Source organism: Pelodiscus sinensis, chromosome 13 (assembly GCF_049634645.1).
Source record: "Pelodiscus sinensis isolate JC-2024 chromosome 13, ASM4963464v1, whole genome shotgun sequence".
In the NCBI taxonomy this organism is placed as follows: Eukaryota; Metazoa; Chordata; order Testudines; family Trionychidae; genus Pelodiscus; species Pelodiscus sinensis.
In genome coordinates, this window is record NC_134723.1 from 24,806,771 (window position 1) to 24,950,949 (window position 144,179).

A 144,179-nucleotide genomic window follows, 5' to 3' on the forward strand; every position below is an offset into this window, starting at 1 on the left:
AGATTAGGCGCATCGAAACTGCTAATGAAGCAGAGATTTAAATATCCCACGTTTCATTAGCATAAACGTGTCCGCCACTTTTTTCAAAACGGAGCTTTTTCGAAAAAAAAGTAGCAGTCTAGACGCAGATCTGTTGAAAATAAACCCTTTTTCGACAGATCCTGTAAACCTCATTTTTGGAGGAATACAGGATCTGTCGAAAAAGGGTTTATTTTTGACAGTTCCAAGTTTAGACTGCTGCTTTTTTTCAAAAAAGCTCTGTTTCGAAAAAAGCGGCTGCCACGTTTATGCTAATGAAGTGCAGGATATTTAAATCCCTGCTTCATTAGCAATTTCGATGTGCTTGATTTGCATTCTTCTGTCGACAGAGGGATGCAGTCTAGACATAGCCTATGGCTATAGTCAGTTCCTGTCTCCTGTCACGATCTAACTCCCTAAAGTTTATGTGTAGGAATGCTTACATCCCAAAACAACCTCCACCTCCCAGATATTTTTCTTCATCCTAGGATTTTAAAAATCTTTTTGTATAAACGAAACCTACATTTTAGGCCTAAACTACAAGATAGTGTCTCCTTTTAAAAAGTGAATAGCTTTAGACACATTATTTTTTAAACAGTTTCTAAACTCTTGCTCAGAAATATCTATTTTGTGAGTCCCTTGCTGAAGGAAACATGACTTTTAAGTGAGATCCTTAAAAATCTATGTGCCTATTGAGTTTTGAGGCAATAAAGATGTCAGCTTGCTTTTTTAACTAGTTCTGTCAGTGATGTCAAAGTGTAGTAGCAGATTTCCCTCTGGAAGAGAGTGCCTGTTTCAAACGTCTTTTTAAGTCTTGCATGTTTGGAGACTTGGGCCGAATGAGGTGGAGTCCTCTCCGTTTTTCCCCATTGCAGCTACCAATCATCCTCCCCACCTCCTGGCAAAGTTGCTGGAAGGCTTCATGCACCCCCTCACAGTTCTCCCGGGCTGACACTTCACAGTAAGTGCCACTCAGCTCGCTGGCCAGTTGAAGCCCTTCTCTGGAGGACACCTGTCTGGCTCGTAGTAGGTCCCCTTTGTTGGCCATCAGGAGCAGAGGAATGTTGGCATTGGGGTGGATCTTGCGAATGTGCTGGTACAGCGGTCGGATGACCCGGTAACTGTCATAGTCCGTAATGGAGTAAACGAATACAAAACCATCTGCCCAATAGATTGAACGATTTATTTGCTCCTGGCAGCAAATATTGTCATTATCATCCTACCATCAAAACCAAGAAATGAGAGATTAGAAAAAACAAACAGTAAGAAGCTAAAAAAAACCCCCAAAACAAACAAAAACCTACCATCAGACAGAGCAATGAAACACTGGGAGCAGTCAATAGTTCCATTTCACCACCTTCCTGCTACTTAAAATGGCATGTATACAGAACAAAAGATAGTTCTGACTGCTGTTGAATGTATCAGGTATAGGATGAAATACTGTGATATGTCAATAGAATATTAATAGGACCCAACAGCACAGAAATAGGAGGGGAGACTAGGCAATTATTAAGTTGTTAAAAAATGGTCAAATCATTGAAGCTTTGTTCAAATTGATTCTATGGTGTATTTTGTTATCGGGGGTAATAAATGGAATAATCAAGGTTAGAGCCAGAAAGTTAGAAAAAAAACCTGTTAGGTCATCTAGTCTAGCTCCACTTGGCCAAAGGAAGGATTGTTCAGTACCTTGTTTAGTGCTCTCTTTCAAACCAGCATACAAGTCTTTGTAACTTCTTCCACGCTAGGATAGATCCTACAAAGTGCTAAGCACCTTGAGCTGTCAGTAATGTCAGAGGGAATTAATTCTTGGAACCTTTGGAACCTAGCCAGGGGATGCTCAGTTTTTTGCAATGTTTGGACCAACATCTTTTGCCAAATTAAATTTTGGAAATTGAATCAAATTATCGAATAACCCAGTATGAATGCATTTGTTCAGAATACAATGGTGTAAAAATAATCCACAAGCCATTTGACTAAGTGAAAGCTGTAGGACAGACCCAAAATCTAATCACTTTAAATGAAAACTAAACTTCAGCAACCTCTCAGACCCTTCCCTGTTTGATACTGACCATATAGACCATTCTAATTGTGCTTTTCTTTTCCTCCAGCATGAAACACTGGGAAAATTATTAACAATTTTTATAACAGATATTTAATTTGTCAAACTTAAGAGAGAAAAAAAAGAAGCCAGAAAGTTGAAATGTTAAACCCTGGCTGTCTAAAGTTAGGATCTTCAAGTACTGTCTTAAATAAAAGTGGTCTGATTTTTCAAAGGTGCAGAACATTTGCAGTGGGGTTTGTGGGTGCTCAGCATTTGCCTCAAATAGCCCATTTTATTTAGGCACCTAAAATGGGTTTAGGAGCCCAACTTCAGGTGCTTGGGATTGAAAATGATGGTCTGTATGTATTATGTAATAACTGACCAGACAGCAGGAGGAATCCTGGAGGCAAAACTTAAAGAGCAAACTTCACTTTGCTTTAGGGGAGCAATTTCTCAAAGATACAAATGAGAGTTGGGTACCTAATCATCCTTTGTACCTTTGGAAATCTTTTCTTTAGTTTAGACCTCAGACATTGGAGGCAACGGCTCAAAATCTATTAACCCCTCATCCCCTCTATCTCACAGTGCCATCACACTAAATTCCATGCTGTGTTTGGATTTTTCCTATTAGTGGCACTGCTGAATGCACACAGCAGTAAGGCTTTGGGTTGACATACTCATGGATCAGCTCCACTTGGATATAAGACATGACTGCTATTTATGTGTAATGAGCTGCTGAGTCTGAGTCCATTTCCTGCTGAACATGTGTCCAATATCACAAACCGCACATTCGTGCCTAGAATAAACAGATATCTTTACTGGCAGTTCAAAGGTTAAGGTGAGTGAATGCTCTGATGCCCCCGGTTAGTGTGTGGGGAGAAGGGAAGATTGCACTGTTTCTGTAACTGATCTGTACATAAGTAGCCTTCCTTTGCATCCTGCTGGCCTCTTTCACCAGCAAATTTGTTTCAGTTGAAAAGAACTAGTTGCTATAAACAAGGATTTGAAAACTTCTTTGAAACAGATGCTTACAGAGCTTTACCGAGAAGCAGTTCTCAGTACAATGGCAGGACCTAACCAGCAGTGAGATTAAAGTGATAATCCTCAGTGGAATGTTTTATTCACAAAAATAAATTACTAATAAGCTAGTTTGTTTACAGACATGTCTCCTTATGAATTAAAAACCACACACTGTTACTGACTATGCATATTTCAAGTAGCAATTAATCATCTAACAAACCTAGTTATCTATCTGCCTCTGGACTTTTTTTAAACATTAACGTTTCCAATGTTAGAATTCTGAGTAGCTCCACGTGACCCTCACCAGAAATCACTGCACACAGATCTCAAGAGTGCAAGCAACTCATTGTTGCCCAAGGATCTACTCAGAAAATACATAAACCTAGCTTAGACAAATACATTCCCTTTTTTTTTTGATAACTCGGTTCAGAAATGAGCCTTGAAATAATTTCAGTTACACCAGTTGGTGCAAACAGAGAGGCAAAATAAAAAGCTTTTGTGGGAATTATTGAAACAGTATTGGGCTTTGACTGGGACAAAGGAAATGAAGTTCCCCATAATTAAATTAGAAATCGAACTGACTACAAAGTTTAGAGAGCAACAACTTTGAATGTTGCAGAGTTTGGCCCGGGTTCCAGACATCAAAACTCGAGTCAGTGTCTAATCAAAATAGTGAAATCTGAAAAATAAATTTATATCTGGAGAGAAAGGAAGTGGAGTGAACTTCCTTCGCTCTCCCCCCACTTTCAGGATAGAATGAAAATGGATTCCCTTTATTATGTATTTCTAATGATTTCTTGGTGACTGCCTAATTTCTGTCAACAGGCTCTTTTGGTGATAGACACTCTTGTGCAGAGAGCTAAGACCAGTTAATTCCCAATTAAGCATTATTTTGAGGGTGTAAGTGGCCCCTAAATCATTTGTTGGGCCTTTGCACAGAGGAGAATTTCATCCTCTGAAAATTATAGGGCTTTTAGTTAGGGCTTCAGACTACAATATAACTTTCTGATCATCTGCTGTATTTTTATGTACAAAGGGAGAGACAATACTTTGCAACCGATGCCATTTTGTATTTTGTTGTCCTTGACAGGAGAGCTTCTTTTACCAAATTTCAAACCTAATAAAATCATGGATTAAACTGAGCTCAAAACTTAGGCTGGTCAAATTCTGTTTGGAGCTAGAAAAAATATGAGAGCTGGGCTTCTGCATACATTTTTATTCTTGTTTTATTCCTCTGGAAGCCTTTTGAGAAGGGTAAAAATTCCTTTCAAAATAGATTTTTGTTTGCATAACAGACTTTGGCTTCATTAGAAAAACATGTGGTTTTTTAAATTAAATTTCCTTGGAAAAACAGTTGTTTATATAAAGAGATTTTTATGTCTCCCCACAAAACCTGACCAAGTTTTCAAAACATTTTATAAAGGGTTCTGGGAGGTTCCCTTGCCTTACTTTTGTCAGTTTGATAGCATTCCAAACTAATGATGACCAGGATGTAGGTACCTCCATCTCACTCACCCACCCACCTTCTAAAAAGGGGTGGACATGATTGGGACTTTTGGCTTTTCACTTAAATCAATTTTTAGTGATGAAAGAAAACTGAGGTAGAATTCTGGATTACATGAGATTTCCTGCCCAGATCTACAAACTCAGGGTGGCATAGTGCAGGCAGGACACAGAGAAACATCCACATTTTCAGGTGCTTTTTTAAATTAAAAAAGATCTTCAAATCTTTCCAGGTTTGATGTGAGAGAAGATGACATTGATAATAATGTTTGATTCCAGATGTGTGTGTTAGGTTAAGTCTGGGTTTAGATTTGATTTCAAGTTAAAACCAAACTTAGGTTTTGGATTCAGTGTTGATGAAAATGCACTTAATTTTGGCCCTAAATCTCAGAAACTTTATGAAAACAATTGATTTCATGAGATTTCCACCAGTCAAGGAAAAACATACACAAAATCTGGTACATCTGTGAGATCCTACCATTTTGATCTGCTTCCAAACCAGCTCCCCCTTGGCCCAAACAAAATTAGCAACAGACTCCCCTTCGTTCTGGAGTCAGTAGCATTGATCTTTGACAGAGAGGCTCTTAGCCAGGAATTTTTATCTATTGGAGAGCTGGTATGATGAGGATGAGGATTATATACCTCATGTCCCTGAGAAGCAGAGAGAGATTTAATTCAGATACTAAGAAGTCCCACCTTTGGAGATTATATCAACTGCTACAAAGACTGTCCTTCAGAAGGAAGAGAGTCACCCTGGGAGAGGAGGTCCTGACCTCACCAGCCAGGTTGGCCTCTGGGCTGTTCAGAGATCTTTCTGGCCATCCAGGAATGGAACCACTTGCCAGCAATTAGACTAAGCAAGGACTTGGTTGAAGCAAGCCAGCACTGAAGTTTTATTCCTCAGTTTAAACTTAAACCAGCAATGCTCTTTTGCCATGTATATTGGCCAAACTGGGCAGTCTCTACAACAAAGGATTAATGGACACATATCAGATATTCGAAATGGTAACACACAGAAACCTGTTGGGGAACATTTTAACTTGCCCAGGCACTCATTAGTGGATTTAAAAGTTGCTATCCTCTTAGAAAATTAATTTCAGGAACCAACTGGAGAGAGAGACTGCAGAACTAGACTTCATATGCAAAGCTGACACATTTACCCAGGAATTGAACAAAGATATTTATTGGATGAGCCGTTATATTCAATACCCAAATGACATCAAATGCTAAGTATTGGGCACTGACAGCCCACTCTGTTAGCCTCATTTAGCACAGACACTTTAATTGACAAGGGTTTTTTCCTCCCCTTCTCCCCTCTTTTTCTGCTATATATTTGAACCTCTGAACCACTTGCTCCATTCATCTGAAGAAGTGGATTGTGCCACGAAAGCTCATGATAATATCCAGTGCTTTTTTTGTTTAAAAAAAAAAGGTGCCAATACTCCAGGGGAAAAGCTGTTGAGCTCTGACTGGAGGTGCCAGTACTGCGTCTGGAGGTGCCGGTACTGCGTACCGGGCAGTACCGTTGCAAAAAAAGCACTGATATATCTATATTTTTGTTAGTCTGTAAGGTGCTACTGGATCATTCGTTCATTGTTACGGTTTTTTAAAATAATTTCTTAAAAGTTTTCTTTGGTCCTGATTTTACCAGAAAGGGGCCTGACTTCATGGAGTAGTTGTGGCTGAGCAGAGGCCATCTGAGTTGGGATGTCCACCTTTGGATTTGAGGTTCTGACTCAGGCACATTTGCTAGGCTACATCTATGCAGCGGTGCTATTCTGGGATACCTTTGGTATCCCAGAATAGCTATTCCAGGTCTTAAGAGCAAGTCCATTATATCAAAATATAATGGGCTCACTATTCCAACGTCTCTGTAAACCTCATTCCACGAGGGATAAGGAATGTTTTGGAATAGCGCCTTATTTTGAAATAACATCAAAATAAGATACACAGTTTGCATAATTTTCAAGGTAAGGGTGCTGGGTAGACGCACCCCTAATGACAAGAGTTACCTATCAGGGAGACTAAAAAGCTAGCAATGAACAAAAGGCACTAACTGTGTTCTGAAGAATAAATACATTGCGCAGACTTTTTACCTCCAGTGAGACATAAGGTGTATCCTGCACCTGTAAGGAGATCTGCTCTCCGTCGATGGTGAATTTTCTTGAATACAAAGCACCTGGTAGATAAGTAAAATGATTAGAGACCAGTCATGTAATAAGGGGAAAAAGGTAAGTCCAGTCAAAATCAGAATATTCTAGTTCTGAGTCCTGGGACTTAAATGGTCCCATGCTAGCACTGTACACAGGGATGAATTTATGCTGTTGGTAGTAACATGGTACTATATGTGTTCCCTGACTGAATGTTTCCACCACTTTGGGCTGTATATTCTTTATTTTTTAACTCTTTATTAAAAATTAAATTATTTATAAACTACTTTGCCCATGGAACAATCAGGACAGGTTATTTTATGTGAAATGTTCAAAGATCAATACCACAGTTTCAAATCCAATTTTAGTGATTGCAAATACTGGCCTATGATTTCTCCTGTGCATAGGCGACTCATGGAAGCACTCAGATGAGGCACCCCCTCCCCCCAAGCTCCCTCCAAAATATTAATTGCTAAATGGGATGCTTCCTCATGCCTCCTCCCTGTTCCTTTAAGTAGTCCCCCCCTGCACCTCTCCCTCCGCAGTCACCTATGTTCCTGTGACTCAGATTACTGAGGAATATCTGATCTTCTATCTGATTGAGGACTTCTTCTCATTGGTCTGCTACTTCTTTTGGAAGGAGACAGAAAAACTTGAATGGGATTTCTGTTAATCATAGTTATGATTTTGATTCCACAACAGTTATACTGTTATGATATGATTTTGATTCCACAGTGAGTTACATCCTGCTGTAGTGCAGATCGGCAGTACTTGTAATCACAAACCAAGGTATCAGGGAATTCACTGTTAAATGAGTTAGCTGTTTTCCAGGGATTTCTGCTAGAAGTGCAAGGAAAAGTATGCCAAAGCATAAACGGAGCACATGGCCATGCATAAAGACTAAATAGTTTCGTTTTTTATTTTGGGTCTTCAGAACCTCATCATTCAGACTATGGTACTGAACCCCTGAACACACACCCACACAAAGCAGGGATGGCAATGACATGTATCCAGATTCCATTTTATCCAAATTAGTCATAAGGACATAAGGGCGGGGTAAAATTTTCTAGTCATGGCCCAGCTTTGATCAAGACTATGGACATACTGGTTTTGACCTATATTTGGTTTTGTATTGCAGGTCCAACAACATAAAGAAAGCTTAGGTCTGGGATTTATGAAGTATCCATGGTTGACATAATGACAGCTTTGGAGACTGATGTCCTCTTTGTTTATCTATAAAACTTAACACAGGCTACATGGTGTGATAGGCTCTTTGTTGCCCTGTGCTAGAGGCCACATGGTTCATTCAGTCCCAATAAAGGAGCAATGAAGGTGGGGTCTTCAGGCCTGCCTAGAGAAACTGCAAAGAAGCAGCCAATCAGAGCCTGGCAGGCTTGGATAAAATGAGCTGCAAGGCCTTAGCACAGCAGTTTCTAGTTGTGGGGGAGGCAGTGGGTGGGGCAGATTGGCAGGCAGGCAGACAGTCCAGCTGAGTTGAATTGTCAATTCAAGTCAGGTAGGTTTAGACTTACTTTCACTTTTGAAAAACGATATGTAAATGTGGTGGTAATTTGCATATCCCCTTCCAATCACTTCTTCAAAAGAGGTTTTTTTTGAAAAAACAAGCAGTTTAGACACGGTTCTTTTGAAAAAAAAATTTTTTTTTGAAAGAACCTTCCTCAAAAATTGAGGTTTACAGATTCTTTTGAAAAAAGGGTTGTTTTTTTTAAAGAACCGTATCTAAACTACTTGCTCTTTCGAAAAAAACTCTTTCAAAAAAAAATCGGAAGAAGATATGCAAATTATTGCCAAATTTGCATATCTTCTTTCAAAAGTGAAAGTTAGTCTAGACATACCTGTCAAGTCCTGACTGGCCACAGAAGCTCAAGGAACAACCAGAGTTTGGTTCTGGCTACATTTGCTTAAACTGGGAGGGAGAGGACCTGAGAACATTAGCCCTGTGGTCTGGGGTGAAGATAAGGGGGCAAGGTGGGAAGAGGCTCAGGGAAACAGAAGCAATGAATTGAAGTGAGTAGTACATGATTATGGATGTTGTGCATAGGGTCCCAGGATCGGAACTTACAGGTAGTGGGCAAGCTTGGGCTCCCAGGCCAAATGATGCATATCCTGATATAGGACACATCTTATTGCGAAGTCCAGGTGGAGGGATGAAGTGAAAGGGCTTAGAGTGGGATTGGAAGGGCCCTAGTGAGGACAAAAGAAACTGGTTCATTTATTGGACTCTTTACTACCCCAGAAGGGATTCATTTGGATTTTGTGACTTGGCTGGAGGCCAAGCCACTGATGAACTGCCAAGGGCTGCTGACAACCTATGGGGCATGAGGAATAAGGAAAGGACTGCAGTACTGCACGCAGCAGCAGGAGGCATTCATGGTCAGAGCCCCTGTTTCACACAGCTTTACAGAGAACATTTTTACATTCTCAACTGCTGTCAATATGGCACTGTTCATGCAACTCCCTTGGCAATGTGTTTCAACTCTGACCTGGAGGAATCCCCTCTAGGGGAAGCAGGAAGTTTGCTCTCATGGCCTATTCAGTCCTTGGCCTCAATTCAGACTACTCATGAACAGACCAATTAGCGCCAACTGTGCTCTGTGTGAACCTTAGTTTTAAAAAAAAACCATGCCTGGGAGACTGTCTCTAAAATGCGATTCACAGAAGCAGGTGTCTTTGCTCCAATGGAAAAATATCTGCACTCGTAGAAACATTCAGAATATGAGGAAATTCACTGTGGCAAAGTTCAGTGCATTTAGTTCCAGCATTAAAATAGTACATTTTAAATCTGACTGCACTGCATGAATAACTCTTCTGTGAGCCCGATCACATATTAAGCTGGGAACGATTGGGCTGTTTTATGGGGAGATACCTAACCCATAGAATCATAGAATAATAGGACTGGAAGGGACCTCAAGAGGTCATCGAGTCCAGCCCCCCGCCCCAAGGCAGGACCAAGCTCCGTCTACACCATCCCTGACAGATGTCTATCTAACCTGTTCTTAAATATCTCCAGAGAGGGAGATTCCACCACTTCCCTTGGCAATTTATTCCAATATTTGACCACCCTGACAGTTAGGAATTTTTTCCTAATGTCCAATCTAAACCTCCCCTGCTGCACTTTAAGCCCATTACTCCTTGTCCTGTCCTCAGAAACCAAGAGGAACAAATTTTCTCCTTCCTCCTTGTGACACCCTTTTAGATAGTTGAAAACCGCTATCATGTCCCCCCTTAATCTTCTTTTTTCCAAACTAAACAAGCCCAGTTCATGAAGCCTGGCTTCATAGGTCATGTTCTCTAGACCTTTAATCATTCTTGTCGCTCTTCTCTGTACCCTTTCCAATTTCTCCACATCTTTCTTGAAATGTGGCGCCCAGAACTGGACACAGTACTCCAGCTGAGGCCTAACTAGTGCAGAGTAGAGCGGCAGAATGACTTCACGAGTTTTGCTTACAACACACCTGTTGATACAACCTAAAATCATATTTGCTTTTTTTGCAACAGCATCACACTGTTGACTCATATTCAACTTGTGGTCCACTATGACCCCTAGATCCCTTTCCGCCATGCTCCTTCCTAGACAGTCGCTTCCCATCTTGTATGTATGGAACTGATTGTTCCTTCCTAAGTGGAGCACTTTGCATTTCTCTTTATTAAACCTCATCCTGTTTACCTCTGACCATTTCTCTAACTTGCTAAGGTCATTTTGAATTATGTCCCTATCCTCCAAAGAAGTTGCGACACGACCCAGTTTGGTATCATCTGCAAACTTAATAAGCGTACCATAACAGACAATATACTATTCCTACTCTGCAATATATGACAGGAAAAAGTGCAGCTACTTCCAGATGCTGTTAGTGTTCTGCCTTATATCCAGCTGAAGGAGAAGCATGGTAATGTGATCACAGATCTACTAACACCTGTTTCTTATCTTTAGCATATTTGTTTCTGCTGCAAAATGGCTGTAGGGCTGGTAGCTTAATGGAAAAAAAGCATGCACTTCTTAGCAATGTCTCTGGCAGCAATCCACTGTGAAACTTAAAAGTCTAGCTTGATTGACAGTGTCTTGCAAGAAATGTGAAGGAAAAGAAAGAGAAGCGATACAGAGACTGAACTGTCAAGGTTTACTTAGGGTCAGTGGAAGGGGGCAGTCAGTGAAAGCATCCAGACCATCACTCATCAGACAGGCAGAGTAGATTAAAGGCTTCTGGTTCTCCCATCCCCATTTCTGACTCTTCCTTCTCAACTTAGCATGTATCTCCCAAAGCAAAACAATTACAAAATCACTGATTTGAACTCAGTCCTGCTTCATAGTTTTCTCATAGCTGTTAGGTGGCCTACATGTGAGATGAGTTAGCTGGTCTCAGCAAATTCCTAGTGCACAGATACCCACTTTACAGTCCCTTTCAGACAATGTGCAGCCCAACTGGCAAAGAGAGTGTGGAGTAAATGGACCACAGCATTATACTCTGGGGCTACGTCTAGACTGGCATGATTTTCCGCAAATGCTTTTAACGGAAACGTTTTCCGTTAAAAGCATTTGCGGAAAAGAGCGTCTAGATTGGCACGGAAGCTTTTCCGCAAAAGCACTTTTTGCAGAAAAGCATCCATGCCAATCTAGACATGCTTTTGCACAAAAAAGCCCCGATCGCCATTTTCACGATTGGGGCTTTTTTGTGCAAAGCAAATCTGAGCTGTCTACATTGGCCCTTTTGCGCAAAAGCTTTGCACAAAAGGGACTTTTGCCCGAACAGGAGCAGCATAGTATTTCCGCAAGAAGCACTGATTTCAGACAGTAGGAAGTCAGTGTTCTTGCGGAAATTCAAGTGGCCAGTGTAGACAGCTGGCAAGTTTTTCCACAAAAGCTACTGCTTTTGCGGAAAAACTTGCCAGTCTAGACACAACCTCTGAGATGTTCCCTGTGGGTCAGGATTGGACAAAATAGGACAAAGTAAAGAATGCTTCCATTGCCACTGTACCTGTTCTGGGTACAGAGGGCTTCAATCTAGCACTCTACATCAGCACTAAATCACTGCAAGAAGCAAATACATAGGGCAGAATTCTGGGCTGACTCTTAAGCTCTATGAAATTCCATTGACTTCAATGGGATTGTATAGGCAGGGTAGCATTTAGTTTCTACTGTTCTGTTAGTATAGGAAACATTCCTTGATTCTGCTTTTTTACTGTAGGTATGTCCTCAAGATAATCTTTCCCTCTGATCCTTTTCCATGAGGTGGAAATGATATAGGCTAAAAGGATTGTAAATAATGAGCCTTTGATTTATTGTTTCATAGCTTGAGGCAATTAACTGAAAATATGCATTTTATGGACATCTAACTGCTTTACTTTTCTGTAATACACAGTGGTTACAAAATACAGTAATTTGAAATGGAAACTATCTATAATGCTGCATTAGGAAGTAGACTCACCAGTATTGGACTCATAGTCTCCAATAAATCTTTTAGTGAGAAAGCGCACAACCAGGGCTGCAAAACAAGGAAAAATATGGGCCTTTAATGTGGGTCAATAGCAGCCTTTGCACAACACATGTAATGTCTTACCAGCTAACTTAGTGTAGCACCATGCTAAACTTTGTTCACATATTACTCTATGCATAAGGCACACTTTTTTGCACATCTGTAGAGCTATCCCATCCATAGGATGAATCAGGGTGGCCACTCCAAGCCCCATGCTGACAGCAGAGGTCACCTGCGTGCACTCATCACACAGGCAGCAGGAGCCAGAGCAGGCCCACCCAGGCTATGTCTAGACTGCAGAGTTTTTCCAGGATAAAGTCTCTTCCTTCTAAAATTTGCTTATTTGTGAAATCACAACCCACGTACAACCCGGGTTACATGGATCCGACTTACATCGGATCCCTACTTACAAACGGGGTGAGGCAACCCCGCACTAGCTGCTTCCCCCCAGCAGATCAGGGAGACGTGAAGCTAGCGCTCCCGCCCCCCCAGCAGACCAGGGAGACGCAGAGCGGCTTTTCTCAGCAGATACCTCAGCTTGAGAATAAAGGACTGAGGGAAGTGAAGCGTGGGAGAATAAAACTGAGCTCTGGAGAAATGTTTGGCTAGAGTTTCCCCTACAATATGTACCAGTTCCGACTTACATACAAATTCAACTTAAGAACAAACCTACAGTCCCTATCTTGTACATAACCCAGGGACTGCCTGTATACAAAAGTGAACCACTCAATTTCTTCTTTCCCTCTCTCCAAATCATAGATGTGGAAAATAATATTTTCGTCCATAGATCTCAAAGTGCTACACATCACTATGGCAAGTATCACTAGTCCCATTTTTCTGATGGGGAAACTGAGATACAGTGAAGTGAGTTGTACTAGCTCATATAGTAGGTCAGTGGTAGAGCTGAGTATTGAATTCAGGGCTCTGGACACCTACCCAATGCCTAGGGCCCTACCAAATTTACAATCCATGTTCATCAATTTCACCGTCACAGGATTTTAAAAATAGTAAATTCTATGATTCCAGCTATTTACATTTTAAATTTCATGGTATTATTATTGCAGGGGTCCTGATGCAAAAATGAACTGGAGGTGGGGGATGTCACACTGAAGGGTGGATTGCGGTACTGCTACCCCTTCTTCGCTGCTGCTGGTGGCAATGCTGTCTTTGCAGCTGAGTAGCTGGAGAGCAGTGGCTGCTGGCCAGGAGCCCAGCTCTGAAGGGGCAAAGCTACCACTACTGCAGAAGGATGGCTTGGTATGGTATTGCTAGCATTACTTTTACACTGCTGTTAGCAGGACACTGCCTTCAGAGTTGGGCACATGGTCCACATCTGCCACTCGCTGGCAGCCCAGTTTTGAAGGCAGCACCGAAGTAAGGGTGGCAATACCACAACCCCCCTAAAATAACCTTAAGCTCCCTTAAAGGTGAGCCCCTGAATCTGAGAAACACTGATCTACCCTATGAAATCTATATAGTAAAAGTACACAAATGATCAGATTTCATGGGGGGAGAGACCAGATTTCACAGTCTGTGATGTGTTTTTCATGGCCATGAGTTTAGTTGGGCCCTATCAATGCCCTATCCACTTGACCATGCCACCTAACATTTGAACTAAATATGTTGGGGTCATCTGATCCATCTCACAAAAAATTCAGAGCATTTTTAAAGCAATAATTAAACATATAGCAACATCTGTTCTGGAATACATACAATGTAAAATGTAAAAACGGTTACATTCTAAATACAATCAAAACTCTGTGGACTTACCTGTCTTGCCAACGTTACTGCCACCAAGTACAACAAGCTTGATGATTTTGTTGGGCACACAGTCTAAGACAGGATACTCGGGTATGGGAAGCAAGAGAAAGTTAGTAGAGTACTGTGACATAGTATTCTGAGAGATGAAACGCATGCCAGTACTGAGATCTGAGCAGCTCTACTGGGAGTAGGGAAGAAAAAGGAGAAAATAACTTCTTTGCTTCTTCTCTAGGCTGTAAATCCTTGGACAGATAAGTCCTATCATTTCATTTAAGCAGCTTTTTAGGGAAGTATCAGAGCAGCTGGCCTCTTTGCAACAACTCTGCTCAGACAGCAACTTTACAAAGCAGAGGGAAACTTTCTGATCAACTCCAGTGAAAACTGACTCCTGCATTCCTCAGCCAATCAGAAGTCAAAACGTGACATTCCACTAGACAAGGCATAAAGTGTGTGCCGCCTTTTAACCATGCTCATTATGTTGCTTCATCTTGCTGTCTGTTCTATGTGCTGTACCTTGGCTCAAAGCTGAAAACACATCATCCTTTTTTAAATCATCATGGGGCTTATTTCAACAAGATATGGTCACCCAGTCCAGGGAAAACTGCAGTTTGAATAATTTTGTTCTGCCACTCTAAATTCTGTTTGGACCTTCAGTTGGATTCCATATCCTCTGCTATCCATTCTGATTTGTTGTGTAGAAGTGGTGCTTGAGAAAGCTTGAGCTGATGGACATTTCTCTTCATTATAATGAGGATTTAATGAAATATAAAAACTTCAGAGGGGTAGCCAAGTTAGTTTATAACAGGTAAAACTTAAAAAACAACAAATAGACTAGTAGCACCTTAAAGACTAACAAAACATGTAGATGGTATTGTGAGCTTTCGTGGGTGCAATCCACTTCTTCAGCTCATTATACCATCTACATGTTTTGTTAGTCTTTAAGGTGCTACTAGTCTATTTGTTGTTTTTAATGAAATATAATTTGTATTTTGTAGCCTGTCAGAAAGCAAGATCTTTGGGTGCCTGTAAGTGATTAGATGACACAAACAGTGTCAATATGCTTCATTCTAATTCTTCAAGGATAGAATCATATGTTGATCATTGCTTTTTTAAAAGAAAAAACAGACCTTCATAACACAGTGTAAACAACACGTCAGTATTGTGCTACATCACAATTGTCCTTTACACATTTTAAAGTGAATTTAATGCTTGTGATGGACTCTCAACTCTAGAGTAAAAAAAGACCTATGTGTGTCCCTACTGTGCTGCCAAATCTAACCCAGAAAGAGAGGGGGCACTGTGAGCTCTAGTGTATGCTATGGCAGCTTTAACATGTTACATGGCTACAAAGGTAGTGTGGGTGATGAGCCAGCCTGGATGTGGGAATACTCAATGCCTGTGGGTATAGGCATTGTAGTCACAACCCTCTCCTGTCGCTGCAACACCTTCTGCATTGGAACCTCCAGTAACAGCTGGCTGTTCTGCTTCTGCGTCTATACCCAGGAAATTCAGAGTCTTGCAGCACCTTTCAGTCACAGCATAGCCATGAGTTCTTCCTGAAGCAGGTTTTAGGATCCAGGAGCATGATGGTGACAAAAAAACTAGTGTAGCAGAATGGAAAATCAGGCCTTGTGTCTTCCAACTCCTAACCCTTTTTTCAACACAGTATGGGGGACAAGCTGTCAAAAAACCTCAAGTTCCCATTGTCAGAAGAGCTCAGCATGCTGAGTGCACATTAGATGCTAAGCACTTGAAATCCAGCCTTGGTGCACAGTGGTCTTGGAAAATAGGCATAGGAGTCAAGTGATTTAGGATGCTTCAGTTTCTCCATTTATAAAAGTAGGCTGCTAATAATTACTTAATAACAGCTATATTGATTTGCTGTGTGAAGGCCAAGTATTATTGCTTTGTAAATTATTATAGTCATTTTGAGAGGTGGGAATAGAACCCAGGCTGACAAGCTGATTCCCAGTCTTATGACTAAGCATCAGACTATGGAGCTTTTGGGGCAATGGTTCTATAATCAGTTTCCAAATTTCTAAGAGCAAGAATCTGACAGCAGGTTCTTAATCATCCCAATCAAAAATATGGCACAAGAAATTTATTTCAAAATTGCTCTGATTTTACAGAAGTATTGTGAGTACAGGACAAATTTCTCGGGGAAGGGGTAAATGGAATACTAATTGAATATATTGATCAACTTATTATTCTGTTCTAAACATGTTACTGAGCCAAAGTCTGAATATATTGAAAAGAAACCCTTAAAATCTATAAAATCAGTTTTATAATCAAATTACTGACATGATTCTTTTAAACTATACAGTGAAATTCTGAGGCTTCCTAATCTTCTCTTTATCTAATTTTATAGATTGTCAAAATAACATTTCATTGACTGAAACCATATTGAGTGAGTCACATTATTTAGGATTGTATAACTCAGAGTAAGAATTATTTTTCAATAGGATCTTTATTATGTGTGTACAATGGGCTTACATTTCACTAGAATAACATATTTTTCATTCAACTTTCCTTGGAAAAACAATGGTTTAAATTAATGGGGAAAATGTTTTCAAAACTGTAAGTATAGTATAATCCTAAACTTTTTTCCCAAAAGTTTCAGATGTTTCACACAACATCCTTAGAGTGGTCCCTTCCCAAATTCTACACATCTAAATGTCGTGGGGAGATTTTGTTATTTAGTTCTGCACCAACTTTCATTCATATCTATTTACTAGTCTGCATTGGTTTTGGTGATGGGTTTAAATATGTTTTTACCTCTTTTATTTGGCACTCACATTCAGGTATGGAGAATCTTAAAAAACAAATATTTTGCATTTCCAGTGTGTCTTTTCTACGAGACAATAACGTGCTTTTAAAACTTTAATTAATACTTGCAGATTTTATGGTGGGAGAGACAGATGAACAGAGCAGTGAAGCAATCTGCTCTAGGTAGCACAAGTCAGTGACCAGGCCTAGAGTCAGATCTGCCTCCTACTCTTGTGTTCCGACTACAAGACTTCAACAGCTTTCCCTGAAAATGTATTTATAACAACTGTTAATATATATACTGTACATCCTCAGTTGTAGAAAATAGTCTTTTGGCTGGTGCATTCAGATGAATCATTTCTGGGAAGAGAAGCTAAATAAAAGAGAAATTATACTTGTAGTATGCTTTAGCTGATGCTGTGACAAGACTCACTGCTGGCAGTTTGTATATGTCTCTTCTGACCCTGAATACATTTAAAACAACAATAGATTGTTCTTTATAGCTTTGTTTGACATTCTTTGTTCTTTGTAGAAAACCTACAGCCCAAATACCAGTTCTCACACCATGCCAGGCTTCTGCACTAAACAAAAGTGGCACTTTTCTGATCTTTCTGGTCATTGTAGCTTAAAATTACCATAATTGTGAAATGTACAAAAATACTCTTGAATTAGATAAGAAAATGTAACAATAGTTTCAATTCTGTATGTGTATGAAACAATCCTGCCATTGTTTGGTCTTTCACCTTGACTAATGGGAAGTAGGTTTTGAGGGAGAAGTGGTTGGGGAAAGGTAAAAGTAAGGGTGTATGACCTAGCAGTTATATCAGAAAATGTTCTTTTTACTCCATATTTTACCTAGCACATGGGAGTTCTGATCCTGATGGACATCTGCAGGTGCTGCCATATTAAAAATAATTGTAAGGATTTTGTATTTTGTTCTGTTTAGGGGTGGGAGGGAGAGAGGGAATTTAAAAAAATTGTTAAAGGTTCTGCTAATCTCATTATCTTTTGATTCTTTTCCTAGTTTAGTTGCTCTATGGGAATGTTTAAAATAGCAATTATCCTTTATGTCTGTATTATTTTTTGAAATCATTGAATTTTTTCCATGAGAGAAAGTACTAAATAACATGGAATTGCAACATGTATTACAGAACATAGCCGCTGGCAAGTAACTCAAACAGAGCAGAAGCTGTAGGCCTCATAAAAAAGATTGTGCTTCAGAAGCTGAACTGCCTCCCCATCCCTAAACGTGTTTCTATGAGACACGGGTAAATTGCTGTGCATGGGAAGTCTATATAGTCACTGCCCGTGCTGTACCTGTTCTGCAACTATACACGGCTTTATTCTTTAATCTTATTAATCAGCACTTTTCAACAAAACTATACATGTAATAAAAAGTTTTCATGTTCTTTCTAGACTTGATAAAGAACGCTACATAAAATTTAACTGTCCATAATAACTCTGGCAAACCTTTTGATAAATCTACATATTTATGTATTTAAAAAAAAACACAATTTGTTCCAGATATGCAGTGTGCCATTAGGCAAAGCTATAATAGTATTCACTGATTTTTCCCACTGATGTACAATGACTACTGTGATCACTGACAGAAATGTGCACTAAAAGCGTAGATTTTGTGGTTCTACTGAGATAAATAAACATGCTGCAGAAGGGCACAGAATTACTTAACGAAAAACCACTATCAGGCTTATTTATCCAATCAAATCTCTCTCTAAAATACAATTTGTTGGTGATCTGGTCTCTTATACAGAATACAACAACAAAAACCCTAAAGAATTTCCATAAGATTCTTCAGGTCTCTCACGAAAAACTTCCACCACATCAGGTGTGACTGTGTAGGCATCTCCCTGGAATTATCCATAGCTGTAAACTCGCTGAGTCTCTTACTTTGTTCAATGCACAGTAGGATGTAAAGGGGTAACCAGTTACGTAGTAAGCATCATTCTTACTGGGTGATGCCTCCTGGTAACCAGTTAACCAGTGGCCCGGCACGGTGCAGTGGGCCTGGCCAAGCCTGAGCAGCCCTTGCCCGTGGTGCAGCAGGCTTGACCTGGCCTGGCTAGAGCTGCCTTCAACATAGTGAGGCTGTTCTAGCCCAGTCAGGCCCACCACTCGGGGGGGGGGGAGCGGCTGCTCTGGACCCTGACCACAGTGTTGCACCACATGCAGGGGGCTGCTCCATAGTTAACCACTTAAACATGGTTAACTTTTTAAATGACAGTTTACATCCCTAATGCACAGCTCCATAGGCTGATCTGGAAGGGGGCCTTTGGACACTTTCTCTAAACACTTAATAAATACTAACAGCACTTGACTCTTTTTGAGTATCTTCTGCCTAGGGACCCCACAGTGCTTTGCAAATATATCTCACACCACCTCCTTCTGAGTTAGGTATCTGCGCCCCCTTTTACAGATGGGGAAACTGAGGCAGGTCAGGGCTCAGTGACCGTCTGAGATCACTAAAGCGAGTCAGGCCCCTAAAATGCTGCAGCACAAGCGCTTCTCGCGTGGAAGGAAGGTAGCTGGACTCCCCCCCCCCCCGGAGCATCCTTCTGCGCAGGGGGGTAGGTCAAGCCTGCGATGCCGCCCACCCCGGCGCCGGGTAGCTGGGTCGCTCTAATGGGGGGGGGAGGGAAGCCGCAGCAGCAGCACCAAGAGCAAAGTCGAGGCCTCCCTGGCGCCGAGATCCGCCTCGGGCGGTTCCCTGCCGGCCCCCGGGAAGAGCCCTGCAGGGAGCCTGTGGGCTGGCCCCGCGCTCCAAGCCAAGGAGTGACGGCGGGCGGAAGGGAGGGGGGCGGCCCCTTCCTAGCAGAGCAGCGGGGCTACCCGGCGCTGTTTTGCGGCCGCACCGGCAGCGCCCGGACCCGATTGGCTGTTGCGCCACCTGCGGCTCTGGCTGCCGCTGTCAGTTGAGTGGCTGGGTCCCAACATGGCGTCGGCGGCCGCGGGGGCGGCTGCGGGGTCCGGGGCTGGGTCGGGCGGATGGAAATACTGATGACGGTCCGGAGACTCGCCTCCATCTGTACCATGGTGAGTGCGGAGCCGGGGCGGTGGCTGCGGCAGGGCGGGCGGGGCATCCCGGAGGCACCGCTCAAGGGCTCCCTTCCCCAGCCGCTCCCGAGCGGCAGGAGACTCCTGTCCGCCAGGGCCCGCGGCCTGGAGCGGTGGGGCCCTTCCCCCCGGAGCCGCCACTTCTCGCTGTGGTGGGGTCAAGAGATCCCTTCTCCTCCCCCATTAGGCTCCCCTTCCCCCGCCTGGCGTAATAGGGGCCCTTCCTCCTGCAGCGACTACCTCCCAAAAGGCTGCCCTTCCCCCAGGGCCCGCGCCCGGAGAGGTGGGGTCCTTCCCTTGAACCCCCCAGGCCCCTGGGAACCAAGAGATCCCGCCCCATCCTCAACACACGCTCCTGGAGCGTCTGCCCAGTCCTTGCCCCATGCCCCATGGGAGTTCTTTACTTCCACACTGCCAGGATCAGGACCTGGCCCCATGCATTCTCCCTGGTATTGGGAAGATTTCCCTTACCTCAGGAGCCAAGTGATCTCTCTTCTAGAAGGGTCGGTATTGAGAATTAAAAACTTGAAAAAAAACACAGTTTTATCAAAATTTAGAATTTATTAAAATGATTCAAAGCCCTGTATGAGTACTATGATTTATGCATGTTGTTAGTGTGCCTTCATTGTGCCAGGTGCTTTCTGGCCGTACAAGTAGGTATAGTACCTGCCTTCTAGTGTGTGTAGTTAAAAAAAAAAAAAGTCTTTATAATGCACCATACAGGGACAGCATATTTTTAAACTCGCCCTCATTAATTCAGACTTCCAGCATAGTCTTGCTTCCCTGTAGAGACCATTGAAGTCAATGAGACTTGGTGCAGGATATGTTGGTGGTACTCTGCAGGAATGAGCCCAAATCTTAGTAGTGTTTTGTTTCATAATTAGCAGAAACAAGTCTCCTTTTAATAACCACTTTGTCAGCCTTTGAGTGGTCATGTAGGCCCTGATCCAACATCAACCTTTAAAAGTGTTTAAAAGTGAGGAGGGACAGCCACAGAGAGCATGAGAAAAAGTCAGACTTCACACTTGTTCGCAACCACTGGTCCCAAAAGCAAAATTCCCGTAAATTAGTATAATTGTTTTAAATAAATGTGTAACCTTCCACTCTGGTTAATATAAATAGCATGAGTTTCATCTGTGGTGTTAGTATAGGATTTGTGAGACTGTATAGTAATTAATGACTTTACATTTATTTAGTACCTTTAATAAACTAAAACAGACATAAATTATACACAGTTACCAGTTAATTTACCACTATAAACAGTTGCCTCTGCTTCAACATATTGCTTCTGTTCAACAGCACATAACAATGCTACAATATTTTAGAACTCTTCTTCATGCAGAAAAACCATTTATCCAATTGAAATTATTGCTCAAATTTAGCTTGGCAGTAGTGATGTAAAATCCAGTTTAAAATGATAGCCAGTTAAAGTATATGTTTGACTGGTTAACCAGCCTGCCTGGTAGCACTGCGGATGAGGGGCTGCTGGAGCAGTCCTGTGGCACGGCGCAGGCATGGGGCTGCTCCAGGTGGACTGGGTGCCAGTTAACCAGTTACCCCATTATGCATGTGGGTAAGGCAATGCGTATTGGGTAACCAGTTACCCTTATACATTCCTAGTTGGCAAGATGCAGTTGTATGATTTGGAATTTGACCAGGGCATTCAAGCTAAATTCTCTTGTTCTTCTTATAGTTTGATAGGATCTTAATAATCACAAATTGTCTTGTCAATTTTACATTGCATCAAAACAACAATACATTTAGCAACACAATGATTCTGGGGTATCAATTCAGTGTTGATTTGGTACCATTCTTTTATGTTAGCAACTAGCCAGTTCTGCTTTCTACAGTGTTCAGATGTTTTTGAGGTGGTCTTCTCAAGTATTGACTACCTGGTTTTGCTTAATTTGAGGTGGATCACACTGTAAGATATAGTTGCAGCAATTTAGTGCTAAGAGCATGATTTAACTGAATAATCTCAGATACAAGCTCATTTAAAATTGCACAGGTGCATGCATGGACCTCTGTTTCCCTACCCAAACACAAGTGAAAATAAGTCCATGGGAAGTTGCTGGACTATAGCTTTGATACAAAATTCCCTACTCAGAGCTCCACCTTGCTCATTATTGACTCAGTCCCAGACAGGACTCTGAACAAATTCCCCAGTTCAACAGAGTGAATATCAGAGTAAGAGAATTAAGAGAGCAAATGTAAGGTTGAGTGCTTCCTGTGATCATGCAGCCAACCTCAAGTTATGCGTCCATTATTAATTGGTTTGTTCTTGGTATCTTTGGCCACAAGCATACATGTTTGTATTTGGTTTTATTTCTGTCCTGATTTTGCTTTTGGTTAGCATAATAATATTCATCAGGGACCTGGCCCAGAGAAGCTGCCTCCTCTTTATACCCTCTACTCCTAGGGAGGTGCTGCTCATGTTCAAGGCACTGTGCATTGGAGGAGGTGCTAAGCATAGCAGGTCCAGGTGGTCATGGGTGGAGGGACTGTATGGCACAGTCAACCTGTGAAACTCCTTGCCAGAGGAGGCTGTGAAGGCTAGGACTATAACAGAGTTTAAAAAGAGCTAGATAAATTCATGGAGGTTAGGTCCATAAAGGCTGTTAGGCAGGGGTAAGGAATGGTGCCCCTGGCCTCTTGTTTGTCAAAAGCTGGAGAAGGATGGCAGGAGAAAAATTTCTTGATCATTGTCTTCCATCTACCCCTTCTGGGGCCACTGTCGGAAGACAGGATACTGGGCTAGATGGACCTTTGGTCTGACCCAGTATGGCCATTCTTATGTTCTTATAGCACGGACCCACCCCAATGTGCTGCCAGTATGTAAACAATGCTCTCACATTGAATGAAGCAGGGTCACCACTCGCTGTGCTATACCCCAATGCTTACTGGTTGGTCCCTCTTTCCAAGGAATGACCTCCTCCGCATCATGTTTCATTGCCCCCATCAAGGCTCACAAATATACCTGGATCTGAGTTCACAAAAAGTTAATCCAGTCTTGCCACACAACCAACGCATGCTGCAGGGGCAAATGCGCTGGTTATAAGCGTATATTTGTGTTTCCAAGAGGAAGTAGGGCATAGGTGTGACATTTTAATAATACTTCACAGGCCCCATAAATCCTAAGGATGCCCTGTATAAACTATTTAATTACTTAAACAAGGCATGTTAGGAATTAACTTTTCTTTAGGATTCTAAGAATGTGGCACACATTAATTGTTATACATCTTCAAAGTACTCTATAAGCAATCCTCATAACACTTCTGTGATATTATCTATGTTTGATAGACTTGGAAACTAACCACAAGGAAGTTATGACTTGCTAAGAGTCACACATTGAGTCAGTGGTAGAAACAGAGTGCATAGCTCCCAGATTGGAGCTCATAGCTCCCAGTCTCATGTTCATTCTAATAGACAGTGCAATCTTTTAAAAATAAACAGAAGATCAACATTGGTCATTTAAACTCTATCTGTAACATTGAATGCAAATTGCAACCCAACCACCCTCCTTAAAGGGATTCACAAACTTTTTGTGGTGTGAATCACATATCAAGTGTTGGATGGACCCCTCTTGCCTCTGTGTGATCACTATTCTTCCTAGTAACAATTGCCAAATATCCTGTAGCAACGACAGCAATTGCTAACATTACTAACAGATATAAGGACAATATTTAATGTACCGTAACTCCCTTTTATTGTGTTTTATACAGCCAACATCATGTGACTAAACAAAGCCTCACAAACCATTAGCAAGTTATTGGTGGACTATCAATGGCCCACTGGCCAATATCTGTGCTGAGCAGACTTGACTTTCACTGCCTTCTTACCAATAGATGTTTTCGTCACATATTCCATGATTTGTAAATGCCTGTGTTGTTAATTAGGGGAATGCATTGGAGAGGATATTGGTGACATTTCCTACATCTCTTTATGTCCCCTGGACAGACACATGAATCTTGAGCTGAAGTTATTTAAAATTTCATACCTGAGCAGTTCCAGTTCTCTTTGTGCCTAAATCTAGAATTTTGTTAAATCAGATACTGCAACTTTCTAGGAAAAGAAAGATGTTATGAGTCTTCATTACAGACTGATTGAACTGCCAGGAAGTCTCTTTTTTCTGCTAGTCATTAAACTGAGGCTTAACAAAAAAACCTCTGAGTTGGTAATCAGCTTGCTTTATTGCATTATCTGTAGCTTTTGCATTGACACCACTGGGACTGAATACTTTTATAGCAATGAGTGACGAGGCAGGAATCTTGATATTTCTTTTTCTCTGATTTCTGTGATGTGTCTTAACAAAGAGTTCACAGCAATGTTTGTGTAGCACAGTAAGCTAATTAAGGTCACTTCCCCCTGGATCTTCATCTAATAGCTCTTCAAAGCTAGCAAGACATACCTGAGGAACACAAATTCAGCATATATTTATGGCAGTCCTATTTTTGTCCCCCAGATCAGTACAGAATGGGCCTAATTATTATCTATGATGCTGGCAAGAGAGAGGAGTGACTATTGAGCATAGAAAACAACGGCAAGAAATGAAATGAGTATTTTACTATTCATTTTGTTCATTTAACTTGCAAATAAACGTGTTAGTTGCCATGGGGATGTTAAAATGTATGTTATTGAGTAACTTTGTAATTGCTGAAAAATTCAGTGGTTACACAGTGATGTGGGGGCCAGCAGTTGGCTCCCCAGGAGCTGGTGTATACTGGGAGTTGGCTTTTAACCAGCTCCCTGTGCATATTGGCTCCCACAAGGGACCCCCTGCGCTGCTGCCTGTGATAGAGACAGGAACATGGGGTCACACATGGCACCCCAGGAGCCATTGTGTGCTGGGAGCCAGCTCTGTACCAGAAGTAGCAGCACAGGAAAGCAGTTGGCTTCCACCTGCGGCCCTACTCAGGGAGCCAGCTGCTACCCCTGCACTGCTGCCTCTGATACAGAGGCAGCAGCGTGGTGTGGCAGCTAGCTCCTCAGGAGTGGGGCGACAACCTGTGTGTGACAGTGAACATTAACCAAGGCTTATCGGTTAACTGTTTACATGGTTAAACTTTCACATTCCTAGTTGCCATATAAGGCACACGTGATCCACATCAGTGAGGTTTTTTAATTGTCTTGTTTCACTGACAAATATATTGTTAAAATTTTGTTGTACTGGTCACTTTATGGGGATGATAGAACAGTAGATAACTGGGGAATATAGGTCAACTTCCAACTCAGACTTCTGTTTAAGGATGTTAAATATCAAGTAATTTACTAGTTGAGTAGTCAATGCAATTTTCATCAATCACTCATCTAGTCAATAGGCACTTCCACATTCCTCCTTTGAAATGTACAGAGCCCCTACTGGGTCCAGACTCCATGAGGGCGCTTCCACTTTGAAATGCCCCTGCTGGGGCCTTGTACATTTCAAAGGATGAATGCGGAACTCCGCATGCAGCCCGGAACTAGCAGGAAGTCCCGCTGACTCTGGGCTGCATGCAGGTGTGCCACTTTGAAATGTACAAGAGTCCTTAGTGAGCATTTCAAAGCAGCAGCCACGTGGAGCCCAGGTTCCAGTGCAGCATTTCAAACTGCGCAGAGTCCAGGGACAGTTGAGGAGTTCCCTGCTGACCCCGGGCTCCATGCTGCGCTGCCCCTTCGAAATGCTGTGTGGAGCCCGGGGTTAGCTGGGGTCTCCCCAGCTGATCCCGGACTCTGCGCAGTTTGAAATGCTGTGCTGGAACCCAGGATCAGTTGGGGAGTCCACACAGCTGCTGCTTTGAAACACGATGGTGGTGGGGCAACACAGCACAGCTGATTCCAGGCTCAGCTGTGTGGTGTTGCTCCCTTTAAAATGCTGCTTTGGCATTTCAAAGCAGTGCTGCCCCTTTGAAACACCACAGCAGCGTTTCAAAGGGGTAGCACCACAAAGAGCCTGAGCTCAGCTGTGTGGCACTGCTGCTTTGAAATGCCGAGGTACTGTTTCAAAGGGGCAGCACCACAGAGCTGAGCTGGGGTCAGCTCCTTGCGGCACTGCTTTGAAACACCGAGGAGTCATTTCAAAGTGGCAGTACTGCACGGAGCTTGGTATGGGCTCCGTGCAGTGTTGCGGCTTTGAAGTACCCCTTCTCCTCCCTCCTTTGCTGCCTCTATCTGATAGAGGCAGCAAGGGAGGGGGGAATCGACTAGTCCTTAAATCCTTACTTCTGTTTCCAATTATGTGTTTCTTCTTCAACTGAATCTGAAGTGAAACAAAAAGTTGCTGTTCACTCTTAAGATAAGAGCTCAGCTAGTTAATACTAACATATATTACTGGTTTTAGGGAGGAAAAGTGACTATATGGAGACCTTGGCAAATCATATAGTACATCCTTTCTGGAAGATTTGTACTACTTGCCATTAGTTCTTGAATTTAAAATCACGTTGAATTTAAAAGCTCATGCTTTGTGGAAGTTCCTGTTCTGAGGTGTATCACAAAGTAAGACACAAAGTGGATCAACAAGTTGAGATGGCTAATTTTTTAGTGCACACCTTTCTTAGGGGAGATTTAGCCTTCTCCTCTGTAGCCTCCGAGTGGGTTCTACTCAGTAGGTGATGGTGCTATCTGGTTTTGCTCTAAATTTATGCCGTCTGTTCCTCTGGATAAGGAACCAGCTATTACCTCAATTTGGAGAGAATTCCTTTAACTCGGGTGGTTAAAAATTTGCATTTTTGAAGCTGAGGTTTTAGTCCCAGCTCCAAAGAGGTGTATATAATTTATCTAATAATTGCCTTTTAACAATATATAGATCTATTACAGTGGGTGAAATTTGGGAAGCCTATGTAAGGGGAGGCAGCAGCATGGGATGGCAGAGGGCTCCCTGGAAGTGGGATCAGCCCCGCCCCTAGGGACTATCGAATTGTCATATAATATTTTATGCAGTTACGTGACTATTCTGTTACACGGTATCTAACATCCCTACTCTTCACATCGTCCATCCCATCACTCTGAGGTGAGGATTTACAAGTTAGGCCAGTGGATGTCATTTATGTATCCATTGATGCTGAGGCAAGGACAAAAACACTCTTCAGTTGCCTAAGTTGGTGTGGTGTCCTCTGATAGTACAAGAAATTGTAAGAAAGATGATTGAAATCCCATACGTCGAGGAGCATCATCTTGTACCAGTGCTAATACTTTTTCGGTGTCCATCAGCAGGGATTGGGCTGAGCTTCTCAACTGGCCCCTGAATGATTCTGATGGCTCTTCACCAATCATTTGAATTGGTCTGTGGCTAGGAGGTATCTGGTAAATTATTCAAGACTAGCTAAGAGTCTTTGTAATTGGATCATTATGTATTTAACAATTCCATGTTTTCACATAAAAACATGATTTGTTTCTTTTGGATTTATAAATTGTAGCCATAAGATTTTTCTGGGTATATGAACAAGAAAAAATATGCATTGTTCTCTTGGCATTATATGCAAATATGCATTATCATCTTCAGTTCAAACTTAGTAAGTTGAGATAGAGGCACTTACTCTGATTTTGTGTTTTAGTAAGTCAAACCATTGCTTATCGTGCTCTCTTTGTTGTGAAGCACAGAGGGTAGTAACAGTGGTTGAACTCACATAGGAGGAAGAGCAGTAGTTGTTTCTTTCTCCCTCTTGCCCTGAGAAGTCCCAGAGGAACTGTAGTACACATAGAGACAGAGAAAAACAATGGAGTTGAGAAGCATGCATTCCTGAAATGTAGTGGGGTCTTTCAGATTGTAAATAATGCTGTTGCACCATCTCTTTTAGGTGGTGCGGTTTTGAAGCACTTGCCAACAGGGACTGTGTGGATCGTGAGGTATCTTTGGAAGCTTTGCTATATCCCTCTGCAGGGACACTTTTGCAATGAGGGGGATCTTGATATACCCATTATTCTCAAGTTAATCATAGGTTTAAGGATCCAAACCCCTTGGGTGATCTGTGGAGAGGAGCACTGTAACCCTCGCGCAGTGGTACCATGAGGAAAGTGGGAAACATGCATAAACCCACACTGAGTTAGTGTATAAGTCTGTTTGAAACATTCACTGACTGGAATATTGGAGTCCTTTTGACATTGTGCTATCAGATGCCGATAGCTTAAACAATTGATTGTAATTAATTAGAGAGAGCTATTAAAACAGCAAAATGTATTAGGGATGTAATAGTGTAGTCAATTAACCGATAAGCAAAAGCTTATAAGTTAATGCTATAGACTAAATGCTTTCCCTCCCCCTCGCCAGTAAATTTTTTAGCAGGCTGGCCAGCAGCCCAGCTCACTCCTGGCTTGCGATGGGTTTGGGACCTACCCCACTGCAGCTCTGCATTTAAAATGTATTAGGAGCTGGGCAGGCAGGCAGGCAGGCCTGCTCAGTCCTGGCTCATGCTTGGTCCAGGATCTTCCCCTGCTGTGGCTCTACATTTGAAGTGTATTGGGAGCCAAGCTCAGTTCTGGCTTGCGCTGGGTCCAGGAGTTCAAACATCCCTTAGACGGGGCTGCTGCCACCCCGTGCTGCTGCCTCTTTATAAGAGGCAGCAGCACTGGGCAACAGACAGCCAGTCTGCAAGGGGGGCTTACTTTTTAAGCTGGCTCCCCTCACGGACCAGCTCCCACTTAGTACTCCATGCTGCCGCCTCTGATACAGAGGCAATAGCGCAGAGTGGCAGAGGGCTCCTCAGGAATGAGGCTGGAGTGCACTGGCTGCCGGCCCCACCCCTGAGTATTATAAAGTAGTTGACTAACTGATAAGAATTCATGGGGTTTCTTGACTATTCAATTAACCAATATTTAACATCCCTAAAATATGTATGAGGTGATTCAGGAGGCATTCTGTATTATTGCATCTTATTTCCTTTTTCCTTAGGTGAGTGCAGAAATTGAAGTAATCAGGATGTAGGAAACAGGGTAAAGGCATATATGTCTTCCTCTCTTTGCAGACCTGATGCATCCTCTCATCTGCAAAACCAGACTGTGTTCTAGTCTGTAATCTTTCAATGTCAGTTTGAGAGAGAGCACTGGCCTTGTGGTCAGGATAATGGTCTGCATGGTAGACAATTATTTTGTGTTGTCTTCTGTGCCTCTCTCATCTGTATTTTCAACTTCATGCTCTGTGATTTATCCACTTAACTCATCATGTGTTAAGATGTGAATGCCCCCCTCTGATCCACTAATAGGTCCTGTGACTGGATTTTTCAATACTCCTATTTTTTAGGCCATTGTGTAAATGTTTAATAGCTGAAACTTCATACTATTCACAAATCCATTGTGTTAGCCTTCATCTTTCATCAGTAGCTGCTTCTGTATTTTTCTAGTGTTGATCTGTCATTATTTGGCACTGGTATGTGAAGATCAGGCACAGATTGTAATTAATTTTCAGTTTGCAAAGTAGATGACAGTATTAGTGGACTGGGTGTGTCCTTGGGCCCTGTCAAATGGGCAGCTGTATTTAGAGGCCACAGGCCTGTTCTTAGTTGTGTTCCCAACAGGTTATAGATTAGAAGGTTTCCTATCTCATGGGGAGGGGTCAAAAAGGAGAAAACAAGGCTTAGGGAAGGATCAGGGAGTGGACTGTCTTCTACACCTTATAGGGTGAATCCCTGAGAGAAGGTGTAATGGTTCTTGTGGTCCATAGATCTGTGTGTCATCTGCCTTCAGCAAGAGGATTATTTTTCTTGGGTATCAGCTTCCTGACATTGAGAGTCCTTCATCCCCATAGCATCTCCTTTGGATTTATGCCAGCCCTTTCTTTGCCTTGCAGATTCACAGGTGAACCCCTGTCCCCAAATTCCTCTAAATTGTTCCCCTGTGATATCCAGCTCCTGACATGGGCTGCTTCTCAGAAATTATGGCTCCTCTGCACCATATGCACCAGTTTCATCTTAAACTACTACTCCTGTAAACAACACAACACCAATGAATACTTATGAAAAAAGTGAGGTTTTTTTTTTAAGAATGAATAAAGATTTAACTAGTAATGGGGGGGGGGGGGGGGGGACGAAAAGTGGTTACAAAATAAAACCAAATCCTAAATGAGAACTTAAAGTCCACACATATCAGTAGTTAGCTTTCCTATTTAATAAAGTATATCCCCCCCCCCCAAAAAAAAATTAAGTGCATTGCAGAACTGGCTGGTTTCTCAGTAACCAGAATCCAAACAGCCATGAAAGCTCCCCCCTCTGCGTAGGGTAGGGCTGGGGCAACTTTTTTAGGTTGGGGGTTGCTAACCCACAGAAAAATCAGTCAGGGGTCACACACAAGTGAGAAGCAAAACAAAAACAAAACAAAAAAACCCAACCAAAGAAACCCCTGACCAAGGAGGAGAAAGACAATCCCCACATTCCCCTTAAACACCAGAGCCTCTAGGAGCCCAGGCTAGTAAGTGTTGTATGCTCCAGCCCCGTGGACGAGAGCGAGTGAAAGGGGCTGGAGCACCAGAATGGGCTCCCCAATTCTGGGAGGGAGGGGGAATCCTGAGCCTTGGGGGCCAGATCCAGGCAAGCCAGGGGCCACATCCAACCCCCAGGCCTGAGGTTCCCAACCCTGGTCTATGGTTTTCCTTAGTGAATGGATCCAGAGTGCCTTTCCCTACATTCTGTCACACTGAAAATGCTTTATTCAGGCTTTCCTGCCTGCTGTAATATTCCTTTTCACTTCCAAGGGGTTTTGGTCCTCTTTGATGGTTTTCCCATCTCATAGTGTTTTCCATTTAGTGTTCTGGGAATAGGGATGTAAGCGACTAGTTGATTACCCAATAAGCATAAGCTTCTCGGATAGTCGACTAGTGATGCGACTAGTCACTCTCTTTCTCCCCCTCCCCCGCCTCCTCTGTGAGAGAGATAGCAAGAGTTGGGAGCAAGAGTCGGTGCTGGGGGTGAGCCAGCTTAAAATGTCTGCTGTGGGCAGGGGAGGTAGAAGCACAGTGGGAAATGGCGCAAGTGGAGACTGAAGCAGTCTCTGCTCATGCCACTTCTCCAATTCTGTTTTTGAAATATACAAGAGCCCCAGCAGGCTGAGGCACTGCAGGGGCTGGGCTTCTGTCACAGCTCTTGTGCATTTCAAAGACTCAAGTACCAGGAGCACGGGGCCAGCGGGGGAGTCCCTCACTAGCCCTGCTCCCAGCCTGCTTCTGCCTTTGAAATGTATAAGAATTCTGCTAGGGTTCTTGTACCTTTCAAAGGCTCAGGGAGTGTTGGGCCAGTCCCCTCCGCTGGCCCTGCACTCCCTGAGGGGTTTCAACTTTGGAACTGTAGCAAGAGCCTGGCAGGCTCTTTAATCTAAATTTAAAATTCCAATCCGGGAGGTGGCCTGGGACAATAGAACCTTGCATTATCTGATCTCACCCACTGATATACATATCTCAAAGGTGCTTTGAGCAAATTATTTCTTGTAACCTGTCAGTCTTCATGTCATGATCCACTGGTTCTGTTTATCTTATTTTGATGTAGGTATCATTTTTGTGTGTAAAATTAGATATATGGAGTAGGGAATACTTTGTGGGTTTTAAATATGTGAATGAAAGGCATGGAGGGTGTTACCGTCAAAGTCTTGATGAGCAACTGTTAGAAAATCTCTTTTGTCCTTAAGTCTGAGCTGTGGTTGGTAGGATGTGGCCTCAATTCTTTAAAAAAGAATAGGAAAGCAGGGGTCTTTTGGCTGGGCCACACCTGAAGGAAGGAGCTGAAGACCCTGGGCTGAGGAGACACTCTTTTCCAGCTGCCCCTCCAAATAAAGGCTATTTAGGATAAGTTTGAAAAAGTTTGTACTGAGGTTTCAATGTAGAATTAGCTAAGCATTTTTGTTTCTTTTGATTTGTTATCTACTTTGCTCTGCCTGGTCTCACTTATTACCACTCAAATCCTATTGCTTGTACTTAATCAAAACACTTTTATTTTCTATCAAACCCAGTGTAAATAATTGTTACCTGGAGAGACAACCAATGCGTTCATTCTCCCATTCATTGCTAAAGGGAGCTTACCCAGGTAGTTCATTGAGGGGTTTTGATCCCATTTGCGGAGTGGTATCCCAGGAAGCTGGGCCCAAAACTGCACTCTCCTGGGAGCTGAAGAAGTTCAGTATCTGTACTGCTTCTCGGGGGCAGGAATCTCAACTCGGGGTCTTGGCTGGGGGAGACCAGCAGAGCTGGTCCAGTAGGACTGGGCGGTTAGAAGCCCCAGAGAGTGGGAAGGTAAGTGGCAGTGGCTGTGTCAACACTCTGGGAGGCACCCATGAGGGATCTTCTGTGACCTCACCTGTCACAGTGAGATTCCAAAAGGAAAAGAATGATAACCGATAAAACACTAATGAACATGTCAAACCATACACATTCAATCTAAATCTAATACTTTCTCAGTCAGCATTTTGACCTGATCTTTGACAGTTTCACTGTTGCTTACATGGTTCTGAATAGCAGCAACGATACTAACAATAGTATTAATGTTATTTTGCTACTTACTGAATCCATGAGCAACAATATTAGGTACACAACAATATTAGGCTGTAAGGCCACAGATTTAGGAAGACAACATGGCATTGGGTTGATGCCCATGTAATGTTTGGAAAGATTTCTTTGCATCTACAAGAGATATAAGTTTATTTTTAAACATGGATTTATATAGTGGAATTATAATACTTTCTGTCCTATTATATATTCCTTTCCTAATGATTCTTAACATTCTGTTTTTTTGACTGCCAATGCACATTGATCAGACATTTTGAGAGAACAAACCATCACAACTCAAAGATCTTTCTTGAGTGGCAACAGCTAATTTAGAACTCATCATTTTATATGTACAGTTGAGGGTTTTTTCCAGTTTACCTTACTTTGCATTTATCAATATTTAATTTAATCTGCCATTTTGTTACCCATTAGCCCAGTTTTGTGAGATCACTTTTTAACTGTTCACAGTAAGCTTTTGACTTAACCAGCTTAAATAGCTTAGTAAACTTTGCCACCTCATAGCAAGGGCTCCCTGGGAGCAAGCTTACCTGCACTGGCTGCTGGACCCGTTCCGGGAGAGCCAGCTGTGCTGTGGGCTTTGCAGTATAAGCCTTATGCTGCAGGACATCAGGGCCAGGAGTCAGGACCTGGCGCATACTGGCAAAGAGTGTAAATGTAATGGAAACCGAAATGGTTACACTCTTACATCCCTAGTGCAGTTGATCTCTAACAGTGTTTACCTCCATACATTCTGGTGTACCCTATTGGTGTATTCAGATTGCACGAGCTCATTAAACATTTTATCCCTGTACATTTTTTTGGCCTTCTGTTCTGCAACTGCCTAACTACTGGAGAAGCTGGGGCAGGTGGTAGACTGATGGTTCCAGTTGTATGCGGGGGAAAACAAGGGGTAGACTTTAGGGAAGATACGTAGTAAAAAACAGAAGTTTAACTCTTTTACAGCGAATGGAGCACTGTAAAGCATAAAGGACACGTTATGTACAAGGCCAAATTTTTCATTTTAAATTGAGCACCCATGAGCAAGGTAGAATACACTGTAGAGTGCTGGGCAGCTGAACTTATTTGCAAGTAGGCACTGTAAACAACATGTTTGGAGGGCTCTTTTGCTTCTGCTTTCGAAACATAGTAAAGGGTGCTTGCAAATTACAACTCTCATTCATGTGTTTGCAAAAGGGGGGCTTGTTTGCGACGATCCCTCTCCCGTACAGTGTTCTTGCAAACTGCAGCCCTCCTTTGCCACATTGACCTGAATGAGGAGGGTGTAGTGGGGGGCTCAGATATAGAGAGTCAGCGCATATTCACCCCTCTCCCACGCAGCATGCTTGCAGACTGCAGCCCTCCTTTATCACATTAACTTGAATGGGGACTGCAGTGGCTTGGGAATGGAGGGACTCGGATGTGGATAGTCAGCATGTGGTCGTGCCCCCTCCGACACAGTATTGCTGTTCATTGGTGTGATCCCTTCAAGGACAGCACAAACAGGGCAGCAAACCTGGGGTCATAATTTGTTGGGGAAGAGCAAACAGTTGGCTTGCCTCAATGCAATCAATAATAGAACTTCATCCATTTCACCTATGTCTCCCTGTGCTGTATCAGTCTTTTCCAAGGAGGGTGGAGGGATAGCTCAGTGGTGTGAGCATTGGCCTGCTACACCCAGTGTTGTGAGTTCAATCCTTGAGGGGGCCATTTAGGGAGCTGGGGCAAATCTGTCAGGGATGGTACTTGGTCCTGCTGTGAAGGCAAGGGACTGGACTCAATGACCTTGCAAGGTCCCTTCCAGTTCTAGGAGATAGGTATATCTCCATTTAAAAAAAAAACTTTAAAAGGAACTCTTGCTGGGTAGGCCTACTGGCCATTACTGTATCCCATTTGCTCAGGGGAAATTAAAGATTAAACCCAATTACATTTAACCACTGTTGCGTGATTATAAACATGAACTCACCAGAGGTGTCCTCCCCACCATCAAGGTCCAGCAAAAATAGATCTTGGGAGTGGATTGGTTCCAAAGTTAGAAAAAGGTCCTGGCTGTTGGTAAAATTGAATCCTCTGCCTACCTGCTGAGCATTCTACTTCTCTTCCTCATCTACAATGTCCGTCCTCCTCCACGTTATTGCCAGAGGCTGCCTGGAAAGTATCCACAAAGAGTTTTGAGACAGTGGTTGGGTCTCCTCTAGAATTCCATGCAGCTGTTCATATAAGTGGCATGTCTGAGGCTCTGATCTGTACCATGTGCCCCTCTTGTTTTCTGGAACGCTTGCCTGAGCTCCTGTATTTTCATACAGGACTTCTGGGTGTTCCTTCTGTATCCTTTTTCTACCATGCTCTGTGTGATTTTTGTTACAGAAATCAACTTTTCTTTTGCTGCTTCAGAGTTCTGTCTGCACAGATGCTTCTCCCCCTGCAGCAATCAGATACAGTATCTCCTGCACGCTCCATGCTGGAGCTTATTTGCAACCTTGGGCCATTCATGGTCTGGTGTGCTGTAGGGATGTTAATGGACAACCAGTTACCTGGTAAGCATCACCCTTGATGGGTGAATTTAGTGGGACTCCTTTCAGCAAGGTGGAATACCAAAGTCAACTTTAAAAGCTCTTAAGATTGGCAGAAGGGGCTTGGTGGTATAGACACATTAATTATAAAATCAACCTAACATGGCTAACTTTAACCTAGCCTAACTTTCTGTGTCCCAACGTGCCTGAAATACAAACATGTTGAGAAGCATGTTTGTTTTCATTACATGTTATTCTAAAAGGTAACAATGCATTGAATTACCAGTGTTAAGGTTCTGAATCTGATTTAACTAGACTTAACAGTAAGCTTTTGAGTACTAACACGATTGACTCATTCTTAATCGGAGTTGTGTCAGTAGCCTCGGAAGCAAACTAGTTTACAAACAATCAGTAAATCTCTGTTTTATAAAGTATAGTTTAAACCTAATCTCCCATACACAATTTGTATCGTGTGTCAACTAAACCAAAATCTTGAATTTTTGCTGTCCTTGTTGGTTTTCCAGCAAAAGCTTGCCAACTGGTCAAGTGTAAGTTCTCACCCTGTACATATGAGATATAACGCTTCCCACTATATTGATTTACCAAAAGGACAAATATGTATGACTTAGAGTAAGAGTTAGTAATAATGTTAGCATTTTTGACCTATTAGGTTGATTTTGAATTGGAAATCAGGTACAGTTCTTCATGAACAGATTGTTTGCCAATCCTGAGGCAGCTCTCTAGTCTTAAAATTTTTTCAGAAAGTTAGTTTGTTTGTTTGTCTCGAAAGATCTCTGAAATGGTAAGAGCTACAAATGCAAAATTTTGCATGAATACTACTGATTTCCTAACTTAAATAACTGGATTGGTTATATCTCCAAATTGGTTCCCCCAGAGCCCCAATTGGGCCCACTGATAATTAGCTTTAAGTAACACCTGATCATAGGCATTTGCTGGACTCTTCTGTTAAGCGTGTCACATAAACTGCAACTATGAGATCCTTTCCCTGTGATAAAATAACATATAAAAGTATTTCCAATAAAATATGCTATGTTAATGTAGTTGACGTAGTTCATTCATCACACCTTTTAGTATATTTTCCCAGGGCGACGCCGGCTATTTCTGCTAGTTGAAAGTAAAACAGAAGTCCTGCTTCTTTACTTATTCATTCAAAGCACAGTTTTAAACTTTTGCACAATCTGTTTTTTTTAGGGGCGTGCAAGTGGGGGTGAGGGAGATTGCTTCCCTTCCTGTTTTAGTTATGCTCATGATGGCAATATGCTTTCTCCATCAGGTTGAAATTTTAATTAGCACAATTAGATGATGTTTTAAATTTGAAGCATTTCAGTTTATCTGCTACTGTTAAAAAGCATTTCTTTGAAAAATGTGTTAGCAAATTGCTGTGCTAATTGAGGTCAATTATGCCACAAACAATGTGTGCAGCAGAAATTAGGCTACTTTTAAGCAGGCCAGTTTGTCATCTAACAGTAGAATTAATTTGCAAACTCTTAGACATAGTGGCAAAATTATCTCTGCTCTGAAATCTAAATATTAAGGGAACAGACAGTTTCTGCCATTTCATCTTTTTAGAAGCAACATGTTTTAATAACATCATGAGCCACGTTATTGTGCAATCCTCAACTTTCTTTTTCTGGCTGGTATAGCTCTGTTTCCCAACATTCAGAAGATTTTAGTGGAGACATTTTGATGTGTAGTAGACATTGTTTTACCAAGAACTATTCCAGACAAGTTTTTAGTGTGAAATTTTGGGCTCACACACCTTAGCAGTACCCTATTTAATTTTGTTAGTCCTTCAGTAAAGACCTTGGAGATCTATCAGTCATGAGTATGAAGAGGATCATTTGTAAATCTGCCAGTCTAAGCTTCTTAACCTTGTATTAGCCAAGTTTTTATCACAGACCATGTTGCTTCTTATGTTTTTGTGATTCCTTTCTATTTCTTCAATCGAAGTCATTCTCTATAGATTTGGAATGTGACTGCAGAATTTCTATACCTCTACCTTTATAGCCAGTCATATCAATTTTACAAAGTTGCTTTGGAAAAATGTGACAGCCCAAGTGACTTGTCCTTCATTTGTCTTAGCGATTGATAATAAAAATGCTTATAGCATTTACTTGTTCATTAAAAAAATACTAACTATGGGGAAACAAAATACAGGACTATGTAGCACTTTAAAGACTAACAAGATGGTTTATTAGATGATGAGCTTTCGTGGGCCAGACCCACTTCCTCAGATGGGTGAATAACACTTAGCAAGCCTGAGCTGTAGTATACTTCAGCTTTAGATTTGATACTACTTCAGGGTTTCTGTGTTTTAATTCTGGTTTACACTTAAAATGTTGGTGAGCATAGCCTTGTTGGTCAGGGAAGTGAAAAATCCAAACCCATGAGCAGTGCAGCTATGATGACTTAACTCACAGGGTAGAGGCAAATAGGTTCCTACTTTAAGGAATAAGATCCTCCGGAAAAGGGCGCTTTTTCCAGAGGATCGGGGCCAGTGTAGACGCTCTTTTCCGGCTTTTCCAAAAGCCGGAAAAAAAGCGGCGGACATTTTTATTTAAATGCCGCGGGGGATATTTAAATCCCCCGCGGATTTCCCTATTACAACCTGTGAAATTAACATGCCCCTTTCGGAAAAGGGGCCAGTGTAGACGAGCCCCCACAGTGTAAAGACTGTTCCACCTGAGCAGTAGGATCTCTAATGTATTAATCCTTCATGTTCTCCAGTTCTCAATAATGCTTTCCAGGAACAACCTAGCAGAAAAAATTGAATTTCTAATGTAAAATCTCAGCAGAAACTAAAACCTTGACCTGAGAATTCTTTCTGTGCTCCTTTTTACATCCGAAAGGTGCAAAAGAAGTACAATCCAATTTTTTTGTCTTCTCTGCAGGCCACTTTCAATTTTGTACTGATCATCAAATATCAAAAACTTAAGGATGTGCAAAACAGCCAAATGAATATTTCTGTTGCAACTTTTGCATTTGCTAACTTTTTGATTTTCAACTATACAAATGAAAAATCTCATTAACATTTTTACTTAATATTTTAACTTGCACTTTCAGTTACATGTATTTAAAAAATGAGAACAGCATTGAAAAGATTTAATGAGATTATTAAAAGTACTCAAGGTATGAATAAGCATGTTTAGATTAAAAAAATAGCTATGGAAAAGCACTTGTCTTAAGTGATTCAGATGCCTTAAAATGCTGTTTGAGCTATAAATAGGATGCTAACAGAAGACTTGAAATGGGAACCTGGCAACTGATAGGGACAGTTCTAGATTATTCAGCAGTCATCACATACATTTTCATAGGGAGTGTACTCTCCTAATCCAATTTCTTATGTAGTTCGCCTTCCTCAATAGATGATTCAGGGAGACACATTGTTCCCTTCCTTTAGGCAAAACTCCTTCACTTAAAGATCTATTTTCTTTCACGTCACCCATCTTGTCTACCATTCCGCCTGCCCTCTAGTCTGTTTTTTTAAATCCATCTAACAGCAAATTTATTTTGAGTTCCTTGTTTATTTTTACAGCACATGCTCTACTAAATTTAAATGACCTTCCTGGATGACTGACTAATCCGAGATCATCTTAGTTAATGTGAAAAAACTCTATTTTCCTCTAGCAATTTTTTGTATAGTTTCAAGTGCAGAAATGCCTCAGTTTATTCAGTAGTTTGTAGTTTTGATGTTCATCCCAAGAAAACACATTAGCTTTTAAAAATTTTAAATCCATTGTGGGATAATATAAAGTAGAGTTTTTAGATGAAAGCATGATGTCTTTAATATGAAGTGAATTTAAATAACATGCCCATACATCTCTTTAAAAAGTTGTACAGCTAACTGCAAATAATCTGTTAGGCCTGTGGTGTCCAACACACTAGCCACATGCAACTATTCTGCTGTTTGAGTGTGGCTAGTTCACAATAGCTGGTTGGACACACCACAATGCTAGTCCCTATTCCTACACGCAGTTCCATGAAGGGTGAGAGGATGAGTGTATGTATCTTAAACAGATAAATTATATTTTTACAGTTTTGAAACTCATAAATGTTCTAAAATCATTTTTTCAAAATGATTTAAAATGTGTGGTGAAATATGGCAGCTGCAGCAGTTTGATTAAAAAAAAGACTAGTACTTAATTTTCACATGCTTTTTTTTATTTGTAATATTTTTGGAAATTCTGAAAATGAACAATATTTTTGGTTTATATTTTAAAGTTTCTTTGATTTTTAAAATTAATGCTACAAGAATTACACAAACCAAAAAAGGTGTTGCTTTTCCGTTGTCCAGCATTGACAAACTACTTTTGTTCTTCATATCCATGCCCCATAGCCCCTCTGCTAGAAGCTTACTACATTAGAGCTAGTTGCACCAGCATTAAGGTTGTGTTACATTTTTGTTCAAATGTTTGACTAAATTTATTTCTAAAACCTACTTGAAAATGTGTCATATTACCATGTTGATTCCAGCCTTGCAAGTACACATCACTGTTTTCTAGATAACATTTGAATTAGTATGCAAGAGTCCAGTAAACTTTCTGTAAAACAATGCAGTCTTGCAGTTTAATTTTAGACTCATTGAAAGATTGCACAGCAAAGTTCATTATTTGTCTTTCATCAAAGTAAAACAAATTAATATGTACCATCCTCCTTAAAATCTGAAATATTCAAATAGTCTAACACTGAATTAATTTTGGATGAAAGGGGGCCTATTACATTAACAACTAGATCTATTAAGAATCATGGAAATAATTTTTTAAAATTATTCATTAAACCCTGAAATCTAAGTTACAGGCTTCACATTTACATTTGCTTCAGTTTTCTTATGTAGCATATACAATGTTTTAATTAATTGTTCCATTTTCACTCTTTTTTTAAAACTAGAAATGGCATGAATACTACAGATTTTTTAAAGAGAGTTTTTTCCTAGTGTTCATATGTTGGGGGCGGGGGGGTTGTTTTTGTTTTCCCCAGGGCGCCAATGCCTCTGCTTTGGAGAAAGAGATTGGTCCTGAACAGTTTCCTGTGAATGAACATTATTTTGGCTTGGTCAATGTGAGTGAATTTTCTTTACTATTTTTAAAATACTGCTTCCTATTTCAGTCTTCCTACTCTTAAATTGACAGGATTCTCTTTTAGAACATTATCTATGGGAAGTTCTGGCACAAAACGGAAATCTATTTAAGCATGACATCCTGTAACATGTATGCTAAATTTTGTTTTTAGCTAAAAGAGTAATCTGAAAAGTTAACTGTAGTGAAATAGAAAATGTTGATTACAAAATACTGAGAGACATTCATATGTGGGCATACTTTTAAATATAGGATCAGAGTAGTTAAAGCTGGAAAAGGCCCATTAGATCATAGGATAGATAAAAGCAGGGTATGGTTCTCCAATAAAGAAGTTGTATCAAATATTAAACTGATACTTTGGTGGGTCTTAGTCCCAAACCCTCAAACCCAGGGCTAGGCAAAATATGGCCTGGGGGCTGGATCCAGCCTGCCAAGCCACCGGATCCGGCCCATAGACCACCCTTTCAGGACCCTCAGGCACACAGCTGCTGTGATTTAAAGCAGTCTGTGTGGCTCTCTGCTCTGCAGGGAGGAGGAGGCTTTGTGTGATCTCCCTGCCCCCAGCCCAATCCTCAGCTCCTATTGCTGGAAACAGCCAGTCAATAGGAACTGACCCCAGCCAATCTCTCAGCTCCTATTGGCTGGAAACAACCAGCCAGTAGGAGCTGAGAGATTGGCCTGGGGAATGGATGCAGTGTAAGACTCTTCTCCCCCCCCTTCTGGTGCTGAGAGCCACGTGGAGGGAATAACCTGCCGTTTTAAGAGGTCTGGGGCGGCAGCAGGGCTGCTGGCCAGGAGACACTTAGATAAGCGCCTGCCTCTGGCACCCCAGCTCCTCCTGCACCAAACTCCCTTCCCCAGGTCACCATCCAAATCCTCTGCACTCCCCTGCCCCAGGTCACAACTCCCTCCCAGACCTCATGCCCCCTCCTACACTTCTCCCCATGACCAGAATCCCCTCCTGTACCCAAAAATCCCCCCCCATTCCGTTGCCCCAGGTCACCATTCAAACCCTCTGCAGTCTGCACCCCCTTTTCCCCTTCTCCTAGGTCACAATTCCCTCCCAGACTTTGTACCTCCTCCTAGAGCCCCTCCCTGAGGCCAGAATTCTCTCCTGCACCCATACTCCCTCCCTGACTCTACACCCTAATCCCCATAACAAGGTTACAACCCCCTCCTTCACCCACACTCCCTCTCAGACCTCACACTGTCTCCTGCACCCGTCCCTTACCCTGTGCACCCTTCTGCACCCAACCTCCCCCACAGACCCTGTATCTCCTCCATGGAAAAGTGTGTCCCTTAACCACTTTCCAAAATCTTGGAGTGGCTCTCCACCAAAAATTATTACCCACCCCTGCTCAAACCAAAAATATCTGTTTATTTTTCAAATCCCATGTTTTTCATAATGGTTTAGAGGACATAGTGCTGTTTGAGGAAAGAAATGGAGAATATAGAAATATACCAAATAAGTCAATTCTCTTTGTGTATAAATGTTTTTTTTTCCCTTCAGGCTTGCTTCAGAATGAGAGCTCCTGTTTAAAACAACTGTTTGCCATAACTTTAGTCAGTTTTTGTGTACACAGTGTGATTAAGGCCAAAAAAATTGCTAATTTGCAATGTTATAACTAAATTAAGAATTGCAAAAAGAGTGCAGTATTGTTCTGTCACTTGTTTAGGATGTCAGATCGATGCCTCTGGTTGAGAGAGGTGAATGGAACATCCAATCTGTCACATTCTTTTATTAATATGATGTAAGAAAGTGAAATGTATACAATTATCACAGGACATAGTTCATTTTCTATGTCAAAAAATATGGCGCTGGGTAACTTCATTAACAGTAAATTAAATTGCCTCTTATTTCCTTAATGGATCATTAGATGTATATTTCACCTTTGAACTAGGGATGTGAGTAGTCGACTACTTGCTTCCCTTTGTTATGCTTATGAGAAGCACACGGGATCTTTTTAGGGGAAAAGGCAAGACACTGCGTTTATTGAGAATACAGTAAAAAAGCATATAGCATATGCTTCATAAAGACAACCCTCCCCCCCTCGCCCCCCCCCCCCCCCACACAGGTCCTGCAGATGGTTTATAGTTACCAATCTGTCATGGCTCTAGTCAGTCTTACTGGTCAGGCAAGGCTGGCTGAGTGAGGAGTTGGCGTTCCTCTGAGGCTTTGCTTCCAGGACTGAACCCAGAGTCTTACTGGCCAGCGCTCCCCTTCTGATATGTGTAAGTTTCCATTTGAGTCCGAGAGTATTGCAGTATCATACTGCAGTCATTCATCCTTAAAAGGTGTTAATCTCTGTACTTTCCACAGTTATTCTTTGATTATGGTCAGGCTTCATTTATCTTTTGTTTGTGTCTCACCTTCGGAGTGTCTGCCTGTCTCCAGGGCTTAGCTATTCTGCTCATCAGCTTTCATCCAGCCTCAGGCACCAGGGATGTTCTCTCATCATCTTGAAGTGTCTAAAGTCTTTTTGAGCATCTGGCCCTTCCTAATGCCTTTCAAACACATTCTCTGCTCACACCAAACAATGTACAGACATTCCAGATAAGGACTATGTAGTTTGTGACTAGAAGACACAACTTAGTTTACAATGCAGACACGAGGTACAACTTAATTTGTAATGCTAACAGGAAGCAAGATCTTGAGACACAGGGTGAAATAGACTTTACAACATACACAAAGAACACAAAGAAATAGAATCATACAGAACCTATAAGCAAGCCATTATACATCAAATCATTATGCATCATACTTATATTCTTATAACCAATACTAAAATATACATTTTGGCTACACCTTGCTGCCTCTGTATCAGCTGGCTTATCCTACCACTGGCTCTGGCTCTCCTCCTTGCTGCCTCTGTCTGATAGAGGCAGCAAGTGTGGGGAAAGCAACTAGTCAAATCACAACTAGACTATCTGATAAGCTTATGCTTATCGGATAGTCAACTAATTGCTTACATCCCTAGTAACAACATATGTGTTCATTTTTTTAATTGTATCCTTTGGTATATATGGTTGTGACTACTTTCTTCCACTATTTGATCTGAGGAAGTGGGTCTGGCCCACGAAAGCTCATCATCTAATAAACCATCTTGTTAGTCTTTAAAGTGCTACATTGTCCTGCATTTTGCTAGTAACAACACTAGCTCTTGTTATGAAGAGAGCCAGTAAGCCTTGGCTAGACATAGGCTTTAGGGATGTTAGCAGGTAATAAAATAATCAAGTAACTACATGAATTCTTATCTGTTACTCAGCTATTCTATAGTCCCCAGCGGTGGGGCCAGCAGCCAGTGTGCTGTATCAGGGGCAGTAGCCTAGGATGACAGGGAGGAGCTGGACCATAGAATCATAGAATACTAGGACTGGAAGGGACCTCGAGAGGTCATCAGTCCAGTCCCCTGCCCTCATGGCAGGACCAAATACTGTCTAGACCATCCTTGATAGACATTTATCTAACCTACTCTTAAATATCTCCAGAGATGGAGATTCCACAACCTCCCTGGGCAATTTGTTCCAGTGTTTGACTACCCTGACAGTTAGGAACTTTTTCCTAATCTCCAACATAAACCTCCCTTGCTGCAGTTTAAGCCCATTGCTTCTTGTTCTAGCCTCAGAGGCCAAGATGAACAAGTTTTCTCCCTCCTCCTTATGACACCTTTTTAGATACCTGAAAACGGCTATCATGTCCCCCCTCAATCTTCTCTTTTCTAAACTAAACAAGCCCAATTCTTTCAGTCTTCCTTCATAGGTCATGTTCTCTAGACCTTTAATCATTCTTGTTACTCTTCTCTGGACCCTCTCCAATTTCTCCACATCTTTCTTGAAATGCGGTGCTCAGAACTGGACACAGTACTCCAACTGAGGCCTAACCAGCGCAGAGTAAAAACCAGCTACCCTCATGGACCAGCTGCCTTCCACCCTGCGCTGCTGCCTCTGATACAAAAGCCGCAGCATGGGATGGTAGCAGCCCCTGTCCATAGAGGTCTGAGTTCCTCACGGACAGAGGCTGCTCTGCGGGATGCAGAGCAGCCTCTGTCTGCAACAAGCCTGGGCCCACTGCGAGTAGACTTCCCCTCGCCTCCACTTCCTCTGATAGAGGCAGCAGAGGGGGAGAGGCAGCACCACAGAGCCAGTGCTGGGGGGAAATAATCCAGAGGGAGCAAGTCGGAGGGGAGGGGCGGAGAATGCAATTAGTCGAGCTGATTAACCAATAAGCCTATACCTGAGTACTCGTTTAGATCCCTAGTATGCTTATGTAGGCTGTATCAGTACAGTCATATATGGTTATTAAGCATTATTGCAAGCATTGTTCCATGTATTCACATTTGTAAAATAAAAATAGAGACCTGTTACTAAAATATTGACCTCACATGGTTCATCATCTAGTTCGGCATCCACCAGGACTAGCTCTGAGCTAGAGAGGGATCAGGGTGCTGAAATAGAGAGAGTCAACCTGTAGAAGATTTTTTGAGACATGGCCTTTTTCTGTTTGTAAAGTACCTAGCATACCTTTGGATGCAACATAATCACAACAGGGTTGTATATACAAGACATATTAGTCCCACGCTTTGTGACCTGATTCTTCTGTGTGTATGATCAAAAATCACATTCACCTTTTTGCTCTCATCCCAGAGTGAACTCTCTAACCCAGAAATGAGCTGTGATGAAAGAACGGGATGTTAGTAATGAACAGCAAGTCCACTATTAACCTTGTGTTCTTACAGTATTGCTAATTTCTAGGATTCTTCTTTCCATTAAATGTGTTTTGAGGATCCTCTCTTGCCTGCTAAATATATTAGCTAGTATTTTTCCAACAAATTTTCATTTTTCTTTTCTGCTAGTGTTCCTAATCATGCCAGGTCCATTTGCATTATTCCTCTGTTATTCCTGAGTGTTGCCAATTTTATGTCATCTACAGATTTCCTGAATGTGCTAGTTATTTAGTTTTATAGGTTATTAATAAAGAGGTGGACTAAGAATAAACAGAAATTAAATGTTTGTTCTACTTGTATGTATATTTTGATTATGTAACTAACAATTTTGAACAATTGTTCCCCATTTCGTGTACCATGCAAAGTGCTGTTAATGCATCTATAAGATGTCAAGGCTGTAACCTTTTGAGTTGCATGAATTAAATTGTAATTTTGTATTTCTCTCAGCCAGCAAATTGACAATTAACTTGCAATCATTCTGCTACAGTAATTGTACAAAATTGTATGCTGGTAGCCATATTCCCAGAGTGCCATTTAATGTGATTATCAGTATTCTACAGTTGTTTTATTTGTATGTTAATTATGTTTGTTTAAAGTATTTCACCCAGAATGCTCTTGAGATGCAGAGCTCATTTATAAGAATATCCTAGGGACAGGTAAACCTGAAATCATTGTTGTTTTGGCTTTTTGAGTAACAATATTATACAGTCAAAAGTTGTCATAAAATAAATTCAGCAGATTACTATAAACAAAATGAATCAAACCACCAAAAATGAGTTATTTCATGACATTGTATAAAAGCATCTAATTTTTCAGTTTAACAGTTTCTCCTCGTTAAGCAATCTGGGACACATTGCCCCTAGACATTATATATCATCAGCCCTGTTGTCCTCTAGTGACACAATCTTCAAATATGGCAGATGTGAAACAGCAGCTCTTAGATATCTCTACATCATGGGGTTTTGCCAATATTTCATTGTAAATAGGAAATACTTAATCTGCTACTTGTCTCAAAAGGTATATTGGTATCTGAGACTGGCAAACAAAATCTGAATCCACCCATTGTAACCTTGTTACTGGAATAGAACTGATTGTCATTTTGCTTCTTATGTCTGCATTATGGTTTTAGGTCTCTCATTGGCACCTCTTCCCATCAGTGACTGTAGCCTCAGCCCTGTCCAGGACTAATAACCATGTTGTCACTCACCAGTTTAATCTACCAGTCGTAAACCCTGAAATAGTCTTCTCGTAGCAGACACCCATTTGATTATTCCCATACATATAGCCCTCCTCTTGATTAATTAACTATGTTGGTTGCTTTTGCAAATTACCGCAGAAGAAAAAATTTGCAGACATGATAACAATTGCATTGATCCAGACACTTGGTAAGTTTGATAGAGGTATTAGAGAAACATAGTTACACAGGAAGTGGGAGAAAGCAGTACTGCTTTAGTACCTATAATGGAGAATCTGTTCTATTACACCCAGCTGCTCTTCTTGTCAGTCATTCCACCTTTAAATTGATGAGTGTTATGATCCAAATGAAACTCCACTAGTATTAGTTCAATCCCTTGAAATACTGGCTAATTGTTTGATGTTTAGCTGTTGTTAAACAGCTAAAATTTCCCATTTGATCCACAACACATACTAACAACTCATTAATAGGTACCATTGTTGATTCTTGCTTTCTAAAAGGTATAAGTTGCTTGTCCCAATTTACCCAGATACTATAATTCAGGTCTATTTTATATAGGGATGTAAAACCCCATTTAATCAGTTAACCAGTTAAATGTTAGGGTTTAACTAGTCAACTGCTTAAGCGGGATCCCGGGCAGGGGACCTCTCTAGTCTGGCTGGAGCAGCCCCAGCCTGCCATGATGTTTGCTGGGTGGTAAAAGGTTAACCTGATACCTGTTCACATCCCTGATTTTAGATAAGGTCTTGGATAAAGCATTGTGGTAATTAAAACTTGGAGAAAATTTGCTTGCACACTAGCTGTGCTTCCAAGATGAAAAGCAATTTTGTCTGTTTACTTTCATTTTTACTTTCATACTTTCATAATGTTGGGAATTATGGCCAAGATATGAAATGGTGACTATTGATTCTGTTGACCTAGCTTTTGCATGCCCATTTTCTGAAAATGAAGCCCCTTGAAGGTTTATCAAATTCTGTCCCAAAGTAACTTTTAACAAAATCTTAATTGATGGGCCTTTTTATTTATTTAAAATTTGTTTGGAGTCATAAATTATGCAAATTCAGAAAGCATCTGTTCAGTGTTTCCTTTTACTTTTTTATGTTAGTAAGATGCTCCTAGTACTATGAACATTCCTTACTATAACTACTGAAGATACCTGCTTATAACAGGTTTTTTTAAAGGCCCATAGCAACATCTTCCATAAAAATAGGTTTCTTCTTTAGTTAACATATGGATATTTAATTTGAAAGGTCATCAGTCTGTTGCTTTGCCAGAACTACAAATGTCTGTTCTCAGTAGCTTCACAATAAATGATTACTCAGAACACCAACATTTGGATATAGAGAGAGAAGGCCTATCATGCTGAAATGTTATGCAGAAAGCCTTCCTTAATCATATAACTTTATATAAAATTTTAAAAATTCTAATTTTTCACTATTTATGTTATTGCAGTTTACGCTGTTCAGAGACACTGTCATGATCTTTCAATTTTTTGTTCTCATGCTGTTGTGATTTAGGTTTCCTGCATTGCAAGCTGGAATGTCTCAATTAGGAAAGTAGTTGTCATGGTCTGTTGTTGTTTTTTTAACTTCATAAAAATATTTTTCCATGTTTTAGTTTTTTATCCCTTTGTTGTTTGTCCTTAGCGACTTCGGTGACTTTTTTTTTTTAGTTTCTTTTTAACAGAAGTAATAATGGGAACATATGTCTTGTTCTGTTTTAACCAGTTTGGCAATACCTGCTACTGCAACTCAGTCCTACAGGCACTTTATTTTTGTCGTCCATTTCGGGAAAAAGTTTTGGCATATAAGGTCCAGCCGCGGAAGAAGGAAAGTCTCCTTACATGCCTCTCCGATCTCTTCAACAGCATTGCCACACAAAAGAAGAAGGTGGGGGTCATCCCGCCCAAGAAATTTATTTCCCGCTTGAGGAAAGAAAATGGTAAATGAATAATTGAAGTACCTGATTAGATTTCAGTATTAAAATATTGAGACTGGATATTTAAAGTAACTAGAACTCTTTTCAAGTGTATCTATTGACTAACCTTTGGCAAGTTTTACTAACCGGATTTTGAAAAGTTCATGCCCCAGTTTGTGTTGTGTATTTCACCACTAGTGTACTGTAGCATAAAGAGTGTGTATGGTCCCTGTAAAGTATCAAGAGTTGAGGTGAGATTCCATCCTGTTGTAGACCAAACATGTAAAGAAAAGGGGACCCAGAGCTCTTGGTGCCCTGGCGATTCTGTTCCAGTATAATGCTAATATAGAGATTTGTAAGAAGCCATGACAATTGAGCATCACTGGCAGTGCTTTAATTTATCCCATGAACTAGGTACACAAATAATGAAGGCCAGATTTGGAAGGCTCAGAGGTGGCTTAAAGATGCACTCTCTCCCCCCTCCTGTTTTCAGGTCAGAAAAAAAGTAACGAGTAATCAGTTTCTCAGCTTGCATTGAGAATCCATGATTATTTCCCGGGACTAGTTGTGAAGAGCCCTTATGCGTTCTAATTTATAATTTCTGATCGGGCTTAAAAAGATATAATTTATTTACTATTATAGGCGTTTTTCACTTTCCTCTTGAGGTAGGATATTGGACGTCACATTTGATCTTCCTCATTTTAGCCTCACCTGGCAAAAGAATCCATGTAAACCAATTTTACATGTTTGCCAGGCCAGCCTCCCTTAAGGTGTTTGTTTAACTTTTGGAAGGTTGCCTTCCTCCTGGGATCCAAGAAGTAAGTAGTAAAGAATAAACCAAAGTCCTTACCGTCTGTTGCTAGAATTACAGAATACATTTCTGTTCCCTATAGCATCTTTAACATGGTGTATACTGAAATGATTTAGAGAGTTAAATACCGTTAACTAATAGCAGTGGCTAAAAGAATGTAAAAAATTATAGAAGAAAGGGAAGAATGTGCAGTGCCTTGTGAGAGCAGAATGGCCTTATAAAGTTTATGCTTTAACAATACTGTATTGTTGTTGATGTTATGCTCTTTCATTCTCCCAAACCTTTTGCATTTCCTTTCTAGAGTTATTTGATAATTATATGCAGCAAGATGCACATGAATTCCTGAACTATTTACTAAACACTATTGCTGACTTACTACAAGAAGAGAAGAAACAGGAGAAACAGAATGGCAAACTCCAGAATGGCAGTATTGAGAGCGAGGAAGGAGACAAGACTGATTTGACATGGGTCCATGAAATCTTCCAAGGAACACTAACCAACGAAACCAGATGTCTTAACTGTGAAGCTGTATGTTGAAAAAACAAAACATTTCTTTATTTGATTTTTAAAAGCACTGGACCATTTTCCCTAATTCAAAACAATTTTTTTTATTTATAAGGGTAGATGAAATTAAATATTTTTTTATTAAAAATTGAATCTAACCTATTTTATGATTGTATCAGCTGTCCATTCAGACTAGTATTTATTAAGGTATGTTTCTTAGTAAAAGTGATGTTTCCTTTCCTTCCCCATCCCTGTTTTCAACAAAGTAGTTTGCAGCTGGCTGATAGGAGCCTCCATCTTGTCCTGTTGTAATTTCTTGTGACAGTCTGTTGTGTTTCCATGAGAATTACTCATTATTTACTTAATATCCAATAACTGAATTTGCAGTGGTGTTCTAGCCAGGTTTGTGTCAGGATATTGCAGACACAAAAGTGAGGTAATACTTCTTATTGGACCAACTTCTCTTGATAAAAGAGACAAGGTTCTGAGCTACCACAGACCATATTTTCAGGTTTGGGAAAGGTACTGCTGAATTTGTGTTGTAACCACTTATTTTCAAGTAAAAAGATTGCATTTCTTGTTATTGATCCATAATTACTGTGTTGAGAATGAAAAGTACAAGAGAGAAATTGAAAGAACCACTTTTGGGCTGGGAATCTGTACTTAGCCATGTAATCATTGGTGTAACAGTATTTCAAACAAATGAAAGCCCTATTGGAAGGAAAAGAAAAATTGTTATGATGTTGGATAGCAACACTTATTCAAATAGCTCTAAATACTTGTCAGCCTTCTAAATGTGAACTATGGTTATGCTCTAAGAATGGACTTTCTAAAAAAGGCACTAAATGTGGTTCTTTCTCAGGGATTTTGAGACTAAATGTGATTAGCTCACAAGTCAAAAGATTGTTTTTGTAATGGCCAAGCGTACTCACGCACTCACCCCTGCATCTGAAAATCCAGCTTTTGCTGTCTCTTGTATTCTCCCCAGTATTAAAGAGTATGAAATATGGCAGATAAGTGTATTTCTGTACAAAGTGAAATGGAATCCATTTAAAGCCTGCCTAGCCGCCTGAGAGCTGTCACTAATAGCTTTGTTTTGTAAGTAAAATAAGCAGATGTGACTTACAGGCACATGGGGAAGAGATGTTGTACAAGGAAGTTCCTTTTTTACATAGTCTCTTTTTGGACTACAACGACACTTTGGATTGCTTGAACAGTTCTTGAATAGTGCAGGAAATGGCCACTTTCAGGATTTGATGAATGTATAAATGCAGTAACTTCCTACTTGCAGTCACAACGTCTGTAGCATTTCGGGGACTTAAAGCAATTCTATACCTGACAGATTGTAAGCCTCAATGAAGTATTTGTTTTTGGGTTTGTTTGTTTTTTTAAGGTTAGTAGCAAAGATGAGGACTTCCTGGATCTCTCGGTTGATGTGGAACAAAATACATCAATTACGCACTGCCTAAGGTAAATTAAAAAGAATCTGGTTGGAAGATGCGCATAGGCACATATTCTGAATGGAGTGGCTACTTTAGATATTCAGTTGTGTAGCAGTTTAGAACCCAAGCTTGCCATAAACTAATACTTTCTGCTCAAGATTCTGTTATATAGAAACTGTTTTACCAAAAGAGTAAGAATTATCCATTTAATTGTCTTATGAAGTTGTAATACTACTTCATATGTTCATATTCTGTTAAAACTAAGTATTCATGTTTGTTTTCAAAATATTTCTGCTTTGTCACTTTACTGCTGCATTTTGCTGAAATGTTCCTGCTCTTTGACAAAGAGGGCTTGAGCTTCCAAGGGCAGGCAACATGGCATTCCTGTTGAAGACCTTTCTGCTCTAGAATTCACTCTCTGATAGCCTGTCAAAGTCCAAGCTTATTAACCCAGCACTGTGCCAGATGTGTCCCTGAGAGCTGGTTCCTTAATAGCTGATATCGACACTAATGATGAATGAGGTGCATGTGTGTCGTTAGTACATAAGAGAACAACCAAAGGTCCATCTGTCCCCAACAGTGGCCAGTGCCAGATGCCCCAGAGGGAGTGATCAGAACAAGTAATCACCATGTGATCCCTCTCCTGTTATCTATTTCCAGCCTCTGTCAAACAGAGACTAGAGACACCATTCCTATCCATCCTAGCTAATACCCGTTGATGAACCTAACCTCCATGAATGTATCTAGTTCTTTTTTGACCCCTGTTAAAGTCCTGGTCTTCACAACATCTCTGGCAAGCATTATGTGCTTTATGGGCAAATTAAGGTCAAGTGTTGATAACTGTTAATTTTTGTTCACCCCCAAATATCACACAAGAGGAATGATAATTGTAGATAATTGTACAACCAAATGTAGATACAACCAAAAGCATGGCAGCCTACACTGCTGTGTGTTCTCTCTTCTCTCTGTTTGATTCATGATCAAATGCTGGCCAGCTCATTTTCTGAAAGAAGTCATATCCACATTTCTTCAGCTGGAAGCTTAGATCCCATAACAGGGAACTGGGGCTGGTGTGATTAAAACCAGTGGTTGGAGGTATTCTTGTTTGAGAGAGAAATCTTCATCTTTGGTATATTTCTTTTCTATTGATAGCAGAGTGGTAACATGATGAGTACATGGCTTGACTAAGGTTCCCACATGCTTGTAATTCTCTTTTTTTTCTCTCAACTTCCACAGGGGGTTCAGTAATACTGAGACTTTATGTAGTGAATATAAATACTACTGTGAGCAGTGTCGCAGTAAACAGGAAGCACAGAAAAGGTACGGTTAAGATATGCTAGAAAATGTTAATGTTCTCTCCTGCCCATGGCAGATATTTGTTTAAATGTATGTTGTTATTCCAGTGGCAATTCTTTGATACAACAAAACAACTTGCATTCTAGATGGGGGATATGTGTGTGGGGAAGTATAAGGGAAAATTATACATTTGGAGCAGCTCTTTTAATCAGAGGAGACCCAAAAAGATAAGTTTCACATTTCTCTCCTAAAGAACTTCCGGACATCACTCCTTTTCCCCTGTTAGTTGTAATCAGTTTGAAGCCTCCAGAATGTTTCCCCCTTCAGCCACAGATATTGTAGAAAATCTGTTTTTCTCATTTCTTAGTTAATAGCAGCCAGTCCAAAAGGGCAGAGGTTTAGTCTGTCTTTCACTTTTTCTGCTATGGTAAAAGATTTCAATGTAGACAAGCAGCTGTCTTGCATGTGATTGCCAGTTGCACTATAAATCTTTCCCACTTGCACCAGAATTCTTGTACAAAAAGCAACTCTTCATAGACCATTTTCATTAAAACTGAATTTCGAATGAAACTTTTTTGAATCATTTATACACAAATTCAAATTATTTTTCTTAAAAGGTTTATCTTATTTAAGGTTTTTTTTCCAATATGCTGTTCCTTGTTTAATGTATTTTATGATCCAGAATGAGAGTGAAGAAGTTGCCTATGATTCTAGCTCTGCACTTAAAAAGGTTCAAATACATGGACCAGCTGCATCGATACACCAAACTTTCTTACCGTGTAGTCTTTCCTTTGGAACTTCGGCTCTTTAATACTTCAGGAGATGCTACAAACCCTGACAGAATGTATGACCTTGTGGCTGTAGTTGTTCATTGTGGCAGGTATGTCTCCTATGCTTTCTGAGTATTAAATTAAGTTTCCATGAAAATTATGTCACCTGGTCATTCATCTAATTCTCTATACCACCTCAACAGCTGACCATGTAGAAAAATCTCAGCAACATCTAAGCTAATCAACTGAAAGAATGAAAATGTTTTTACATTTTAACATTTTTTGGAAAATATTTTCAACCTATTTTTCCATTGTGTGCAGTCTCAGCCTTGTTCTTCTATAAAGCTTTAAAGCATACTAAAGCTTCCAGGAAGGTGTAAATGAAATAAAGCAATTCTTGAAAAAAAAGTTATCAAAATAAAATCAATTTATATGTTGCTACTTGCTAGATCATTACAAAGCTTTTTATGAAATTGGTGCCACCAAGTGGTTAAATTGTGTATTACTGATTTTAAGATCAACTGCTGCACAATGTTGATCCAGCACATTTAAAACGTAATTAAAAGAATTGATGAACAAATATTTGATTTTAAAAACTTGGTGCAAATAGAAAACTTAGTGCATTGTGTCTTAGTGCATTGTGTAAGAGAAGATCAAATGTTATTCACAGAAGTAAAAAATGGGGTATGTTTACACTGTGTTGAGATTGTACTTGCACAGCTAAGCTGGTATAGCCATTTAGACACAACCTATGCCAACAGAAGAGGTTTTTCTGTTAGTCCTGGTCTACACACGGGAATTATTTCAAAATAATCCCCCATTTCAAAATAATAAGTGGCACGTTCACACTAGGGATGTAAGTGACGTGTCAGTTACCAGATAAGCATATGGTTATAAGGTAGTCGAGTAGTAACTTGACCAGGGCGCTTACACCCTCGCTGCCTCTATCAGAGAGAGGCAGCAAAGGAGGGGGGAGCTGGAGCCGTGGGGAGCCAGCTTAAAAGCCAGTCCCCCCCCCCCAACACATTTTGGGGGTGGGAGCAGGCAGGGAAAGTAGAGGCGCGGTGGGGAAGTGAGTGAGACTGCTGTGCCTCTCCTTTTGAAGTGTAACAAGAGCCCCACAGGGTTCATGCTACATTTCAAAGGAAGAGATGGAACCCCAGGTGAGCGGGGACTGCTTGAGTCCCTACTCGTCCCACGTTCCCCACATTGCCTCTCCCTTTGAAATGTAGCAGGAGCCCCTGCGAGGCATTTAAAAGGCAGAAGAGCAGTGGGGATGGCTAGCGCCTCACTCTACCTCTTATCGACTAATTGAGTGGTCGATGGAAATTAGTTGATTAATCGAAATTTAACATCCCTAACAAACCCATTATTTCAAATTAATGGGCTGGTTATTTTGAAATCTGTACTCCTGCTTTCTTCAGGAAATAAGCTTATTTTGAAATGGTTCTTTTGGGAGTTATTTCAAATTTAGTTATTTTGAAATAATTTCCTAGTGTAGACATGCCCTTAGTGTAAGGATACCACCTCTGCGAACAAAGCTAGCTACATCAAAAGAAAACCACTTCGGTCAGCATAGCTGGTTGGAGTATGGGGTTTTTTACAACACTGACCAAAATAACTAAGCAGTAATTATGCTTCAGATTAGAGCAAGCCTGAGGATGAGATGGTTGAGAGGTTTTTTTTGGGGTGGAGCGTAAATATTAAAAAGTCTAGCATAAGGTCTATAGAATGATTCCAAATATCAGTGTTGCTATTAGAGAGTCAACAAAACTCGCTTATGCTGGCGTTTGTTGAATTTATGTAAATTTCTAATCCACGAGATATTATGATATAGTTCTGACATACATTGTCATACAACTTATTGATGATGCAAAAGAAAGGATCCTATCCTAACCCTCTCGTGTTTCAAAGGCTGGATCTGCAGTTTGCTATCGGTGACACACAATAAGCATGACTATAACCTTCAGTAATTCAATATAGAAATGGCATGTAGTATGATTTTTGTCTTATGGAAAGGGTCAGCAGTTGTGCTCTAGAGCTACTACTTTGTAAATGCTTTTTTAAAGCATTCTGTAGCTCAATATTAAACTTTTATCAGGCTGGAACTTAATGTATCAGGAAAGAACAGATACAAATTTATTCCGTAAATAGAATACTTTGCCTTGGAAACTTCACTTTAATTTACCCACTCTAAACAAAAAAGGCTTCATTCTAAAACAGAAATTGTGTTAATTTTATCACGTTTATAACACTGAATGCGGCTACAGATTCACTTTCCCCTTATGTAGTAAAATATTTTGTAAAAGCTGTGATATTTTGTGTTTGTTTTTTGTTTTATCCTTAACTTGTTCCCTCACTGTCTGAGGTCCACAGTCTGTGGCTTACCTAGTTCTGATATATGTTGTTATACCCCCCAAAATTCCTTGGCCCAGTCTACTTCCTTTGCCACCCTTATTCATCTGGTTTGGCTCTTTTCACTCTGTATTTGGGTCTGGCAGTTTCACCTCCATCCTTTCAACAGCAGAGTACTGAGAGCACCCAAGAGAGGGTCTCTCTGCAATCAGTTCTGGTGATGGTGCCACAACAACAGACAGCAGCAATTGCACAGAAAGTCTAGCTGAGTGCTGCAGCCCTGGTCTGACACATTCTCAATACAGCTGAAATCTTCAGAGACTGTAGCTCTTAAACTCTAACACAGTGGTCCCCAATGTTTTGGGACTGCCGGGGGTGGGACCGCTCATGCTCTGCGCGCCCGGGGCCAAAACCGCACATGCGCCGCACACCTGGGGCCAACGCTGCGCATGAGCCACGCACCCAGGGCTGGTGCCGCACACCTGAGGACCGGGGCGCAAGAATGGTGTGGCCGGCCCTGGTCACTTGGTGGGCACACACAAATGCCCTGGTAGGTGCCATGGCACCCACGGGCACTGCGTTGGGGACCACTGCTCTAACAAGTCTCTATTAAACAAGCATAAACTAAGATTTTTTTCCACACAAAGGTTTGTAACTTGGCTGATTTGGATATTTTTTCATGAGAATCACAAATGACACATCCGTGTTACTAAATATCAAGTCCTTGGTCCAAAAGCAGAGAGGCCCTAGAGCTTCTCACCCAGACCAGTATATGGATTTTATAACATGGGCAGAACACAAAATATCCTTAATTTCATTCTCAAAAATGGCCAAACCATTTTTGCTGAAATTTTATTTTATTTGCTTTTAAGTAAAGCTGGATACCCGGCCTGAAAAGGATTGGCAAAGTTATAGGCAATTGAAAATAAGGTCTTACACTGGAAATTTCTGGTGAACCTTAACTGTGAGTGGCACTACCAGGTCCACCCATAATAGCTTGAGTTAGTTACAAATGTTTTGCTTTTCATATGTAGGAATCAGAGTAATAAATCTTTAATCTTTTTTCTGGCAGTGGTCCAAACCGTGGCCATTATATCACCATAGTGAAGAGCCATGGCTTTTGGTTGCTGTTTGATGACGACATTGTAGAGGTAGGTATGCAGACTGCTTTTATGTTGTGACAGAGTAGACGGTGCCTTTTTCTGGCTGTCTGCAGGGATCCTATTTCAGTATCTAGGATTTGATTTGCATCCATTAAAGAAATTTATAACACAATCTGCAGGAGCATCCTTGTCAAGTTCTGGACTCTTCAGAGGCAGGTTGGTGTATGTAGAATTGACATGTAGAACCACACTCACCTGAGGGGCTACATTAGTCGCTCAGCAGAATGAGGATGACATGTATTTGATATAACCACAACTGTCTTTTTAAGAATGTAAAACACAAGGGTATTTTTTCCTATATCGCGGGCTCTCTCTTGAGATTTGTTGGCTTTCTAAAGTCAGTGGCTTGATTCTAAATATTTCTGATGGCTGTAGCTCAACACTGAATTTAAACACCTTTTCATCTTTTTTTATAGGCCTAAGTGTATGTAAAAGGAAGAATTCTTGATTTTTGCCACTGACAGGTAGCAAAAACTGTGGCAAGAGTTAAAAATCAGAGAGTTGTGAGCACATGAATAGTTAGATACTGAAGATATCCATAGGATTTTTTATCTTTAGTAGAGTTTTTATATATACTCTAGCTAAAATAAACTTATTTTGTACTCCACAAAATACCTTGCCTATAAATTGTTTGTGCGTATCTAAACACATACACATACCTATCTGCAAACATTGCATTTTATGCACAAAAAATTCTGAACAGGTGGTAGCATTTTGTTGCATCTCCCATTGAGCTATGTTGTAAAAAAAGATAAAAGTTTATCTTTTAGTCTTTTTTAGATCACTCCTTAAAATTAGTCCAAACTCTGATTGGTAATACACCAAGATAGTCCCTTTAAAAACATGTATGATTTATAAAGAGGCCATAAAATAGTTATCATGTTATATATTTTCAGTCAATGTCTTCCATGCCATATTTCTATGGGGGAGTTGTGGGGTCTGGGATAGAGGTTGGGTCCAGAAGGGAGAACGGGGAACTGGAGGGGTTATGGGATCTTAGAGGGAGTTTGGATGAAGGAAGGGGGGTGTGATCTGGAACAGGGGATTGAAGTACAGGGTCTGGGAGAGGATATGGAAGCAGGAGGGGATTCTGGCCTGGGGAAGGATTGTAGGAGGAGGTATAAGGTCTGGGAGGGAGTTGAGACCTGGGGCAGGGAGTTGGGGGGAGAGGGGGCTGATAGGCACTTACCTAGGTGGCTCCTGGCTGGCAGCCCTATAGGACCCCGAGGCAGGCTTCCTGCCTGCTGCAGTCATAAGCTGCTCCAAATGGCTGGCTGCTCCCTATGGCTCTCTGCTCCAAGTGCTGGAGGAGGGAGAGGAGGCTTTGCATGCTGCCTCTGAACCCCAGAAAAATCTCTCTGTTCCTGCTGGCTGAAAACTGAGAGCTTCAAGTTTATCAGGCTTCTATCAGAACAGGGGTGGGCAAGATATGGCTTGTGGGCAGACCTGTCAGGACCCTCAGGTACTGAGCAGCCCCACATCACTTTAAGCAGCTGGCTGTGCCCTGTGGCTCTCTGCTCCAGGAAGAGGAAGAGGGCTTTGTGCACTGCCCTCACCTCCAGCAATATCTCTCAGCTCCCAAAGGGTCACCAGCTGGGTGTGGGGGCAGCATGTGAAACCTCTCTCCCCCCAGTGCTTGGATACAAATATTTCCAGGTTATAGTAAAAATGTGAGGTAGTGGAAATAAACTTGATTTCATGGTAAGTTGGTTGGCATTTAAATTGAATTAAACAGAAGAGAATGTTTGCATAACTCCCAGATAATTATATTATGGAATCAGTTAGTGAATATTTTTGTGAGTATTTTTTTTTTGTTAGAATGACTATCTCTCTTCTGAATATTCATATAAAAGGTTTTCTGGGAAAAGAATTAGGGAAAAATATAGATTATTTGTCCTGTATACTTTCTCCAGAACTTCAGAGCATTTTGAAATGCATGAATTGAAGGAATTTTAGATTTTTCACACAACATAATGCATTCCGTGTTTCAAATAGTATACCGTCCAATTGCATTTTGTGTTTGTTGCATCTTTCTGGCAACTTACCAAATGTGTGTTGCCCCCTGCTCATAAGGTGTGTGGGGGGGGGGGGGGGGGGAGGAAGAAATGCACTGACCTAAACAAGCAAGTAGTGTACATTCTCTTCAAAACTGAGTGCACCCACAGACAGCTTACATTTTTATGACCAGCACGTCCACAGCAGACCATTAGAACAATTTCTGAAGCTGTGCAGGCAATGTTCAGAAAACCAATTTGTCCCTCTTGTACTTAAACATACTAAGGAATAAACTGGTAGTTCTATGGGTATCATCTGTACAAATTAACACACTTTGTTCAGCCTGTGCCCTATGCGGTTTCTTACCTGAAAACATCTAGAAAGCTTTGGTGGTTGAGGCTGCAGGGAAGTGCCTTTGTGGTATTGATTGTTCAGTGTGAACAATTATATATGGAGCTGTAGTGCTATCATCTGCTTCCAGATGGATGTCACCGGTTATGGTTAACCAGCAGGTCTGGCCTGGCTGGAGCAGCCCGCCACACTGTGGGGCTAACCCTAAACCCATCCCGGTTAAGAGGTTAACCAATTAAATATAACATTTAACCGGTTAACTGATTAAATGGGATTTTACATCCTTAGTCCCTGTAGATTTCTCTAGTTCAGGGGTAGGCAATAATTTTTGATGGAGAGGCCATTCCAAGATTTTGGAAAGTGGTTGAGGGCTGCACTCTTCCAGGATATTAATGGAGGAGATATGGGGTCTGGGATAGAGGTTGGGTGCAGAAAGGAGCTTGGAGTGAGGGATTGGGGTGCAGCAGGGAGAATGAGATCTGGGAGGGAGTTTGGGTGAAGGAGTCAGTTGTGATCTAGGGCAGGAGACTGGGATGCAAGATTTTGGGATGTGACTGAGGCTAGGAGGTGATTGTGATCTGGGGCAGGAGACTGAGGTGCCAGATCAGGGTGCAGGAGGGAGCAGAGGGTTTGGATATATGTCTGGGGGAAGGGGGCAGAACGGAGGAGTTGGGGAATGGAGAGTTGGGGAACGGAGGTGTTGAAGTGCCAAAGGCAGGCTCTGACTAGGAGGCACTTACCTGCAGAAACCTGAAGCAGACCATCTGCTGCAGGTTGCTCGCAGCTCCACGTGGCTCCGCTCCAGGCATGAGAGGGATTGGGGAGGGAAGATGAGGAGGAAAGGAGAAGGCTTCCTACACTGCCCCTGCTCCCAGCAAAAATTCTCAGCTCTTATTGGCCAGAAACTGAGAGATTGGCCAATGGGACCTAAGAGATTTTGCTGGGGGGCGGGAACAGTATGAGAAGTCTCCCTCCTCTGTCCCTAGCCATACCAAGTGGAGAACAGATGGCTTTTTAAAACAGGAACTGATCTCTGCCTAAGGATTCCGGCAAGGCGGCAGCAGGCCAGATCTGGTGGCTTGGCGGGCCGTATCTGGTCTGCTGACAGCCTCTTGCCCACCCGTGCTCTAGCTGCTTCTCTGTTTGCTATATTTTTTTGTTGTTGCTAAATACTCCTGCTTTTAATTATAGCTAGAATAGTGAAGTTGAGTCATTACTGTTAGTTTCACCCCTATATGTTTTCAGTGTTTCTCTGTACTGGGTACCACTTACTTCAGATGATGGCTGTCAAGGAAACCAGCTTCAATGATGCCTGTTGGAATGTAAAAATGTCCTTAAGAGCGCTTCATACATAATGCTTCCTATGTCCCACTGAGTTGCGCATATTGAGAGAGTACCTTTTGTGCTACCTTAACCTTGAGAGCCCAAATGTACCAGAAATCTCAGCTCTGGATACACCATTAAACCGATAGTTTGTTATAGTTAGCATTGAGCCTTTATTCCTTGCTTATTACCATGTGGAAGTCTGAATCTCAGGAGACCCTGATCTGAGGAGGGAATACTCCCTTTGGCCCCAGTACTGTAATGCCACAGTGCCTTTGCGCTCTCCCTCAGAACTGAGGTGTAAAGATGGAAACAGAGGCCATGATTTTTGTCCAGAATATTTGACTCCATATGGATCTATGAACTTGGAACTAAGATGCTATCCATTCTGAGAGACTCTTTGATACTAGAGACTGGTAATAGGACCTTCTGCCTATTCTGTACTAATAGCCATTTTGGGAGTGATGAAGTTCAGCTTCGGGCCTTCCTTTGACTCCTCTGCATGTCAAGCAGAGAACATTCCCTGCTTCCTCCACTAAAGCAGAGTTTTTTCTTTGGACCAAGAATCTTGGTTCTATGGTATCCCAAGACCCTTTTCCCCTGCGATATTCTGAATTTCTGGTACCCAAATCTTCTATCATAGGGATAGTAGAGGAGATTGTCACTTCATTTGTTTCTAGACTGCTTTCCACCTCAGGTTGTCATCTTATCCTTGTGGATTGGGTGACCTAAAGGTATTTTTAAAATACTAAAGGAATCATTTTCTACTTAGCAACACAGGCTATGAGCATTCATTCCAGTGTTTCACTCTCTGTACTTGGCTCACCATTGATTGCAGAATCAAATTCAGTCTCACATGGAATTAGCTTTTGCTGGCTGAGATTTCTCTTCCTGATGCTGACCTTTCAGGACAGCTGTATTCCACTGGAACAAAGAAATTGTTGATCAGTAATGAGAAACAACTCCATCTCAGAACATAGACCAAGACTATGGAGTTCACAACCACAGGAGATAATGACCATTGACCTCACCGATTTGAGAGCAAAATGCAAAACTCATTTATCTGGCCGTGCTTTGCTGGAATAATTTTCTCTCAATTTTAAATTGATGTATAGACAAGAAATCTATTCCTGCCTGCACTGAAAAGAAGTTATTTGCCTTTTTAAATACCCATGAGGTTCTAAACCTCTCACTGCTCAACATTGTAGTAGATTCCAGTGGTGCAGGAATCCTCTTCATTTCTTAAGCCCCAGTAACCTCCTGCAAGGCAGCAGGTCATTTAAACTGCCTTTTGAATTTACTGGAAAGTTTGTATGCGCTTCTTATTATCTGGTGGAGATATTGTCCTGTGTTAACAACAAACTATTTTTCATCTGCATATAGGCTGCATGGCTTTGGATAAAGGAAGGTGGCGACTCCAAAACTTGGTAGAAAGAGCTGAGGGTGAATGTCAGCTAGAATTTTTAGAGAAGGCCTTCGTCGAACCCTTATGTCTACACTGTAGCCTCACAGCGTACTAATTTTTTGATCTGATAGTCTTATAAATTGATCCTGATTTAATATTTTCTAAATCAAGCAGTTCAAGTCTACTGAAGAAATGTTTAATGTATTAGTGTATTAATATTGAGTAGTTTTCCGTCAATTCCTTCTATATAGTAAATTGAAAATAGTGTTTCTTTGGGGGAAGTAGGGTGCTCAGTATTTATTTGACTGGGTCTAATCTTCATGTCTTATTGAATTACAGAAAATTGATGCGCAGGCCATTGAAGAATTCTATGGGTTAACATCAGACATTTCCAAAAACTCAGAATCCGGATATATCCTCTTCTACCAGTCAAGAGACTAAGACTAAAATGATAAATGTGTACAAATAAAAGAAAAAAGGGATCAAGGCTGTGTCCCAAGTAGGACATCAGTGACAGCAGAAACAATTCCTCATCATTGCTGTAGGACCATGAGAGATCCAGCAGGGAGAAGAAAGGTTTACCTCTGTCATTCTTGGAGGAGGAGTGCTGACTTCCATAACAAGGAGAGCTTTTGCTCCGATTTTCTTTCTGGGCTTTTTTAAACATTGCTAGCTTCCAAAATCTGTGTTACCTCTACTTGAAACCTGGCTGCTTATTTGTTCAAGAACTGAAGAAAGGTTTTGAAAGTCGCATTGTGGAATTCTTTACCATTCAGTGTCAGCCTGAGGCTATACCTTGAAATCTATCATCGTCGTTTTTCTGTATTTTAGCAGAATGATTTTGATATTCTGTGTCAGCTGAACACACATTTTAAGATATGAGCAGCAGCCAGTTGCTGGATATATTTGATGACTCAGACATGCAAAACAGTACAGTGCTAAAACATATTGGAAATGCCAAGTCTAATTTTTAAAAAGGTAGACAAAAAGCTAGTTCTGCAGCATTATAATTTCCTCAGTATGTATCACCTTGGGTTTAGATAACACTAATAGCACTCTTTTTTTTGTATATTTTTAACTTTTACTATTCTAGCCCCCTCCAGAAGATATAATTTTTTTCCATACTCAACCTAATCTGTTGTATTTTTTAATTTTTTCCGCAAAAGTTTGAGTCAAAGCTGCATTGCTGCAAATTCAAGGGGAGCAAAGAAACAGTTGAGCTTTTAAAAGTGCATGTCTTTCAACCAGTCGTTAAAGAAAGTTTAAAGTTATAGTATTTCTTGGAGCTATCACATAAGCCAAAAGTGCCCTCTTTTGAAACAGGATCTGTTCAGCATTTCATTCAGTATATAGTAAATGGATGCAGGATTGTGTCTGCCTATGACAATACACAGAAGCAGCACTAATTGTGAAAAGTTAACCAAGGGAAGCATTATTTACATAACTAATCCAGTTGTTCCTAGTCTTTGAAATAAGAAATTTCCATTAAGGAAGAAAAAAATGAACAAAGGTTAACACTACCTTACAAAGAGTTCCTCTTCATCTTGATGGTTAGTTTTGACATGGGAATATTTGCCCCTGAAAATGTTCTCTGATTTTGATATGCCACTATAGGCCTTGCTTAACAGGGGAAAAGTATGTTAATCTTATGAAGACTGGATTTAAATTACTACCCATTACTCGTATATGTAGAATAATCTCAAGGATAATTAGAAAAGATTAAAGAGAATTTATGAGAAATCTCTGAAAACCCTATGAAATTTTCTTATTTGAAAAGTCTTGTTACAATGCCAAAGCTTGTCATAGCTGGCTTTAAACCATGAGTGGAAATTGATATTTTCCTTTCTTCATCTTGTTAAATAACACCAAAGCTGTCTTCTACCTTATTGGTCTTAGTACAGCATTTCATATTACACACTGGTGTTTATCTGTGAGGACACTTCATTTATGCAATTCTGTGATTTTTACAAGATAAAATAAAATATTTTACCAAAATATTGTCCTCTTGAAGATAACGCATCACATACATGCAGTTCTTCATGGTGGCTGTGCTCATTATCTGTTGTTCCCTTTCACAACTGGAAATATCCTGTTAGCAGTTAATTACTTGCTTTAAAATGGAAATTAGTAAATATTAGCATACTCTAATTGAGTACAGGTTCCATTCCTTCCCACCTCTCCTTTTCCAGGAGAAAAAGTATGGACGGTCAGTTCCTGATTTTTATTATGCAAAATACTTTCCATTTTCAGAGATTTAATCAGTACCTGTGAAACATTTTTTGTCATCTTGTTATTCCTACTTGTGTGAAAATTGCGCTTGGTTAGGGATTCTCTCCCCTTATTTACAGGAAAACCCAGAGCCCCTGCATAGTGACACTCAGAGAAATGCCACCAGTAACTCTAGCAAAAAGGAGAACACACTGAGTTTAAAAAACAAATCTAAACAGTAAATACAAAAAAGTGGTGTAGAACACTATACATGTATTTTGTATATCTGGTGATACATTTTTACAAATAAAATACCTGATTTGAGAGAGATAATATGAAAGATATATACTATAGATTAAAAGAAAAACTGTTAAAAGTGCACTTTTGCTACAGATTTATAAAGAAACTAAATGGGATTAAATTGGAAGAGAATGGTATAATGTTACTTCTGTATAATTAATGACCCCACCTGTCTCCAATAAAGGTCATGTATGGTCACATGCACATGGCCCCAAATGTTTTTCCTTGAATGGTGTGAATCTCACTTGAAGATGAAAAATAAAAGTAATTGGTTAGTTTTGTTCACTTTCGTTAAGGGCCCTTTTCTTCTTCATTTCATGTTAATTTTCTGAGCATATCTGTTGGTATAATTTTCTGAGCATATCTGTTTAATTGGTAGGCTGTGGAAAGGCTGTGGAAAGGAAGGGTTATGAACTAAGTTCTTTGTCTAAGGTGGACTTTGCATGACGTCACTGCTCAATACTTCCTTTTCACTTATGTTAACACTAGATTAGCAGAGATTAAAAATGTACCTGGTGCCATACGTGTGCTTTGAATTTGATGAGCAAAGATGAAGTCCCTTCCCCTGAAGAGTTTAACATGATTTAACCCACTTCACTCAGTGGGAAAACTTGATGAATAAGAGTTAATGAGTTCTGGTCAAAATATAAGGAATATACAAGTAAATTATATAGTAACTTGAAAGGTTGTCTCTTCCCCAAAAGCATCAGAATTTGCTTCCTTACCATAGAAGGTCACATATTGGCAATGAGCAAATGGAGTCAAATTTTACTCTAGCATGAGTCATCCATTGATTTTTAGCGGGAATTTTGCCTGTTTGCACCCAAGATGAATTTGGTCCATTGTAGTCTGACACAAATATGGGAAATTAATTTCAGATCACTTCAGAATATAGCTCAGGCCTGAAAGGTTTTAATTTGATTTGTAGCATATATTTTTGCTGCAATAGTGCTGGGCCAGATTCTGCCATTTTTATTCATGCTCTGTAGTAGCTTTTCAAGTAATCCAGTTCACATAATTGAAGCCACTCCCTCCAGGAAAAAAAACAACTAGTGCTCAGTGAGTGTACGTCTGCACTGCACACTTATTTTTAAATAAACTATTCTGGAAGAAATACTCAGAAATAGCTTATTTCAAAATAGCATGTCTATACTACAGGGAAGCCTCAAAATTAGTCCAAGGTTTACCTAATGTGGACGTGCTATCTCGATTTAGAGCCCCAGGAGGCACTGGGGAGTAATTACTTTGAATGGCCCTGGGGTGGAGCTTTTTGGAATAGCAGCAGTGGAGCGTCCACACTACTGCTATTCCGAAATAGCTGTTTCAGAATAGGTGTTATTCCTCGTGGAATGAGGTTTACAGAAGTCGGAATAAGCTGTCTGTTACTTTGAATTTATTTCGAAATAACGCTGCTGTGTAGATGCACCCTGAGAGAGTGGCAGATTCTGGTCCTATAGCCCAGCCCGTTAATCTCTGCAAACTGTGGCAGAGAGGAATTCCCACAACATACAATTGTAGTGATATTCCAGTAAATCCCAGAATGTGTTCACACCTGAGAAACGTTCATGAATTACTAGTTGTACATAGCATGTTCTTGGTCGCATCCCTGGAATTTGAGGTGATCATGTCAATTCAATCTAATTTGACTGGTACAAGGAGGAAAACAGAATAATAAAGATCCCTGAGACAAGTAAAACCTTCCTGCTCCAGTCCCCCAGTATTTAGGAAAGGAGCAACTCCCTGAAATATAACTGATTCTATAAGTGGATTCCTGTGATCATTTCCTATTGTGCCCTATTAACCTCTAGGTTACTTCTGGAGGCTTTCCTCTCTTTTTCTGTGCTTTCTGTGAAATTTGCTTCCACGTACACAATCAGTTGGCTTTGTTTTGAGCGTGGTTTTCATGTGCAGTGGTGAAATGGGATTAGATTATTCTCTGCAATGGAGTTGAACAATTATGGTTAACGATATGGCATTAGTGGAGCAATTGCAGTGATGTACAGGACAATAGCATAGGTTACCATGAAGATTCACTCATTTTTTCTCTATTCCTTTAGAGACTGAATATTTTGCAAAGGGAACTGACTTGATCTTTAAGTACTGTGTGCTGTTTCGCCTGAGCCGTTTACTTTAACTGCCCTTCATATATGCCAGTGGTGGGCAACCTATAGCCCATCAGGGTTCTATATGTGGCCCAAGAGACATTTTGTTTACCAATGCCCATGCGCAGGTTTGCCAGATTCTGCTGGCTTCTGTCCGTGTAGTTTTTTTTCTATTGGTATTACTAAAGTGACACGCACAAAAGCCAGGACACATGAAGTGAGGTGTGTGCTAATTGCACACAACATTGACTGTGAGAGCTATGCGCTTTCTGCATCCAATCAAAGCGCCTGAATGGTTCAATCAGAACACCCTGCAAATTCTAAGTACCCACACACAGTTGGCAAAACTAGCCTATCCCCCTGGAGACAGTCTTGGTAAAGATAATCTTGCAGCCCACTGGGATGAAGAAGGTCCACTCGTGTCCCACTCAATAACCTAGGTTGCCCATTGCTGGTATATGTGCTTTGAAGGGAAGCACCCTCATATCCTTTGCACACTACAATTTATTTCTGTTTCAGTAATGCCTAGAAGCCCTATTTGTTGACCCAGAACCCTATGGTTTGCGGTGTTGTACAAACACTGAACAGAGAATATGTGGCAATGTTTGATCCTTTCATTTTCACACAGTTGTAAACTGGTTTAGATATTTAGAAATCGTAGAATAAGACTAGCTTGGTGCTGGGATTTCTATTCTTTATGGTAGTATTAGGGTGGAAGGTCTGGCTATGCGAGGCATTGTACAAAAGTACAGGAGAAAGTGGTCCTCATCCCAAGGATCTTATTCTAAAACAAGAGGGAGAAAGTAGATGGGGGAAGACAATAGTAACAATGTAGTTACATGAGCTGCTAGTTATATGTATATTTTAATGGTTCTGAATCATTTTTTAAGTTTTTAACATAAGACAAAAGAAACTAAGTAGCTGCCAGCAATTTCCACTGGGCATCTGTAGCATAGTTTGTTAATAAAGTCAGGGGAAATGCCTGACCAAATCCTTTCTTAGAAACTGCTGCAACTATCATAGCAAAAACCATACTGGAAAATATTGTCATGCATAGCTTTGGGGTTTTAGAAGTAAAACACCACACAAGTAAGAGTGCCATTGATTTGTGGCCCCATCTTTTTGTCACATATAATTTGAACTTCACTTTGTGTATATTTGACCAGTCAAGTTTATAATTTTGTTTTTCATGACTATTTGTAATGTCAGGGGATGTGTGTGTGTTTTGAGATTGGAGGGTTTTTTCTTATAAGTCCTCTTCTCAACCTGCAGCGGATGAGAGTATGTTACAGCCCCTGTTGGCATCTTGGCTTGTTAAGTTCAGCTTTTGCTTTTAGCCTGGGATGTATCCAGTTCAATACCAGGTGTGGTGGCTGAGATGGTGGATGTCATGTATTCATGCTAGCAAAATGTCTTTGATTGAATGTTTGTTTGCAGAGAGAACCTGCAGGAAGGTGAAATCATAATGTGTCTTGATTCCTAACAGACAATTTTGTCCACATCCATTTAGGTTGAGTTAAAAATACAACATTGCTTAAAAGTTGCTTAGGTATGAAGCTTTTTAAATATTTTTCCTTCAATTCTTGTCCCAGGAGCCTCTCATTTTCCATATGCTAGTGGTTTAACAAACTGCAGGAAATAAGTTGGGGAGGGGAGAATGAGTAGTATTCTTGACAATAGTTTTCAAATACATGAATTTTTTTAAAAAATTGTTCATTTTGAGTTTGATGCACAATTTCTCAAGCAAAAGGGCACCTGTTTGGAAAAAATCCAGTTTGTCTCTTAAAATTTGTTTGGAATCCCTTCTATCCAGAGCAGAAATGAAAAAGCAGAGCCACTGCAGCTGCCATGCTACACATAGATTTAAAAATGCTGTCCATCTTTACTGAATGTTGCTCATCATCTTAGAGGTATGTGATAAGGGAATGAAACGTCTGTCTTTCTCTGCCATGGGCTTTTGGCTGCTAGGTTGTGGAATGCCCTTTCTGTCTTCTCCGTGGAAGAAAAGGTGAGGTATCTAAGGAATTTCTTATGTATTGAAAAGGTTTTTATAAGTATAGGGACCAATTTATTCTTGAAGCACGAACTCATAGAAGTAAATTACTGCAGGGGCAATTTAGATTATGGACAAAGTTGGTAACAAGAAAACCAGGCAATGGAATAAACTGCCAAAAACAGTCATGGATGCTCGAGGGTTAATTTGTGCCATGCTTGAAGGGAGTGGAGAGCAGGTATAACTCATGTGTAAGACCCAAAACTGAGAATGAAGTATTTATAATGCTATGTAATGTTCTCTGCTAGAGTAATTCATAATGGCAGATGCTCAGCAGTTCTTGGGATCTGGTCCTGTATGAACAATCTTAAGAGAGTTGGTTGGAGGGAATAGGACTGGAAAGGATATCATAGACAAACTGGGTGAGATAATATCTTTTATTGGATCAACTTTTGCATTCTTTGTGAGGTCTCCTATTGTCCTGTGATCAGAAATGACTGTTTTCCCACAGAAGTGGTTAGAGGGGCTTAAGAGACATCTCTTTTTTAATGAGATGCTGATAAAAGAATGAGATACCAAGTGAGAATGAAAATACAGAACTTCTGATGGATGGCCAGCTTCAGCTAGGTTGATAATACTTCTTTAGCCAATGGTAATGAAAATTAGAAAAAGACAGGAAGGGAAAAGGCTTCAGAGAGCCCAAGGAAGAGGACTTTAAAGACAGAATGGGGAGGTGGCAGCAGGTTCACAAAGTGAGAAAAATTGACACATAGCAAAATTTAAATACACAAATTAAGGTGACCCTAAAGTGGGTATAAGCAGGCGTATAAATTAAGTTTTTGTCCTTATTTCTGTGTTGTATCAAAGGGTTTGTTTGGCAGGGGGAGCTTGATACAAAAATGAAAGGATTTCTTTTTCTGCTTATGTGCTTTTGTTTTTCTTTTTGAGGGGAGGGGTTGTGTTAAATATCTAGTGTCATATTTTCTGTTGGTTGAAAATTGCAATTATTGGGAGCTGTACTCACATTTAGTTGGAGAGACTTTGATTGTAGGCTCTAACAAAAACTACTTTTCTCCCAAGCGTTTCCCCTGTTTGCGTTGAGTAGATGTTTCAAGCAGGCTGAATAAAAATCGCATTCCAGCTCGATCCCTTAGGTTTCCGTTATATGGTATTTCTAGTGCCACCTATTGCATTTCCAGCCCTCCACCAACTTAGGGTGCATCTGGACTGCAGGGTTCTTGGTTTTTTTTAACAGCTGTTTTTCCAAAAAAACTTTCCTTACATCCACACTGCTATTATGTTCTTTCGAAAGAAAATCAAAAGAATGCAGTTGTTTTTCCGACATTGGTAAACCTCATTCTATGAAAGAGCTTTTTCAGAAAAAGGTGTGTGTGGATAGAGAAGAGGCCTCTAGGAAAAAGCACAGGTGCCCTGGTAGCCACTCTATTCATAGTAATTACAGCTTACATGCAAGAGAGCGTTCAATGAGTGTGGATGCTCTCTCGAGAAAGCAGATCGCTTTTTTGATGCGCTTTTCAAGTGTGGACACTCTCTCAAAAGAAGTTTTTTCAAAAGATCTCTTCCGAAAAAACTTCTTTCGAAAGAAGCCTGCAGTCTAGACATACCCTTAGAAAACAAAAAGCCAACAAGGTCAACAAGAGCTGCAGCCAGCGATTTGAAAACCATGGTATTTTATGTTTTTTTAAAAGTCAGATTTTATAGCAAAACAAAAACCTTTCAAAATGCACTCAAACCTGGAGAAACTAGTTCAGCGTTCTCTGGGGTCTGTAGTTCAATTCTTGGCTGCTGTCCCATGGATTGAGAGTCACAGTTAAAAGGGCAGTAATTAGAAAGCTGTTGTTCCTGAGTCTCGTGAGATTTGTCCCTTTTCAAAGGAAGTGCTGGCAATGAGACAAGCCCAAAGAAACCTGCTGCATTAAAAGGACTCTGCTGGAAGAGCTTTGAAAGCTGTAGCAGCATTTCAGGTTCCCTTAGGAGCACTGCTCTGAGCGTTTGTATGAAGGGGCAAAAGTGCCAAATAGGATTCGAGGGGAGGAGGGATGACTTCAAACAGATTGACAAGGTGTCTTTATGGAAACTTGCTATTGAAACCTCAACAACAGTGGATCCAGGTTTGAAATGTCAGTGCTTAATGGTATGTAATGAAAAGAATCCACTTGAATACAAATGAAAGCACTGCTAGCAGGATAGCACTGTGGACACAGGACTTATGGGGATTACATGTCACCCAGTTTGCAATGCTCAGCAAATAAGGTATGTGCCAGTGCTGTTGATTTCCTCTTGTGGTCCAAGTGGTCTAAGAGGAGCTTCTTTGCAGTAGCTGGAATCTAGACTGTGTGGTCAGCTGTCACTCTAGTGATCATGCACTGGTGTCCAGCTGTTTATTTTCCACATATCTTTTTTTAGAGCAGCAAACTGACATGAAACATTGAGTATTTTGGTGACAGGTTTGCTGCATCCTCTTTAATGGGTATTTTCTGTCTGTTTGGCTTTCTTTTGTTGTCTGCAGCTTGCCTGTGAATTTTCACTGCTGCAGTCTTCTTATGTCAACACATATTAGGAGTTTGGTGGCTTTTGGAACAATTGAGGGGAAATGATTTGGGACTGATTATGCAATGTTTGACTTCCAGCAGTTCATAACGTAACATGCAGCAAGAGCTGGCTGCATCAGCTTTAGAGTGAACTCACTGTCCATTATGAGGTCTATGGAACTGTTCAAAAAGCAGTTGTGCTAAGGTAATTGTGCACCTCTAAATGCATTGAAATGAGATGGGGAAAATTTTGCAAAAACCCAGTGAAGTACTAGCTAGGGATGTAATATGTAGTCAATTAACCGATAAACAAAAACTTACCAGTTAATGCTAGAGACTACACGTGTTCTCTCCCTCCTCCCTCACCAGTAAATTTTTTAGCAGGCGGTCTAGTAGCCTGGCTCACTCCTGGCTCATTCTTCATCTGGGACCTAACCCCCCGCTGTGGTTCTACATTTGAGGTGTATTAGGAGCCGCATGGGCAGGCAGCCAAGCTCAGTTCCAGCTCGGGCCGTGTCCAGGAGCTGCTGCCACCCCGTGCTGCTGCCTCTTTATCAGAGGCAGCAGTGCTGGGCGATGCAGCCAGTATGCAAGGGGAGCTGGTTTTTAAACTGGCTCCCATCGTGGACTAGCTCCCACCTGGCACCCCACATTGCTGCCTCTGATACAGAGTGGCAGGAGCTGCCAGCCCCACCCCTGGGTACTATAAAATAGCCGACTAACGGATAAGAATTCATGGGGTTACTCAACTATTCAATTAACTGATATTTAACATTCCTAATACTAGCTCCCGGTCTAGTAACTGTCAGTAACATGCTTTGGGCACCATGCAAGGCACTCTGCTTAGTCACTTAGGAATGTACAAGCTTGTCCCCCAAAGCTCCTCTTCATTCTTTTAGAAGCAGCCATATATATAGTAGTAGGTCTTTGAGAGATTTTCCTCATCTCCTTTCCATCCTCTTCCATTCACATTCCCCACCTTTGGCTACATCTAAACTGTAGGCTTCTTTTGGAAGAAGCTTTTCCGGAAGAAATCTTCCAAAAAAACCTTCTGAAAGAGTGTCCACACTGCCAAAGCACATTGAAAAAGCGATCTGCTTTTTCGAAAGATAGCATCTACACTGAATGGATGTTATCTCACATTTAAGCTCTGATTACTATGGACAGCGTGGCCACCAGGGAACCTGTGCTTTTTCTCTTCCCTCTTCTTTCAAAAGAACTCCCTCTTCTGCGTCCACACATGCCTTTTTCTGAAAGAGCTCTTTTGGAAAAAGGCTTCTTCCTCGTAGAAAGAGGCTTACCAATGTCAGAAAAACCCTTCTGTTCTTTCAATTTTCTTTGGAAAGAATATGATGATTGCAGTGTGATCATAAGTGAAGTTTTTAGGAAAAACGAGTGTTTTTCTGAAAAAACTGTGTAGTGTAGACATAGCTCTGAACACATCCCTATTCAATGGCTGGTCCCATCAGTCTGTGTCTTATTTCTTTCCCCTTTCCTAGCCATTACACCAGGTTTTTTGAAGTGATTCCCTAGCTAGGTCCTGTTCCTCAGATGACAGTAGCTTGTGAAGAAGATTCATCACAAGCTGGATGGGATTCATCATTACACAAACTCCCAAGAGGTGATTCCTCAGACCTTGGAGACAATGTGCTGCTTTTACAAGCGATCATAGTTCTGCTTCCTTCTTGAGATTCCTTTGTCTCTGATTTCCTAGGGAGTTATTTATCCTCCTAGCTTAAGGACCTGACCCTGAGAGGAGACTCGCAGTTGTAATTACCCTCAGTGTGAACTTTTAGGGTACATCTACACTGTGGGCTAAAGTCGAGTTAAGATACACAACTTCAGCTACGTTAATTGTGTAGCTGAAGTCAAAGTAGCTTCACTTGGCTTTTGGTGCTGTCCACGCTGCAGAAAGTTGAAGGAAGAATACTCTCCCTTCAACTTCCCTTACTCCTTGTGAAACGGGGTTACAGAGAAGCCTGTTATTTCGGAATTAAATCAAAGTAATGGACTTGCTGTGTGAACATGCACTCTGTTATTTCCAAATCACATGAGTTTTTCTAAATAAGTGTGCAGCATAGACTTAGTCTTAGAGATCAGCTGTGCAAAACTGGAAAGGGTGATTTAAGTGCAGGCTAGAATCATAGGACTTTCCCCCACACAAAAATTATGCCATCCCCTGTAATGGAGAGCAGAATGTGATCCAAAGTGCACTGGTTTGCTATTTGTTTTAAAAAAAAAAATTTTGCGGGGGGGTGGGGGGGTCTCAAAATACCATTCATTTCTCTGTCTTCCTATAACATTTATACTGTGCTTGTCACAGTGCCTGGCTCTTTCCGGTAAAGGTCAAGTGCTACTGATATTCAGGGGCACCTTTAAAGCAGGATCCTGGGACAAAGACTTCCCATCCTTGTCACTTTCCTGGGGCAGAAGCCAGAACCTTTTTTTTTTGGGGGGGGGGGGGGGGGGAAGGAGGGAAGAGATTCTGATACAAAGGTTGGGATTGGAATGAAATGAACACTCATGCATGAATGTGAGTCTCCCCCCTCTTTTGGAGAAGCAGTTACTTTACCTTGGAGATGTGTGTCAAGAGAAAAGCAGCTGCATTTGGACAATGCTGTGGATTATGCAGCAGTTGTTTCTATGGCTAAATGTTACCAGGCGTGAGTCATACACCAACCACAAACTGGTCCTTAAATGCCATCAAAGTTTTATTCTTCAGTTCACTGAAATGAAAGGTGGGCCCTGAAGTTCTTTTCATCTCAACGCTCTCCCCCTCCCACCAAAGCCTCTGTAATCACTCCTGAGTTAGTCATATTCCTAAGAAAAGAAAAACCAGCATGCTGTTGAATGACAGCTACTGAAGAACTGTTGCTAATTATATCTTAGCACAGTGAAAAATAACATGAAGGGCTGAGAAGCTTTCTGGGAGGAAGCCCAGCTCTTTCTCTTGGAGTGACTGTCTTCAGGTTCTGGGATTTCTGATGTCCTAAAATTGTCCTAGTGGCTTCTGACAGTCTATTATCAATGGTGGAATCTCACCCCCACCTCATCACATGGATTCTCTTTCCCCCACATCCCATTCATGTCTCTGATACAGGTTTGGGAGCAGCAGAAGTTCAGACAATCCATATAAAATTCCACTCCAGTTTTTCCCAGGAGCACCAGCTGAGTTGTTAGCATTATTGAATGCATGTGTCCTTTAAAGTGTTTATACTTCACTGTGCGGTGCTGGGTTTTCTTGGTAACTCCCATATCAAATTTGCTGCATTTACAAGGAAGAAAGTTTTTTTTTTTTTTTTTTCCCCCCTAACTTTCACTGCCACAAACTTCCACTGGGCTTTGAAACTGCTGTTGGGTTCTTTCCATCTCTTACATCTTCCAGTAACATACCCTTCTTGGTACCAGTGGCAGAGCTGTCCTAGGGTGATGTCTGGAAACTTCTGCAAAACTTCCAGTGTAAACCAGGCCTGTGTAATAGGTGCCTTATTAGTAGATCTGTCCTTCCAATGAAGTCTGGACATAAATGCCTGATCTATAATAGGGTAACACAGTTTAAGTTATCATACATGATTGTTTAAACACATTTCATGTTCATGTGACCTAATGGCTGATGACTCTGGTTCCCATGGGTAGAGACTTAGGCCCAGCTCTACCTACCATTGATTTCCATTTGAGCACCTAATTACTTTGACGATTTGGACCCTAAGTTGGAATGGTCAGGCCTGAGTTATGCTACTTGGATAAGACATTTAAATCCTGCAAGTGGAAATTGTATTTAAAAGTCAAATTCATTTGTACTCTGGCTGCATTGTCCAATGTGAATCCACGACCAGACTCAAGATAAGCAGAGAGTAGTTTTCCTAATTTTCTAATTTCATCTCTCATACAGTTTCCCCATTACTACTACATGTTGCCCAGGCACAACAGGTAAGTTAGAGGCTCTGTCTGTGTCTTGTAAGGCCAAACGGCCTGTGAAAGGAAATCCCAGGCCTCAGGGTCACCTTTCTTTCATGGCTCTCTCTCTCTCTCCTGGGCACAGGGGCATCCCTCTGTGGCTCTCTCAGGGCCAACCCAGTGGCCCTGACCCCAAGCCATTCTCTGGGGAGGGGTCTTCTAAGCTTTCCTGCACAACCTAGAGTATCGTACCTGACCTCTACCTGAAGGCGGGGAGGAGGAGCAAGGCGGAAGTTGTAGGGGTAACTATGAGTCTGCCTTCCTTTCTTGGCTCTCTCCATCTCTGGCTACTGCCTTCCTCTGGCTGCTGCCTCCCCTCTTTGCTAGGGGGAAGGACGGGGGAGAGCACCCTGGGTCTCAAGCCTTTCCTAATCAATGTGGCACTTGTGGACTGGCCAAGTAGGGCCCTGCATGGGCTGACAGCTTTTCCACGGTGGATTGGAGGGTCAGTCCAGTGGACCCTTGTACCACCCTCTCACTGGAGCACCAGTACCTCCCTTGCTGTTCTCCCCATCCTGGGTTGCTGTTTTCTCCTCTAGCAGTTTGCCAGGAAGGCGTCTGTGGCTCCCCCATTGCTGCACCATAACGTTGCCTTGGAAAGATCCCCAAAACCGAAAAAGCCACAATGGTAGAAGAAAGAGGATGGAGAAGTGGGGCGGGACTAATAAAAGCATGGTGCTGTATTATGCTGGCATAATAACTCTAGGCACGGAGAGCTGAGATGTCCTATGAAAGACTTGCCATATTGGGCCCCAATCAATGATCCATTAATCTGGTATCCAGTCTCCAGCAGTCATCAACATGAGATGCTTCAAGGAAGACCTGAAATGGGAGGGTGAACTGGGGATTGGATCAGAGGGTTTGAAGCTAGTACTGAGTCTATCCCCGTATTTCATAAAGCCAAGCTACACAGAAGTGAATCCTGCCCTTAGCAGCTTCCTTTTTCTAATTCTCACTATTCTCTTAATATAATAGCAACATCAACAAAAAGGTGTCATCTCTTGGTAAATTATAACAATTCAGTATGACAGCTCCCATCACACTAATACTGGGGTGTTGTTAGCTAGCTTCTGCCAAACATTTCCCTGCATTTACAGGGAAAAGGAGAGGAGTGAGAGAGTAGCAAAGGCAAGTAACTGTAGAGAGGGTCTGCAAGAATACAGAGGAGCGGCTCAGGCAGTCTGAACAGAGATACTGGTCCTCCAGTGCTCCCTGGCTGCTTCAGCCTCCTTCCCCACCTGACTTTGGGGGTTGGTGGTTATTCTTTGCATGCTGTTCTGCAGTAAGCAAATGGTTCTCTCTTACAGTTTTCACTTAACGAACGTCACATTGCCAGAGATGGCAGATTCCCCCCGTGAATTGCTTGGGAAAGCAGGTGCATTGGCAGAAATGTTGCAAATGTGTAACTGCCAATCAGAGGCACCATTTCAGATTTTTTTGGGGGGCGGGAGGGGAAAGCTTAACCCATGATTCTGTTCCAGAGGCTACTTGGACACTTAAACTCCTGTCCCCCCAGCTGATAACTTAAAAATTAACTGACAGGAACAGTGTTACTAATTTTTATATAAAGAAAAAATATAACAAATACCAATTAACGCCATATTTTAAATTTATTAAATTTAGAACAAATACCAAAATTATTGCCAAACCTAAATCCTGAGGGGTCAGTTTTGGAGCCTTAATGCAAGTTTGAAACATTGTATGCTATCTTTGGTAGACAAAATCTGCTTAGCTTTGGTATTATTCCTATTTTTAAATGTCTTATTGTCCAAATTATGAAGAGGAGAATGCGGTAGTTAATGTCTTCCAGGAATGTTTAAAAGTAAATGAATTACTGTCAAACAAACAATACTCCAGATATGAGATAAAGGAATGGATAATGCCATGGGCTCATCTTGGCAAAATTGTCAATGGCCTTATTGATATCCAGATGTTGTGAAGCTTCACATTCACAGGCTAAAATTATCAAGTCACTTAAATGCCCATCTCCCATTGTGGATCTTAAGTAGTCCACTTAAGTAGTCCAGCATGGCTTCCCCTGGGTGGGGGGGGGGGGGGAAGAAAGCCCAAGGCTCCCCTCTGAATCCAGCTGGTGGGGAAGAAGTAGAGCCAGAAGTGGCTTCCCCTCCCCCAGCTGGGGAAACAGCAGTGCACGGAGGGACGTCTGCCTGGAGGCTTTCCCCACTGCTCACCTTTCTCCCTCTCCTCCCACCACCTGTGGACACCCTGCACCCCCAGCCTGTCCTGCACACTCCCCCTGGCCAGGCTGTCCTTTTGTTCTGCTTGATGAACCTGCATTTCTTTCACTTCAGTGAGCAAAGTGGAGAGGACCAGTGTTCCCTCTAACATTTTCTATCCTTGAGCAGGTTGCAATTTCTTATGCGCAACATCAATAGAGAGGTAGTGTGTGGATATGCACCAACAATATACACACACACACACACACAGATATGGATACAGGTATATAGATACATAAATAGTCCATAGGTATGGAAGAAAACATTAACATAAGGGATAGTTAACAAGGAGCAATGCTTACCATATTAATATGAAATCAAAAAAAAAAAAATAACAGTACCCTTGGAGTACATGTATCATCATCCTTTCTAATAGCCCAAGCTAGTAAACACACCAAAATGCATATTATCCACACATAGCTCGGCTTTAAGATACTAAACTGAGTCAACCAGAAATAGTATTTGCAAGGAGAGCATGACTAATACAATTTTTACTGGCACTGGAAAGGAGAGTAAAAGGCATCCACTAAGGCGTATGGAGTTTCTGTGGGGAATGTTTCGGATCCATGCTGCAAAAGCAGGTTAAGTTCTCCTGGTTTGAAACTTTCACCTTGTGTGTTCTCACCAACTCAGAGTAGAAGCCCAAGAACAAATTAACACATGGCTTCAGGGTTTGTAGACAGATGCATGTTTCAAAGAGCTTGCAAATAAAGTTTCATCCTACAAAACAACTAGTACCTAACCCAGTACTCGCTACTTTGGACTCATAAGAGCAGAACTCTAATAGTAGCAAAGATCTGGCCTTAATGCAATACAATATGCCATGTATTAATTAGTAACTCAGAATTTAAAAAAAATCATTAAGATCAGAGTTTTAGATATCTGTGACACTCCCAAAAATTCTGTTAGAATCTTTTTCTTTCTTACCTTAAGCCATTAACACCTCTGCAAACTTTGTTTGAAATGTAATTATGCAAATGTCCTCATGGCACACACACCATGTAGCCTGCTCCCCCCTCTTCCAACCCAGACAGAGAGGACTGCCATCTGGACTGCAGCAAGTGAGTTAGGATAGCCCAAACAAATTCCCCGCTTCCTCCACCTTACTGCACAGATGCCAGCACCCACCCAACCACCCCCTCTTTTTTCCCCATCTACTCCTGTGCAATCTGCTTCCCCCCCCAAGCCCAGCCAGGGGCTTGGATAAAATCCTGCTTCTCAGACTTGTAGGCATCAGCAGCCTCACTGGGAATTACAGGACACAACAGCACAAACTCTCCACTCCTCCCCCATCTCACCCCAGGACACACAGCACAAACAAACTTTCCACCTCACCTCAATGCCAGAACCTACCCACCCTCTTTCCCCCACCTACCCCTGCTCAATCCTACTTCTAAAACTTGTAGGCACAAACAGCCTATAGGACACAGCACAAACAATTCTCCCCTTCCCCCCCCCCCGCTTCCACCTCACTCCAATGCCAGCACCCACCCTCCCCCTGTTTCCCTCACCTACCCCATGCAATCAGCCCCTTACCTCCCCCTTCGCAGCCCCGGACGCTTGAGAGTGCTGGGTTTCAGTTTCTGCCCCCCTCTCTCCTAGTACAGAGGGGACTCTCTCTAAACTCCTCTCTGATACCCCACCCAGCCAATTACTTCCTCTTTCCTCCCACAACAACTTATTTTCTCCTTATAAATATCTCCCCCTGCTTACCTGCTCTGGCTCTGTGAGCTCCTCAGTTCAAGCATGCAGCCACTACTGCTTAGCCATGTGCCCTGCCAGTCAGCTGCCTGGGCAGAAGCTTTGAAATTCTGGGCTCAGAAAACAGCTGCACAGCTTACAGGGAACACTGGAGAGGAGTAAAAAACACTACCTGTGTTCCTCTTGCTCCTGGCTAGAGAGTGAAGGCAGGAGACAGTATCCTGCTACAGTAGGGAATTGAGAGGGACTACCCTCCCCCCCCATGTCCCTAATGTTCCCCATTCTGCAATTGTGGCATAAACTGCTGTTGCATAAGTGGGCTAGGTATATCCTGCCCCATGACAATCCAGGTAACTTTGACTATCTAATATCTACCAGTTACCCAGCCTATGGTGCAGTTTGCACCATTTGTGAGTATCTTGATGCCTATGAGTGTAATCAATGATTCACATGTTCGATTGGGTCATTGAAAAGCTGCAAATACAAGAAAGGCTCATAGTTCAAATGGATTTATCTGTCATAAATTCCAGTTTGCATTTGGGCTGATGCTCATAAGGATAGGAGAGGTGTAGTAATGTTTCTACCAGTGAACTCTGCTGTAGTACGGATAGTATACAGCCGGTCCCTGACTTACGAACGCATCGACTTAGACCATCCACACTTACGACCAACCTCCCATTAACCCCATTACAGCCGGTCCCTGACTTACGAATGCATCATCCACATTTGCAAACAGCGCGGCTGAATGTAAAAGTATGTATTTCCGACTTACAACCAAATCGAGTTACAACTAGGTGTTTGGAATGTAGCCTATTCGTAAGTCAGGGACCGGCTGTACTGTATTAGGCAAACAGGAGTCAGGTGAGCCTGGGGCTACTTCCAAATTAGCCACTAATTTTCCCTCTGTTCTTGGATAAACCACTTTACTTCTCTGCACCTTAGTTTTGCCATCTGTAAAATGGTGGTGATAGTATTTCTTTTTTGTAACGTGCTTTGAGAGGCTCACATAAAAGGAACTTTTGGGGCCAAATTCTGCTTCTTTGTAACATCACTTCAAAGTAGTTGACTTCTGTGCAGCTGCACTGAAGTAAATGAGAACAAGTTGATCAAAAACAGGCAAAATAGTATTTCTTGTGCAGAGCTGCCGGGGACTTAAGGTTGTCATGTGCCTTGGGCCTTGTATCACTTTATCCTGACCCTGACTGCACTCCACTTTCCCAAGAGCTTCATCCTTTTTGGTATTCAAAGCTCCACTTGTAGCACAACTGATGGGTCATTAAGTGCGAGAACAAGGGAACTGATGCTGGTAAACTCACAGCTGTTGGAAAAAGATCAGTGGGTGATGAACTCTAAAACGGGACCTGAAACTGGCACATTAGAGGGGCCTTTCCGAGTCTGTTGACTTCAGCTTGAAGAAATGATAGGGCATGATTCTAAGAATGCTTACACCAGGGTGACTCTTGAATTTGGTGGGCTTCTATGGGATTTTAGACTGGCCTAAACAAGATTACACTGTGCATAGAAATATAGAAAACATAAGCACTCCTGCATTGAATAAGACCAGGGACATCTAATTCAGTAGCCATTCTCCAGTGAGGGCTGGTGTCAGATATTTCAAAAAGTGTAACCTTCCAGTAGGCAGATGTCAAATAATCTGCCCTTCACATCAGGTCTCACCCTGGCTGCTTTCACTGAGATGTTGACTTAAGCACAGGAGTGTTAGGTTTGGTGCCCCTTCCAAAATGTTTGCTATTAAGATAGCCAGAGTCATAATTGTCACCTATATCAGTCAATCCCTTTATGGCTCCTTTATGAATCTGAACTGGGTGAGGTATGCCCAATGTGTCCATGCTGCTAACAGTGCTGTCTGAGAAGTACAGCAGAGAGCAGCTCCTTGCCAGTGCTGGCAGCTCCCTAACAAAGCTGAGTTGACATTGTCAAGCAGTAAAAGGGAAGCAAGGGACAATGAAAATTAATTGAGGTGGGTTCTAAGGTTCTTTTTTCAGGTTTAATTAGTGGTGTAGGTGTCTGGGCTCATAAAACTGTCCCCATGTGTATACGCTTTGTCATGGTTTCATATTTGGTTTGGATGTTCCATTTCACTGATTTTATAATACAATCCTCATGCAAGTGTGTCTGGGAGCCCAGGAAGTGACTTCTTGGTGTCCTAGACTGTTCATTAGCTGACACTTTCAGTTTCTTAATGAAACATCTTTGCTCTTCCACAAGAGCAGGTTTTCATTCATGCTAAGCCATAGGCTACGTCTACACAACTTCCCACTTCAGCAAAAGCCTATGCGAATGAAGTGCAGATTAGCATATTGTCATGCTTCATTTGCATAATTAATTAGGAGCCATTTTTGCACAAAAAGGTGCCGTCTACACAGTACCTTTTTATGCAAAAACCCCCTCTTGCTTGAGAACTGTTCTTCATTTTTTTAGGAAGAATGGCTCTTGCTCAAGAGGGAGGGTTTTGCGAAAAAGGTGCTGTGTAGACGGCACCTTTTTGCACAAAAACCTCTTGCACAAAAATGGCTCCTAATTAATTATGCAAATGAAGCAAGGCAATGAAGAGGGAAGCTGTGTAGACGTAGCCTTAGTTAGCATACTCACCAAGCAGGAGAGTCAACCCCAAAAGATTTTTCTGCTACGGCTTTTCAGGTTTGGGAAGGCTTTCTGAATGGTTTGTCATAACTCCACATCAGCGTTCGTGGTATCATCATCTGATCATTGAAAGGTTTAAAGGCTGCATTGTCAAAGTAAGCGAAACAAAGGAAAACTACGGCTCCTGAAGCAGATGTGGCTTGCCGTGACAATGCTGTAAGTCTGGAACACACATACTGAAATCAATGAAGTTACCTCAGATTTAAATAACGTGAAAATGGAATCTGGCCCTAGGTCTCCTTTAAACAGAGCGTCCTTGATATTTCCTCCTCTGTAGCAAACATACATGGCAACCCGCACTGTATCTATTTCACCCTGCCCTGCAGTCAGCAAGGATGCCATTCACTGATTGTCAATAGAGCTGAATCAAAATCCAATTTTTTATATCAGGAGACAGAGGCTGGTAATGGAGAGCCATAAAAAGAAAAAGCTTTGCATTATCACAAGCATAACATCTTTTCCTCCTTCTCAAAGGCCTGTGTGTTAATGACAGACCTTCTGCAATCACGAATGAGGAGCACTACTTTTCTGCCAGTAATAAGATATTTATCATCGTTTTCATGATAAACTCCCGTGACTCAAAGCTTTCTATAAATACATGCTAATGTATATAAGCTAATGTTTGGCATAACAATCATTGGGGGGCAGACCATGGATTCTGGTTTGTTTTAACCAAACTTCAATCCATTTGGTTCTTGTACAACTATATTCAGAGATTTTTAATGCCAAGAGAGCCCATTAGGTCATCTGGGCTAAACTCCGGTATGTTGCAGGCCATGGAGTTTCATCTGTTCCTCTTGTTTTGAGTCCAATTACTTGTGTGACTAAGGGCTGATGTTCCAGGAAGGCATCAGTCTTGTATGAATGAGAAGTAGCAAAAGTGAGCCATTTCAGTGCTTTCAGTAGTGCCTTTGGACTTCACCAAGTGGCTTCACTTTAATCAATACATTTAAAACCAATCAGTGAACTGGCTAATGCACACTTTTCTCATGTGTGTGCATAAAATCAGTGCTGGGAACAGGGCAAGCCTGGCAGGATTGCAGTGGAAGGGTCTGAATCTAATACGAGACATCAGTCAAAATCCAGAGTCACCCCGCTAAGGTGAACCAAGCGACGCTGCAGTTTGTGCTAGTGAGGCTGAAATCCTACTCCAGTTTGTATACAAAGCAGGGACAGTTCGGGCCGCACTATATTCCACCCCCACATGAAGAGAGCCCTCTTGCCAACTTTCTACTTGCACAAACATGAACACTCTTGCCCAGCTCCTGCCCCCTCTTCTTCTCTGAGGCCCCAGCCCCAGCTCACTCAATCCCCCCTCCCTCTCTCACTCGCTCTCCCCACCCCAGGGAGCCAACAGCCACGCTGGTCCCCTGGACAAAGTGGGAGGGGAGGGGCTGGCTCAGTGCTCGAGGACGGGGCATGGCCTCAGCTAGAAGGGGTGGGGCTCAGGCAGTCTGCCCTCAGAGCTGTCTGGAGTGTGGCTCTGCCTGCCCCCATGCTGCCTAGTGTGTGCCTCCCCAGGTAGCCCTAATAGCCGCCCGGAGTGCACCACACAGTGCTCTGGTGGTGATATAAAGGGTTGCTCCCGTTGCCCCCCCCCACATCAGTGGTCCTACCCCACCTTGACTCAGTCATTCATTTTCACCGAGCTGGGGCAGGAGGTTGGTGTGGGTGTATGCGGGGAAGGTTCTAGCTGTAGACCCTGGAATAGGGCTGTGGATGAGAGATTTGGGGTGCAGGAGGAGGCACCAGCTAGAGCTGAGCGGTTCAGAGGGCAGGGGCAGGGAGTTGGGGTGTGAGGGCTTCAGCTGGAGGTGCAGACACTGGGGTGGGACTGGAAATGAGCGGTTTGGGGCATAGGTGGGTGCTCTAGGCTGGGAGCGAAGGGGCTTAGTGGGAGGGAGTTGGGCTGGGGCATGGAGAGGTTCAGGGGTTCAGGCTGCATGCAGTGCTTTACTCAAGCAAGCTCTTGGAAGCAGTAGCATGTTCCCCCTCTGGCTCCTAGGTGGAGGCGCACAAGGGCAGCATGCAGAGCCCTCTGCTGCCCCTATAGGTAGAAGCTGGAGGGTGAGATGCTGCTGCTTCCAGAAGCCACGCACAGCCAAGGCAGGCAGGGAGCCCGTCACAGTCCCACTGTGCTGCCGACGGGACTTTTAATGGCCCAGTGAGCAGTGCTGATGGGAGCCTTCAGTGTCCTTTTCCACCAGGTGTTCAGGTTGAAAACTGGACACCTGGCAAGTCTGTCAGGGGTGGGGGCAGTGCATTTCCAGTTCCCACAGTGCATGCCATACTTGGCATTTGCTCAGCCAGGCATCAAGCAGGCCCACGAGTGCCAATTGTGACAATGGTGATGTGGATGCTTGCTGAATGACAGAGCAAAGTCACCAAAATCCTGGTTCCTGAGTTAGAGTTACTGTGGTGCGGTGTATAGTTGATGATAATTTGCTTCAGGTTGGCGGGTTGTCTGTGGGCGAGGACTGCCTCCCAAGACCTGTGAAAGCGAGGGATCATTGTCCAGGATGGGTTGTAGATCACTGATGATGCGTTGGAGAGGTTTTAGCTGAGGACTGTAGGTGATGGCCAGTGGTGTTCTGTTGATTTCTTTGTTGGGCTTGTCTTGTAGTAGGAGTCTTCTGGGTACACATCTGTTTCCTCGCTTCCTTGGGTGGGTATTGTAGTTTCAAAACTGCTTGGTGAAGATCTTGTAGGTGTTGATCTCTGAGGAGTTGGAGCAAATGTGGTTGTACCTTAGTGCTTGGCTGCAGACAATGGATCGTGTGGTGTGTCCGAGATGGAAGCTGGAGGCATGAAGGTAGGCATAGTGGTCTGTAGTTTTTCGGTATATGGTGGTGTTTATGTGATCATCAGTTATATGCACCATAGTGTCCAGGAAGTGGATCTCTCGTGTAGACTGGTCCAGGCTGAGGTTAATGGTGGGGTGGAAATTGTTGAAATCACGGTGGAATTCTTCCAGAGCCTCCTTCCCATGGGTCCAGACGATGAAGATGTCATCAATGTGTAGCGTAAGTAGAGAAGGGGTGCAAGTAGACAAGAGCCGAGGAAGTGTAGTTCCAGGTAAGCCATACAAATGTTGGCATATTGTTGGGCCATGCGGGTGCCCATAGTGGTGCGACTGGTTTGGAGGTATATATTGTCACCAAATCTGAAATAGTTGTATGTGAGGATAAAGTCACAGAGCTTAGCCACCAGTTGTGCTGTGGCATCATCAGGGATACTGTTCTTGACAGCTTGTATTCCATCTATGTGTGGGATGTTTGCATAGAGAGCCTTTACATCCATGGTGGCTAGTATGGATCCTACACTACCTCTAATTCAGTAACCAATCCCTCTAACCACAGTAACTAACTCAGGAACCAATCCCTGCAACAAACCTCGGTGCCAACTCTGCCCACATATCTACACCAGCGACACCATCACAGGACCTAACCAGATCAGCCACACCATCACGGGTTCATTCACCTGCACATCTACCAATGTAATATACACCGTCATGTGCCAGCAATGCCCCTCTGCTATATATATGTCATCCAAAAGAATAAATGATTACTGCCCACATCCAGTAGGGCCCCCACACCCTCTCTGATCAAAAAGGGGAATTACACAAAAATGAGGAGGTTAGTTAAACAGAAATTAAAAGGCACAGTAACTAGAGCCAAATCCCTGCAAGCTGCATGGAAACTTTTTAAAGACACCATAATAGAGGCCCAACTTAAATGTATACCCCAAATTAAAAAACATAGTAAGAGACCTAAAAAAGAGTCACCGTGGCTTAACCACTGAGTAAAAGAAGCAGTGAGGGACAAAAAGGCATCTTTCAAGAAGTGGAAGTCCAATCCTAGTGAGCTAAGTAGAAAGGAACATAAACACTGTCAAATCAAGTGTAAAAATGTAATAAGAAAAGCAAAAAAAGATTTTGAGGAACAGCTAGCCAAAAACTCAAAAAGAAATAGCAAAATGTTTTTTAAGTACATTAGAAGCAGTAAGCCTGCTAAAAAAACAGTGGGTCCCCTAGCTGATTGAGATATAAAAGGAGCAATCAAGGACGATAAAGCCATTGCGGAGAAACTAAATGATTTCTTTGCTTCAGTCTTCACGGCTGAGGATGTTAGGGAGATTCCCAGATCTGCACCGTCCTTTGTGGGTGATGAATCTGAGGAGCTGTCCTGGATTGAAGTGTCATTAGAGGAGGTTTTGGAACAAATAGAAAAACTTAATGTTAACAAATCACCAGGATCGGATGGCATTCATCCAAGGGTTCTAAAAGAACTCAAATGGGAAATTGCTGAACTATTATCTGTGGTTTATAACCTATCCTTTAAATCGGCTTCTGTACCTAATGACTGGAAGGTAGCTAACGTGACACCAATATTTAAAAAGGGCTCTGGAGGCAATCCTGGCAATTACAGGCCGGTAAGTCTAACTTCAGTACCGGACAAATTAGTCAAAACAATAGTAAAGAATACAATTGTCAGGCACATAGAAGAACATAATTTGTTGGACAAAAGTCAACATGGTTTCTGTAAAGGAAAATCATGTCTTACTAATCTATTAGAGTTCTTTGAAGGGGTTAACAAACATGTGGACAAGGCGGATCCAGTAGATATAGTATACTTAAATTTTCAGTGTAACCCTTCTGTCGGGTAGGCCTGGCAGCAACCAGGGCCGGGTTCAATATCTTGGAGTCCATCTCACACAGAACTGGCTCGAGCTCCCACCCAGTAACCTGGGAAATTCACACACCCCTGGGTGCCTCTGAGAGGCAATGTTTCCCCACTCACAAGCACAGAGTCTGAGTGTAGGAAAGAAACATTTAATGAAACAGAGAGAGAAGTCATGCGGCATTAACTTGGAAAAATACCACAAACTGAGTTCAAAACCCAAACATGAGGTAAGCCCCCCGCCTCCAGCCAAGAATCACCCGAAGTCCCAAAGTCTGACACCCTAAAAGTCTCTGTCCCTGGTCAGTGCCACCCAGAGTCCAAAAGTTCATCCGCAGAGTTTCACCTTCCAACCTGAGTAGAAATGAGGGTGGAGGGGATAGATAGGGGACACCTTATGAGTCACTCCACCATGCTCCATCAGCTGTCTCGTTCCACGTCACCAGATGCTCCGCTGGTCACCTGCCGCCGCTTCTGCCAGCCATGCCACGCCGCTGGTCACCACTCCATGCCTGCCGCTGCTCTGTGCCACGCCTCTGGTCGCTACTCCTCACCTGCTGCCGCTTTGTGCCATGCCGCTGGTCACCGCTCCTCACCTGCTGCTGCTCTGTGCCACGCTGCTGGTCGCCGCTCCTCGCCTGCCGCCACTCGGCACCACGCCACTGGTCGCTGCTTCTCACCTGCCGCTGCTCCTACCAGCCGCGCCACGCCGCTGGTCACCACTCCTTGCCTGCTGCCACTCCACGCCTGCTGCCGCTCTGCACCACGCTGCTGGTTGCTGCTCCTCACCTGCCGCCGTTCCGCGCCGTGCCACTGGTCGCCGCTCCTCACTGGCTGCAATGGGTCTGGCTCCCAGCCAAACCAGTGATTTCAACTCTTAGTGATTTCAACTCTTTAGCCACCACCTGGACTGGCAAAGAATTCCAGCTTCCACTGGACTAGCAAAAAGACTCCTCATGGGCTATGTTTACACTGGCGGGTTCTTGTGCAAGAAAACGTCCACACTGGCCAGAACTGCATCGTAAGAACTCTGAGCTCTTGCGCAAGAAAGCGTCCACACTGGTGGGAAGCCCTTGCGCAAGAACGTGTCTCCAGAAGCAAATCGGCCATGTCAAGAGGTCACCAGCAGCGTCTGTGGGCATGCGCCGGACCCCCACTGGGAAACGTACTTAAAGGGACTCCTGGGCGGCCATTTCCCTGTGGCTGCGTGCTCACGCACCCTTTTGAGGGAGCGAGAGCCAAAACAGCACCTGTCACCTCTGTTCCTGGCAAGTGCCCCTGGGCACCCTCGCTGCCACCGTCACAGCCATGGAGCAAGAGGAGAACTCCAGCAAGCAACATCTGCTCCTCATGGCCATTATAGAGGCTGTGGAGCTCCTCCACCAGGGAGCCACATTGCTCCAGCAGGAGCTGGAGACTGGGCAGCAGGTGCAGGATCTTGCCATGGCTGCAGCTGGGCTCGGGCACCCGCACCCCACCAATGACAGACACCTCTGGAGCTACAACACTAGTGGGGACTGGTGGGAGCGCCTGGTGCTGGGACAATGGGGAGACCAGCAGTGGGTGCAGAACTTCCGGATGCACAGGGGGACATTCCATGAGCTCTGCACCTGGCTCACCCCTGCGCTCCGGAAGCAGGACACCCGCCTGTGCCCCGCCATCCCCGTGGAGAAGAGGGTTGCGATTCCTTTCTGGAAACTGGCCACCCCAGACAGCTACCACTCCGTGGCGAACCAGTTCGGGGTGGGCAGGTCCACCGTCGGTGCGGTCGTCCAGCATGTAAGGCCTTCCGTGGACCACCGCTCGTCCTGGGGGAATGAAGGGGCAAGACCGGGCGGGGGGAAGCTGTAGGGGCAGGGGGAAGCCCTGCAAACAGGGGGTCATGCTGTCGCTCCTGCACACAGCCCCGCTGGTGGTGGTTGTGGGGGGGAGATCCTGGGGGGCAGAGAGCCCTGGGCTGCGTGGAGGGAGGGTGAGCACACCCCAGGGGCCTATGTACGCACTGTGTCTCATTCCATGCATCCCCTGTGCTCCCCTGTGCCCCTCTGCAGGTTATCAACACCATCAATGATGTGCTGCTCCAGAGGGTGATCCGCCCCCAGGACGTGGACACCACCATTGCCGGCTTCGCCAGCCTCAGGTTTCCAAACTGTGAGGGAGCTGTAGACGGGACCCACATCCCCATCCAGGCGCCAGAGCACCAAGCGGCGTGGTTCATAAACTGGAAGGGCTACTGCTCAATGGTGCTCCAGGAGCTAGTGGACCACCAGGGCCGGTTCCAGGACATTTATGTGCGGTGGTCTGACTGGGCCCACGACGCTCGCATATTCAGGCACTCAGGCCAGTGCCACAGGCTGGAGGCGGGCACCTACTTCCCCCAGCGGGAATTCACCATTGGGGATGTCAGAATGCCAGTCTGCGTCTTGAGGGATGCGGCCTACCCCCTGATGGCCTGGTTGATGCGGCCATACACCGGCCACCTGGACCACAGCCAGGCCACCTTCAACAGCCACCTGGACCGGGCCCGCAGCCCCATCGAGTGCACCTTTGGCTGACTGAAGGCACGGTTTAGGTGTCTCCTGACCCGTCTGGACATGGGGGTGTAGCACATCCCAGAGGTCATCTCGGCATGTTGCGTGCTCCATAATATTATTGAGGGGAGAGGAAAGGCCTTCCTCCTGGGGGGGATGGTAGGTGAGGGCCAGGCTTACCAGCAGCCCCAAATGCCCGCCACCCGGCAGACCAACCGCCATGGGGTTTGGGTCCGGGAAGCCCTCCGGGTGATGTTGGACCAGGCCCCAAAATAGGCCGCTTTTACACCTCTGACCACAGGGATGCCCCCATGTCCCCACTTCTGCTCCCATCACCACCTGTTCCTGCCACCCTTCCCTCACCTCCCAATAAATAAAATGCACTTTCTGTAGATAAGGCACTTTTTTATTTACATGGGGAAGGGAGTGCACTGTGGGGAGGGGAGAGGAGGGGACCCTGAACTGGGAGGAGGGGACCCTGAACTGGGAGGGCCTCATGATTGATAATGGAGACCTCTCCTACCCCCACGGGTACGGGGGCGCCTCTGCCCCTCATGCCGGGTTGGGGCAGGCTGCACCAGGAAGTGCCGAGGGTGGGGGACCCCAGGAGGGGGCATGGACAAGGCAGGGGGGACCTTAGGAGGGGGCATGGGCAAGGCAGTGGGAGAAGTGGGCAGAGAGCCTGCTGGGTGCTCTGGGGTGGCTCCTCTGTGGGGTCTGAGGGACCTGGCTGAGGCTGGGCAGCTGCCATTCCTCCGTCTGGCTGCTACCCGGGCTACACATGGCAAATGGCTGTGCTCCGTGCTTGTGCCTTTAAGGGGGGCAGGCAATTAGGGGGAACCAATGAATGATGATTGCCTGTACGGAGTGTCGGAGAGGCCCAAGTACGTACTTGCTGAACATCCACATTGCCCTCTTGCGCAAGAGCGCCTGCGCAAGAGAGCTTAAGCCTGATAGAAAACAGCATGGCTGTGTCTAGACTGGCCAGTTTTTCCGGAAAATCAGCCGCTTTTCCGGAAAAACTTGCTGGCTGTCTACACTGGCCGCTTGAATTTCCGCAAAAGCACTGACTTCCTACTGTAAGAAATCAGTGCTTCTTGCAGAAATACTATGCTGCTCCCGTTCAGGCAAAAGTCCCTTTTGCGCAAAAGGGCCAGTGTAGATAGCTCAGATTTGTTTTCCTCAAAAAAGCTCCGATCGCGAAAATGGCGATCGGGGCTTTTTTGCAGAAAAGCGCATCTAGAAAAGTGCTTTTGCGGAAAAGCATCTATGCCAATCTAGATGCTCTTTTCCGAAAATGCTTTTAACGGAAAACTTTTTCGCTGGAGGCCAGTCTAGATATAGCCCATAGCTCTTGCACAAGGAGCTGTACATTTACTTGTACAAGAGCAGTGTAGACACTCTGCAGATTCTTGCGCAAGAAGGGCCATTCTTGTGCAAGAAGCCACAAGTGTAGACATAGCCATGGAGTCTGCTTTAGGTCTGTCTTTAAAACAAAGGAGGAAAGGGGCAGGTTGGGCTAGTCTTACAGCTCTCACCTGACAGGTGTGAAGCAGGCTGACTCAAGCCCTTTAACTCTCCCCCCAGCTTAGTTCACTCAACTCTGGAAGGGGGGAGGCTTGTTCCTCGGAAACCTCTAACAGTGATGGTGGTGTCTCTCCTGCAAGCACTGGTGGCATGTTTTACAGTTCCCACATTTAAGGGTAGCATGATTTGTGACCCCCACAACAGCCCCAAATTATTTACAATACACCACATTCCATTCCAACACTGATCCTCCATCAGCCCTGGCTGAATTGGATTTACATAGCCACACCTCTTATTCCTTCCCCATCCTGGCATGAGCTATATTTACATATCAACAATTAACAGTTAATTAAGCTAAACAATTGTAGTGGGCACACCACCCCAGGGTATCTCTCTCCTTTTAGCTGGCTGATAGCAAGCAGCAGTTCAGCCCCTGCTTACATGAGAAAGCCTTTGACAAGGTCCCTCACCAAAGGCTCTTGTGTAAATTACATTGTCATGGGATAAGAGGGAAGGTCCTTTCTTGGATTGAGAACTGGTTAAAAGACAGGAAACAAAGGGTAGGAATAAATGGTAAATTTTCAGAATGGAGAGGGGTAACTAGTGGGCTGCGTCTAGACTGGCATGATTTTGCGGAAATACTTTTAATGGAAAAGTTTTTCCGTTAAAAGTATTTCCGCAAAAGCACATCTATATTGGCACGGATACTTTTGCGCAAAAAGTGCCATCAGAGCTTTTTTGCACAAAACAGTTCTTCCCTGTCTGCACTGGCCCTCTTGCGCAAGTATTCTTGCGCAGGAGGGCTCATTCTCGAGCGGGAGCATGAAAGTATGTGCGCAAGAAGCACTGATTTTGTATATTGCACAAATTCAAGCGGCCAGTGTAGACAGCTGGCAAGTTTTTGCGCAAAAGTGTCTGCTTTAGCGCAAAATCTTGCCAGTCTAGACACACCCGTGGTGTCCCCCAAGGGTTAGTCCTGGGACCAATCCTGTTCAATTTATTCATAAATGATCTGGAGAAAGGGGTAAGCAGTGAGGTAGTAAAGTTTGCGGATGATACTAAACTGTTTAAGATAGTCAAGACAAAAGCAGACTGTGAAGAACTTCAAAAAGATCTCACCAAACTGAGTGATTAGGCAACAAAATGGCAATTGAAATTTAATGTGGATAAGTGTAAAGTAAGGCACGTTGGAAAAAATAACCCCAATTATATGTACAGCATGATGAGGGCTAATTTGGCTACGACAATTCAGGAAAGAGATCTTGGAGTTATTGTGGATAGTTCTCTGAAAACTTCCACAGGGTGTGCAGCGGCGGTCAAAAAGGCAAATAGGATGTTAGGAATTATTAAGAAAGGGATAGAAAATAAGACACAGATTATCTTACTGCGCCTGTGTAAAACTATGGTACGCCCACATCTTGAATACTGTGTACAGATGTGGTCTCCTCACCTCAAAAAAGATATTTCGGCCTTAGAAAGGGTTCAGAAAAGGGCAACTAAAATGATTAGGGGGTTTGGAACGGGTCCCATATGAAGAGAGGTTAAAGCGACTGGAACTTTGCAGTTTAGAAAAGAGGAGACTGAGGGTTTAAAACTAATAAAAGAAAGTTCTTCACACAGCGCAGAGTCAGCCTGTGGAACTCCTTGCCAGAGGAGGCTGTGAAGGCTAGGACTATAACAGAGTTTAAAGAGAAGCTAGATAATTTCATGGAGGTTAGGTCCATAAAAGGCTATTAGCAAGGGGATAGAAGTGGCATCCCTGGCCTCTGTTTGTCAGAGGCTGGAGAGGGATGGCAGGAGACAAATTGCTTGATCATTGCCTTCGGTCCATCTCCTCTGGGGCACCTGGTGCTGGCCACTGTCGGCAGACAGGCTACTGGGCTGGATGGACCTTTGGTCTGACCCAGTACGGCCATTCTTATGTTCTTATCACCTTCTTCTTGCTAAGATGCCTGTAGAAACGTTTCTTGTTATCCTTCACATCCCTTGCGAGTTGCAATTCCAATCGTGCTTTCACCTTCCTGATAACTCCCCTGCATTCTCGAGCTAAACATTTATGCCTCTCCTTAACCATCTGTCCAAGTTTCCACTTTTTGTAAGCTCCCTTTTTGTAAGCTCCTCGCCAAGGATTTCCCCAGTGAGCCAATCCGGTCTCCTACCATGTTTGCGTCTTTTGCTATGCATTGGAATGGTGTCTTTCTGTGTTTTCAGTAAGGCTTCTTTAAAATACTGCCAGCTCTCCTGCGCTCCTTTCCCCTTCATGTTAGCATCGCAGGGGATTCAGTCCATCAGGTCTCTGAAGGAGTAGAAGTCTGCTTTTCTGAAGTCCAAGGTGTGTATTTTACTACTCTCTTTTCTTCCTTTGGTCAGGATCCTGAAATCTACCATCTCCATGATCACTGCTTCCCAGGTTGTCACCCACCTCTACTTCCCCTATTAGTTCCTTCCTGTTTGTGAGCAGCAGGTCAAGCTGCGCACAGCCTCCGGTCAGATCCTGCAGCACTTGTACCAAGAAGTTATCCCCAACATTCTCCAGAAACTTCCTGGATTGTCTGTGTACTGCCGTATTGGTCTGCCAACAGATGTCAGGGTGATTAAAGTCCCCCATGAGAACCAGGGCCTGCAATCTGGAAACTTCTCTCAGTTGTCCAAAGAAAGCCTCATCTACCTCATCCACCTGATTTGGCGGCCTTTAGCAGACACCAACCACAACATCACTGCTTTTGGTTACACCTCTAAACTTGACCCATAGACTCTCAACAGGCTTTTCTCCCTCTATTTACTGGAGTTCTGAGCAATCATATTGCTCTCTTACATACAGTGCAACTCCTCCTCCTTTTCTATGCCCCATTGTGTTTTTTAATGGGCTGTCAACTTGAATGGTTCATTCACAATGTGCTGGCTAGACTGGATGTAAATTACCTCATGAGCGTTACCCCAGAAGCAAATATTGTTAGTCAATATTCATAACTTTAGATACAAAGAGGATACAAACAGGATAGTCTTATTTGATAGACCAGTGGTCCCCAACGTTGCGTGGCTGCTGGGCGCCCAGGGGCGGGGCCACGCAGGAGCCGGGCGCCCAGGGGCGGGGCCACACAGGAGCCGGGCGCCCGGGGGCGGGGCCACGCACAAGCTGCGTGCCCGGGGGCGGGGCCAGCCACGAGCGGCGCGCCCAGGGGCGGCTGCTGGGCGCCCAGGGGCGGCACTGCGCATGTGCCGTGCGACCAGGGGAGGGGCCGCCCATGCATCCCGGGCCTGGAGCCGGCACCATGCGTGTACCGCGAGCCGGGGCGGGGGGGCCAACCCAGATGTTCCTGCGGGCGCCCAGAAATCCCCCGGCGGGTGCCATGGCACCCGCGGGCACCGCGTTGGGGACCACGGTGATAGACTGTAACTTTTGATGCCATGCATGACACATTTGTACAAGATTTCTTATACTATTAACAGTGGTAATATAAATGATACAAAGGATTGTATTTCAATCATACAGAAATACAGCCGGCATCATGTTGTTTGGTGTGTGAAGCTCAGCTGGTGCCATGTGCACGTCCTCCAGTAGCTGTAACGATAATTGCAGGTGGTATTCACAAGGCAAAAGAAATGCACCCTTTCCTAGAAACAGCATGTGTTTTTTGCATGGAACCCCTCCTCCATTACCCTGAGGTTGGAAGTAACATGCACCTTGTCCCAGTCAGTGTGGCAATTATTCACCGCTTCATGAGACTAGAGAGCATCCACTCATGTGATGGTCTCCACATCTTCTCTGCCAGGTCAAGATTGTTGGGGAGAATCTGGTTTGTCTGTTCTGCTGTTGACTGGGTTTGGAAAACTACGATGCTCCCATGCAGGATGGATTGCTGGGGATAACTGCAAGTGAGGAAGTCCAAGGATAGTTTATCAGAGGTTCTGACATTTATCACGTGAACATAGTAATCACATTATTGTCAGCATAGCGGTGATGACAATAAAGGCTGAATCCAAAGCAATCTCTTCAAATCTGCTGGGGAGAAGGCATGGGGTCTGCCTCCGTGTTTTTCAGGGGGATGAGAGGTGCATTATGAAGTGATATGCAGCAGATTTGAAATATTTGAGGCCTTTTCTTTTTGCCAAAATAAGTGAGGCTTTTTTTGTTGATGTTGTAAGAGGGCTCAGAGACTAAAAATAGAGCAACGTTGGCCTGCCTGGAATATTACAGTGTGAACCCCCAGCAGGCTGCTATTCAGAAATGACCTTCAAAGCTGAAAAGCCAGCTGTGTGAAGTTTGTTGCTTCCTGCATTCACCGTTGTGCATTGGTTGGTGGCTGCCCAGTGTGCTTGACTACATAAAAGGATGGATTGAACAGCCTAGAGAATGCCTCTTCCGTGTTGCAAAGAGCCACCTGCCAAAACGTTTACTTTCCCATTCAAATGGTCAGCAGGTGGGCCTGAGCTGCCGTGTGGGGTCTGGATCCAGCTCTCTCTGGAACTCAAGGGTGCTCAGCTCAGAGGGTTTTGCTTCAGTTCCATTTCAGACCCTGTGGTGAATTTAAAACTCAAGACCACTATGTTCTAGTTTATAGGGAAAAGTATACTTGCATGGTCTCAGAGGGGTAGCTGTTTTAGTCTGTATCTGTAAAACATCAAGGAGTCCTTTGACACCTTAAAGACTAACAGATTCATTTGGGAATAACCTTTCATGGGTAAAAAACCACTTCGTCAGATGCATACATATATATTTGTATAGATACCCCGTCCTTGCCTGGTCTTCATACATTGTACCAAAGCCACATTCAATGCACAGAATTGATCTGCTCTGGGGATGGATCGGGGTTGTGTACTGAAGGAGGCTGCTGTTGTCTGTACGAACCCTGTTTCACCTGTTGCTGAAGATGGAAGGTGTGTAATGAATGCAGCTGGGGACTGCAGAAAGAGAAAGGAGAGCTTTAAGATTAAGGCAATTAAGTGGTGCCCTGGAGACATGGATTCTGGCTCTGTCAGGGTATGTCTACACTACAGCGCTAATTCGAACTAACTAAGCTAATTCGAACTAACGCATCCAGACTAAAAAACTAGTTCGAATTAGCGTTTTGCTAATTCGAACTAGCATGTCCACACAGAGTGGACCCTGAACCAGGGTTAAGGATGGCCGGAAGCAGTGCTGGCAGGGCATCAGATGAGGACTTAGAGCATGGAGCTGCTGTCTCAGGCTAGCCGAGGGCTGTGCTTAAAGGGACCCGACCCCCACCCCGGACAGACAGTTCTCAGAGGTGCCCCGCTTGCAAAGCAGTCCTGGCTTGGATTGCCTGGAGTACCCACACTGGGCACATCACAGCACTCGGCCATCAGACCGGCTGCACTTGCCGCAGGCTGCCATCTGGGGAGAGGGGGCAATTGGGGGGCTGCAGGAGAGGTTCCACCCCCAGAAGCCCGCAGAGCCAGCCCAGTCCTCCCCATCGGGGGCTCGTACCCCATTCCTCCCTCTCCTCCTTCCACTTACCCCTCCCTATCCCCCCTTCCTGATGTACAAAATAAAGGACAATTGTGTTCAAAATAGAATCTCTCTTTATTGAACAAAACTCCGGGAGACTGGGAAAAGGAGGTGGGAGAGGGGAAGAGAGAGGGGAGGGCAACTAAAATGATGAGGGGTTTGGAACAGGTCCCATATGAAGAGAGGCTAAAGAGACTGGGACTTTTCAGCTTAGAAAAGAGGAGATGGAGGGGGGATATGATAGAGGTCTATAAAAGCATGAGTGAGGTAGAGAGGGTGCATACAGAAAAGTTCTTCATTAGTTCCCATAATAGAAGGACTAGAGGACACCAAAGGAAAGGAATGGGTAGCAGGCTTCAAACTAATAACAGAAAGTTTTTCTTCACAAAGCAAATAGTCAACCTGTGGAACTCCTTGCTGCAGGAGGCTGTGAAGGCTAGAACTAGAACAGAGTTTAAAGAGAAGTGAGATAAATTCATGGAGGTTGGGTCCATGGAGTGGTATTAGCCAGGAGGTAGGAGTGATGTCCCTGCCCGAAGTTTGTGGAAGGCTGGAGATGGATGGCACGAGACAAATGGCTTGGTCACTGTCTTTGGTCCATCCCCTCCAGGGTCCCTAGGGTTGGCCGCTGTCGGCAGACAGGCTACTGGGCTAATGGATCTTTGGTCTGACCCAGTACGGCCATTCTAAGCTCAGGGTCGGGGGTCTCAGTGGACCACCTTGATTTTCATGCAAACCTGCTCCTGGGTGGCCAAACTGGCAGCTCTCCTGCCCTAGATGGCCGCTTTCCTGTGCCTAGTGCGGAGGTCGTGGACGAGGTCCACGATGTCTGCACTGGACCAGGCGGGTGCCCGCCTCTTGTGGTCCCGGGCAAGCTCCCGGGAGCCGCCAGCCTGGTCCCGGGAAGAGGGGGAGGGCTGGGGGGCATCGGGTGGCTGGCTCGAGCCGTGCCAGGTGCAGGGTCTGCTGGGTGGGTGCTGGCAGGCTTGCACCTGGCACGGGCATCGTAGCCAGCCCGTGCCCCTTTAAGGGCTCCGGGGCCGGGAGGGGGGCAATAGAGTTTCCCTGGTGTTGGCCAGAGTGGCCACCAGGGAAAGCTGGGGAGGGCTAGCCTCCCACTAGTTCGAATTAAGGGGCTACACACCCCTTAATTCGAACTAGTAAGTTCGAACTAGGCTTAGTCCTCGTGGAATGAGGTTTACCTAGTTCGAACTAAGCGCTCCGCTAGTTCAAATTAAGTTCGAACTAGCGGAGCGCTAGTGTAGCGCCTATCAAAGTTAATTCGAACTAACGTCCGTTAGTTCGAATTAACTTTGTAGTGTAGACATACCTTCATAGACTTCTCATCTAAACCAGACTTTTCACAGGTGTAACAGTATTTCCTCTTTTCTGGGATGAGGTTTACCTGGGAGGTTGACAAATGCCTTTGATGTTGACCGTGGAGTGTCCAGACTACCGTGCTGAGCTGACAAACAGCTGATCGGCTCAGTGCGGCAGCCATTTAAATTATTTAAATCGCTGCTTCATTTTCCTATGCCGGGTAGCCTAATCTACATGCCTCTGTCACCAGAGGCATGTAGTCTAGACGTACCCTGAGTTACTTCACTGTAGCCCCAGAATCTTCTAGACCAGGGGTCTCCAAACTTTTCAGCCCGAGGGCCGCATTAACTATCAAACAGCAGTTCGGGGGCCGACTACACACTTGAGGTCCAAATAAAAAACAATCAAAACATGGATGTTGTTTTTAATTATTTATTTAATATTATTTTATTCAGTTATTATTTAATAACACATTGATACACTACACATGAACACCTGTATTAGTGTTCACCATCTTCACCACAGGATTCAGTACACTGCTAATGTCCACATATTTAGCACACAAAGCTTGCTGGTGAATAATACAGTGCAGGAACATTGGTTGTATAATGTTTTTCTCATTACACATCTGCTTCACTTGTCCAACCAAGCCTTTCTGTATGCCACTCATGTTCTTTCCTCCATCAACAGTCAGGCAACTGAGGTTAGTCCAGTCCAAGTTATAATCAGCAAATGTTTTTTTCAACTCATTGAATATATCCTCTCCGGTAACAGTGCCATACATGCTATGTAGGGAAGCCAGCTCTTGTGTTATGTTCATGTCTTCATCCACACCTCTAATGAACACAAGCAGTTGAGAGGTGGAGCAGCTGTCCAGCGATTCATCCATTGCAATTGAAAAATGGCGAAACTTGCTTGCATTTTTCACTATTTGAGTCACAATGTTTTCACCCATGTCTGCAACACGGCGGGGAATGGTATTCGCACCCAAAGCTACATTTTCAAATTGTTTTGACTTTTCTGGGCAAAGTTCCTCAGCCACTTCCAACAAACATTCCTTCACTACTTCACCATCTGTAAAGGGTTTGCCACTTTTAGCCAGGGCATAGGCAACTTTATAACTGGCCTTAGTTAAGGATTCATTTTCATTTGAGGATTTACTGAACAATGTCCTCTGAGATGTGAGTTGATTTTGTAATTTAGAAAATTTTTCGGCACGGACTTTGCCCTTCTCAGCCATCGCTGGGCACTAAAATAAAGTGAATTCAACATGAATAAATAATGAAACTGAAAGTATCTTGCACACAATATCGCTCAAAAAACCTGATTATGCGAACTAATTTTGTCACAATAATAGCTGCAAATGACCCAAAACAATTTTTAAAAATTCTTATGATTTCTTAAGTTAAACTTACCTGAATATAGAGTGCAAATATATCCACTTATGGTAGAGAGATTGTTGCTCTTAATGTTTCCTCTTCAGAATATTCGCCTGCGAATCCGTTTCTCCCGGAAGGGGGGGGGGCTTTTCCCCCTGCTCTCCCCTTCCTCTGCACGCTGTCCTCCCCTCCTGCTTGCCACCGCTCACTCCTTCCCCCCCCCCCCCGGGCGGAAGGGGTCACCTTTTTAAAGTTCCCGCCGGGGTTCACGTTCCCCCGCACATCGCCGGGCGGGCGTTACCACCACCGCCCATCCTGCCCCCTGATTGGCCGGCTGCCCTGTCAGTCTGGGCGGGGGAACGCCGCCCGTGCTAACCCCCGCCCCCTGCGCCGTTTGCCGCCGCGCGGCCGCTTGTCAGCGGAGCGGCCCGCTTCTCCTGCCCCGGCGCGGCGTGAGTACACGCCGCACACCCCTGACAGGGCCCCCCCCCCCCCCCCCGCGGCAAGAAGGGCCCGTTCGGCGGCGCCCCAGGGACGGGCGGGGGTCGCCTCGTCACACCGGCACGCGGAAGAAGGCGGGGCCAGACAAAAAGGTCTCCACGGGCCGGATGAGAGGGCCTCGCGGGCCGCATCCGGCCCGCGGGCCGTAGTTTGGAGACCCCTGTTCTAGACCCTTCTGCATCAGGGTCCCAGAGCCCGCTGCCTCCTCCAACCCGCATCCAAACTCTCTCCCAAGCCTCTACTGCTCTACCCAGCATGGCTTTACCTGGATTGGGAGCTGGCAATCTTTCAGAAGTGGTGTGCTGAGATTTAACTTATTCACTTCTGTTTACAGTCTGCACGGCACTGATAACTTTTAAAGTCCATAGTAGTCCTACTTACATTTTAGCAGCTTCATTAATAAAAAAAATTAAGATGCAGTGTGATCCTCAGCCTTGGCTTCCATTGCTGAGTTCTCAGATCTCAGACTTGTAGTTTTATACTTGAAGCAGCACACAAGCCTCTGTCTCCAGCACCGCTCTGCCAGTGATGATGGCAGAAGAACAGCAGCCTAATCGCCTGATTCCCCCGCCACAGCAGCTCCTAGCACTCCCATGCCACACCACAGCCCCAGGTCCAGCCCCTGCCGCTGCCCTGCAGCCTGCAGGGCTGAAGCTGGGGCCATGGCTGTGTGGTGACTTCCCAGCTGCCCTGCGTGGTGGCCCCAGCTGCTGGAAGAGCCACCGCCACAGCCACGTGGTCCCAGGCCAGCCCAGCCCAGGAGGCCAGAGGAGCCCCTGCCATGGCCACGCAGTCCCAGGCCATTGCTGGCCACTGGTTGAGCCACTTCTGTGGCCATGCAGTCCTGGGCCAGCACCACAGGAGCAGCTGCTTTGGCTACATGGTCCCAGGCTAGCCCTGGAGGCCGAAGGCACTGTTACTGTGGCCATGCAGGCTCAGGCTGGCCCCAGAGGCCGAAGGTGCCGCTGCTGCAGCTACGTGGTCCCGGTCCAGCCTTGGAAGCCAGAGGTGCCGCTGCTGCAGCCACGCAGTCCTGGGCTGGCCCCAGAGGAGCCAATACCACAGCCGTACAGTCCTGCGCCAGCCCCAGATACTAAAGGAGCTGCTGAGGAGCCGCTGCTTCAGCCCCAGCCACCTCAGCCTCAAAGCTGCCTCCTTCCACCACCACCAGGTGCAGTGCAGCCTAACCTGCTGGCAGGGAAGGGGGTGGGCTCCAACAGCAGCATGGGTTCCCCACTGCATGGGAGAAGAGGAGGGGCTGAGCTCCCTGCATGCTTCTCAAAATTGGCTTGCGTGCTACTTATGGCATGCGTGCTGTAGGTTGTCAACCCCTGACCTGGATGTTCCTGGGCAACCAATTTATCTCCCTCCAGGTCCAGGGAGAGACTGTCCCCAGCTCTGCTGAGCAACTCCTTTTTATATTGCCTGCCTTGGCTCTGACTGGCTGTCTCAGCAAGCTTCCTCCTTATTGGCTTCCAACAAGCCCTTTATTAATTGGAGGCCTCTGAACAGGCTCCCCTTGACCTGCTTTAGCCCTTCTCCCTTCTGAGTGGGAAACCACACCACTACATTGCCATATCATCCCTGCTGAAATTCCTTATAATTCTAGTTTCATAAGCACATTTCTGAATATGCCCCGAGAGATCAATTACATCGAAGCCCTGGCATAGTCATCTCATAAAACAGCATGAGGACACCTACGGGTATTAATGTATTCACCGGTTGAGTTTCATTTGTTTAGAACAATAAATCAAGGTAACAGAGCTGCACATTTCACTCCGCAGCAGAGAAATCACACTGGTGTCAGAGATGGCAGGTAAATGAGTGAAAGGATTACAACAGAGTGTGGCAGATTTTCCAAGACTGTAGCATAGGAATACGTTTCCTTCTTCCCTACACCTCCTGCATGCACTAAATCCACTAAGGAGCAGACAATTGCACTGCCTTGTCCTAGTCATGCAGAACTTCTTCTAATGGTTCTTCGGGGCTGAAATGTGTCAATGGAAGCGGAAAATATAGCACAGATGCAATAACTAGAAAGAGGATCAGACTAAAATCCTGTATCAAGCCCCCCTACACATCCTCTCTCCCCACTTATCCACACATTTGTGTTGCTTTTGGGAGCCCAAAAGTATGCTACGTGCTTCCCACAAACAAGTGAAGAGATGGCCATTTTCTCCCTTAGAAATCATATGATATAGGTTGTGATACAATTGTGGGCTGGCTGGTTGTGGTGTACTACCATCCATTGTCCTAATATCTTACAGTTTTAAAAGATAATTAGACGCTAAAGATGCAGTTTGGCACCTGGGGTGATTTTCTGAAGTGCCTAACCACTTAAATCCCTTTAAATTCCATAAGATCTGGCCCTTTCCAGGTAAAGTAGATGAGTAATAGTGAGGTCCTTAGTTGACCTAATGGAATCTCTGTTTTTTACTTAACAACAAAAGTGATGAGTGGAAAAGATGGTACAAAAGGACACTAATGGGACCATAAGCCTCAGGACCATAGGACAAGCCTTGCCAGGTGTGGGGAATGTGTAGATTTTGATAATATTTTTAATGGATAATGTGTGACTTGATTTCCCCTTTCTTGGTATTGCTACTCACTCGATGAAAGAGAGTTAAATTCTCCCCTGGTTCCTGGAGATAACGGATGGGGTATTGGTGACTGCGTGAACTATCAAGAAGAGTCCCAACTCCACATAGTTGTGGTTGCCTTGGAGATACAATGGAGGATGAACAACTGGACACTAATGTGCACAGATGGAAGCCAAGTGAAGCAGAACATCTGCAACCTGCAGCAGCTTGAGACAAAGGCCTAGGTCTCAGCAGACTGTATGAAGTGATGACTGTTGCCCAGGGCAGAGAGAGATGAAACCTGGGGGGCTTTAAGGAAGAAGGGCAGGTGACACTGCCCACGTGGGCTCTCAGAGCTTTTCTGGACTAGCTTAGCCAACTGTGTTCCTTTTGGCTTGTTTTGAGAAGGCTGCTCTGCCTTGCTGCCTAGGTCTGCTGGTGGAATCGTTCTCCAAAGGAGTAAAGTCTCCCCTAGGTCTAAACTCATCTTAACTCATTGGAGAGACGTGGTAAGAAATAAGAGTGCGGAAGCCAGAGGGCCCAGTCGCGGGATAATAGAGCCAATGGAGCTCACCCTTGCAGAAAATGGAGGCCTAGTGCCTGGCCCAATAAAGGAAATGCTGGAAGAGACTGAATTAAAGCTGAAGGCACAGCACTCCCTGATGCTGGGATGCTGGACTAAAGGGACCAATGGCGAGATTCAGTGTGGCCCTGACTATTTTCCTCCCTGCTCACAGACAGCCGTACAGGCAGCTGAGCTGCTGCAGATTGGACAGCAATACAAAGCAAATGTGATGTTTCCCAAATAGGAGCTGCTCAGAAAAGAAAGAGACGACAGCCTCGGGCTGCTGAAACAAGGGGAAGTGAAGCGACAGACAGTTGACAGTGTAAGCAACGTGTAAATGAAGTTTGTCTGCCAGCGCCAGTGTAGAGGTGAACGCAATTGTACTAGCTGAATGCGTTTGTTCCCTGTGTCTGTAATTGCCTCCTGTTCTCAGCAGGCATATTGGAAAGGTGGGTAATGCTGGCACTTGCGGTAGCAGGTTGGAGCACGTCTGCCAGGGATTCTCAGCTATCAACTTACACTGGAGTCCCAGGAGAGTTGGCCAGGATGCTTGGGGTTGGCCACATGTTGGGGGGAGGTTTCAATCTGTGGCTGGCTGCTTAGCTCATCGTGTGTCAGTTAGGGATGTAAGCGAGTAGTCGATAAACCTAGGCTCATTGGGTAGTTGAGTCGACTACTCACATTTCCCCATCAACCTTGCTGCCTCTCAGAGGCAGCCACCAGGAGGGGGACAGGAGCCAGTGCTGGCAGGAGCTGGCTTAAAAGCTGGTTCCCCCCAGCATCATCTCCACAGTGCTGCCTGCCCCCCTGGAGCTTCCCTGCCCAGCTCTTACTGCCTTTTAAATTGCAGAGCCGCAGCAGGGTTTGGTCCCGGACCTGGTGTGAGCCGGGAATAAGCCGGCTGCCTATCGACTAATCGAGTAGTCGATAAAAATTCTATTGACTACTAGATTAGTAAATTAACCTCACTTTAACATCCCTAGCATCAGCTGGGAATTGACTGATGGGGCTTGGATCAGGCAAATGACCCTGGAAAGCCCAAGAGTGTTACTGGGGTAGCACAGCTCTTCAGACAGCACCACAGAGACCCCAGTGAGGAGAGCTCAGAGATGTGTCTGTGAGATATGCCGAGAGCACCTTTGAGAAGAAGCCAGCACCTCCTTGTTTGAGAGTGACTCCCTCCCATCCAACAGAACTACCACTTATGCATGTGGCAAGTCTAGTCACCTGATGGATCATTCTGCTCCCTGCTAAGTCTGCACCAGGGTGGGACCATTGGTGAGAGGACAAACTACTATCTACAGCATCTGCTAGTACTTAACTGGCTCCTGTCAAACAGATCTGTGTTTGAAAGGACCCCATGAGCTCCCATCTTTGATTGCTAGAATACTTGTCATGCACCCATTGCTGTGATTGCAACACAATGAACTCCCCACAAATGGCAGCACTGATACCCTCCTTCCCTGTAACATCTGAGGCAGTCATAGGAACTAACCTAGCAATGGTCTATGTACTAGACATGCCTTGCATTCTGCTCTGAGTAGGAGTGGATATCAGAGCCAGGAACTCCTCATGAAACACACTGCATCCAGTCTTCATGAGTGCACATCTACAGACTGCTGGAGAGGGTTCTTCTGTTGACTTTTGCTGTTGCAATGGTACTCAAGGGGAGAAATGGTCCCTATAACAGGTCCCATGCCATATCCTGCTTCATAGATGATCTATTCCACTTAAGCAAATGGGCCTCTGCACTTTGCAGAGCTATAACTTCCAAGCAATCTTTGAGATTATCTTCTGTAGAACTCAATGCAGCAGTCCAACCAGGAACTGCAAAGGTGTCCATAACTGTGATCAGACCAGCCTTATCAAGAGAAGGCTGCAAACTCTCAGCAATGCAGAGATGCAAAAAAGTAATACGAGCCATTGTTGCTACCAAAAGCAGGCTCAAATCCAAAAGTACCCTCAGATTCTGGACCTCCATGGCAAGAGGTGAATATACTTGTATACCAAATGGCACAGTCACAACCCCTGCCAGTTCCTCTACTTGCTTCCCTTCCCTTGCAGGATCGAGTCCAAAGTTAAAGGCAAATCAGGGCCATCATCTATAACAACACGACAACATGCTGTTTCTCTAATAATACAATGTAAAATCATGCCACTAATATGTGCAAAGAACCCACAGTCTGCAGAAAAAAATGGATGAATAATTTCAAACAATGAACCAACTTGAGAAAATTGTCTGGTGGCTGGCAGCAATTTGCAAACAGACGCAGAAGAAATTGGTTGAGTGCGTTTGCTTGATGTATAACCAGCATTTGTTACACTGAAAGACGCAAGTTAAATCACCTTAGACCCTCACCACACTAGGGGTTGTTTGGCACCCTTTTCAGTTACATTTTCAACTTAACATCAAGGCTATTCTCTAGTGTACACGCAGAATAAATGATTCAGGCTCTTGGTTACTCAGCACCCATTGCTACGCACAACACAGACAGGTTTCACAGTGGCTCCTTGCATCCATGCTCTTTGCCCCTAGCACTGGGGACTGAGAGTCAACACCGTTATATCACACCATTAAAATATGACTGGCCATTGAGATTCCACATCCTTTGCCTCACAGGGTGGATAAATCCCAGTGCACCAAGAGTTAAAATCAATATTCATTGTTCTGTTGACTCTAGCATGCTAACCTGCACAACTAGTTCATGCCCTATCAATTCCTTCTGCTTCTGTCAGGGTGTCTGTTTGACAGATGCCACTTGTCTGCTAGCATTGCAAAGGTAGATGACTGGGACTTGCTGACTTGCCTTGTCAGCTGTGCCCTGAATCTACGATCCACAGCTATTCCAGCTAGATAACATTTTAAAGGTTGTCTTTAAATTTCCTGGATGACCCAAGGATACACATTTTTGGGCTGGGAATGAGAGTATCCACTACCATGATGAATGGAAGAACCAGGGCAGAGAGGTTAGCTCATAGTGCTAAAGGCTCCTGATGGATTCCTTGTGTTACTATTAGTATTATTTATTAGGGTTATAGTTTAGCCTGAACTCCCACTCAGATTTTTTGTGCAAAGCTCCATATGCGGCTACATCACCGTCAATGCAAGTGAAAAATAAAAGCCATCTGCTTAGGTCATAACGAACTAAACTTAAAATGATTTTAGGTTAGTGTAACCACATAGAATTGCTATAAGCTTAAATTATTACAAAAGGTCCCATTTTCAGTAAATAATCAATTCTCAAACATCATTGCACCAGGACCTCCTTCTGACAACAAAAATTATCACATGACCCCCAGAGGGGGGACTGAAGACCCAACCCCACTGCCCTGGAAAGCGGGCATGTAACCTTAGCCCTAGGCGGTGGCACTTTGGTGTCTGACTTGGTGGGAACCAGAGCCAACACCAGCCATAGCAACCTCATTAAAATGGGATCACAACCCCCTTTGGGGTCTTGACCCACCGTTTGAGAGCCCCTGCACTAAACCAAAGCAAAAGTGCTCCGCAGCGCCCTCTGGCAAGGATCAGAGGGGCAAATGAGAACCCCATTTCCAGAGCTTTCATAGGGCCTGTCTACACTAGGAAATTAGTTTGAAATGCAGGTTGGACCTGCCTGGTCTGGCACCCTCAGGACCTGATCCGTCCCGGACCCGGGAGTTTTCCAGACCAGGGGAGGTCAGTGCTTCTCTGCTGGCTGCCCTGCTGCCAGCTCATCTCCCTAGGACTCCCAAGGCTGGGGGGTCCCTGCCCTGCCGCTGTCCCACTAAAGCTGACCCAGCTGAGGCTCCCAACCCTGCTGACCTCCCACTGTACCAGGGCTTCCCCAGCTAGGGCTGCCCAGCAGCCACCAATCCCGCTGCCCAGTCGCCCCACCCCACTACCTCTGTGAATTCCTTGGGGTTCCCCAGCCCCAGGCTGCTCAGCCGCTGGCGACCCTATTGCTGTGGCCCAGCCCTGCTTTTGCTGGGGGTTTCCACTGGGGATCCCCCTGCTCAGGCTGGGACTCCCCAGCTGCTGCCTAGCCCCGCCACTGGGGTTCCCTAGCCAGAGTTCCCAGGCTACTGCCTGGCCCCACTGCTGCTGGGGGTTTCCCAGTGAGAACTGCCCTGCCATCCCAGCCCCACCACAGGCTTCTGTGGTTTCCAGGTTTCTGTGGCCACCACTGGCCCCACTGCCAGGGGCTCTCTGGCTGCCTGACCCCCCTGACACCAGGGCTTCCCTGGCCAGTGTAGAGGCTTCCCAATGCCACCTGGTCCCAGTGATGCTGGGGTTCCCCTGCCCAGCTACTGCTGGGCCGGCCAGGATTTCACAAACCTAAGTTCTCCAGGATGGCTTCTGCTCATGGGGCTCTTGGTCCAGCAACATCTCTGGCCTTGCTGGACCACAGATGTTGCTGGACCAGAGAATCCCTGATTTAGGAGGTTCAACCTGTAACTTATTTCAAAATAATAACTCCCGAAATAACTATTTTGAAATAGCATGTCCACACTACAGGGAAGCCTTGAAATTAGTCCAAGGCAGGCTCCCTTCACATGAACATGCTGTCTCAACTTAGAGCCCAAAGAAGCACTGGGGAGTAGTTATTTCAAAATAACAGAAGTGGAGCGTCCACACTACCACTATTTCAAAATAAGCGTTATTCCTTGTGGAAAACAGGAGTTATTCTTTCAAAATAACCAGCACGTTATTTCAAAATAATGGGCTTGGTAGTTTGGATGCTTCTCTTGTTATTTTGAAACAAGGGGAGTTATTACTAAACTGGTTTATATCACTTCCAACAGTCCATAAGAATGTGGGCTCCTGGGGTTTTGCCGCACCTCCTGGCTCAAAGCGCATTTCGTTTTATACATGGTTTGCAGTTTGGTTCAATGGCTGTCAGCATGAGACAAATTATTTCAGCACTCGCACTCCCTAGGTTTTCATTGGTGGGTTCCCATACCAGTGTTAAAGGGCTTCACATTGCTTAAGAGACCTGATGGGATCACAGTGACTACATCTATAGAAGCCCACACTTCCTATATCTTTTGTCCTCTTAACTGTAATTTCTTCAGGGCCAGGGAGAATGTCTTTAATACGTCTTTGAGGAGCTCCCAGTACAGTAGGGCCCTGATCTTGATCCAGGCTTCTGGACACTACTGCATTACAACCATTAAATAAGAACAGGAATTTTGTAAAGGGCAAAGCTCATCCTAGAACATTAACAACACCTCACTAGCCTCCTTCTGCAGATGTTTACATGCAGTATCATGATAAAACAAATCCCAAACTGCAAGAGCTCCTGAGACACTGAGCAATACGTGTGATTCACTCTGCCATTTGGCACGTTCTGGCATCACGATTCCGGTGTTTGCAAACAAACGAGCAGGCTGAGACAGCGCACACCTCCAGAGCAATGCAGGGATGTCTGTACACAAAGATGCTGGGATTGCAGAAGTGAACTACAGAGCCATTATGGCGACCAGCCTTGTTGGTAAGGACGGTCAGAGACGTGGAGCCAAGAAGCAGTTCACTTGAGTCAGCACCGTAGCACTTTGGAGTGACAATGAGGGAAAGCTTATATATCTTTGTTGTCTGAGCTGTTCCTACACTGTGGATAAACAGAGGACCTCTAGGGTTGTCAATCTGGCATCTTGCAGCAGCAGTGAGTAAAATAGACTGTCTGGCAATTACAGCCTGCTGATAGCAGCCTAACATTCATCTGGTAACCTGAGACATAGAATTTCCTGACTTAAAGAGAACAGGAAAAATCCCCGCAGAGGTTCAGTAACAGGTGACTGCAAGTGCTAAAGGAACAATTTGCTAGGAGATCTCTCTCAGCTCCTTGAATCGTTACCTGGTAACGATGCCTGCCAGCATAGGAGAGTATTCAGTCAAAAATGGTGGTTGTCAGAGTGTCCTGTGGTATAAATGAGGCATGCGTTGTATCTGACAGGTGGTCAAGAAGGGGGTGGAATTCTGGGATGGGCTAATGCTCTGTTGGGAGACAAATAAATGGTTACACTTCAAGATAATCTTTTTTGACTTGTTTGTATTTCCAGTAGTGCTGATCCCGCTTCCCGGGAAATCAATAACAAGCCTTCCATTATGATTAGTGATGCAGGATCCAGCTACAGAAGCTTTAAAAAGCTTCTGTCACCTGTTTGGGGCTCCAGCCAGCAGCAGCTCTGTGTGCTAGTTCTACACAGGCTTCTTTGAACACACTGCTAAGGGAACCTGTGTGCCAAAGCTCCATCCCCAACATCTCACAGGCCCTTTGTAAGAGCAGGTGCTTGGCCGTCTGTCAGGAACACTTCAGGCTCACAAGCGGCGAGGAGTCCTGTGGCACCTTATAGACTAACTGAAGTGTAGGAGCATAAGCTTTCGTGGGCAAAGACCCACTTCGTCAGATGCCCATGAAAGCTTATGCTCCTACACTTCAGTTAGTCTATAAGGTGCCACAGGGCTCCTCGCCGCTTTTGCAGATTCAGACTAACACAGCTACCCCTCTGATACTTGACTTCAGGCTCACAGACACTGGGCCAAAATCATCCTCAGCAAAACTCCATTGACAAGCCGGTTTCAAGGGAGGCTTCTGAAGAGGGCAGAGCATGCCTGGTAGCTGGCAATATTGTATCTAAAGCCGGCTTAGCACCAACTTAGCTCCCCCACTGCTGACACCCATTGTCAGCAATGGGTAATTTTTGTAGCGTAGACAAGGCGTAAGTGTTTTAAGCACTGAGTCATTCAGCAGAGCCTGTGCAGAGATGAGGTCACTTCAAATACAGCTTAGTTTAATGAATGCATTATTGCCATACCTTTCCCACTCGAGCGGCAATAATTTCTCCATTTCTCACTATTCTACAGGGGCTTTGGAAGGTAGAAACATAAATGTTATCAAGTAAATAAAAGACTTTTCCTGCATTGCAAGTATATTCTGTGCATAATGGATCTGAACTAGGCTGTTCTCAAATGTCTTTCCCAGCCGTGTACACTCATTCAGTCTTAGCTAACGTGACAACATGGTACTCACACAGCCAAACCGTCCTCAGGTGTAGAATTAAAACAATGGGTCAGTGTGAATAGGAGGTTCCAGTTTACTGTAATGTGACTGCTGAGCCTACCTGCTTTCCAAGTCTCTCTGCTTTCAAGTAGAATGCTCCCACTGACTTAAATGAAAGTTGGCTCAGATCCTTATCCGAAGAAAATGATGTATGACTGTGGGGGCATGTGCAAAGCAGTCAGGGCAAAAACTTCATGATGCCTTCTGCAAAGCTCACTAACTCACTTCCACCAGCAATCCCAAATCCGTTGCCAATAATCTATCAATGAAAATACACTAATTCCTCCAGCCCCTGAGTGTAGCTGAGCTGTTTGTTCAGAAGGTAAACGCATGAGCTCGGGGCAATGTCTTTCATGTTTTGTACAACGGACTGTGTTACGATGAGCCGAACTGAAGTCTGAGGGCCAGTGTTTCCTAGGGGGACTGCTATTGACAGGCCATCCGAATGCAGGAGTTCATCTGGAAGCAACGCAGCCCCATGAACAGAACAGTGCACGGGGCTTAGCAAAGTTCCATTTGTCCAACTTAAGCCTGCACTGGGCTGCGTGCTTCACGAATGAAATGCGAGGGCAGCATCTCAGCTGTGAGTTCTCTGAAGTGCAGCAGCTGGCAGCGTGAGCCATGGCACTCGATCTGGAACCCCGCAATGCCCTGGATGTGCATTTACTAACCCTTGCCGTGTTGACCCAGAGGAAGGAGGAGTTCAAGCTGTACCCAGACCTGGACATAGAGGCGAGTGACAACAGCAGGAAAATAAAACTATTAGTTTGCTTTATTGGGGAGTCAGGCAGAGAGATCAACAACACTGTGAAGCTCACCACTGCCTCAAGCCTCACAGCAGTCCAAGGAGGGTTGGGGACCTTTTGGTCCCCAGAGCAGGATGAACCTGTGGAACAATACAGGATTTTCACTACAGATTAATCTAAAGGAGAGGGGCTGGATCCCTATGCTACTGCCTTATGCACTGTGTCTGCTACAATTCTGGAGACCTGAGAGAGCCCCTAATTTGAGGCAATCTGGTCTGTGGCAGTCGGGACACCAACTACAGGACTGTGAGCAGGGAAGTAATCTCACACTCAACATGTGCTTAGACATGGGGGCTGTGTCTAGACTGCATCCCTTTTTCATAAAAGGGATGCAAATTAGACATATCGCAATTGCAAATGAAGCGGGGATTTAAATCTTCCCCGCTTCATTTGCATGAACATGGCTGCCGCTTTTTTCCGACTTGGGGCTTTGCCGGCAAAAAGCGCCAGTCTAGACGGGATCTTTCAGAAAATAAAGCCTTTTCTGAAAGATCCCTTATTCCTGATTTTAAGAGGAATAAGGAACCTTTCGGAAAAGGCTTTATTTTCCAAAAGATCCCCGTCTAGACTGGTGCTTTTTGCCGGCAAAGCCCCGAGCCGGAAAAAAGTGGCAGCCATGTTTATGCAAATGAAGTGGGGAAGATTTAAATCCCCGCTTCATTTGCAATTGCGCTGTGTCTAATCTGCATTCCTTTCCCGCAAAAGGGGTGCAGTCTAGACACAGCCGGGGTGTGCAGCAGAAGCCTCAAGAGAGGCTTAGGAGGCACAACCCCACCCCACCCCTGCAGAAGTACATACAATGAGGTAACAGCAAAGGAGATGGGGTGTTCCAGGCCCATGGTGAAGTACGTTTACTTTGGTAGAAAGCATGAGTGGGTTAAGGAGAAGTGCCCTGCACCAGGAGAGCATTGCAAGGTGGCAAGGTAGACTATTTCAGCAATGTGTGCAAGAGCAGAAGAGGTGCTCAGAAAGTTTCAGTGTAACTTGTACTAGAGGAGGATGTCACATCAGTCAGTGGTGATAAGATCATGCCTCTCTCCTTGAGTCATGAGGTTCAGACTGTCAGGACAGGAAAGCAACAAGAGACAATACCCACCTACGTGTGTCTAACAATATTAATAGAAATGTCATGGGTTTTCAGTTGGATAGCAGGACATCCTGCAAGGTGTTTTCTCAAAGTGAATTGGACTCGCACCCTCCTCCCCTTACAAAGAGCAATGGCCCAAAAGCGCATGATGAGAGCATAGTGCAGTGGACAGGAAAATGCGACTTTATATTAACTATCCCCCAAAATAACACATGGTACCAACTGAAGTTTGTGATGATAGATGGTAGCATTGCAGACCCCTCTGGGAGAGTATGGCCATACAAGCCACGGATCTGATCAGGGAGCAGTGGCAAAAACTGATAGCTATGGTGCAAGAAACAAAAGGGGGAGTCTAATGGACAATGGAGACAATTTTAAAAGCATATGGGGATGTTCTCAAAGGCCAGCAACTGGAAGTAGACTTTACAGAGGAACCTGTGTGCATTTAGGAAAGAAAATTCCAGGTGCAATTCATAATCTAGCACACAAGGAGTTTAAAAGTCTCAGCAGAGCAGAGGTGTAGCATCTGTAGAGACCAGAACAGCCTGAATCAGCAGCATGGTGATGGCAGAGAAGCCATCAGAAAATTATCCCTCTGCATAGACCCAAAGCCATTGAACTGGGCATTAGTAAGACACCGTTATTCACTGCCCACAATGGATGCCAGAACTCTACAAAGCCATAATCTTTATGGTCTGTGATCTGAAGAATGGGTTTTAGTGCATGCCTGTGGATAAAGACTCTAGCATGCTGACAAGCTTTGCAGCACCATTTGGTCTCTACTTGTTGGCTATGTAAACCGATGGGCATAAACCCAGCACCAGAGGTGTTCCAGGGAAGGTTCACCCAAAGGCTTGAAGGACTGTCCAGCGTGAAAAGAATTGCAGCTGATATGCTTCTTGTGGGGGAGGGGAGTGATGATACAGAAGCTGAACAAGACCATGACAATACCACAAGCTTTTCTATAGTGATGCAGAAAGATAAAACTCAACCTAGAAAAATGTGATTGAGACAGCACGACGTGACATATGTTGGACATCTGCTCACAACAGAGGGACTGAAAGCAGATTCCAGCAAAATCAAGGCAGTCAGAGACATGTGAAAGCGGGACAGTGGTTCCTAGGAATGAGAAATGTTCTGACCAAGTTCAGTCGTCACCTGGCTGCAGTAGCAGAACCCATATCGCATCTCGCAAGGCAGGATGTTGAGTTAGTCTGGGAAAGTCTCCAACATCAAACATTTGACATAGATGATACTGGATTCCCCTGTCCTGAAGTACTGCCAACAAGGAGAAACACTGACACTGCAGTCTGATGCATGAGAGAAAGGACTGGGTGTAGCTCTTAGAAGAGGCAGTCACCTATCAGAGACTGAACTGGGGTACAACCACATAGGAAAAGAGCTGCTAGCTGTGGTATTTGAAGTGGAGCAATTCTATCAGTATGCTTATGGCCATCTAGGGGGCGTTACTATTTAGGGATACCGGAGGTATCCTGAAATAGCTATTCCATGTCTTCTGAACCAGCCCATTATTTCTAAATAGATTTTTAAATAATGGCCAGCTATTCCAACGTCCCTGTAACCCTCATTCCACAAGGTTTAAGGGACATTTCAGAATAGAGGTTTATTTTGAAATTAGATCAAAATAAGATGCACAATTTGCATAGCTCAAATTGCATATCTTATTTCAACTTGTGGATGCATCTACATTATTTCAACAATGTAGATGCACCCCTAGTCATTGCGCAACCAGAGCAATCATGGCAAAGCTTGAGGCCCCTAAGAGATCACCATGCATTTGGATGCACCTCCAGTGCAACCAGAGAGAGATCAGGTATTGTCCCGGACAATTACTAGTATTAGCTGACGTCCTAAGAAAGGTGTATATAGCTAGCACCAATGGATTGGAGGAAGCAGAGGAGGACTCTGAGTCCATTAACATGCTGCATATATCCCAGTTTCAACAGCAAAGCTGATGGACATCAAAGAGGGTATGGAAAAGAACATCCAGCTACAGGTAGGCAAGAGAGTAATACTAGCCGAGTGGTCAGAAGACAGAAGCCAAGTAACAGTGGGAACAGAACCATATTTTTCAATTAAAGATGAGCTGAGCATGCAGAATCGACTTGTGTCAATGACAGAGAGCTGTTGTCTCAGCCTCATTACATAGAGGTGTCATACAAAAAATACATTCCTTGCACCTGGGCATTATCAGCTGTCGGAGATGGTTGAGAATGCATATATAACTCCTCTTCTTTACTGAGGGATCAGATACTTGCCAGTCATGTGATACCAGCCAGCAGAGGAGACCACAGGAGTTGCACACCTGACCATAGGAAAAGGTGAGAGCATATTTATTTACTTTCAAGTAAAAGCAGTCCTTGATTTCAGTGGACTACTACTCACATTTTTGCAATGTCAAGACTCTGAGTGATACAAGAAGCAAATCAGCAAATGGCAAACTGAAGGCCCATGATGTGAGATATGGCACTTCAGAAGCTGTATTCACCAACAATGGACCCTAGTTTACCTCAGAAAAATTCAAGGAATTTACACACAAATAGGAGCTTGACCACCACACCTCCTTCACTGAATACCTACAAGGTAATGGTAAGATGGAATCTGCTGTGAAAACAGCCAAGAGACTATTACATATAAAGCTGTTTCTCCTAGATCAGATCCTTTGCTAGCAATTTGGCACATAGGAATTACAACACTACAGGGGTGCCAAGTAGTACAGTACAAGCACTAATGGGATGAAGAACCAAAACCCGGCTACCAGTGAGGAGGAGACTGCACGAAGAGGAGATGGCCACAATCAGAGAAAGCAGACAGTAGAGATGACAGGTCAGCCAAGGACCAACTGGCCCTGAAGGCAGTTCTCTCTTGTGAAGATACAGCCCTTAGAGAGACACAGAAGTAATGGACTACAGGAGTCGTGAGGGTTGCAATGGCATCCTGCTCATATGAGATTACTACATAAGAGGGACAAGTGATCCAAAGGAACAAAAGACACAAGCCATCAGACACAACCAAGGCCAGAGAGAGCCTACAGAGATCATCACAGAGCGGAGAGACAGAGAGCCATCCAGAGGCCAACGCCAGAGGGAGAGAGGAAGCTGCACAGAGATAGTTTGCGAGAATCAGAGATCCAAAGGAGATAGGTAACTCCCAATGTGGCCCCCTACTGAGGAGACCAAATTATCTCAAAGACTATAGAAACCAGCAAATGGTCTGGTAGCACTTTATAGACGAACAAAACATGTAGGCTGCGTCTAGATTGGCATGATTTTCCGGAAATGCTTTTAACGGAAAAGTTTTCTGTAACCATTTTGGTGTTGTAATTGTAAGAGAATCGATTCCTGAAGTGATAACTAGTAGAAAATACGAATAATAATGAAATGGAATAATGTATTGAAATTGATGCCCAATTCTTTGTCATGATCCATTGCTTTGTTTTTATTTTTACTACTGTAGAACTTATAAATGAAAGGATGCTACTTTCCAGCATACACACCCTCTGGCATTGTTTTTAGTCAACTACGATAGTCATTAAAAGTGAGCTAGTAAAATATGAGACCAAACACAAATATGCCCTAACGTCAAGACTACTATAGGACATTCTAAACCTAAACTAAAAGCTAGCCTGAGCTAGCAGGACAGCCTCAATAATGTCTATCCACAGTTCAAAGAGAGTGGGAACACAGCCTGGTAAACAAGATGGGGTTAAGAAAAGTGAGCCCCCACTGAGCGATGGAAGGACTGAATTCTGCCACCTAGAACATAAATAATGAGCGTGTGTGTTTAGCTTCTCTGAAGCATTTAACTGAAGAAGCACTCAAGCTAAAGTTAGGATGTTTGTACAAAACAATAGCACTATGGTTAAAAGGCATTGATGAACAATGGTGATAATTACCATTTCTCTAATTAAGAACTATACAATCAAGGTCTCCCCAGAGGAGGGAAAAGGGCCTATTAGCAGAGAGACAGGATCATATACACATATTTTGGTCTCTTAGGGCACCAGGCAGGATTTGGAGCCCAGAGACAGGTCTGACGACGTGCCACCAGAAATCTGATTAAAAAATTAAGTTTGGCTCCACTCTGAAAACGAGCAGGACACCACTGCTGTAGCTTAGCTGACTAAATGATTCCATACAGGAGGAGCAAAAACTGAGAGAAGCAGGATGAAATAAAGGAGAGGAAAATGTCAGCTAGACATCAGAAGATATGGGGAGTGACAAATGCTACGTGAAGCTGTTAAAACTAGGCTGTATAAAGCAGTGGAAAACACATGGTAGAAAGCAGTCAAGCACTGGCAAGAGAGTAGCTGAAGGGCGGTGGGGGAACTGCACCAGGGTCTGATACGAGCCAGCTGGAACCAGTTCTTGTGTCAGATTCCTTGGCTTTGAATACCTACAAGTATTTCCATGCTTTAACTTCTAGGACATAGTGGCCACATGTCCAAAGGTGTGAAATATTCACAGCTCTCATTGAAACCAGTCAGGCTTTGGGAGCTCATCTCTTGTGCAGCTTAGGCCACTTGGGTATTTTCTCATGAACTTTACTGCTATCTCCCCAGGCAACAGATTTTGATGCTTTGATCCTGGGCAAGACTGGTTCCATTCAGCAGCTACTTTCACTTGAGGGGGACTGGCCCCAAGATATTTTTAAAAAACCCTCAAACAGTCCTCTTTTCTTAGGAAACTGTCTCTATTAAATACATTTATTCAAAAACCAAAAGCGAATTATTTAACCAACCAATGAAGAATATGCTCTAATGAGCACCCCCAAAAATACTACAGTTCCGATGTGTCTCTGCTTTTCTTGTGGCACTAGGGAGGCACCAGGCTAAAACTGTCAAGCTAGCTGCCCACACCTGCAATCAATCCGCAGCTGAAGGCTAGTCCCAAAACACTTCCCAATGACACAGTCCAGATCCTCAAAGATATTTAGACTCCTAACTTCTATTAAAAGGACAGGAACCTAAATACTGTGAGGAATTGGGCCTATAGCTTCATCTGCCTCAAAACTCCCTCTGTAAGGCCTTAAGTACAGGTAGAAACCCTTTGCTCCTATCAGTTTCCTGTGCAAGGAACCCCCATTGAAGTCAAAGAACATCCTAAAGCCAAAGGGTTTCTTGCCTGCTCCATCCCTTTAAATTGAATAGAGCGCTCTTTGCCAGCTCCTACAAGTAAATAACATTGTACCTAGTAAAATGGGTTAAGTTTAAAACTTCTCTTTAAAAGTTACAACTAGTTAGAGTTTAGTTCACAGCTCATTGGGATTATAATTGGTGGTGGTTGTGTTTTCTCATCTCAGAGAGCCATTATTGTAATTAAGCTATTCTCTCCCTCTCTCCCTCCAAGGAGAATTCACCAAAGAATCGCTATAGCAACAAGCAGTCTGTTCCTGTTAAACAAGTGAGTCATCAAACACAATTACATTGATATCCATGAAGATGATTGTGACATGTATCTCTGACAAGAGAGCTGACCTTTTCGCCAAAAAAAACGGCACAAAAGTGGCTACAGAAGATGTGATCAGATCAAGAGCCATTGACCAGGGTCTCTCTCCTTTTCTGGCCTACAAAGGCCGTATTGAGATTCTTTTAATTAAAGGGCAAATATTCTATAGGTTCTAACATCAGAAAACCCCTTTGATTCTGCTCCTGTATTTCAGGGTTGATAAACAGACACATAAATAGACAAGGGAGCAAACGGTCTGGCTTCAGCTTTATTTGCATGAGTTTAGCATTATTCACCTGTGATGAAGCCAAGAATGAGAGATGCAGCTTATCCCAACCTAGAGTCAATACAACCTTGGTGCCACTCCACTGAATCATGCTTTTTGTACACTATATGCCATCCATTTTACAGGAAAATGTAGCTTTGTTTGCTATTCAAACTCCATTTGAAAGGCCTTGTGTATGGCTATAAAACAGACAGGTGGAGTTTTAAAGATATTCACTGGTGATTTTTGTCCTGTTTTGATGGCTGCCTGAGCTTCTCTACCATAAATACAGGCCTCAGAGCTAATAAACCTCCAGACTGACCTGCACTAATCTTTCTATCCATAGTAATGTCATGAGTCAAAGGTACATACTGCACAGTCCTCCGGGGCTTGAAGCAAAAACCTTTATCCTTAGTAACCACAGGTATAAAGCTCCCGATTCTAGCCCTGAGGAGACACAGAGCTGGGGCTGAGCTCCTCCTGAGGCCAGTGAAATTTAGAAGACAAATTCCATAATTGGATGGGAAAGCAGGAAACATTTCCTTGACAGGCCAATCTTAAACATGGCAGTTCTTTGAAGCTGACTAGGTAGAATGGTGCAGGTAGTCCAAGCTGAGGCCAGTTACTGGGTAGAGTGTGGCAAACGTGCGCAATATACACAATGGCTGTCTACACTGGCCGCTTGAATTTCCGCAAGAACACTGACTTCCTACTGTCTGAAATCAGTGCTTCCTGCGGAAATACTATGCTGCTCCCATTCGGGCAAAAGTCCCTTTTGTGCAAAACTTTTGTGCAAAAGGGCCAGTGTAGACAGCTCAGATTTGTTTTGCGCTAAAAAGCCCCGATCGCAAAAATGGCGATCGGGGCTTTTTTGCGGAAAAGCATGTCTAGATTGGCACGGATGCTTTTCCACAAAAAGTGCTTTGCAGAAAAGCATCCGTGCCAATCTAGACGCTCTTTTCCGCAAATGCTTTTAACGGAAAACTTTTCCGTTAAAAGCATTTGCGGAAAATCATGCCAGTCTAGATGTACCCAATATGTCCCATGTACTGGTAAGCAAACACTCACAAGCTAGGTTTGTTGGGAGAGAAGGCACAGAACATTGTGTACAGCGCTCTGCTCAGGCTGCATGTTCAGGCGTCTGAAAATACCTTCTCTACACTGGAGAAAAGCCTCTCCTGGCGCAAAATACTGGGATTAGCTCTTGCCTGATTGTAGGATGGCTACCTAAAATTGCCAGCCAGCATGCCATTTACTGCCAGATGGATGTCAGTTCTAGGAAATGGACAGAGATCCTCCAAATTCATTTTAGAAAGGCCATGGTCTTTGGTCACAGCTAAGGATGTGAATGGTTAACCTGTTAACTAGTAAGCATCATCCTTACTAGGTGATGTTTACCAGTTACAGTTAAGTGGTGGCCTGTCAGGACTGGAACAGCTCCCCACCCACCTGTTGTGTGGCACGGTGGCCCTAATCCAGCTGGAGTAGCCCCTGCTGGCAGTGGGCCTTGCCTGTCTGGAGCAGCCTGCCACACCAGAGGTGGGGGGCACTCCAGCCCAGCTGGGCTCGAGTGGCCTCTCCATCCCCATTTAAGCGGTTAACATAATGTTTAACTGATTAAATGGGATTTTACATCCCTAGTCACAGCTGACCTAAATGATATTTGAACTTGTGGCTTAGAGGTGAAAGTCACTGTCTCCTATTACCAATATCCTGAAATATTAATTCTCTGCATTTCCTTCCTTCCTTCTTTCCTTCCTGTACTTTGTTTATAAGAACACGTTATCTGCAGGAAGTAAAGAACCTGTTTTTACAGCTCCTTACTCATGTGACTTGACTTTAGTGGAGCTATTTATGTAGTTAAGTGCCACATAATTCAGCTCAAGATGTCTGTCCCTTCCATTATTTCTCTTTCCCTGTTGGCACAAAATATTGTAGGCCCTAAGGGTACGTCTACACAGCAGTGTTATTTTGGAATAACGTCCATTATTCTGAAATAACAATGTGAGTGTCCACACAGCTAGTTCATTATTTCGAAATAATTTTGAAATAACGGATGGCTTATTTCGGCGTTTGTAAACCTCATTCCACAAGGAATAACGCCTCCTCTGAAATAGCTATTTCAGAATAGCTGTAGTATGGGCGCTTAACTGCTGTTATTTTGAAATAGCTCCTCCCCAAGGCCATTCAAAGTTATTACTCCCCAGTGCTTCCTGGGGCTCTAAATCGAGGTCGTGCATCCACATTAGGGGAGCCTGCCTCAGATTAATTTTGAGGCTTCCTTGTAGTGTAGACACACTATTTCGAAATAAGCTGTTTCAGAGTATTTTTTCCAGAATAGCTTTTTCCAAAATAATCATGCAGTGTAGATGTAGCCTAAATGACCAGTGTCTTTGGTTTGATTGAGTTGTGGTTGCTGTCATCTTCTGAAGATAAAGCAGTGATGCAACATTACTGCAACATCACTTCTGACCAAAGCAACTTTACCCAGAAATGCTGTATTAAAATACCCATTGAACTGCTCCATGAATTTACATTGCAGGATGTGTCCCATGAGTTTTCAAGATGTCTCTCAGTAGGGAGACAGGATGCTTGATACTGTCACTAATTAGGCAGCAGGAGGCGTATATGGTAAATATAATCATCACAGTCCTGAAAAAAAAATCACAGTCCTAGGAAACCTGAGTTGAAGGAGTATTTTAATTTTCGTGCATGTTACAGGAAGTGTATTCCTGCCCAAGGGATTATGGCTGTAAGATCATAGGTTGCAGTCCTAAAATGAATTCCCTGGTGCCATGGGGAACTCATTGTAGGATCAAAGCCTCAGTATTGAGCACTATGGAGGGCAGGTGGCATCACCTATTATTAAGGTTGTCCTACATTTCCCACTGCAAGATGCTGTGTTCAGTTGCTTATCATTTTGAAGTTTTCCATGCCCAATATCTCTGAGGCTTTATGAAATAAGCCTCCCCAAATGGGTTTCCAAGTATGAGACTAGGGGAAAATTCTGGTCCCCTTTTTGAAAAGCTGCATGACCCTATGCTTTTGAACAGGGATTGACATTTGGCAGCAAGCTGGACTTTGTGTCAGAAATGTGCCTTTTGTCTTCCCTAAATTACCCACATTTGGCTCAGCTATAAGCCTTTGAGAAAAATCACAGTGGAGACTTTTTCCATGTTTGCAGCCAAAATCTCTGAAGATTTTGCCTTCCCTGAGCATGCTCAAGCCCTTCCCAACTTCTAATGCCAACCACACTGTGCATGTGCTATCCCCACAGAGTAACTGAGCATGCTCCAGCCCAAGACTACTGGGGCAAAGCTGGATTTTCCCTGTAATGATTGCTCTCACTTGTTCCAGGCTGGGCACTAGTGCATGGAGCTTGTCTATCCTCTGTTCCGCATGACCTCCCTTGCTAGCATTCAGGCAGTGTGGAGGAGGAAGTTGTCTGAGTCAAACATAGCAGGAACAAAAGCCAGACCAGAGGAGAGTGGGAGGAATGAAAGAAAGGAGATAGATTGGGGCAAGGAGCCTGGTAAGACTGGGACTGGAGGGGGCAGGAGAAAGTGACTGGAAGGCAGCAAGGGGTAGGAAGGGCAGGCTGGAACGGGCTGAGAATGGGTTGGGGAGCTAAGAAGGGGGCAGAGGGAGGCTGGGATTGACTGGGCAAAGAGATTGAAAGCCAGTGGGATGGGGAGAGTGCAAGTGATTGCAGAAGGAGATTGGGAGTTGATGAGGGAAACGGGGGCACTGGGATCCAGTTATTTGGCAGGACCTGCAGGCATGGATCTTGCTGGTTCTCGTGATTTGAGTGCAAGGTTACATGTAAGCAAGAGAGCATCAGGCTGGAATGGAGATGGTGTTTTGGGACGGGTTGTGATAAGTGGGGCTGCTGTGAACTGATACGCTTGAAATGTGGACAAGGTGAGGACATAAGCGATGGGTTCTTACACGATCTGTATAATGTCCAATACGCTAGAAGTACAGAAGGCAGCAGCTAGGGAGAATGTCTGTAAACGGTGTAGTGTGTGTGACAGGGTTTGGAATCGTGGTGTCACCCTGTACCTAAGTCCCCTTCCTCTGTGCCTAAGCAGCAAGCACATAGAGCAGTTACATGCCTGACACAGTAATCCGAGTGACAAGCTGGAGTTGAATGAGTTTTTGGATCCTGGAGAACTGGAGGGAGTATTCCCCAGACCCAGACAAGAGGTTTTGAATTAGCCAAGTAGAAAAGGTCTCAGAGGGAATCCCCATGGGGGAAATGCTAAGATCAGACAAGGAGCTGGGTAACATCCCCTCTAATTTTTCCAATCAGTGTGCAGAATAAATTTTGTTATGTGCACCAAGGCATGTGCATATGTGCACCACCAATAGAAACACATGCTGCCAAATGTGGGAGGCTGTGTGTGTTCTGCTACTCTGCTGGGTGGCATTTGAATCTCTCCTGGGTGGCTGCCCAAGTGCTCAGCTTACAGGGAACACTGGAGCTGGGGGGAATTGGGGAAGCAGAGTGGCTGGACAAGGAGACTGGAACTAGGAACCAGTGTAGGGGGCAAATAGAGTACAGGGTAGCCAACTGCCAAAAATGATGTTTATGGACAGTACAGAAGAAAATTACAGGCAAAACACATTCTTACTCAATATAAAAATGGCTCAAAAGGACTAAAGTAAACAATATTTAATGTATTTATTCATGCATCACAACAGCAATGTTATTATGCTAGTTTGTCCTACTTACTAGCCACATCAGTGTCCACATCAGTATTAAGAGGCAGAGAAGAGCAAGCCCTTGCCAACCAACATCAGGTCGGATTGAGCCACTACCAAAAGACTTCCCTCTCCTCCCTTAGTCTGGGAATTGCAGACTTCCTGGAGCTGCCCTGTGGCATGGAGCTGGCCCCAGGGCCAAAGGGAGGGACTCAGCTTGACTGCAAAGCTCCGTGCTTTTTTAGTGGTAGCCACATGTTTTTGTGGATTTTGTGGACAGGTCCAATTTTTGAATTTACTAATGTTTGGCGACCCCGGTAAGTGATGGAAAGGAGATGTGGTGAAGGAAGTGGGACCATGCTCCAGGGCAGGAGTGTGGGGGGAATTGGATGAGGAGCCTGGAAAGAGAAACTCAAATTGATTGGAGCCCTGTGGAAGAATACATACACAATCCATGTAATTGCAAAGCATGTGCACAAGCAACCTGAATTCTGGCCTGACCTAACATCTGAGTGCTTGACTTTGCAGACGTAATAATGTTCCTCGGTGTAGTTTTTTGGGTTTAATTATAAACAACAACATGTCATGGAAGAATGGGCCCCATACACGTGATACAGTGATGATATGATAGAAACCATCACTGTCAACAGGTAGTTAGCAACATCTATGCATCTGCGCAGGTTAACGGGTGCTGTTTTGACAAGGGAGTAGCTGGCATGGAAATAGAAACGCCTTGTTTGTAAAAAGAACCTTAAAAACCAAACTGCTTTTTCCATTGGCATAGCTGCCTCTCCCTGCTGTGCCATTGACTGAGTATCTGATTTTAAACCAAACAATCTTTCTGCTCCCCAGACAACTGCATGGCCTCTCAGCAAGAGGGAGAGATTTGTTCAATAGTCTGCTTGTCTTGACGCAAGACCCCAGATGATGACATTGTGAGGAAAAGACAACAATAAACTCTGCTGCACCTGCACAAGTTACTTTGAGTGTCCGGTCTCATTTAGTTGGTGCCCATCACCATGATATCTGAGCACCAGCAAAATATTTAAAGTACAGATCACTGTGAAATTCTGTATCCCCCCTATTTTTCTTTGCTTTTCCTTCAGAGCATTATCCCTAAATGATAATACAGTTTTGCTATTAATGGATGAACTCATTTGTGTCTTCCATTGCAGTCCTAGCTGGAAGGGTGTTTTGGCAATTATTCTGCAATTATGTCCTCCACATAGGGGATACAAACTCCACTTTTCTTTGTAATTTCTTCTGCCTACAAGATTTTCTCTAAAGAATTCATATATTGGGTACATGCAACAGTCATGTCCAAGCATGCATACAGACTTGTGTCCATACACACTGAGATCTGCTGATGCACGTAACCCTAAGGCTGCACTTTTTGGTGCTAACTAATAACTAAATCTACGTCTACATTGGCGCACTCTTTTCGCCAAAGCAGCCGCTCTTGCGCAAAAACTTGCTTTCTGTCTACGCTGGCCACGAGTTCTTGCGCAAGTACACTGACGTTCTAATGTACGAAATCAGGGCTTCTTGCACCAGAACTTTGACACTCCTGCTCAGGAATAAGCCCTTTTGCGCAACTGTTCTTGCACAAGAGGCCAGTGTAGACAGGCAACATGAATTTCTTGTGCAAAAAAGCCCTATGGTTAAAATGGCTATCGGAGCTTTCTTGCGCAAGAGAGCGTCTACACTGGCAAGGATGCTCTTGCGCAAAAGCACATGCCAGTGTAGACGCTCTCTTGTGCAACTACTTTAACGCAAGAACTCTTGCGCTAAAGAGTTTTTGCCCAAGATCACGCCAGTGTAGACGTAGCCTAAATGTACAGATCCCACAGATCTTCTCAGAGGAAACCTCCTGGAGCCAAAAGCAACTTCCCCCTGTTTTCAACTCTAGTTAAAATCACCAAAAACACTAAAAAAAGGCCAGGATATTTACAGGACATCAGGAGCTGCCTAGGAAAGTCACTGAGGCCTGGACCCATGAGAAGATTTAGGCACCTAGAAAATCACTGGAACAACAATGGGCTCCCAAAAGTCTGAGGCCCCTAGGCTCTCTGTACAATGCTGGGGACAGATAGATGCCTAAGAAAGATCCATAAAAACCAACATGCTATACTGAGAACCATCTAAGCTAGCCAATGGGAGATGCAGATGAAAGGGGCATGTCCATGGCCCTGCCCCTCTCATAGAATGACTATCTAGTTCTGTTTGTGATCCACAGCTGGGAATGCTTCTCTTAGAGCCTGGGAGGAGAGGTGCCTAAGCTATTTCTTGCCAGAATGAATTAGGCATCTGCCCCACTCCCTGCAAAACACCATCACCAGGTGACTGTTTAACTTTTAACCCAGGAGTCAGAGCACTCACCCGGAATGCAGGAGACCTCGTTCAAATTCCTTCTCCCTATATCAGGGTGAGGGGCAGTGTCCTCTGTAAGCTGAGCACTGGGGCTGCCGCCAAGCAAAGATTCAGGTGCTGCCCAGCTGATTAGCAGAGCACCACAGCTGCTCACAGCAGACAGTAGTCAGCCCATCTGCACATAACAAAATGGATTCTGCCCAAGAATGGAAATACTTAGAGGCTGTATCTAGACTGGCAAGTTTTTCCACAAAAGCAGCTGCTTTTGTGGAAAAACTTGCCAGCTGTCTACACTGGCCGTTTGAATTTCTGCAAGAACACTGACTTCCTACTGTCTGAAATCAGTGCTTCTTGCGAAAATACTATGCTGCTCCCGTTCAGGCAAAAGTCCTTTTGCACAAAAGGGCCAGTGTAGACAGCTCAGATTTGTTTTGTGCAAAAAAGCCCCGATCGCAAAAATGGCGATCGGGGCTTTTTTGCAGAAAAGCGCGTCTAGATTGGCATGGATGCTTTTCCGCAAAAAGTGCTTTTTTCCGTTAAAAGCTTTTTCCCGTAACTTTTCCATTAAAAGCATTTGCGGAAAATCATGCCAGTGTAGACATAGCCAGTGGGAACCTTGGTAAGGGCACTCACACCTGGAACCTGGCTCTTCCACGCCCCATGTAAGAGCCCTGGCCATAGTGCTAATAGCTATAAGGTAAATGTTGCTGCTTCTGGTAGCCAGATTTTGAATGGGACTCAAATAATCAATCAGCCTCTTCAAAGGCCACCCACTAGATTCAGTCCCAGAGCCAAGATAGTTGAGCAAACACCTAGCTTGTGGATCACACTGGACACATAGAGGCAGCAGTGCACTTACCTAGAGGTGGAAATTTAGGTATCTAGGGAATGTTTACAGCCAAAATGTAGCATCTATTGTTAGGTGGTCACTGAGCAGGGGGATTGTAGATGGCAGCAGCAACTAGAGTAGGAATTAGAACTTGCATCCCTTTATGGGTCTGGGTCTCAAAGCAGCTGGCAAAATCCATATAGAATTCTGCCTTGGATCCTAGCAGCACATGGGTGTAATGAGTGACACTAGCGAGGAGTGGCTGGGTGTGAACTCCTTTTCTCCCCAGCTTGGCTGGCTGAGAAAAAGCAGCTGAGCTTCATCTACTCAGGGCAGGTTGAATATTAATAGAGAGGTAGCTGTGTTAGTCTGATCTAGCAAAAACAAAAGGAAAAACTATGTAGCACTTTAAAGACTAACGAGATGGTTTAATTGGTGATGAGCAGCAGCCCAATCAAGGCAACCTACAAAAGTGACCTAGTCACTAGCCCTGTAAGGGTTTAGTGCAAACCCGGGGGCTGAATTTCTGGGTGGGAATTTTTGAGGGCTAGGTGTGGGTTTGAGATTAGTCAGGGCTATTGTAAACCATAAGAGGCTAAATAGAGCTGGGCAATCTATGCTGACCCCTTTATTGTGCTTAATTATCTAATGCTATCAAAATTATGTAGGATGGTTCTTCCATTATATTATTATTAACAGCTGGCTAATGGGCATGTACTAGAAAAATAAATGTATCTGTACACTAGACAGATGAACAGAATCTGGGGCAGGGGAAGGCTTGCTGCAGTTCCTGTTTAAATGTCAGATGCCCTGGTTTAAGATAAATAAAAAGACCAAACTGTCCTTGGATTAGGTGAGATTCTTTTGTTATTGTCTTGCTTAGCCTCAAAACAGAGAATTCACTCGGTTGTTTATTAAAGCAAGATCTCCAATAATGCCCAGCAGGAAATGAATTAGTAGGTTTGAGGTCCTCTTGCTGCCACTTCATATTAACTCTCCATGCTGAGCAGGTCCAGCCTGCAGCTTTCCTCTGTCACAATGCAAAGCTACCCCCTGTTGTCCCTCCATCGGAGGGCTTACAGCACACAATGTATGGAAGGTGATAGTCCTGCTTAGGACTGATGCCCCTGCATCCCTCTTCTTTCTTCTTGGAAACTTGCCTGTGCCTTACAATATTACTGCTGTGCCCTGTGATGAGCTGTGCCATAAGGATGGACTTGAAATCTCTATCAGGACTGGAATGTAAACTATGTGATTTTCAGTGTCCCTATTTTTCAGTGCCAGGTTTGAGAGTGAGTGGAGTTTTTTGTTTGTTTTGTTTTTTTCCCTACTTGCCCATGCAAAATTTCTGGGGCTCCTCACAATAGTAGAGCATTATATGCAGGCAGGGTGCCGGTCCCTACTGAGGAGATCTCCAGCCAAATTAGACATAACGCTATCTAGTAATAGCGAACATACACAGCCTGGCTGATCTAGCATGTAATGCTGCTGGAGTTAATCTCAGGCAGGGCTAATCCATATCTGTAAATGCCTGGCAGATGAAGCCGTTCCGCTGCCTCTGGTGTTGCTGGGACCATGTGGTTATACTATCCCTGCTATTTTCTCTGGCACTCAGAATTCACTGAGCTTCCTTTGGGGCCTGCAGGGGGCATTCATGATTCACTACTGATTTGGGAGAGGGGGCCTTTTCACTGAGGGGAACTCAGAAACCATAGTGAGTGGATGTAGCAATGTACCTGCTACCTAAACACTACTGGGGCACTGGCTAAAGATAGCGCATATCCTGCTGAGTGTGTGTTTCATACGAGAGGGAGGGGCAGAGTTAATATTCTGTCTCATGAGATGTCCCATTGGAGCATATCAGGGAGAAAGGCATGTGATCTGGCATCCAACTACTGGCCTGCGATCCTTCCAAGATCTGATCCTGGATCTGATGTTACTCATCATGAAGGGGAGATACTGACTCCTCCCATATGTCATGCTGGGTATCAAAGAGGTTTGATTGCTAAAGTTTAGAATCATAGAATACTAGGACTGGAAGGGACCTCGAGAGGTCATCGAGTCCAGTCCCCTGCCCTCATGTCAGGACAAAATACTGTCTAGACCATCCCTGATAGACATTTATCTAACCTACTCTTAAATATCTCCAGAGATGGGGATTCCACAACCTCCTTGGGCAATTTATTCCAGTGTTTGACTACCTTGACAGTTAGGAACTTTTTCCTAATGTCCAACCTAAACCTCCCTTGCTGCAGTTTAAGCCCATTGCTTCTTGTCCTATCATCAGAGGCCAAGATGAACAAGTTTTCTCCCTCCTCCTTATGACACCCTTTTAGATACCTGAAAACTGCTATCATGTCCCCCCTCAATCTTCTCTTTTCTAAACTAAACAAACCCAATTCTTTCAGTCTTCCTTCATAGGTCATGTTCTCTAGACCTTTAATCATTCTTGTTGCTCTTCTCTGGACCCTCTCCAATTTCTCCACATCCTTCTTGAAATGCGGTGCCCAGAACTGGACACAATACTCCAACTGAGGCCTAACCAGCGCAGAGTAGAGCGGAAGAATGACTTCTTGTGTCTTGCTCAACACACCTGTTAATGCATCCCAGAATCATGTTTGCTTTTTTTGCAACAGCATCACACTGCTGACTCGTATTCAGTTTGTGGTCCACTATAACCCCTAGATTCCTTTCTGCCGTACTCCTTCCTAGACAGTTGCTTCCCATTCTGTATGTGTGAAACTGATTGTTCCTTCCTAAGTGGAATACTTTGCATTTGTCTTTATTAAACTTCATCCTGTTTACCTCTGACCATTTCTCCAATTTGTCCAGATCATTTTGAATTATGATCCTATCCTCCAGATTAGTCGCAACCCCTCCCAGTTTGGTATTCTTGAAGCAAATGCTCCTGTCTGGTTTGGCGGCTAATAAACAGCTTTATTGATCAATAAGACACAGAGTGAGCCCAACGTGGTCCCAGCAGAGCCAGGCCCAGTAAGGCTGCTTAATACAATCAAACCTAGTATCTTTATACCCTTAACCAAACAAGTCTGATACCAGGGCATCCAATTACAGAAATCATTAATTAAACTTAGAAGAGCAAAACCTTATCAGCAAGATGGGGGCGGGGGAGTGGGGAGTGAGGCTCCCTTCTCAACCAGCTCTTTTAACACATTCCAATAGCACATCTGTCTGGCCTGGCACATGGGGTGATAGAAAGTTCACTCACAGGCGTACGTGCAAAAGCAGAAAACTGAAATGTTTTCTGTTATACAAGATGGCATCTAGCTAAATATGAAGTGGTTTCCACAGTATCATCTGCAAACTTAAAGGCTATGTCTACACTGGCAAGAAGTCTTGCACAAGAAAACATCCACACTGCCATGTGCGAGCTGTGCTTTTGCACAAGAGCACCCATGGCAGTGTAGACGCTCTCTTGTGCAAGAAAGCTCTGATGGCCTTTTTCGCCATAGGGCTTTCTTGTGCAAGAAATCCCTGCCGAGTGTCCACACTGCCCTCTTGCGCAAGAGCTCCTGCGCAAGAGGGCTTACACCTGTTCAAAAAGAGCGTAGCTCTTGTTCAAGAAGCCCTCTCTTACCATGCTGTACTGTAAATTTCCTTGTGCAAGAGCGGGTGGGCAGTGTGGTCGCTCTGTGGATTCTTGCGCAAGAACGGCCGTACTTGTGCAAGAAGCCGCGAGTGTAAACATAGCCACTAAGTGTACTTTCTATGCCAATATCTAAATTGTTGATGAAGATATTAAACAGAGCCAGTCCCAATACAGACCCCTGCAGAACCCATGAAGCATTTACAAATATCCTGCAAAATACCCTTGTTACTTTGGATCCTAAGAACAGCATAAGGAGAATGCAAGCAATGGCTTTCTCCCGGCCTCCCTTTCTCACTTGCCACATGGAAATGGGATGTTTGCACTTCTAAGAGACTGACACAGGGCATGATACAAGCACCATCAAACTCTGGGAGCTTTATGACTGCCCACATCCTAGTCTGGGCTGGCATAGTGTTCTGTGCCCTTAGTGGCCAGCCACTTCTGGAGCAGAGGTTCTTATAAGAAAACAAGAAATGCCCAACTATAACCCATATACCCTGTCTCTGACACTGGCCAAATGCTTCATTCAGGCCATGGAATGCATTTATATGCAATTACACCTGTGGGGTAATGTTACACCACAGGCAGATGGTGGTGACCTTCCTTCCTGAGCCTAGATGATGATCAGCCTGTATGCAAATGATGGAGAATTTTGTTATTGTGTAGCTGGGTCACAGTACAAGATTTGCTTTTTCAAACGTATCTTTCTTATCTGTCCTTCATTATTTATACATTTATCCCCATAGATGTCATCTGCAAAGCATAATGGAACAGTGAATCTGTCTCAAGGGCTGTTACACCCATTAGAAACTCTTTTCCACTGTATGGCCTCATTTTTAAAAGTGCCTAGAGATTTTCATGTCCCCAGTTTTCAATGTCCAGTTTGAGACACTTTTGAAGGACTGGAACACCTGCCCACTAAAACGAATATTTCCATTTGAGTATCCAAAACTCAGTAATCCCTTTTGAAAATATAGAAGACATATTAGTGTGTAACTGTGTATTTCCTTTGCACTAATAGGGGTGGATATGTGGTGTTGTCACCCTATTCCATTTTCAAAAATAAAATTGCCCCAAATGACAGGAGATTACTGTTATTATGCCTTTCATTTACTCTACTGCGTATTTGCATGCAATGCTTACTGAACATTAGTTAAGGAAAAAGCAAGTCACAACGAGGAGGGAAGCAGTGATGACAGCCTGAGTTGTATAAATAGCTTTTCTGAAAAATACAGCCCTCTTTTCTTTTAGTAACTCGTCTGCCATTGAGGAGGCAGGTCAGGCAGAGGCAGGTCTATTTTTTAATGTCAGATAATTAAAAAAGTGTAGCCAAACAGAAACACTCCGCCCCCCTCCTCCTCCTTCTGACATCCTTGGGAGAGAGAATCCTTGAGAGCGAAACTCTGTCTTCAAAGGCTCCAGGGCCTCCAGAGGTGCTGGAATAATAATGGCCCTGGATGCTAGACAGGAACCAGATAACAGTGGCAATTGGGCCAGCAGGCGATCAGAGCTTTGAGCTGCCCTTGGCTGGTACCAGTATTGATACGCCTACACACCGTCCCAGAAGAGGAATCTGCAGCCCCATCAGAAAGAATGTCTGGCCCTAATGATTTAGTTACCTCCACCTCACAGGTGCAAATTAAGCTTTGGACGCCCTGTGGGAATGGGCGTCACAAAGATGTTCCAACTTAATTGGCATTTTAATGACAAGAGAAGCGTCTACATGACCATGGGTATAAAGTGGGGCCCTGTGCCCCATTCTAATTGGAGATCCACTCATATACCTGCTGGTCAGGCGGTCTTGGACCCCTGAGACTTTAAAGAAGCCTTCGTCTCGTACTGACTGCTTCCCATTTGGGATTAAGAGAAATGCTGGCTTCGCCAGAGTAAGGATCGCAGGGGTGAGAATATACCTGCTAGGTGTCTGCTTGTGTACATTCAATAAGAGCTCAGAGAACCAAAAGGGTTCCATGGTACCTTTAAGTGACTGTTATTGTATTTTCTGTCTTTGTCTTTGTAGTGGCTGTGTCATCTGTAACACAGCAATAACATTTAACAGCTAAGCTTGCCTTGTAACAATAAAATAGTAACTGTTTAAGCTTTCACCTGACTCCTCCTGTTGCTGTAACAGAACCAAACACAATCAAAAGAACCATAGCCGGTCATGGGTAAACGCAGTAAGAGCTGAGCGTTGAGTTGTGCCGCCTCCACGGGGCAGACTCTTGGGGCGCCCGTCAGCCTCCTTGGCTGCCCGCTGCAAAGGGACTCTGTCCTAGCAGTCAAAGACTCGGGTGTGATAGGGCTCACAGACCACTCATAGACTCATAGACTTTAAGGTCAGAAGGGACCATTATGATCATCTAGTCTGATCCCCTGCACAGTGCAGGCCACAGAATCTCACCCACCCCTCCTAGAATAATCCTCTCACCTATATCTCAGATATTGAAGCCTTCAAATACTTTGAAGACCCCAAGATGCAGAGAATCCTCCAGCTGTGATCTGTACCCCATGCTACAGAGGAAGGCGAAAAACTCACTCGCTACTCCGGCCACCGGCTAACACAAAGGGAGATGTCCACTCTCAGGAGTGAGCTGTTTTTCTGAGAGCTGTGAGAGATCATGTCATACGAAGCTGTGATTCTGATGCCTGCATTGCAAACAGTGTGCACTGGCTCTCCATGTTCCTTCACCTCTCAGTTCTTCAGTCGGGGATTTGATTTGATGACTCAGCAGCACATTGTAAGACATTGAGGCTACACAGTGGATTTGATGACTCTCTCCAAGAATAAATTTCTTAAAGGGCCTCATTCTCTTAGAGATAGCTGACATCATCTCTGACCCTGCATTACAAAGCCCTGTTCTCCTATGGATGGGTTGATTGTTGTTTTCACTACACCGCACACAAGCATGTCTATTTGCAAGAAGAGTTGTGTGTGAATGTAGCACTTCTCAAAGAGGGATTATTAGAGCAGACTTGACTCAGGCACAGCATGGGCAGGAACTGCCCAAATGTCTCCCGATATTGTAGCTCTGCCAATACAGTTTACTCCTGGAAACTAGCGGCGTGTTGCTGTTCTCGTGCTGGACTGTATTGCCCCCCCACATCAATGTGCAGCTTTGTCCTGCTGGTCTTCCCCACAATTCCAGTCCTTATCCATCTGTAGCAAAGTCTGTCAGTAATGTTGGACTGTGCCAAGCTGCGTGGTGCCAAACTGTGCCCAAAAGGAATGATACAGAAAACTCTACTTCCAAGCTGAGACAGTGTGTGAAATAATTGCTCCGTCTGAGTACACACTGCAGTCTTTGTGTCGGTACCCAGCACCTGGGCAATAAAACCACCTGCAGCTGTTTGCAGAAGCTCCTGTTGAGCATGTATTGTTCATCATTAGCTTCTGGTTTTATATGCATATTCAAAAAACTTTATTATGGAATCATTCTTTGGGGTAAGATCTCATTGCATAGGGAGCAAATGGAGTGGAGAGGCCCATCTAGAAATCACACACTCTCCTACATAGCATAGTGTAGGCAGCAGTTCCTTCCACAACTGCTTTGTCCACGTCTAAACTTAACAGGAGGGTGCCCCACCAGAACCCAATAAGTCTAGCAGATAAAGATACAAGGAGAAATGCAGCAGCCTGTTTGTATTCAGCAGCCTCAATAATTTACTTTATATTCAACACAACAAAAGCCTGTCTCTTCTCCACCATGAGGCATGCTACACAATAGGGCTATGCCTACACTTTGAACCTCTTGCGGAAGAGCAAATGCAAATGGAGCAAATGCAAAATGTGATTTTGAGGTGTGGACACGCTTTTGCATAAGAAGTTTTTGTGGAAGATCTCTTCCGCAAAAAGCTTCTTGCGCTAAAACCCTGCAGTGCAGACAAAGCCTAGGGGTAAAAATTTTAGTCACTATACGATGTGATTTAGAAGCTTGAGTCTCATTTTTCAAAGTGACTTAGGCACTTAGGAGTCCCCATTGTTGATTTTCAAAGACACTTAGGCTCCTTAAGGAGACTTTTTACTGAGGTTAATTTTCTTGAAACATTTTCATTCCTTTGTTACTGAAAGGGAATCAAATGGTAATAAAAATAATTTATTTTTATATGTTGCATTGCATCCTGAAAGAGCACAAAGCATTTGACTGCTATATGCACCAAAGCACAACTAATGTGCAACCTCTAGAAGGCGTGCAGCAGCCTGCTTGTGCACAGATTGCTGTACAGCAATGGAAGAAGGAGGAATTTTAGCATAGAAAACAAGGACAAATTCTATCACTTCCAAAAATTTACTTTGGCAGCTTTAATATCTGTGCAGTGCAGATGGGGACTCAGCACTTAAAGCTTGAACCAAAAGATGATTACACACTCTAAATTAACTAACTGCAGAGCAATTGCAGGTCTGCAAATCTCCATAGTATTTTGGCTCAAAAACCATAATAATCTGGAGCAAAACTATTTGGACCATGTCAAGGGGCTCGCCCCTGTCTTGGGGTTGCCACCCCCATCCGGGGCCTAACTCGGACCATCTGGGCCTAGCCCTCAAAGTACACTGCCCCTCTCGTAGGGGAAATACGGCCCACCGGCCTAGTCCCAAAGTACAATGCCCCTGTGCTAGGGGAAATACGGCCTCCCGGCCTAGTTCACAGTTTGCAGGCCCAGGGGCCTAGTTCACAGTTTGCAGGCCCGGGGGCCTAGTTCACAGTCTGCAGTTTGTTACCCTGCTCCCCCGTGCCAGGGTCTCAGGCAGCAGGGGTAGGGGGGTCCGGGCCCTCCCTCTCCACCGGACCCCGACCCAGGGCCCTAGTAGTTTCGGGTGGTTCCCACCACTGGCTCGGCGGGGGCTCCTCCCCGCAACGCCCCGAGCCCTCAGGGGCTTCTACAGCTCCCTGCCCTGGGTCGCTTCCTACCCCTTGCTCGCAGCCTGCCGCGGTCCCACCTGTCGGCGCCAGTCGGTGGGCTGTAGTGGTCCTCCCCCTGGCAGCTGCAGAGTTGGCGGAGTCCGGTCCAGCACTCGGGACGCGGGTGGTCGGTCGGCGGCTCCGGCGTTGGGGCCGAGCCCTGCAGAGGCCCGGCAGCAGCACGCTCAGCTCCCCCGGCGACTCCCTCTCTGCCCAGTGGCCGCTAGCTCCTGCTCGGGTCGTAGTCTGCCCTTTCTGAGCAGGCCAGCAGCCTTTTATACCTTGGCTCCCTTTGGAGCCTGCCCAGTAGGGCTGTGTGGGTGGGGCCCTCTCCGCCCCCGGCCCCAGGTGGTTTCCCTGGGCTTGAGTGCGGGGCGGGGCCGCCCCATCACACACCCCCCCACTTAAGTGGGTACCTATCCCCTCGTCCGTTCCCGTCTCTTCTTCCCCCACTCTGGAAAGGAAATCAGCATTCGTGTGCGCCTTCCCTGGACGATGGGTTATACTGAAATTGTACGGCTGTAAAGATAGATACCACCGCATTAAACGGGGGTTCGTCTCCTTCATGCTATTTAACCATTTCAGGGGGGCATGGTCTGTCACCACCTGAAACGTGTTGCCCAATAAATAATATCTTAGGGCGTCTACAGCCCACTTTATTGCCAGTGCCTCCTTTTCTATGGTAGCGTAGTTCTGTTCTCGTGGGAAGAGCTTGCGGCTCAAATAAACTATCGGGTGCTCCCCCCCCTCTGCCTGTTGGGACAGCACTGCCCCCAAGCCTCTTTCTGATGCATCCGTTTGCAGTAGGAAGGGCTTTGAAAAATCTGGGTGGAACAGGACCGGGGCTTTAGTAAGCTGGTCCTTCAGTGTCCTGAAAGCCACCTCACAGTCCGCTGACCATTGTACCTTGTTCGGCTGGGTACTTTTCGTGAGGTCAGATAGAGGGGCTGCAATGTCCGCAAAACCGGGGATAAACCGGCGGTAGTACCCCGCAAGCCCCAAGAACTGGCGTACCTGCTTTTTGGTTGCGGGTGTCTTGCACTCCTGCACGGCTTTCACTTTGTCCACCAGCGGTCGTACTGTCCCTTGCCCGACCGTGTACCCCAAGTAGGTTACTTCCCGGCGTCCCAGCTGGCATTTTCGCGGGTTGGCTGTGAGTCCGGCCTCCTTCAGGGACTTCAATACGGCTTCCAAGTGCTGCAGATGGGCCGTCCACGTTGGGCTATAGATCACCACGTCATCTATATATGCGGCTGCGTAGGCGTGATGGGGCTGTAACAATCGGTCCATTAATCGTTGGAACGTGGCCGCTGCCCCATGCAGTCCGAATGGCATGGTCACGAATTGAAACAGGCCCCACGGTGTAGGGAAGGCCGTCTTCTCCTTAGAGGCTGGTGTCAGTGGGATCTGCCAATACCCTTTCGTCATGTCCAGGATGGAGAAGTATTCCGCTTGGCCGAGCCGTTCCAAGAGCTCCTCGGTTCGGGGCATCGGGTAGGCATCGAACCGCGAGATGGCATTCACTTTCCGAAAATCGATGCAAAATCGCGTCGTGCCGTCTGGCTTCGGGACTAGAACTATGGGACTCTTCCACTCACTATGAGATTCCTCCACCACTCCCATCTCTAGCATGGTCTGGAGTTCCCGCTGGACTGTGTCCCACATCTTCCTAGGGAGGGGCCTGTGTTGGTCTCGCACCTTATGGCCTGGCCGGGTAGCGATGTGGTGATGCGTGGTGTGGACGCGGCCGGGTTGAGTGGAGAAAAATGGCGCGAACCTCTGGGCCACTCGCTGTAGTTCTCCCCGCTGTACTGGACTCAACTCGGGCCCCATCGTTACCTGAGCCTCCCCCTGGAGGTCCTCTACGGCTGGCCCGAGCTCTGGCTCCGGGGGATATGGGGTGACCAGTAGTCCTTCGGCGGTCTTCCACTCCTTCAAGAGGTTGATATGGTATAGTCGTACCTCTCTCCTCCTCCCCGGCAGCCTCACTTCGTAGTCCACCGTCCCTATTCGCCGGACCACCTCGAACGGGCCTTGCCATCGGGCCAGTAGCTTGGACTCTCGGGATGGCAGTAGGACGAGGACGTGGTCCCCCGGTTCAAAAGAGCGGAGTTTGGCCCCTCGGTTGTAATATCGGGCTTGGGCCTCCTGCGCCTGTAGGAGGTTAGCTCTGGCAAATTCCCCTACCTTCCGCAGGCGTTCCCGCAGCTGTAAGATGTAGGGTACTGTCCCTTGTACCCGCGATTCTTGTTCTTCCCAGCTTTCTCGTAAAAGGTCGAGTATTCCCCTCGGCTGTCGCCCATACAGGAGCTCGAATGGGGAGAAACCCGTCGACGCCTGGGGGACCTCCCGAATGGCAAATAACAAGGCTGGTAGGAGCTTGTCCCAGTGTCGAGGGTCCTCAGCCACGAACTTACGCAGCATCGTCTTTAGCGTTTGGTTAAAACGCTCCACCAGGCCGTCTGTCTGGGGATGGTAAACCGTCGTCCTCAGAGGGTGGATGTTCAGTAGCCGCGATAGTTCTGCCATCAGCCGGGACGACACATTGGTCCCCTGGTCGGTCAGGATCTCCTTCGGTATCCCTACTCGAGCAAACAGCTTAAAAAGTTCTTCGGCAAGAGTGCGGGCGGTGGTATTACGTAGGGGAACCGCTTCTGGGTAACGGGTGGCATAGTCCACCACCACCATGATGTATTGACAGCCTGAGCTGGCCTTATCTAGGGGTCCCACCAGGTCCAACCCGATCCTTTCAAAGGGGACCCCTATCACGGGCAGGGCCACCAGGGGGGCTTTCGGCACCCCCTTTCTACTGGTGAGTTGGCACTCGGGGCAGGATTCACAGAAGGCTCTCACGGCGTGGTGTATGCCCGGCCAAAAAAACCTCATCCCTATCCGTTGCAGGGTCTTTTCTCGCCCGAGGTGGCCAGCCCAAGGCAGCCGGTGCGCCAGCCGGAGTACGGCATTCCTAAACCTGTGGGGGACCAGGAGCTGCCAGATGTCTTCCCCCGTCTGGGGTTCCCGGACCACCCTATATAGCCGATCTGCCTTCACACAGAACCGAGGGCCTTGGGGCTTACGGGGATCTTGGCTGGTCCCCTCCCCTGGGTCCTGTACCTGCTCCCAAGCTCGACTCAGGGTCTGGTCTTCCCTTTGCTCTCTCATAAAGTCGCCCTCTACTTCTAGGGTTTCGACTTCCTCCTCCCAGGCGGGGTGGTCTCCCTGGTTCGGTGGCAAGCCCGCCGCTGTTCCCGGGTTCGGCCTCTCCTCCCCCCTTAGACTCTTGCCTTGGGCGGCTTCCTCCAGGTCGTGTGGGGAGGTGCCCCGCCCTGGCACTGACTGCTGGCCCCACTCCCGCAACACCCGGCTTAGGCCTCTCCAATCGCGGCCTAATATCACGGGGTAGGCGAGCGTCGGGACCAACCCCACGCTGTAGACCCCCACCTCCTGGCCATCATCTAGCCGCACCCATGCTGTCGGGTACGCCCGTACGTCCCCGTGTACGCACAGCAACCGGATGGGGCCCCCGGCTGGTTCTGGCTCAGCTATTAGGTCGGCCCTAACTAGGGTCTGGCTGCACCCTGAGTCCACCAGTGCCACCGTGGGGTTCCCTTCTACTCTAAGTCTCACCACCATTTTAGCAGGGTCCGTTGGCCCCCTACCAGGCTCGTCAATCGGCGCTTGCCCAAAGGGGCAGACCCCGGGGGGCACCGCCCTTCCCTGGGCCCCCAACTGACTCGCGACCTCCCGCTCCCATCGGTCCTGTCGCTCTTGTAGGCCTGCCAACTGCCTCCGCAGCTCGGTCAGGTCCCCTTCATACCGCTGCCGCCAGGTCAGCAACCCCGGTTTCTGTCCCCGGGGTCCTCGCAGCCCGCATCTACCACTCCCCTTTGCCAGCCCCTCTGTCCAGGGGCGGGGTCGCGTACCCACATTCTCCACCAAGTGTCGAGGGGCTCGCCCCTGTCTTGGGGTTGCCACCCCCATCCGGGGCCTAACTCGGACCATCTGGGCCTAGCCCTCAAAGTACACTGCCCCTCTCGTAGGGGAAATACGGCCCACCGGCCTAGTCCCAAAGTACAATGCCCCTGTGCTAGGGGAAATACGGCCTCCCGGCCTAGTTCACAGTTTGCAGGCCCGGGGGCCTAGTTCACAGTTTGCAGTTTGTTACCCTGCTCCCCCGTGCCAGGGTCTCAGGCAGCAGGGGTAGGGGGGTCCGGGCCCTCCCTCTCCACCGGACCCCGACCCAGGGCCCTAGTAGTTTCGGGTGGTTCCCACCACTGGCTCGGCGGGGGCTCCTCCCCGCAACTCCCCGAGCCCTCAGGGGCTTCTACAGCTCCCTGCCCTGGGTCGCTTCCTACCCCTTGCTCGCAGCCTGCCGCGGTCCCACCTGTCGGCGCCAGTCGGTGGGCTGTAGTGGTCCTCCCCCTGGCAGCTGCAGAGTTGGCGGAGTCCGGTCCAGCACTCGGGACGCGGGTGGTCGGTCGGCGGCTCCGGCGTTGGGGCCGAGCCCTGCAGAGGCCCGGCAGCAGCACGCTCAGCTCCCCCGGCGACTCCCTCTCTGCCCAGTGGCCGCTAGCTCCTGCTCGGGTCGTAGTCTGCCCTTTCTGAGCAGGCCAGCAGCCTTTTATACCTTGGCTCCCTTTGGAGCCTGCCCAGTAGGGCTGTGTGGGTGGGGCCCTCTCCGCCCCCGGCCCCAGGTGGTTTCCCTGGGCTTGAGTGCGGGGCGGGGCCGCCCCGTCACAGACCAAAATATTTCAATGAAGTGGAGTAAAAGTCAGAACACGTTCAGCTGTTTAGATAGTCTTTGTCTGACATAGGAGAGAGAAACCAGGTATTTTTAGGTGTAGCCCTGAAAATACAGGGCCTCAGTCTCATCTCACGGGATTTTGAACCTATGTAATAAGCCACAGAAGACAATGGAGTTCCTCCTGATTTGCACGAGGCCTGCATTGCCTATGTATTGGAGGCCCCATTGGAATATGTTCATTCTATTAGGGTGCTCCAAAGCAGCAGCAGGACTCAATTTAGCAGCATGACAGCCACATGACAGCACTGAGGGGCAAATTCAAAGGTCCCACTAATTACTGAGAACACTGAAAAGTTCTGCCAGGAGCTGCCACTGCCACTAACCTCATATTAATGAGTTAGTTGCTCAGAAATTCATGATAGTCTTTAGGAAGCTAGATTGCAAATATCAAAGCCCAAATGGTATCGATGGCTAAAGATGAGCGAGTAATTGAACTGACTAATTTTCCCTCTTTTCCTGATCACAAATTGCCTGCATGGTAATTACAATTTGCTCCAGTTTGTTATTCAAAATGATTTGCCAGATAATGTCTACAGCTAATTCCTTTCTCAGTAGAAGATGTTCTTAGCCAGCACTTGGAATTCAAGTTGTGAATATTCACTTCTCGATGTTGTGCCTGTAAATAATTGGGAATCAATTAAATGCAGGAGCATTTTACAGCAGTTGTGTGTCTGATTATAGTTCTCAGTGTCATCTTATGTGTTCCCACCATCTGTTTGATGTAACCACCTACAGTTTCTGATATACACCCACATTGTAAGCTTTTTGGGTTCAAGCCCACCTTTCATTTTGTGTACAGTGCCTAGCACAATGTAGCCCTGATCAAGGAGGCTAACAGCATATTGGGGTGTATTAGTAAGAATGTTGCCAGCATGTCTAGGGAAGTAATTATTCCCATTTGTTCAGCATTGGTGAGGAGACACCTGGGCTGTGTCTAGACTTGCACCCCTTTTGCGGAAAAGGGATGCAGATTAGACACAGCGCAATTGCAAATGAAGCGGGGATTTAAATCTTCCTCGCTTCATTTGCATAAACATGTCTGCCGCTTTTTTCCGGCTCGGGGCTTTGCCGGCAAAAATCTCCAGTCTAGACAGGGATCTTTTGGAAAATAAAGCCTTTTCCAAAAGGTTCCTTATTCCTCTTAAAATCAGGAATAAGGGATCTTTCAGAAAAGGCTTTATTTCCCGAAAGATCCCCGTCTAGACTGGCGCTTTTTGCCGGCAAAGCCCCAAGCCGGAAAAAAGCGTCAGCCATGTTTATGCAAATGAAGCGGGGAAGATTTAAATCCCCGCTTCATTTGCAATTGCGCTGTGTCTAATCTGCATCCCTTTTCCGCAAAAGGGGTGCAGTCTAGACACAGCCCTGGAGTATTACATCTAATTTTGGGCCCCCCATGACAGAAAGGATGTGGATACATTGGAGAAAGTCCAGCAGCAGGCAACAAAAATGATTAGGAGGCCGGAGCGTATGACTTATGAGAAGAGGCTGAGGGAACTGGTCTTCTTTAGTCTACAGAAGAGGAACATGAGGGGTGATTTGATAGCAGCCTTCAGCTACCTGCAGGAGGTTCCAAAGAGGATGGAGAGAGGCTGTTCTCAGTAGTGATGGATGGCAGAATAAGGAGCAATGGTCTCAAGTTACAGTGGAGGAGGTCTAGTTTGGATATTAGGAAAAACTATTTCTCAAGGAGGGTGGTAAAGCACTGGAAGAGGGTTACCTAGGGAGAAGATAGAATCTCCATCTGTAGAACTTTTTAAGACCTGGCTTGTCAAAGCTCTTGCTGGGATGATTTAGTTGGGATTGGTCCTGCTTTTAGCAAGGGGTTGGACTCAATGACCTCCTGACGTCTCTTCCAACCCTAGGATTAGGGTTGCTAGACGTCCGGTTTTGAACCGGACAGTCCAGTATTTTAGCTTTCTATTCGGGAAACAAATTGAGAAAATATAAAGGAGAAAATATAAATGTCTGGTATTTTCTAAATCAGATGTAATGTAGATTGCAATGTAATGTCAAATGTGTTTGGTATTTTTATTGAAACCATCTGGCAACCCTACTAGGATTCTCTGATTCTAAGGATCCAGACCTCTAGGCTCTATCTCAATACAAAATAAATAATAACACATGTGTCCGAGAACTGTAAAAATTCTCCTACACGTATTCCCTGTGATATTTTTAGTGCAAATTCAGCAACCGCATCTGGAAATCGGGGCTTTAAAAACCTCACTAATAATTGCTCATTACAGAGATTCTTGCGTCTTCCTCTGACACATCTGCTGGCCACTGTCAGAAACAGGATTTGTGACTAGCTGGGATCTGGTCTGGGGTGATAATTCCTATGCTTCCCTCTTACCAGCCTGGATGTTTGCATAAGCTTTGTCAGTTGTATCCTAAAAACCCACAAAGAAAACCCTATTTCTCCATCATCTCATTAGATTGGGCTGAGATGTTTAACTCAAATGACTCTGGTCACAAAAGTGGCTCCCCAGCCCTTTGCTCTCCAGGGCTGCTGCAGCAGTAATGGGGCCTTCCTTTTAGTGCTGTCTCTGCATAGATTATGCAAAGCCTTTATGTAGAACTTCCTATAATCTCCAGGTGAAAACAAGCAGACCGGAAAGCTCTCATTTGGGAAAGACTGCAGGCACAGCACCCTTGTTTGCCACCTGATTATTCAGCATGGCTAATTATAACCATGCTTAACTCCTTGCAATTTCAAGCATCATTGGTGGGATAGAAAATAATGTAGCCAGTCCTAATGCCCACCTGCATTGGCATGCACGGTTACGTTTGCATGCAGAAGTCATGTGAAACAGTTTGCAAATGACTAGATAGTTGCTCAAAGAGTTGCACATACATACCTCACTTCCATGCACAATCAGAGAGCTTGTCCTTACAAAATGTGTCCTGCAACTGGACAAACATTTTTGCATGTGGCGCTCTGGCTGCTCTGTTTGAAAATGTGCCCCTTTTTGTCTTGCAGCTTTCATGCTGGCAAAGGGCAGTGAAAATGATGTACTGTGTTTCTATAGCAGGGATTTAAATATCCTGCGCTTCATTTGCATAATCGTGTCACAGCATTCTTTCGAAAAAGGGTATTTTGAAAGTGAAACCTCTGTCTAGACAGGGTTCTTTTGAAAAAAACAACAACCCTTTTTCAAAAGATCCTGTACTCCTCCAAAAATTAGTACAGGATCTTTTGAAAAAAGTTTTTTTTTCTAAAGAACATTGTTATGCGATTATGCAAATGAAGTGCAGGATATTTAAATCCCCTCTTCATTTGCACTTTTGATCTGCCTAATTTACATCCCTTTTTCGAAAGAGGGATGTAGTTTAGACATGCCCACAGAGTCTCAAATGACATTCATATTTAGATTAAGAAAACCATCCATAAGAAAGAAGAGAAGTGAGAGCATAGTGTTTGTATGTCACTTTTGCACATGCAACTGCAACTTGGGCTCAATATGGTTGCTGAACTCAGTACAGAAGGAGACATTTAAAGGTGCAGTACCGCAAAAAAAAATGCATCCTAGTTTCATTGCTACCTATACTACCAAAAGCCTTTGTCCAAGAAGCATTTTATAGACAGCTTTTCCAAATATGAGCCAAGTCAGTCTGTCCTCACACAGGCAAAATACCCATTTCTTTTAACATACAAGATATTGCAAGGCCCAAGTGTGACACATTAACTAAAAGCTAATTTTCTTAGGTGGGATCATAGTCATTAGCAGGCTATTGCTCTATATAATAAATCAGCATGGAAGAAATAATTGCACACTTGGCCAAATTCCGTGTTTAATTCAATAAGTACTAGGAGAAAAAGTATAGTAGCTCATGTGACACTGAGGGAGATAATTATACCCATCCTTAAATAAGAAATAAAGTCAATGCTTATGCTTTATAGCCAAAAATTAATAAAGGATTGAACCAGCTGTTATATGTATTAGAGCATATGCATGTGGTCTATGTTTTTACTATGGTACATGGGTAATAGAGATGGTTACTAAGGAATAACTGAAGTTCTGTAGGTCTATAGGAGCACCTAACAAAAACTCTAAAACAATAATAATAGTAATTAATAACCATAGTGAGCTGGTTGAATGACACTAAAAGTAATTGGTTTCTTGTGAGTCACAGAGTTGTACTGTTTGTTGTGTGTGAGACTGCTGACTATTGGTGAAAATGTTGCAAATCCCCAAATGTTTGCAAATTATTACTGTTGTTTAGGGTCTGTACTACAGTTGTGCCCAAAAGAGCCAATCAGATAGAGCCTCGTTGTGCTGGATGCTATACAAAGACACAGAAAAAGCAACCCTTGTCCTAAAGGAGACAAGATCATGAACGGGTACTGCAGACAGTTGGAAGGAAGAGAGGAGAGGGATACGCAAGGTTGTTTATGTTGGAGTGCCGCTCATAAGTCATTATTTACCTCATTATTCATTAGACTCCTGTTTTAAACGTTTGGTTTTCTAAATCATATGGCACTGTTTCTGCCCCTTAACTGGACCCTTTCTGCCCCTTAATCACAGATGTGATTCATCTGTGCCAACATTTCTTATCTTCAGTGGCTCTCAACCTTTCTAGACTTACTGTACCCCTTTCAGGAGTCAGATTTGTCAAATTTTCACCTCACATAAAAACCACTTGCTTACAACAGCGGACATAAAAATACAGACATGACAAGGCATACTATGACTGAAAATATGCCGTCTTTCTCATTTTAGGCATATAATTATAAATTAAATCAATTGGAATGCAAATATTGTACTTACATTTCAGTGTATAGTGTACATAACTGTATAAACAAGTCATTGTATGAAATTTTAGTTTGTACTGACTTTGCTAGTGCTTTTTATGTAGGTCAGGGATGGGCAATCATGAATAGTGTGTGGGCATCTTGAGTGGCCCTTCTTCACCCTCAATGGGCTGCAGCAGCCCACGGCCCATTGTGTCTTCACCCGCAGCCTCCCGTCTCCATCCCCCCCATGCCTCTCACATACTGGAGTACTGGAGTCCTACACATACCTGCACCTCTCCCTCCCTCCCAGAGCTAGAATGCTGCGAACAGCTGATTTGCAGCATTACAGCTCTGGGAGGGAGGAGGAAGAACAGGATGAAGTGCGAATCAGGCAATTCACAGCTCCTCCAAAAGTGCTGGGAGGCAGTGGGGAGGTGTAGGAAGTACGGGGCTCTGGTGCCCCAGTGTGTGAGGTGCATGAGGGAAGGGGGCAGCCAGGGAGTCCATGGGCCGCAGGTGGAGCCCCAATAGGCCACATGCAGCTCATGGGCCACAGGTTGCCCACCACATACATACCTGAGTTACATGCTTCAGAGAACAACTGATGTAGCCTGTTGTAAAAGTAGGCAAATATCTAGATGAGTTGGAAGTCTTCTGTGTACTCTCCAGGGTACCCATACGCTTGGTTGAGAATCCCTGGTTTAGACTCTTTGCTACAGATTCTATAACTATAATTCAGATAAAGGATATTTATTACACTGTAAAATATTCATATCAGGGAAGCCCAGACATAGCTACATAAACAGACACTTGTCCATTATAAGACATGGTGGCTAACAATGGTCCATCCTGAAAGGTGGGGTGACATTTGAATTATTGCTGGTTATTATGTTGCTTTGCCAGCCAGGTTATGGCTCTGTTGAAAGAGGTCAGATAGTCTGACTGCTGTCATCAGAGCATTCATAAAACACCGGACTTGAAACCCAGTTCTGAGTGGCTCAAAGCAACCTTATGGCTGACTTAACTTGCTACATTGTAATGCCAGCTTCACAGGGGAAATATGGCTGGAAGGCTGTAGCAGCTTGAGGTTGTTTGGAAAAAAACACCTTTTGTCATTTTAGATTGTAAGCTCTTCAGGGTTCATGCCTTCTCATGTAAACGTACAATGCCTGGTTCAAAAAGGGCTCTTTCAGCATTACCACTCTCCTCCTACTAGCTCCCTTCACCACAGTATTTAAGAATTGGTCAGAATACTGCCAATACCTTTTTTGCTGAAAGCCTGGTGAGTCTTAAACATTCCTCTAGAGCAGTGTTTCCCAAATAGTGCTCCTTGGAACCCTGGGGTTCCGTGAAGTGAAAGTAAGGGTTCTGTGAGCCAGAGGGGAGGGGGCATGGTGCTTCATGGCTGCCTGTTATTCAAGCAGAGAGCTCCTATTGGCTGATTTCTGGCCAGAAACCAGCCAATGGGATTGTACTGGGAGCATGGACAGCACCTGAAACCTCCTCTTTCCCCTCCAGGCTCATGGTTTTGAAAGAGAAATGGCCTGGCAGCCACTTTTCTGTGCGGTGTTCGGGTGGGGTGAGGAATACAGAACTGCCTGGGACATCCCATTGTATCTACAGGCCAGATCCAGTGGCTTGGCGGGCTGAATTCGACCCGCGGGCCATATTTTGCCTTGGCCTGCCCTAGACAGTCTAGCACAGACAGACAGAAGGGATGATGCCTGCCAGTCCTTTAAGAGACTACACTCTCTGGCCTCTAGGTGGAACCGTTTTGACAGGCCAATGGAAATGAGGGCTGAAGAATCAAAGCAAAAGTCCTTTAACAGAGAAATATGATCAGTCAGATTGGCTGAAGAGGCATCTGGAATTTTACAACATGAGAACAGCCTTTCCTTTATGTGCTCCGACAGAACTGAATGCAGACAAGATAATCTGAGGTGGCTCTTGTGTTAGCAAAAGCATCACCGTGAATCCTGAACTACATGGACAACTGCTGGTCTTTGACATCCCTCTAAAAAACATTTCGGCACCAAACTGGTGCTGATGTTTGACACTGTGACTGACAGCAGGGAAGGAGAAGAAGGAAAAGGAAGATTTATGCTAAGAGAAGGCCCCGGTGTATTTGGCAACCTATGCACTGTAAATCTCCTGGATACATGACTTCTTAGAAGGGAGGAAAATG

At 44.4% G+C, this 144,179-nt stretch overlaps 2 protein-coding genes across 6 annotated transcripts; one reads left to right on the forward strand and one right to left on the reverse strand.

Moving 5' to 3' along the window:
* Window positions 1-248: 248 nt before the first annotated feature.
* On the reverse strand, window positions 249-14,343 carry LOC102448452 (ras-like protein family member 11A-like). The gene is made up of 4 exons (XM_006136173.4): window positions 13,995-14,343; window positions 12,177-12,233; window positions 6,679-6,761; window positions 249-1,237 (listed from the first exon to the last, which is right to left on the reverse strand). Exons 1-4 carry the CDS (start codon window positions 14,137-14,139, stop codon window positions 770-772), a joined length of 753 nt encoding a protein of 250 aa, XP_006136235.2. The 5' UTR covers window positions 14,140-14,343; the 3' UTR covers window positions 249-769.
* Window positions 14,344-19,603: 5,260 nt separating this feature from the next.
* LOC102448690 (ubiquitin carboxyl-terminal hydrolase 12-like) lies at window positions 19,604-63,914 on the forward strand. Of its 5 annotated transcripts, XM_025178025.2 has the most exons (10): window positions 19,604-19,802; window positions 34,624-34,793; window positions 39,768-39,848; window positions 47,652-47,725; window positions 48,814-49,040; window positions 50,410-50,486; window positions 51,695-51,778; window positions 52,437-52,634; window positions 55,952-56,030; window positions 61,456-63,914. In XM_025178025.2, exons 3-10 carry the CDS (start codon window positions 39,823-39,825, stop codon window positions 61,555-61,557), a joined length of 867 nt encoding a protein of 288 aa, XP_025033810.1. In that variant the 5' UTR covers window positions 19,604-19,802; window positions 34,624-34,793; window positions 39,768-39,822; the 3' UTR covers window positions 61,558-63,914. The 5 variants fall into 5 exon arrangements, with proteins under 5 accessions (XP_025033810.1, XP_025033809.1, XP_075796983.1 ...); XM_025178024.2 differs by lacking the exon at window positions 34,624-34,793 and having other exon boundaries at window positions 19,605-19,802; XM_006136174.4 differs by lacking the exon at window positions 34,624-34,793 and having other exon boundaries at window positions 19,608-19,802; window positions 47,512-47,725.
* The last annotated feature ends 80,265 nt before the right edge of the window (window positions 63,915-144,179 follow it).

What these genes read in the sequence shown, in the direction of transcription:
- LOC102448452 (XM_006136173.4), bottom strand. Translation starts at nt 14,139, where the DNA reads ATGCGTTTCATCTCTCAGAATACTATGTCACAGTACTCTACTAACTTT. An exon ending in CAGTAACGTTGGCAAGACAG is followed by an intron (nt 12,234 to 13,994) that starts GTAAGTCCACAG and finishes CTTGTTTTGCAG; the next exon opens with CCCTGGTTGTGCGCTTTCTC. An exon ending in AGACTATGAGTCCAATACTG is followed by an intron (nt 6,762 to 12,176) that starts GTGAGTCTACTT and finishes CTTATCTACCAG; the next exon opens with GTGCTTTGTATTCAAGAAAA.
- LOC102448690 (XM_006136174.4), top strand. Translation starts at nt 19,755, where the DNA reads ATGGAAATACTGATGACGGTCCGGAGACTCGCCTCCATCTGTACCATG. An exon ending in CCGCTTGAGGAAAGAAAATG is followed by an intron (nt 47,726 to 48,813) that starts GTAAATGAATAA and finishes TTTCCTTTCTAG; the next exon opens with AGTTATTTGATAATTATATG. An exon ending in GATGTCTTAACTGTGAAGCT is followed by an intron (nt 49,041 to 50,409) that starts GTATGTTGAAAA and finishes TGTTTTTTTAAG; the next exon opens with GTTAGTAGCAAAGATGAGGA.